The sequence below is a fragment of the Myripristis murdjan genome, chromosome 24 (genome assembly GCF_902150065.1).
Source record: "Myripristis murdjan chromosome 24, fMyrMur1.1, whole genome shotgun sequence".
Lineage (NCBI taxonomy): Eukaryota > Metazoa > Chordata > Actinopteri > Holocentriformes > Holocentridae > Myripristis > Myripristis murdjan.
Window position 1 is genome coordinate 29275434 of NC_044003.1, and position 144179 is coordinate 29419612.

Consider the following 144179-nt stretch of genomic DNA (forward strand, 5'->3'; position numbering starts at 1 on the left):
CTTTTTTAGGTACATAATTTTTAGTTTCAAATTTCTGCCCCCAACCACTAACAATTCCAATGCTCCCCTCCCCCTCGTTACAGCCCCCATTCTCCAGTGAGACTCATTTTCACACTTCCTCTGGCTCTCAGACAAACCCTCTCCAACCTGACGACTTCAGCCCTCCCCCGCCCCTACCTGTAACCTGTACGGCAGGGTTTGTGAACCTTTACAACCTGAGGGCTGCTTTCTTTCCTCAGACATAACCCATCGCCTTTAAGTTGACCTTTAAGTACAATTGTGTTACTATAGGTTTTAGTTTGTGTTGTAAAATGTTCCAAGTGTGTGCAGCATGGACACGAAAAGCAGTTTTCCAAAACTGAGTGTTTACATTTAGAACTTCAAGCATTACCCAGTTACTAGCAACACATGTACACTATATTACCAAAAGTATTCGCTCACCTGCCTTTACTCATACTATGAACTGAAGTGCCATCCATTCCTAACCCATAGAGTTCAATATGATGTCGGTCCACCTTTTGCAGCTATTACAGCTTCAACTCTTCTGGGAAGACTGTCCACAAGGTTGAGGAGAGTGTTTATAGGAATTTTTGACCATTCTTCCAAAAGCGCATTGGTGAGGTCACACACTGATGTTGGTCGAGAAGGCCTGGCTCTCAGTCTCCGCTCTAATTCATCCCAAAGGTGTTCTATCGGGTTCAGGTCAGGACTCTGTGCAGGCCAGTCAAGTTCATCCACACCAGACTCTGTCATCCATGTCTTTATGGACCTTGCTTTGTGCACTGGTGCACAGTCATGTTGGAAGAGGAAGGGGCCCGCTCCAAACTGTTCCCACAAGGTTGGGAGCAAGGAATTGTCCAAAATGTTTTGGTATCCTGAAGCATTCAAAGTTCCTTTCACTGGAACTAAGGGGCCAAGCCCAGCTCCTGAAAAACAACCCCACACCATAATTCCTCCTCCACCAAATTTCACAGTCGGCACAATGCAGTCTGAAATGTACCGTTCTCCTGGCAACCTCCAAACCCAGACTCGTCCATCAGATTGCCAGATGGAAAAGCGTGATTCATCACTCCAGAGAACACGTCTCCACTGCTCTAGAGGCCAGTGGCGGCGTGCTTTACACCATTGCATCCGACGCTTTGCATTGCACTTGGTGATGTGTGGCTTGGCTGCAGCTGCTCGGCCATGGAAACCCATTCCATGAAGCTCTCTGCGTACTGTACTTGGGCTAATCTGAAGGTCACATGAAGTTTGTAGCTCTGTAGCAATTGACTGTGCAGAAAGTCGGTGACCTCTTTGCACTATGCGCTTCAGCATCCGCTGACCCCTCTCCGTCACTTTACGTGGCCTACCACTTCGTGGCTGAGTTGCTGTTGTTCCCAAACGCTTCCATTTTGTTATAATAGAGCTGACAGTTGACTGTGGAATATTTAGGAGCGAGGAAATTTCACGACTGGATTTGTTGCACAGGTGGCATCCTATGACAGTTCCACGCTGGAATTCACTGAGCTCCTGAGAGCGGTCCATTCTTTCACAAATGTCTTGTTTCACAGTCTGCATGCCTGAGTGCTTGATTTTATACACCTGTGGCCAGGCCAAGTGATTAGGACACCTGATTCTGATCATTTGAATGGGTGAGCGAATACTTTTGGTAATATAGTGTAAGTTGCCATTAAGGGCTTTAATAAATAAATAGAAACCAATGTTTGCCACGTCTTACTGTTAGAAATGGCCTCCCAAGGTTTTCATTCAAGATGTTTGTTCATTTGTTCATTTGAGAGTAAAATAACTGTCACTGGTGGTATATCTTAGGGCAGAGTGATACTGAATCTAGTTAGGTATGTCTATGTCACTATTATTCAAAACAGACAGGAAGGCTTTTTTGTTTATTTTTTTTAATATGCAAGCCATTGTCCACAATATCTCTGCCTCTAGAAAACAGCATATATCTTGTTTGCATTTTTTAGCTGTAAAATTTTTAGTTTCAAATAAAAATAGGCATTCTGCAATTTGTCAAAAGCTTGGTGTAGGCCTTCAGTGGCTGAATGTACAGTATTAGCAAAGCAGTACAAGCCAGGGCCCAATCTTTAACCTTGTGGAACCCCCTTTGACAGTGTTAAAAATACAGAACAATCATTTCCTAAAGTTACACTTTGCTGTCTATGAGACAGATCATCCCGAAAAATCTTTAGGACTTATAATCAAAAGCAATATCACATAGCCTCTCTAGGAGCATAGCATGATCAATGTTATCAAATGCTTTTGTCAAACTGACAAACAGGGCAGCACAATATTTCCCTTTGTCAGCAGCAGATGCGGTAGTATTTATAACCAAAGTGTTAGCAAAGACAGTACTATGTTTAGTTCTGAAACCAGATTGGTGTGGGCTTAAACCCAGACTTTCTTGAGAGGAATGATTTGAGTTGATTGTTAATGTATATAGCCACACCACCTCCTCTTTCTGTTCTGTACAAGTTATAGTTATGTAAAGAAACTTCAGAAATATGTATGCTCTGTTTAAGACAAGTTTCTGTCAGAATATGGCGATAGATTGCTGCAGTTATGTCTATTGTTATGTCTATTGTTTATAATTATTAGATTTGTGTTTGCAGGTGTTGGATTTTTATGACAGGGCAAATTATTAATAGAATATGGATTCACTGACAAATAGATAGTGGTGTCAGATAGTGTTGATTAATATGTTCTTTTAAAAAAAAATGACAAGATGCCCATCAGCCCCTTGACTCATCTGTTTTCTGCCCCCAACCACTAACAACTCCAATGGCCCCTCCCCTTCATTACAGCCCCCATTCCCCAGTGAGACTCATTTTCACACTTCCTCTGGCTCTCAAACAAACCCTCTCCAACCTGACGACTTTACCCCTCCCCCTCCCCCGCCCCTACCTGTAACCTGTACCGCAGAGTTTCTCAACCTTTACAACCTGAGGGCTGACCTTTAAGTACAATTGGGTTACTATAGGTTTTAGTTTGTGTTGTAAAATGTTCCAAGTGTGTGCAGAACACACAAAAAGCAGTTTTCCAAAATTTTGTGTTTACATTTAGAACTTTAAGCATTACCCAGTTACTAGCAACACATGTAAGTTGCCGTTAAGGGCTTTAATAAATAAATAGAAACCAATGTTTGCCACATCTTACTGTTAGAAATGGCCTCCCAAGGTTAATATGTTCTTTTAAAAAAATGAAGATGGCCCCTGCCCATCAGCCCTTTGACTCATCTGTTTTCTACCCCCAACCACTAACAACTCCAATACTCCCATCCCCCTCATTACAGCTCCTATTCTGGCTCCTAAACAAACTTTCTCCCCGTCCCCTTACCCTACGCAAATTATGTCTAGTTTAGACTTCCTGAGACATGGGTAAGAAAGTGCCCAATCCACAACAATAGCTTTATGCATCATGTCTGACATGTTCTGATGCACTATTCCAAGAAAATTCACTTTCAAAAACCCCAAAGGCAATGGATCAGATAGCCCATGGTGGTAACCCTCAACAAGAAGTTTCAATCAAAGTGAAAATGTCCTACAACACTGCACATCAGCGAATATATGACAATAAGAATTACTGCCTCTACTGCGAGAAGCCTTTTGTGAAAAGTACGAGACACCTCAAGCAAAAGCATTCTAACATAGCTGAAGTGGCTCAGGCACTTGCACACAAACAAGGATCAGCCATGCGCAATCTTTTTTTGAGCAAAGTAAGGAACAAGGGAAATTACTACCATAATTGTTCAGTACTGTCCTCTGGGAAAGGACAAATCATCCCCAAAAGGCAAGCAACCTACCCGTCAACAGCAACAGACTATCTGCCTTGCAAGTTTTGCTTTGCCGTGTACATCAAAACAGACCGCTGGAGATATCATAAGCGCTGCAAGCTGCAGGTAAAAGAGGATGGGCCACTGAAAAGGAAAATTCAGGCCAGACCCTCTCTCTCTCTCAACCCAACCAGTCAAGGCAGATGGCCGCCCACCCAGAGCCTGGTTCTGCTCGAGGTTTCTCCTTGTTAAAATGGAGTTTTTCTTCGCCACTGTCACCAAGTGCTTGCTCATGGGGGAATGCTGGGTCCCTGTAAATAACATTGTAAAATTATTAATACTGGGAGCTTGCATTATGGAGCATCGGTGTAAGGGTCACAACGTTGGTAGTTCATGTAAACGGAGCATCAAGGCTGGGGTTGTGCGAAAATTGTAACTATGCGGACCCCACGTAGCCCCCAACTCAGGCCCCCCACTGACAACAAGAGCTATGATTGGTCCGCCAAACTACATAATTTCCAGAGTCACGTCCTGTTGTTGTGCCGGCAACGTCATTTTTAAAAGAACTGCTGCTGTGATCGCAGAAGAAGTCTTCTTCTTCTTCTTCTTCTTCTTCTTCTTCTGTTGCTATTTCTGCGTTTTCTCCAATCGATATACTCCATGATATTTAAGTCTTTCATTAGCTGAAGGCAGACTGCAGACTACAGGAATATGGTGTGCATGTACACGTATTCAGTGTAAAGGTCGCAGCAGTGGCTGTTCATGTAACGGCACATCACTGTGCCATAACATTGAAACAATTTTGATAACTTGATTATAACTTGCTAGAGCCAGTGATATATTTATTAGTTCTATATGTCTGTTATTTTTTTGTACTGCTTTCTATTTGTTAACAATATAGCTATATAAAACAAAGCTCTTATCTTGTGCATAAAGATAAATATATTAATTAATTAATTCCTGTCTCCATGTCTTTGGCTGCACTTGATTTTTTCCTGTAATGTGCATCAAAAAACATAACAAATCATATTTGAACAACAATTATCTAGTTAAGATTGTAATTTTCTTATTCATTTTGCTTATTTTTTCTTTTCATCCATGCTAGAGTGTGAATATTTGTAGGTTTCCACTGCCACAGATATTGTTCGTCAGTCAACAGCTACATTCAGTGTGTAAAACCCCCCAAAAACAATAAACAGTCCCCCAAAACAGAACAATAAACAGGACAGACATGGCTTGCTGCCGGTCGCTGCACGAGCATGCGCCAATTTAAAACCATGATTACAAACTACTCCACTCCCGAATGCAGCTGATTTTAAATGTGTTCTGTTATTTGTTTGTTTGGTTTCTCAACAGTTATTTAGTGTGTGTGTCTGTGTGTATAATATCACTGATCTTTACTTTTATGTCCCCTTGGATTGTCCCCGCCTCCTCAATATTTCAAGCTCTAAAAGCCCTTAAGTTTCAATTTACTTTTGAGTAGTTTAAGTATTAGTTTTACTTTTTATTATACTGTAATATAGGGGTATTTGTCAGGGGCAAGATTGAGGAAGTTTAGAATAGGTATTACAGTACAAATAACACTTTGTGAAGGCAACTGCCTCACAGTCATGTTGACATCCTAGTCTCAATAAACACAAATACCAATTCCTCCTCATGGTTTTTGTGTGGACAAATTTGACCAAATTGGCAAAATATAGAACTAAAGACATTTTGTTTTTTTCTTTTTTGGTTTGTTCATTCGTTTTGTTCAGTTTATTTTGTAAGCACACAATATTATTGCAGTTTTCTTAATTTAAAGGTAGGTTTTTATTTTTATTTAACTAAAATGTTTCTTTCAAACCCAGCTTTAGTTTTTACTTTAGTTTTAGTTAACTGTTAAGTCCAATGTGAAATGTAAACATTATTATCGCATAACTTGGACATTGCTTAATAAGCTAGCTAGATAGATAGATAGATAGATAGATAGATATTTAAAAAAAAAAAAATCCAAACATTAAAAATAAGGCTGAGGCTCAAAATAAGTGTGGGTATGGTCCCTTATGGCCTAGTACTTTAGTCTAGTAGTCAGTAAGGGTTACTGACATGTTTTGATAATATAATATTCTGAAGTTAACCTGCTCCAGACCAGGCCATACAGCACAAGTTACCACAGTGATCTACTCAGGTTAAAACTGAGCAGCTTCATGATGGTGCAAAACCTGAGTTAAGCCAAGACAACTGTTAACCCACTAATCCTAATTCTCTTAGCAGTGTTGCAGTGTTTATGTATTTTGTGTTTGTATTAAGTAGTAAGTTAAAGGGCCAAACAGTTTATTTCCCTAACAGGCAGGCATGACAATATCAGTTTAATGTTTATGGTTTGAAAATGTATCAGTACTGAATACTTAACTGTTGTTAAATACTGCTGAATTTATTACACTAAAATGTTAGACTTTTTTTTTTTTTTATCATATGCAAAAACAGATTTACTTGTATTTCTATTTGCAAACAATGGCATATCCTCTAAAAGCTCTGTGGCAAAATATTTATCACCCTCTATAGAGCAGGGAAAACTATCTTTAGAAAACCAAAAACATATCAAACAGTAACAATGCTGTTTTTTGTTCAACTTTGTGACAGCTTACTGCCAATGATAATATCTTTTTCTGTCCTAATTACATACATGCAGGAGTGTGAGCGTCGCTCCATACCATCCAACAGGGCACCTGTGTCATTTTGTTCAGGCAAAGAGGGGACTCAGTAATTATTTACAGTTTATCACAAAGTTTAAAACAAAGAACTACTGTATAATGGTGAAAATCAAAGTGTTTAAAAGTGCATAGTAAAATTAGCATGACCAAGAGGATGAGAAAAGTTGCCTTACCTTAAGACTACTGCAATTTAAGGAACTTCTCCATGCTTTTTACTACTAGGAAGTTGGAAATCCTGAGTTAAACACTACTGAATTTATTACACTAAAATGTTTGACTTTGAATTAGCAGATAATGTAATATCATGCATACTCTGATTTTATAACAGATGTAGCACTTGCTTAGAGTTTTAATCTGAGGAGCTGATAGAAATGAAAATATTGGAGCTCTGTGTTACTGATACTGATACTCTGTGATACTAAAGGCTCTGGCAAAATCTTTAAAATCCTCTATTACCTTTCTGTTCAACTTTGTGACAGCTTACTGCCAATGATCACATCTTTTTCTGTCCTAATTACATACATGCAGGAGTGTGAGCGTCGCTCCATACCATTCAACAGGGCACCTGTGTCATTTTGTTCAGGCAAAGAGGGGACTCAGTAATTATTTACTGGGAATTTACTGGAAGTTGGAAATCCTGAGTTCTGACTTAAACCCAATCACAGTTTTCTCAAGTTGAGAAAACTGTGATTATCATATGCAAAAACAGATTTACCTGTATTTCTATTTTCAAACAATGGCATATCCTCTAAACGCTCTGTGGCAAAATAGTGTTTATGTATTGTGTGTCTCTATTAGGTAGTAAGTTAAAGGGCCAAACAGTTTATTTCCCTAACAGGCAACCCTTCTCATTCCATGTAAAATTGTTGTTCTCTGTCAAACCCTTTATATTGATATCCAAATTAGGTACTAAAGGATTTTAGTTTCTTTATACTTAAATACTGTAAGTCATGATAGGTGGTTTTCACAATACATCCCACATTTCAGAAAAGCAACAATGACAACATTACTGGTGCTGAAAAATAACACCACAGATTGGATTATGTTTAGTTTAGATTATTTTGTCTTAAGAATTACCCATGTTACTTATTTATTTTTTCCTAACTCATGTTGGAGTGTGGCTGTCGCTCCATGCTATCCAAGAGGGAACTCCTGTCAGTGTTTCCCAGCCAACAGGGGACCTCTGTCATTCCAAACAGTAGAAGTACCTTTTTTTTCTGTAATGTGCCTCAAAAAACATAACACATCATATTTGAACAACAATTATCTAGTTAAGATTGTAATTTTACTTATTCATTTTGCTTATTTTTTCTTGTCATCCATGCTGGAGTGTGAAGGTCGCTGCATGCTATCTAAGAGGGGACTCCTGTCAGTATTTACCAGCCAACAGGGAACTTCTGTCATCACAGTTTTAGAAGTCTAGTCAAAGTCTGATAATAAATTGTTTTTTTAGCCGTTAGTCAAAAATGAAATCATTTAAATTTTAATCTAATTTCATTCTGGTTGTTTTTCTTTCTTTCTTTCTTTCTTTCTTTCTTTCTAAGTACTTATTACTTCCTTGCTCCCTAACCCCCTTAGACCTTTATTTTAATAGTGTTGAGCTTGAAACCTAAGACATCCACTAAAGTTGAGACTTTATATTTTGTTACAAAAACAAAGACAAGTCGTGTTTAAAGAGACAGGTTTCCTGTTTAACAGCCCCCCTACAGTCTGAAAGGCTGCCTTACCTGCAAGCCATTCACACCTTGAAGGAGTGTGTGTAAAACGACGTGTGTTTATGAGACGTTGTAATCCCTGCTCCAGCCTACAGGGGCAGAGCTGAGCATGCACTTAAACACTCACACACCTTCAGGTCCCCACTTGGCTAAAATTAAAAAAACTTCACCAGAGGGTGTTACACTTGATTTTAGCATGATTTAAAGCATGACCAAGAGGGGACCTAAAAAATGTCCCCACTTGGCTATGAGGTCCCCACTTGGTGAATGTGTGACGACGCCGAAGTCCCCTCTTGGATAGGTAGGTAAGTGCACACACACACACACACACACACACACACACACACGTATGCTCCTACGCCCTCTGGTGATCAAGCTGCAAAAGCAAAAGTGAAAGTGTTTTTTTTCCAGCAGCTATACTTTCATTTTGCTGAGAAGCAGACCAGAGACTGAAAAGCCCCTCTTTTGCGTAAGTAAACGTCTACTTTGGATCAGTGCTGCTGTAAACTACTGTCTTTCTGTACATGTTATCTGATCAGGGCTAAAAACAGTCGGTGATGACCCTCCTAAATGTTTCCTGTAGGCTGTTGGTGGGTATTCAGGAGCCAGGTGTGGCTGTGGCTCAGCAGTGCGTGTTCAAACAGCGTTAGCTCATCTTACATGGTGGAAAAGTGTAATTGCCTTTAAAAGACGAGGGTCTTGTTCGACTGAAATGTTTTACTTTCTTCAGACTCAGGAGCTGACGAGGATCGCCGACAACATCATACTGTGCACATTGTCTACATACTTGACAGGGTTTCTGCAGGCTTTCACTTTCAGTAACATAGACATGACAAGACAAGAAAGAAGTGGGTTGTTGGGGTATCAAAATCAGCAGGGAACAAGCAAGAAAAACTGAATCTATACATAGATCAGAAAATTACAGCTTACTTCCAAGGATGAATATGAAAATTAACTTATTATATAGTATAGGCAATACTATTGCAGCCACACTATGGTAGCCTAATTACAGGTCTTTGGTTAGTGCAGGATAACCGTATGGTTGGACCAGTGATTTTCTACAGTACTACTAACAATTACCATAAAAAAATTAAAATTTAACTTAAAAATTTATTTATTTATTTATTTATTTATTTATGTAATTGAATTGAATTTGAATTAACTTTTGCATTGTTAACTTTATTTTGGTAACCAGTATTACAGAGACAATTGATGGGAATTAATTAGGCTATTCATATTGATTTCAAAATAATATTAATATTCCACATTTGTTATTAAATTAAATGTTTGTCAACTTTAATTTTCAATATTTAACGCATTTTTGCTTTATTTTGATAGCAAATATAATAATAATAAATTCTTAATATTAACAAAAATATTTTCATAATATTATTTACCAAACAATTCATTTTGTAAATCAGTCAGTGCCATAGAATAATTGTGCTAGTATTCTGGTTAGAGGTATAGTCATCATAATACTGTGAAATACCTTAGTAAAACTGTGCTTACCATGTAAAATCACAGGAAAACACTGAATTTTCATAAGGCTGAGAGATTCTGAAACTATTCCTTGCCCACTGACATTTAGATTGCTAAATATGGAAAAAGGTGATACACATGTATAATTAAAACTAAAATGTAATGTCATATTTAGCGAAATATCAACAGTTCAACAAAATTAGTCAACAAAACTAATAACTATTAACTCCATTTCTAGTGAGATATCATGGAATGTTTTGGGTGTTTTTATAGATCCTTTGTATGCAGGAGCAAACAGTTCCTTGTCAGCCCTGGTGGCATGATGACTAACTAAAGGTGCATTTCTCTCTTAGAAAGGCCAATGTACAGCTTCCACCCGATTGTGCTGGGGAACACTCTGGGAGCTCACAATGCTTTCATTGAGCAGCTTGAAGTCGCTGGCCAGGTTAAGAGGGCTGCATCTCTCTGTGACTACTACCTGGCTTTCTGTCCGGTCATCTCTCGGCTAGGAACTGACATCAGCGAGGCCATGAGGAAGATTCCAGGTAGGAAATCCTCATGCAGCACCTGTTTGAGCTTCTGGTGTAGTGCTGCAGCCAACAACTGTTTCCACTGCATATCTTAGATTATTAGTGATATGATATTTTACTGCAGTACAAGTTCTGCTGTAAAAATCAATTTACTAAAATTAAAAAAAGCTCATTAAAAAGTACTTGTAGTAAATTACATTTTCAAAACAGTAACTGTGTTAGATGAGATCTTTTCCATGCGGTTAGAAAAGGGAGAACACAGTTCAAACCACATTCTTTTAAAGGCGAATTCTGCATAATTGCCAAGGGATGATTGAAACCACATGTGTCATTGAGTCTACATGGGTCTCATCGTCAAGTCAACTCACTGATATTATTCAGTTTTTTTCCATACTTTCAGTATTCCACATTTTGCGAGTTGAGTCTGAACGCTCCTCATTGCAGTTTTTCATCGTGCAGCTTTTATTGGAAATTTGGAAATGACAAAAAGTGGAAGCAGATTCCTTTTCTCATCTTTGCTGACTGAGCTTTTATTGTGAAAGGTCTCACATTCTGTCATTGGTCACGTCATTGATCATTTGTTCTCTGTAATGGATCCAAATACGACACTCAAGCATAAATGTTCCTTAAGTTAAAGTAAAATTACGCGCTGAAAATAATACTCAAGAAAGTACAAGTATGCAAAATAACAACTTAATATCAGTAACAATGAGGAAATGTAATCAGTTATTGGCACCTTTACGATTAACGACGGTTAATTATACGATTGAAAAAGAGGCTTGTGAACTATATGCCTGCAGTTCTTCAATGACAGAGTTTTATAGCACATCAGCAACAATGTCACGTGTCAGGAGATTACCACTATCTATCATAGCAGCAGCATTCGCAGTGCCAGAACCACCATGAACCATGTGGAGTTCACTTCTCCACTCTGATAACGTCACGCTGTGGGTGATAGCAAAGAAATATACTTGTGTGTCCTGCAAGCCTTTCAAAATTGCGCTATGTGCGTGCTGTAGACCGTCCGGGTGCTGCACTGTCCTCGCATTTGAGTTCTGCCTCTTTTGCGTTCCATCAACAAAACATTGAGAATAACATTTTAAATTCATTTTTTACAGCTTTCGAGCCATAAATGCTCGTATTCGACACTGCAGTGCGGAAGCTTCTCAGCAACACAGCTGTCGAGACTCAAGTCGATCTGATGTATGGTTGTGGAGATAATCGAGCCACACATACAGATGGAGATTCCTCCTATTTACAGATTATCAACTAATTGGAGAAAGAGAGGAAAAACAATCTAACATGAAATGGAGTGCTTTATATAAAATGAGAAATATGTTAGCACAGGCACACACAGACACAGCAGTTTTGTTTTCACAAATCCTATCAAAAGTGGTGACTGGAGTCAGACCTATCTCCACCGTCCACTGATTGGATCACCTGAGACGGATATTAAAGGGTGATGACACCGTAAATCTTTAAGAAACACAAAGAATGCACACACAGGCAGACGTGCCCACACACACACACACACACACACACACACACAGCTGCAAGACCGACATCATTCCAGAGAGACAGAGAGGGGCCAGTAGACCTGAAGACCAGAGGTCAGCTGGAGTTAGTCGCAGAGATACAGGCAGATGTTTTCACATTACCAAAGAATTTTTGATAAATATAACCATGCGGGCCACACACACAAACTGCATTGTGGAGGCAGCAAAGATGTGGAGACATATCGGTTTAAAGCCAGACCAATCAGACTTCACGTGCATTTCCGAAAGGGGTTACAAAGCACATTTGTTCATGCTTTATAAGGTTACCATGATATCTTTGGCAACAAGGCAATTTTGCAATCAGTGACATTTTCATGGTAATAAATGACCCTGCTGCTCTCTCCTGTTGACAAATAGAACATAAATGTGGTACAACTTACAGCCAGCAGGGGCGGGGAAAAATAGTTTCACAGAAGTATTACAATTCTTTTTTGTTTCAACTAAATTTTTATTTATTTATTTTTTTTTTGAAAATTACTTTTTATTACTGAATTAGTTTAAAGATGTGTTAGGTTGTTGGAAAAGGGGTAAAACATTGCTCCAAAGTTCAGCTATATTTTGGTGAGGGAAAAACTGCCATTTCCAGCGGGGTCCCTTGATCTCTGACTGGATGTCTGAATGAAAATGGGTTATCTGGCTCTCCCCTTTGCAGACATGCCCACCTCATGCTAATCCCATGCAGTTTGGGCTACAAACCCTGCAGCCCAACTGTGTTCGTTATGGAGTTGGTCCCCACCTTTGCAGCTAGAACAGCTTCCACTCTTCTGGGAAGGCTTTCTACCAGATTTTGTCTGTGGGAAATTTTTGCCCGTTCATCGAGAAGAGCATTTGTGAGATCAGACACTGATGTTGGACCAGAGGGCCTAATCTCTGTTCAGTTCAGAGGTCAGGGCTCTGTGCGGGCCAAAAGACTGGGAGTTTGGTAGGTAGAAACTCCAGCAGGTGTGAACTTTTGTTCTAAAAACAGAGTCGAGGCCAGGAAGCAAGTTGTGCAAACCAAATATCTCACATGGTCAGCTAATTTCTGAGACACTGCTATTAATCACCAGTGCTCACTCATTTCCTTGTATGTTTTTCATTCATTCATATGCGTTTCCTCTATGTTGGTAGATGATAAACCGGTGATCCTGGTGGTGATGCATCACAACTTCAATCCTGACACTGTTTTACTCAGCAGCAGCAGATTAGTGAGCAGGTCAGACATCATCCTCACCGTGGACTGTCTGTTCTATGACGGCGCTCTCCTGGACTGCAGGCACAATGAAATTGCACTCAGAGAGGTCAAGAGGGCTGTTTCTAAGGTACTGTTTGAATTTAATTCTTTCAGCCTAATTCAACCAGATAAAATGATGTATGGGACTGATATGGTCCTTTTTGTTGAAAATGGATGTGGTGCCTTAATTTTTGTTCTGAGGGGCATCATGAAGTTTGATCCAAGTAGTTGCATATGCTGTTTCATACCGTGACAAAAAATGTGACAAAAAATGATGCAGGAAATGCTGAACCCAATCCAGGTTTAAGTAGCTTCACTGCATACTAGTTCAGACAAAGCTACTTTGATTAATGTCATGAAGCTCAGCAAGTAAAAGAGTCAAGAACAAGTAGCACATTTCGCCTCTGCTTCCTCAGGTTCACTATTGATCAGCAAGTGAAATGTATTGTTTGCTCTTTAATGGCTTGTTTGTTGACCTTCATGAAGTTTAAAGCAAGTAATGAAAAGGTATAGGGAACCTACTCAATGTATTTATGCATATTCTTGCAATCAAAATAATAATTATAACAATGGTGATGAAATGAGAATGAAATGAGAATTAAAAACAAACAGAGCATAAAACAATTTGGGACATCAACATGTTTAATGAATAAAAATTAAAATAAAAATATAATAAAAATATAGAAAGAGCATTATAAAAACCCCAGTTTTAAATAATGATTTTTAAAAAATGTGTCAGGGCTGACATGTACTGGTGAAAAGTAGGGGGAGTGAACTGGCCACCTGCTTTGGCTGATCTTGTTGGCAGATGATGTCATCTGCTCCAAAGTGCAGCAGATGGTGACATCTTGACACAGTCTGAGTCAACTCACATTTCTATGAAAAAATCTTGGCAGTTAGACAAGGTAAAATCATTAACAGTGAAAGTCTTGTTGAACAAAGAGTATACAGGATTATACAGAGAATACTGATAATAACTGCAGTGTGATACTCCAACCACAGCTAGATTTTAAACAAGATAGTTCAAAATCTATTGAGCAGTGAAATTTGGTGAGCACATTTATGCTCCATAGAGAATGAACACTGTCAATTTCGGTGACCTTTGCACACAAGGTACCATGATTGCCGTATTTGGAGAGCTCGTTCATACCCCCTCTAACTGTAATGGACAGATTGCCAAGTAATTGGAGTGTACACATGCTTCCCAGGGAAAGAACACTGTCAAGACCACCCTGTGCCACCTTTAGGCCAAAACGTCAAATGTGATATCTCAAAATCAGTGGGCAGATTGCCGTGAAATTCATAGCGCACGTCCAGGCTCCCCACAGAATGAACCCTTTTGATTTTGGTGACTGAATAACCTTTCCTGTTGCACTACACTTTGTGCAAAATGTCAAGTATCACTAAATCTAGCTGTTGGCATGATAGTTGGTGAGTCCTAATATTTCCCAAAGGAAGCTTTCTTCTGATTTTGATAACCCTTTCCTGGAGTGCCACCCTATATGTAATTGGTCTTGTTCAAAACATTGCATTCATTAACTCAATAAATGACTTTTAAGTTGTATTGGCTGCAGTCATAAATCCATCGTTTAGGAATTAGCTTTCCAGCTGTAAATTACAGAAGTTACAGCATTCAATACATATAATGTAATTTGCCTTTAGGAAGATACATGAATTTATTTGTTTAATAGTGGTATATTATTGTTTTGTTTCATCATTAAAAAAAAAATTTTACGTAGCGCTCAGAGATCCACTCGATTACCAACCATTTTATATAAATGCTTATGTGATAGTAATGCATATATGTTGATATTATTTATAACTGTTCATTTATCTTCTGATGCATGTTTTTTCATAAATGTCGTATGTCTCATATTATAAATGCTTTGTCTTTGCTTCAGCAAGGTATTCTGCCGTTAATGTGTTATTATCTCATAACACTGTGGCTCTTTTGTCACATGCATTCACTCGTGTTTTTCCACCACACCCTCTAGAAACTGTTCAGTTTAATAACCCCATCTGTACTGTGGCTTTGGTGAAGACTTTTTTCACTGGCTGAAGAATGTGTGTAAAAATGGTGGAATGCACACAAAGTCTGCCTTTAGTCCTGCTCTACATTCTGCTGTAAAATTGCTGTTAATGCTGCTCATATTTTAAATATCTGGCAAGTGACCATTGGAATAATTGTTAATAATCCAGCTATGACAATAAAGTTGTAAATTTATGAGAAAAAACTCACAAATTAATGAGAAAAAAACTCAAATTCTGAGAAAAAAACTATTTTTCCTTATACAGTTGGATTTAGTAAGAATGAAATCCTGGTGATTTGAGCCCAGAATCACAATATTCTCATCAGCATCTGGCCTTTGCCATGATTTGGGCCGATTCAGAAGAAAACAATATTGTGATTCTGGGCTTAAATCACCAGGATTTCCTTGTTACTGAATCGGTGATACAGCCAAGCGGCAGCGTCTGCAATGTGTGGTTGATCCAATCTTGCAAAGCCTAGCCATATGGTTCCTTAGCCAAAAAAGCAAAATGCACACACACACACACACACACACACACACACACACACACACATTGGCCCTAATACGCCGTTGAATCAACAACACATCACTTCATTTATTATTTTTATATTTTATTTTACAGGACTCCAATGTGTCTTACAACTGGAGTGGTCTCTTCGATTGTAAGTTTTACTGTAATCTTGAATTTTTTAAAACATTCTTTTATATTGTCAGACTCACAGACTGTGCTGCAATTCACATGCCTGAAATGGGGTTCCATGTATTAGTTGATTCTTACAGTGCTGACAATGCAGATGAGAGAGTGAGATCATGAATGCGCATTGAGAAAGTTAAAAGATGTGTGAAAAGTTATCTCAGTGTTCAGTAATGATTGTGTTATGACATCAGCTAACATATCGCTCTATTCCCCCACAGATTGCAAGAAGAATCCAGGAAAAGTTACTGTGGTAGTCACTTTTGCGTTATCTATTTTTTTAATTAAGTATTGGTTCAAAATATCGGGCCGTCACCAACCACCACAATAAGACTGCATGCCTTGCTACCAACAGAAAAAATGTCACAGCTCTGAAGTACACATTTTGGTTAATCTGCTGTGTTATGTGTAAGTTTAAGCAAAAATCATAATAATAAGAAGATAATATTGTTATTACTATGTGCTGTATTAATTTTGTGAGTGCTGACTACAATATTGAGGCTGCTGGTATCTGATAGCTTTCACCGTGGAAAAAGGGGAAGGACGTCTTGTGACTGACCATGGTGATGAAGACGATGGGAGCGAGCTTTTGGGTTAGCCCGAGAGAGAAATGGTTGAAATGACAGTGGAGCCTGTCTCACAAAGCCAGTTCAGCACAGTCAGGATGTCTCATCGCCCATTTTTCTAATCCAGATCATGCAGCAGCACATTAAACAGGCAGGATTTGATATCGATCTGTTTCCAAATGTTGGTGGCTGAGGCAGTAAATGGTTTTGTCTTTTAGTCTCTGCCCTAAAACATCATATCTTGAGTATTGTGAACTAAGGTAACCCGAGCAAAGTAAAGCTGAACAGTCAGCAGCTAAATTTACAGTATATTATCCAGTAGTTGGTAATAAACAGTTATTACTTTGCAAGTCATGTGTTAACAACAAACCAGCGTTAGCTGACCTGAGATGCTATACCTAATAATCTGATCTACACAAAATCAGTATTGTGATGAAACAATAAATACTCAGTAAAAGTGTGCATTGGGAGTTCTTTGAACAATTTTCTTTTTACTTCAGACTTAAATACAAAAATAAATGTATAAATCCTCTGGAAAATGTCTGTGTATGTTTCCCATTATCTGTATTACAGATTATTAGTCAACCTTTATCCAACCAGATATCTCTACTGACAGTCTTTGCATATGGAGTATTTGTTTATTTAAATTTTTTAGTAAAGACTAAGGAAAGCAGCATCACATTGTGCACAACTGCAATCTACTACACATTTGAATCACAGCAAAGATCCATCCATCCATCCATCTTCTGCCGCTTATCCGGGGCAGGGTCGCGGGGGCAGCAGTCTAAGCAGAGATGCCCAGACTTCCCTCTCCCCAGACACTTCCGCCAGCTCCTCAGGAGGAACCCCAAGGCGTTCCCAGGCCAGCCGAGAGACATGGTCCCTCCAGCGTGTCCTGGGTCTTCCCCGGGGCCTCCTCGCGGTGGGGCATGCCCGGAACACCTCCCCAGGGAGGCGTCCAGGGGGCATCCGAAACAGATGCCTGAGCCACCTCAACTGGTTCCTCTTGATGCGGAGGAGCAGCGGCTCTACTCCGAGCTCCTCCTGAGTGACCGAGCTCCTTCTGTGTCAGTGAGAGGGGACTTTCTCTCTGTCAGGCCCTCCCAACATTCCACCATTAGTGTGTACTGCGTCCCAAACATCACACTTAAACTATTAAGAAAAGTAATAGCACACTTTTTGCAATTGGGCCACACGTTTTTTGGGTTTTAGTGTATGGGGGTAATGCCAAAACTGAGGGCGGAGTTACGCGCTGAAATTTTCAGGACACTATGTTTGTGCAATGTTAAAAATCACAAAAACAAAAAACAGTTTTTACAGCTAGTATGTCTTTCTCAGTAATATTTCAAAACTGCAGATTTTAAGCTTGCAAACTAATGACAAGACCACCAGCTATCAACTTTTGGAGAAAAGAGAGAAAAGAGCACACATGACTGATTTAAGTGTTGTTAGAACAAGCAGTTCAGATTTGTTCTGAATAAAAACATAATTCAGTCATGTCATGTCATTCATAAACTGTAATTCGCTGTAATAGCTTATGAGGAAAATGACTCATTAATTTCTTAATTTAGTGAATTTTTTTTGTCATTTTCAGGGATTATAAAGTAGCTTATGACTTTAATGGTGCTCAGGACAAACGATTTCTTATCAATATTTTTGTACTTTAAATACAGATCAGGTGTCTAAGTATCAGTGGTTGGACAACAGACAACGTGAAATACGTTCTCACTATTTCCAGTTGTTACCTGCCAATATGTGGATGCCTCAGGCATCACCAAGAAAATCAATCAGGATCATCCAGCTGATAGTGAGAGGCACAAAATACTCACTTGTCAAAAGTACTTTGAAGAGTGTATAGCATTGTACAAAGACATTTTCCTGCCTAGCTGCAAATGAATCCCAAAATCAGATTCCATATAGCAGCCTGAGCATGCAATCAGAGAGAAGCAGCTTGATTTGTTGCTTATTACTTTTGAAAAACAAAGCTGTCAGGACCCAGGGGATCTGACAAGTCACTAAATGCAGCAGCATCACTAAGTTGGCAACAATGGTTGAAAGGTTTTTGTCATTATATGGTAATTTTGTTTATTTTGTCTATTTTGTTTGGGGTCATAAAAACCTTGATTTTTGTCCCTTTAGGCTGATGTCATATCACCTGCAATGACATAAAAACATATATAATGACAGCACAGCTACAAGATATAGTGGTATGATAGAAAAACAACACATCAGGCCTCTTGTTTTTCTTTATCCAGCAACCACTAGCAGTACCAACAAAGAAGACAGCAGAGGTGAAACCACTGCAGAAATCCTATAAGAAGAACCTCAATCTCCACCAGCAGTGAAAAATTAGCCTAGCAATACTTATTGAAGGGCAATACAATGATTTTGTTGGGTTTTTTTCCCCTCTTGGCTAAAGGCTTCCATTCTACACTGGTGAATTAGGGCCATTGCAGGGAGAAATAAAATTATGGAGCCAAAGGAGGGGGGTGATAAAACCCAGGATTTCCAACATTAAAGTTGTACATTTGTGAGAGAAAAATCTGAGAATTGTATCTGCTGGATTTGTTTGTCTACATAGAAGAGATTCCACCATTTTCAGACAGGCTCAATTTTTAAAGCAAAAGAACTAATAGTGACAGCTAAACATGTATTTTAACTGTAGTTTGATGTTGTGAACATTAGATGTGTGTGTGTGTGACACTCTAACGGCAGCTTTAAGGGGTAAGTTGCCTGTGACTGGCATCATGGCTCAGAGGATATAAGCTGGGTTTGAAAGTTTCTCAGGGCCTGAGAGCTCACTGGATCACTGACAGAAAAAGCCTCGTCGTGTGTTTGCTCTGTAGAAATGGAATGAAATTGAATTTATTTCCATGGTTTGCTCATAACATTATCAACAGTTCTCCCTTACTCTCACCTCTCAGATAACAGTGCTCGGTCTGGAGAGAAGAAATTATTTCCCGTTCTCGCTGGAAACACCCTCGGGTCTCATGAGATGATCAGTAAGGCTCTCGCCAGCTGAGGCCAACAGGAAGTGATGTCACCAGAAGAATGTGATGTCATCTTGGCTTATAGCATCCTGTTGCCTCAAGAGCTGGGATTGCCATCGAGGCAGCATTGAATATCATCCCAGGGGTCTAGATTTTTCACCTCATTAATGTGGAATCAGTGCCAATGTATCATTTTTTTGTGCTATGACTCAAACAAGATACTGAGGAATTTACCCGTTATGTGACCGCCCTTCAAACACAGTGCTTGACAACTGAGAATAGTGACCTTATACTCTTACCTTTCCCTTGCTGTCTTGCCAGGTGCTAAACCAGTGATTCTGGTGTGGTGATGCATCACACTTTGAAGGAAGACATTGTTTTAGCTCTACACAGCAGACCTGATTCCAGAGAAGGTGTATCTCTGGTGGGCTGCCTGTCACATGAAAGCAAAGCATTATTCACATGTGACCCTAACACATGGGCCAGACAGCAGGTAGTTCCAGAGGGGCGTGTCTCCAAATCTATCAGGTGGATCACCATGACATTTGCTGACAACTTTCATGTTGGTTTGCCACAGCAGGCCACATTCTTAACTTAAGCACTTTGTAATGTGGATTTTGAAAAATGCTATATTAGATTACTGTTATTGTAAAAAAGGTTCTGTTGCTTTGCTGGGGGGTACACGTACCCCTAGGAAGTGCTGCAGGGGGAATGTGAGATTTTTCAGAATTCCTAAAATAATCAACCTATTCTAAGTTCAACAAAAATGTAAATTTAAGTTTGACAACCACAGATTATATTCAGTTTTCCGTCCAGGTTCCAGAGGGTTTGTGTTTGTGGTTTAAATCCGCTTCTGAGTTCGTCAAGTGAGGACATTTGTTCACTATGACCAGCAAGTAAGTCAAAAAAAAAAAAAAAAAAAAGAAAGAAAAAAAAAAAGAATAAAAGCAATACAACAAGGAGTTGTTTCACATACTAATAGAGCTGGGTTGGACCTCTGCTTTTTATTTTATTTTATTTTATTTATTTATTTATATATTTTTCATTACCAGGGGTTATCTGGCTGAAAAAAAAAAAAAATTCCAATGGGGTATATTACTGAAAAAATGTGAGAACCTCTGGGCCAGACCTAGCCCCACCCACGGGTCCAGGAGGGCGTCTGTGTTAGACACAATGTGCGTTTCCATTTGTACTCACCGTTATAAGTTCTTCACTGAATTGAACCATCATAGAACAATTTCCTCTCACCCATCAATTTAAATGACTTAAAATGACCCAGCTTAGCCTACTAAATTAACAACAGTCTGGTTTTAGATCTAATCAAAATAACAAATTACCTGCTGGTGAGAGCTCTGTATCATTATAAGTTGTCATTCTTCTATATTTCTGCGTAGGTTTGGATCCGTCTGGTTGCAACATCCCTCTGCAGTGTTGAGAGTGTTATTCTTTCTGAAGATTTTAACATGCCTGTAAACACATCAGACACATTCAGCAACTATGAATATAAGACAAATCAATATTCCAGCCCAATAAAAGAAATCGCATCAAAAGCATTGTTTCAGTGGGGGAGGATTGTGTTTCTGCATTGTTACAAGTAGGCTGTAAGACTATGAGGGGGATGAAGGGATATTGGACGTGTAATAACCAAAATGCCAATTTATATAGAAGCCCTCAACATGGGTGCTGATACGTTTGACAACAAATCTTACAGAGCAATATGAAAATAATGCTCTTTAGTGGCACACATTCCATTATGTTTTTTTTTTGTTTGTTTTGTTTTGTTTTGTTTTGTTTTGTTTTGTTTTGTTTTGTTTTGTTTTGTTTTGTTTTGTTTTGTTTTGTTTTGTTTTGTTCAACTGAAGTTTTTTTTTTTTTCACTTACCCAATATAACTAATATCTGGCCAAAAATATCTTTATATGAAATAAACAGACCTTGCCAGTCTCATTACAGTTTTTTTCATTCGCTTTTTCCAGTATAATGAAACTGGGATCCACTTTGTCATCATCTTCACCTCCAAACCACCACCACCATTTTTCAGGCTCTTTTGCACAACACTTGTCACATGTGTCATTTACATGGCCCTGACTCCATTGACTTCACTATGGTAGTCAAAAGCAAAACATCTGCTCACAGCTGATAGAAATGACCTGCATCACTGTGAAATCACTAGTGCACCTGCATCACTGCCCGTTCCACAAATCACCATTCACCAATCAATCAGTATACACCTACAAAAAAGGGGCCTATAAATTGTATTCTGTATTTTTTTTTCTCAACTCCTTTGAGTTTTTCTGTGTAATACTGTATGTGACTTACCATATTTCAGTTTTTCCCATCAATACAGTATAATTTCACTTCAAAGTTTTTCTGAGTTTGGATGCAGTTCTTTACTGTAAGTTCACATTTGAATGTGCAGCTCACAGGAGAACCTTGTTCAAACTGACAGCTGTATTTTGTGTTCTGCTGTCAGCTGTGTTACAGTACAGTAAAGCTGATAGAAGAAATCTACTCATTAGGGCAGAAGTTGAGTTGAGGGAAATATTGGATTTTGCTACTTGCTTTACAATATGTAACTATGTAAATTGTCAAAAATATGACTGCAATACACACAGGAAAAAAGTAAGGTTGAACCTGCTCAGACTAAAAAAGGTGTGTTGCATTTTGGTGTTGAGTATGAAGTGAGTGAGTGGCTGGATTTACTCACCTGACTGCGAGTTGTATTGGGCGGTGACAAAATGTGCTTTTGCTGCATGTTTGAAATGTTTTGTCATGGTAAGAGCCTTTTGCAAACAAAATGTGTTATTTTGGGAAGTGCACCACTCATTAGGCCTATGGATTAACTGTTTTGATACCAGCATTTCTGAGTTGACAAAGGAGGTAAAGCGATTGAAAAAAACTGTAATGTATCTAGGGACTTCTAAAAGAAGGCTATCTGGATCTAATTCTAACCCAAATATTTCTCTTAGATTATTATACTAATATTTCAGAATCTTGGAACAGGATCCATTGACACCGATGAAGTATAACAAGCACATGGGCGACATATGGATGTTTATATTGAACTTTAACAACTAAGCCACAGCAGACAATCCGCATGTGTGCACCATGTTCCTCAAATATTTCAACTGTTTGTGGACCACGTGGCATTTTGTGACTTCCCTTTATCTGAGTCTTATTGTTTTCATCCTGCAGATCTGTGCCACTACCGTAACCCAGAGAGGACAACACACACCTGTTTAAATCACATGCTCCATAAATATTTCACCATCTGCAAACACAGCCTATTTTTTGTGTTTTCATTCAGTTATACCCACAAAAATACTGTCATTTGCAATTATGCATATAGAAAACATATATTTTGCTTGCTCATAAAAATGATAGACTACATATTTTACAAATGTAAACAGTATCAGACAAAAATATTATAACACTAATAATGCACTATTTACGCATTTGTGGACCTAAAATGTGAGTGTCAAATGGCCCTCCTCACATGGGCCACATGACATTTGTGACTTCTCTATTTGCAGATTTTTGCCTATTAGGTGTCAAAACAGGTGTCAAACAGAAGCAAAACCAACATAATGCAATGGCACATTAGAGTTATATTCACATGACTACAATTAACTTAACCTAAGAAAAATAAGTAATATCTGCTGCAGGTTGTCTGTAACTTATATTTAAGCCAGATCACACAGTTTCAAATGGGAGGGCACAAAAGGTTGTTTACTAATGTTAAGGATGAGGCTGAGGAAGGATAAAAACCCTCAGGTTCATGCCAAGGTTGTTAACCCGTAGAATTACTATAACACTTTGAAATGCCTGTCTTGAGTCGGAGCAAAATGCTCTTATATTTGGGGTTATAATGGGGTAAAAGAGTTGTCCTTAACTCATGAAGAAGTGGTATTCTTATCAAGAGTCAGTGCCATTCAACATTCCTCACCACATCATAACAAGGTGGTGCACCCTTCGCTTTGAAAACGCATAGTCTGCACTTAAACAAATGATTTCGGATGTCCTGCGATTGCCCCTTGTCCGCCGTGCCGTGAAGGCGGCAGCGCGCAGTGTGCTGGAGCGCTGTGCTGGCAGCAGTACTGCGGTCTGAGCGGAGAGGAGGAGCCTGCTGAGATCACATCCTTCCGCACAACCTCAGTACATTCACACTCAATTTACGGACCAGATTTGGCACAGTAGACGTTTTTCTCAGATAGGGCAAATTTGACAAGCGGTTCGGTTTTACGCTGAGATGCCATAAAACCATGCAGAGCCCCTGAGGAAATCTTCTGTTGTCTTTTCGGAGCTCACTATTCGGCTTCGTTTTATTTCTTTTCTCATCGGGTCAGACTGCCATCAATTCCTGATTGAGTTAGATGAATTTGCCCACAATGTGGGGCAGAGGCGATTTTGAGGATGGATATGAATCTTATAAAACAGGTAAGCCTTGGTCATTCAGTACGTTAAACGTGTATAACTTATATAACGGCAGAGCAGCAGGACTGTAGCCCGCCCAGATGGCCGTATAACGGTCCGGTGAGAGTAACGGGAGGATGCTAAGCTAGCGGCGACGCTGTTGTGTTTGTAGCTAAGGCCCAGAACAGCTAGCCACCACCACAGCTAAGCACTAAGAATACACGACTGTTGTAAAAGACGCTGTATACAAGGACGGGCTGCATTTACATGTCGTAGTGTGTGAGTTGGCTTTTTCAGGAGGAAGTGTACTGTATCTCAGGTCAGGCTGAACGTTACTTCTCTACTTTGTAGTACATCGTTATTGACTTTGTAGTACATCGTTATTGAGACCAGTGGTTTGTTCGGCTGCCAGTTTGTCCCGTTGCCAGCAAGCAGAACAGATTTTATATAATAGGAACATAAAGTGGCAACACACAGGGTCGGAGGCTCGTGGCTAATCCGCTAAACTAGATAATTATATTTGAATATCGAGGGCTCGTTCGCTTTCTGTTGTCCGTGGTGAATTTAAAAGGCAGTGTTGCATTATCATATGGGGGGACTGAGCTTCCCCTTGTTCTGACATCTCATGTATTGTGCAACATTTTACAAGCAGAGCCACCTTCACTGGCAGCTACAGACACCAGACAGCACGAAACTGCTCCAGGGACATCAGTGTTTCCTACCTCTTGCGATATTCTAGTTTCTTTATGAAGGTCATAGTTTAACAACAATAACAACAACCACAACAACAATAGTAATAAGAGCCTGCATGTCATTCATATGCACATTTTAAAAAAGGTCACAGTAGAGGAAAATTAATTTGAATTTTGATTGTGTTTTGTGCAAAATGTCAGAACAAGAGTCGCCCTCACTGGCAACTTGAGACACCAAATTGTGTATTTATCTCTTAACAAATTTGTAATAGGGCCCTTTCTTTTACAGTAGGCCTACCACTTGTGATATTGTAGTTTGTTGATGAAAGTGATGGCTAAATAATAATAACAACAACAATAATGCTTATTATTATTATAATTATTATAATAGCCCATATTTCATGTATTTGCACCTTTGAAGAAACTCAAGGTCATGGTAGAAGAAAATCAATTTCAATTTTGAGTTTCTAGCAGAAAAAAATGCTGTCTGCTCTGCCTCTTCCTCTTTGTGTAAGTAAGAATCATCACTATGCCTGTGTTTCTGTATGTCTACACCATCAGTTTAACGCTCAGTAGTTTTGAACAGCTTCCCCTTAGCCATGTCGATTGGACAAACAACTTCTCAGTCAGCACTTGTCAACTCAACATAATTGCTACTGAAAATTGAACCTATTCATGCAGGAATATTTGCTCTGCAGTATGCACACATAATGTGTATGCATGTACTTTGCTGTAACTCCAGCCAGCTCTTAAGATCGGTGTCAGATCAGTTTCCAGCATAAAGACTTGTGTCTCATGTGGCGGATGAGATTAACAGGAAGTGGGACTGCTGCACTCTCTCTAAAAACTCTCTTTAACCTTGACATGAACTGCTCTCACTCGCTTTGAAATGCATCCGGAGCTTTCACAGCCACTTTGATAACCAATGATTTTTCTATTGTAAAATGGTATTTTATCGGTAATTTTGCCTTTTTATTACATAGTTCACAATAAAAGGAGACAGGAAAGACTGCAGACACGCGACAGTGCTGTCAGGTTGGCGTGGCATGTACGTTAAGCCCAATTTTCACTTCCTCATTTAAGTGTTGCAGTAGTGGCCCACACCGGTGTCTGTGCACACTGAGCCAATTGTGTAAACACTAGGCACAAGTCTTTATTAATTTTGCAATAATGCAGAACAAATAAAAGCAGAAGCAATTGCTCTGTGTGCATTATTTGGAACAGAGTTCACTCCCAGAGATGTTGGAGGTGTCCAGAGCGATATTTTGGAGACCTTTCATCATGAATTGAGTGACATCTTGCAGAATAATTTGGGGATTAATTGACAACAGTACAAAATATTTGCAATCCTCCTCAGTTCAAGGCAGTTGTCTTCATATTTTCTTTACTCTCATTGGAAATCAACCACAGTCACAGATCTTGCAATCTTGCAAGATCTACTGTGTGCACATTTTTGCAGAGGTGTATGTAAACTACAAAAGCAGCCTCAGCAGGAGCCACAAACACAGGAGTGGCTACGGCGGCATTTTGACTGAGAAGTATGAATTGACCTTAAAGGTATAGTTGACCCATTTTGGAAAAAAAAAAGTCATCATTTCACTTATTCCCCTAGCTGTCATGTAGGAGAGTAGTGGTGATATCTTCCTTAGCTATGTTTCCATCCAAAATGTTTTGCAAATTTAAAGCACATTTGAAAAATCTGGTAAAAGTAAATGCTAATTAATGTGGGTTTCCATTAACTACATTATGCAAATTTTCCTGAAAAGTGCTCTTAAATGCTATGTAGTAAAACGCTGATGGCCAAACAGAAGATGGAGAGACTGAATTACCTGCTTGCTATGGGAAGAGTGGTTATTGCAGTTCTCAGTATACATGGCTGATCAAATGCAGTCAAGAAACAGGACAGGGTGTGAAATCAGGGCTGGGCAATATATTGATTTCATATTGATATTGTGACATAAGACTAGATTTCATCTGAGATTTTGGATATTGTAAAATTGTGATCTGGCATAAGTGTTGTCTTTTCCTGGTTTTAAAGGCTGCATTACAGCAAAGAGATGCAGTTTTCTGAAGTCAATAGACTGCTCAAGGTGTTTCATTATTTACCTCTTTCTGCTGATGGTGGAGACCTACAGAAGTTGTTTTATGCGTAAATTCAAAATTTTGATAAAAATAGGTGGATGTAGCTGGGTTCTGTGTTACATCTACAGTGTGAAGGAGGTGGAAGGGTTAAGTAGAGAATGACAGTTACACTGCCGGCTGAGAAACCTAAGATTAAAAAATGAAATAAAGAAATGAAAAGAATATGCACTTGACCTTTTGCCACCGCATCTCTGACCTACAAAAAGAATGGATGGATGGATGGATGGGAGTGTGACATTGTGCTTATTACTGGCAGACGGTACAGGAAAATCTCTCCTTTGTTCTGCTCTTCTCCACCTCGTCTCCCTCCTTCCTCTTTATCACAAATATAGGACAGGCTAAATGACTCCTGTCTAACTGGATTACACTTTGAAAATAGGGCAAACTTCCAGCTAAGGGGACACTCTAGTCCTCGCCTTTACTGTTATTAATTAGGTGAAGCAAACTATGCTTTATACACACACTGCTCAAGCATGTATGTGAGTGACAAAAAACCCTATTGATCTTGGTGACCCTGTAAAGTTTCTTCTAGTGTCACCTTTAGGCAAAACTTTCCATCTGTAATAACTCCAGTGGTTTTTATTTCTTCAGATTTGCTCTGCACATTCATGCTTGAATGCTACTGCTAGGATTTTAAGTGGGAGCAGATCTCGCTCTTGCCCCTTTTCACTGGTCTCGTGTCAGTTTTACAGTTGATTTTAAAGTCTTATTATGTGTTTTTCAAGCACGTCCTCCTTCTTATTTATCTGACCTATCTCCCTATGCTCTGTCAAGATCGCTCAGGTCATCAGATGAATCACTTCTGGTCATCCCATGGGCTCAGCTCAAGCTTAGGGGTGACCCTGCCTTCTTCCTCACACTGTGGAACAGTCAACCCCAAGTCAGATCTGCCCCCTTTACTGAGCCTTTTAAAACTCAGCTTAAAGCCCATCTCTTCTCCTTGGCTTTTGACTAAATGTTAATTGCTTCTGCTGAATGTGCTTTTATATTGTTTATCGTGTTTTTTACGTTAAGTGCTGACGTTGGCTTACATGTATTAATTCTGCTATGTTATCTGTTTTCCTTGTCTTTCTTGTCCTAGCTAATTTGAAAGTGTGTTGGTCATAAGGGTGTAACAGGTCATTGAACCCACAGTTTGGTTTGAATTGGAGTTTTTGGGTCATGGTTTTTGTTGTGGTTTGCTATGTTGGTACATTAAGGAGAAAAAAACACTTACCATTTCCAGTGTCCGCTTTATTTGCTTCATTTACAGACATACCTTTTTTCATTCAGTGATTTGGGATAACAATATGAAATCAATGACCATTCAGGCAAAAGTGTACTCAGCCAATTTAAAACAAGCAGGAAAATACTTCCAGCATATTCATTAATTCATCAAGTGTGTGGTTGTATGGTTCTCATACAGTGGTTGTGTTTGTAAGACTGCACTTTGTTGTGTGTTTTTATGGTTGGGTTTTGCACCATATTGAACAGTTTGTGTTTATTCGTTTCGGTTTTACACGCTTAGTTGATCAATTAGTATCGTGTTTAAAAGTGCTGTAGAAATACATTTGACTTGACTTGGTTAAACTTGAGTGCCACCATCAGGCAAAACTTTCAATCTGTGAAGGCAATTACTATAACAGTTGTTATTGAACTCTTTCAGATTTGCTCAGCACATTCATGATCCCTGGAGGAAAATATGTCATTGTGATGTACCATGAGATTTCGTAGAATACCAAAAACATCTCCTCGCTGAAGAAATGCCTTTGGTGCAAAATATTGTGGTTTAGTAGTTGTTAGCTGCATGAATATCATCTACAGCTGTTGTTTGCATCTTAACCAATTTAGTCCTAGCCAAAAAGATGCAGATAGGCTCATTTGATTAAAATGTGCTGTTCATTTGTGATATCTACCTATATTATCATTAAGATAAATATTTTGTGTGATTGATTTGTTTGAACAACACAAAGAATCTATCCCTTTCAAGTATTAATGCAAACATTTTATACCAGAAATTACAGCAGCTATGGCAACTAATAAATGTTGCACGTTGATGTTAATGAAAATGTTTTTGATTAAAAGTAGCAAGAGTCATCTGAAATAATCGTTAGCTGACATAGATTCTCTAATTCTTGGTAAGGTTAGTGCTAATGTTAGCAAACAAAAAGATGTGCTCTATGATCTCATTACTGGGGGTGTCGTTATGAGTCCTGCGATTACAAAATGTATCAGCAAGCACCCACCCCTTTTTGGCTTAAACCACTCAGAATGGAAACGTCCTGGCGTAACCAATCATAATATGATACAGCATTCGGAAACGCAGGCCCCGAGCACATGTGGCAGCCCGAGCACATCCTGTACTAACAGGGCGGCCATACTTGATACAGGCTGGTCGGCCAAACCACTGAACCAGATAAGTCACAGAGTGTCACTGCGTTGTCATGTCACTGCAGCGGTTTACTCTGCTGTTGTACACCAACAACACATGTAGTTTATGTCACAGATGCGCTGTGTAATCTGGACTGACCTATAATTTAGTGCATTCAGCTGAACTAGGTGACTGCTCTAATTGTCAGTCTGTGGCCTGAAATGGCACTGAAATAGAATTCATGACAGTTGAAAAAAGAGGAAATGTCTGCTTAAACAAATGCATCCCTCGTTCAGAGTGTAAAGAATGTATTATCATGTGTAATGAATGTTTTTCTACATTTAGTTGAAAAGAGACCCCGTTTTAGGTTTCCTTTTTATGACCAATTTTTTATATTGATTTTTCAATTATTTCCTAATAGGGCAGCATAATTACATTGTCTTCTTGCCCTCCCTCATTCCTGTGTCCTTCCCCCCAGCGGCTGTGACTGATCCCCCACCCTAAATCACATATCACAACAAGTCAATAATAAAGCAAAAGTAAAAAAGTCTTCCTTAGTAAACATAAATATAATCCACATCATCCCCCCCCAAAAAAACGGTTATTTCAATCAGTTCATTTTTACAGAATTACACATTTTAGTAATTGCCTATTTTTTAGGTTTCCTAAATTGAATAACTAGTGTTGCTAATGACTTTCTGTTGCTTTTAGGTTCCAGTAACACCAGTTCTCCAGGATGGGTGCCTGGCTATGACCCAGCCTGGCAGGGCAACCCCTCAGGCCCTGGTAACAGTAGTCGTGGGCGTCGCCACAGCATAGCTTCTGACAGCGGCGATACAGGCATCGGCACCTCTTGCTCCGACAGTGTGGAAGGTAGGACACTGTTCTATTCTGGCATTTCACCTTTTACAACATTCCTAAACAACTCTTAGCACACATGTGCTGGCATCTTGACAGAGCATACAGACATGCACACACACACCTACTCTAATGAGGAGATTAATATTCTTCCTAAGTTATTCCTCATAAGTTTTTTAACTGCTTTAAAACGTTTTGGGATGGAGAGGTCCCCTGTTGAGAAAGAGGCTGGTTAGACTAGTCCTCAGGTGGAGTTGCAGGTGTGGAAATGGTTTATATAGATCAGCTGATTCAGCCAAGGAGGGGTGAAAATGAGGGATGTAGTATTGCTGAAAGCCTATTACCTGAGTTATTACTACTTCAGTGTATTCTTTATACAATTTTGGATATTTATGAGCACTAATTATTGGGACACAGTGAATAAATCACTACATCCTCGAAATGCTGAGTCTGCCTCCTATTTTGACCCTGTGGCTAAGGCTATCTCACAAAATGGAATAGTAAGCTGGTACTGAGGTATGTTTAATGTTTAATGTTCAATGACTGGATCGCTGTAAATTCTACCTTACAATGTGAAAACCTCAGGCATGTTCGTCTGGCTACACAGCGTTTCACTGTGGCTGCACTGACAGGCACAGTTGAAGGAACTGCAACCAAATGTTTAGAAAAAGACCACCCAGTCATATGAGTCTTACATAGCTACTGTAACGTCTTTCATGATGCCCAGCTTGTGAGGGAAATGAGCCTGTTGTTACTTGTGTCTTTATTGACTGTAGATGATATTAAATATTTAGCCATGCCTCTAGTGCAGATTGTGGCACTAAAACTTTGTAGTTTTTGACTCTTGACTGACTCTGTTTAAAGAGCTGCTTCTAAATACTGGGCCAAGGCTTTTTGTGCTTGTTGAGGTAATTTGAGATACATCATCATGTTTTGTTAATTTGCTCTTTATTGATGGTAATGTTCTTTCTATGGTGGTACACCATGGCTGAGTGAATGTTGAAGAAACACTACAGGAGCGATTCTCTGTTCTTCCAGTAGCTATGTCTGCTCTTCTGTCTGTCATGGTATGTCTGGTTTCGTGTACACATCTTTGGGTTAGCTAGAGAGTCAGAGTCAGAGTTTATTACCTCCAAAGCACCACATAGGACACCACATAGTAGTTAAACCAGCGTGCACTTCCTCCCCACCCTTTTTATCTCAGTTGCTGTTTGAATTTCTGTATGTAGCACTACTTTCTTTGTCTGTTTACTTGTCTGGTTACTTTCATGGTGTTCATTACATTACATTATGTCATTTAGTAGCCACTTTTGTCCAAAGCGACTTAAAGTAAGTAGCTTACTTTTTCAACAGTCCTAATATTACAACACGCAGTGACTGCTATAATGCTTGCTGTGGGAAAACAGACAAAGTGCTTAGTGCTATGGATTATTACTTTTACCATTACATAGACCACTTCCGGGCCCCAGCTGTCTATTAATAACACACAGGGATAATGTGGCTCAAAGCTGCCATCTGAAACAGTCCAGCACCACTGTAGGACAACCTCTTGAGAAATTTTATCGATCAATCTGCCATACCAATATCCCAAGGCTGGCCAGCAACATTGTCTCTAACCCCAGCCATGTTCTGAACAGTGAATATGCACAGCTACCGTCAAATCGGAGATCCAGGGTTCCATGTTTCAGTAAAGTCAGATTGAAGCACTCTTTTGTGTTTCAGTCAGTCTTAAAGTTAAAAGAGGGGCGCAATCCCAGATCATATGTATGTTGAAGCCTCTTGATATCTGCACTGTGCTATAGTCAGTGAATGTAATGTTATGGAAACATATATGCATCTTTCTTTCCTGTCCTAATTTCTTTTTTATTTGGTGTTACAAATGGAGCAGCTGCTCCATCACACAGATGGGTTTTAAAATGATATATTATTTAAAAAAAAAAAAACATTTGAGATGAACAACAATGTAGCGACTATTATAATAAACAAAGAAGTCGCTGAGAGGCTGAGCTTAGGGTGTTTGCTGATTGTCCGACACGCTGTACAAACAAAATATTCGCTGAGATCAAAAAATACGTTTAACGAGTTTTATTAAAGAATTAGAACAACTTATTGTAACGTGCTCAAAGTATAAAAAAAACAATCACAGCGATCAAAAGCAAAAACAGCGGTCAACAAAAAATACGGCCTCTCCCGTCATCACCCTCTTTCTTTGTTATATCTCCCGCCGTGCCAGTGCCCAGGTGATTATATTAACTAGGAGGTTACCACCCATATCCCTGTGACCCAGTTGCTGTGATATTAACCAACAAAAAATAACAAAATATAATAACCAAAATAACCCAAATTTAAACCACAAAATTACAGTTCACCATACGTTACTTCATGGCTCCTACACACCAGCCCCTAATTATTGTGCTATCACCCAATAATTACCCACATTATGCACAATAGGAGTCATGAAATAAAAATAATCAATCCACATAATCACTTTACATTTCTTGTCTTCTTCCTTCCTCCTGATCCTGTGAAAAGTCATAAGTCAGTAGGGCCAGAGGTTGCCAGCACATAGCCCTGTAGTGATCTGTGATCTTCACAGTCACTGTCAGTCAAAGTGTCAAAGTTTAGTCAAAGGTCAAAGCAGAGGTCAAGGCATCAATCCACACCAGCCGCTCCACATCCAGCATCAGCTTCCTGTAGCAAACAGACCTTGGTTATAGGCCGATCCAGGCAGCTACTCTTTGTTTTGATGCGCACCTGACGCACAAAGCCTCTTCTGTCCGGAAAAGTTTGCAGGACTCGTCCTATGACCCAGGAGTTACGAGGTGCTGTGTTGTCCGCTATAAGCACCAGATCTCCAGGAACAAGGTTGCGCTTCACTCCTGACCATCTCTGTCTCTCCTGCAATTGAGGTAAGTACTCTTTAACCCATCTCTTCCAGAACAGGTCTGACATGTACTGAACCTGCTTCCATCGCCTGCGAGCATACATGTCAGCCTCCTGGAAGACTCCTGGTGGCAAAGATGGTGAAGCTTTCAACAGCAGCAGGTGATTAGGTGTCAATGCTTCCAGGTCGTGAGGATCCATGGAAGCTTTTGTAATCGGTCGGCCATTGATAATGGCTTCCACTTCACAGAGTACTGTGTGAAGGCCTTCTTCATCCAAACTCTGTACATTCAAGGTGGAATTGAGGATTTTGCGGATTGATCTAATTAACCTTTCCCAAGAACCTCCATGATGGGAACCAGCTGGGGGGTTAAAAGTCCATTTTATCCCTTTCTGAAGGAGGACGTCATTAATCTGTGCCTGATTCCACTGCTCAATGGATGCCTTCAATTCACGTTCTGCTCCTACAAAATTTGTCCCATTATCAGAGCGCAATTCACGTACTTGGCCACGTCTCGCTATAAAGCGTCTGAGAGCATTTATGAAGGCGTCAGTATCAAGTGAAGGTGCCACTTCAATGTGGATTGCTCTTATGGCCATGCAGGTGAAAATTACCCCATACCTCTTCACAACACTCCTTCTGCTCCTCACCTCAAAAGGTCCAAAATAGTCCACTCCAACCCGAGTAAATGGAGGTTCATCTGGAACAATCCTTTCGGAAGGTAAGTCTGCCATCTGCTGAGACACTGGCTGAGCATTCAATCGTCGACAGGTCACACATTTTGACAGAACACTCCTTATGGCTGCACTAGCTCCCGTGATCCAGTATCTTTCCCGCAGCTTGGACAACATGTGGTTTCTCCCGCTATGTCCCACCTCTTGATGGACATGTCTCAGAATAAGGGTTGAGATATGCAAGTCTTTTGCCAGTATTATGGGATGTTTAGCTTCTACTGGCATAGATGACCTACTGAGCCGACCACCAACTCTCAGAACACCATCCTCCATTAGTGGGCAGAGTTTGTGGATGTGACTATGACCCTTGACACTTTTGCCTTTTCCCAGCATGGAGAATTCCTCTGGAAACCTCTTCCTTTGGCTGAACTTGATGATCTCCAGCTCTGATTTCTCCAGCTCCTCCACTGATAGACAACTTGGAGCCATCTTTCTCTTGAATGTTTCCATATCCTTCTCCAATGAACATCGTCGTTGTTCCATATCCAAGCCAGACTGTGCAAGAGCCATGTTCAATTGTTTCCTCTTCTGACAGAGAGATGAGAGCCAAGTTTTAAATCTCAAGATCCAAGCTACTGACTTTCTCAAACGGATCCAAGAGCTGAAGTGGTGGATCATGCGGGTCACTGCATCAGCCTCCTCGCTGGCCTGTAGAGCATTCACTGTGGCTGCCCTTTTGACCTCAGGGTCATCTGCTGGAAGTTGATGAACATCCCCAGGATTGACAGGCCACTCGTTCACAGGTTGAAGGAGAAAACTCGGCCCCGACACCCATGTTGCATTCTTGAGAAATGCATCCACTTTCACACCCCTGGAGGCGACATCAGCTGGATTACTTGCAGTTTCAACATACCTCCACTGAGAGGGTTGTGAAGCCTTGTGAATCTCTGTGACTCGGTTGGCAACAAAGACTCTGAACCTGGAAGTCTCATTCCTGATGTATTTGAGCACCGAAGTACTGTCAGTCCAAAACACAGAGTCCTGAAGATCCATGTGCAGCTCTTTCCTCCACAAAACATCAATGCGACTGGCCATGGTGGCAGCAATGAGCTCCATTCGGGGGATGGTCACAGGTTTCAGTGGCGCCACCCTAGCCTTGCCCATGACAAAAGCACTGTGTACTTGTGAGTGTGCATTTCGTGACAGCAGGTAAGTCACTGCTCCATACCCATCTTCACTTGCATCACAGAAATGATGTAATTGTGCTGTAGTCACCTCGCCAAAGTCCAGAGGTTTCAGACATCTCATGATGTTATATTTCTCCAAATGGAAAAGTTCACTCAGCCAACTTGTCCATTCCTGAGCCACGGTGTGGGGTATGGCATCATCCCAGCCAAGTGCTCTCCTACACAGATCCCTTAAGATCTTCTTTGCAGACAAGACAACAGGACTCAAGATACCAAGAGGATCATAGATGGAGCCGACTGTAGAGAGGATTCCTCTCCTGGTGAGTGGTCTGTCCTTAACAACAATCTTGAACTTGAAGGTATCGGACTGGATACACCACTCCACACCAAGCACTCTCTCCACAGGTGGCAAATCCTGGTCCATGTTCAACCTTTTCATGTCTTTAGCTCTGTGCTCTTCAGGTATTGCAGCTAGAACACCCCGTCTGTTGCTTATCCACTTTGTGAGTTGGAATCCACCTTTAGCACAGATCGCAACGAGCTCATGATAAAGAGACACAGCTTTCTCCTCTGAAGCCGCAGACACAAGACAGTCATCCACATAAAAGCAATGTAGAACCTTATCCACTGCTTCCTGGCTGAACTGTCCTTTGTTGTCCTCTGCACATTTCCTGAGAGCAAAATTGGCACAGCTGGGAGAGGACGTTGCCCCAAAGAGATGCACCTTCATCCTGAAGTCCACAAGGTCTTGACTTAAATCTCCAGCAGGCCACCAGAGGAACCTCAATAAATCAGCATCCTCTGGTGGTACTCTGACCTGGTGAAACATTGATTCCACATCCGCCATGATCACAACTGATTCTTTCCTGAATCTGCTCACCACTCCAATCAGCGAACTGGTAAGATCTGGACCCTGTAAGAGATGAGCATTAAGTGATGTTCCTTGGAAACTTGCCCCACAGTCAAAAACAACCCTGATCTTCTTTTTTGTAGGATGGTAAACACCTTGGTGCGGGATGTACCAGACCCTGCCATCACTACGTTCCAAATCCACTTCAGGCACCCTTTCAGCGTAGCCTTTGGCAACAAGATCATTCATGAAGGCCGTATAGTCAGCATGAAATGAGGAATCCTTCTGAAGCCTCCTTTTCAGGTGCAAGGCACGCTGCTCAACGATTTTTCTATTATTTGGCATGCTAATGTCCTTTTCCCTCAATGGCAAATTGATCTGATAATGGCCATTGACCTGCTTTGCTGAACTTGTGACCAGCTCCATGAATTTCCGATCCTCCCTTGACATGCCAGGCTGTTCGTCCATGCTGCATTCGGGGAAGTCTGCCTTAAACTGCTGTTGCCAAAGTTGGTCCAAATCCACAACTGACACTCTGTTCACTGTTAACTTGGGCTGCTCACCATCCACAGCATCACCACTGTCTCCTTTCAGTGGCCCATTCACAGTCCAGCCCAGCATTGTCCTGATTGCATAGGGTCCATTTCCAACACTGCGAATGACTTGCAAGGGTTCCAAGGCTTTAGGAACATTTGTCCCAATCAACAGTTCAATCTCTGCATCAATCTCAGGCAAATGAACATGCTTTAAATGAGGCCATTTCTGAATATCACTCTGTTTTGGAATATTTCCCTTGTGGACAGGCATGTATGCTTGTGTGTAAGCCTTGGGCAACTCACAGAAATGCTCCTCAGTCAAACTAGCCACTTCCAGTCCTGGCACAACATGGCTACTCACAATTTTCTCCTGGCCCATCGTCCGTAACAAAATATGGACTTTCTTTCCTACAAGATCAAGCTTCTCCATTAAGGCCTCTGTACAGAACACTGCAGAGCTTCCTGGGTCCAAGAAAGCATAGGTGGTGACAATCTTACTACCCTTCTTCGACTTCACTTGTACTGGAACTATGGGAAGTTTGCAGTCATTATCACCAGCCCCTGTAAGCCCACTGGACATCAGAGCACTGTCCACTGACAACTCTGATTTCCTCTCAGCTTGGTCAGAATCTTTGTCCTTTTCTCTTTGAGGAATGTGAAGTACAGTTGGATGCTTCAGACCACATTCTGCACAGGTAATCCGTTTTCTGCAAACTTTGCTGATATGTCCACTACACAAACAGCCAAAACAGACACCATTTTCTCTTAAGAAGCCTATCTTCTCTTTGTGTGCCTTCTTTCCCAACTGTGGACACAAATCTAATGTATGTCCTCTTCCACAGCAGATGCATGTCCTCCTTGCCGACTCGACACGCTCCTTTCCTTTAGCTCCAGGCTGAGTTCTGTTTATCACAGGGGCTACAGTGGTAGCATAGCTGGTTCCCTTAATTCCAGAACGAGGTTGTTGATTAGGCTTATTCATGCCTCTATTAGTTGTCAGTGATGGGGCGTCCTGTATGTTTCCAAACACTGGGTCAGTTAGAATCCGCACTTGTCTCTCAATGAAGTTTGCAATGTCAATGAATGTAGCTCTCTGGCCTCGCCTTTCCTGCAGTTCACAGGCTGTAGACCTCCACTTGTCCCGAAATTTGTAGGGCAACTTTCTTATGATGGTTAACATGTTAGCCGGCATGTCCAGTTCATGCAGGTATTGCACCTCTTCCATGATGTTACAGCAACCTCTGAGAAAAAGGCTGTAATCTTGCAGAGCTTTTACATCCTCATTTTTGATTGATGGCCATGAAAGAGCTCTTTCCATGTATGCGGATGCAATCTTCTGCTCATTTCCGAACTGCTCCTTTAACAAAGCTTTTGCCTTAGCATATCCTCTCTCAGACTCCATGTGCTGGCAGCTTCTTATCAGTTCTTTGGGATGACCTTTTGTGTGCTGTTCCAAAAAATACAGTCTGTCACTGTGATTCGCTGTGTTCCTCTCCACACTGTTTTCGAAAGCTTTCACAAATGTATGATATTTTAATGGATCACCATCAAACACTGGTATCTCCCTCTTAGGTAACGAAGAAAGGCATTGCTGCTGTACCAACAGTGCTGTGATCTCATTTTGTTTCCTCATAATGCCAAACATATTGTTTTGATCTTCATTTGGAACAATATTTACCTCGAAGGCATTCCCATCTTGCATTTGTGTTCTTTCTTGAGGACTGTGATTCACTGCATGCAGCTTGGGTTCATAGGTGCTAAGTGACACAAGTTCAGGATAAATTAACTGAGATGGATTTTTCTCCTTAAGTCTTGTTCCTGCCTCTTGATGAATATATTTGATTTCCTGTTGTGACATTTGGGGTACAAATGTCTTTGCTTTAGCACTGAGGGTCTGTGCTTTCCCTTGTCCCTTTTCCAAATAGGAGTTCATTCCATCTGAGCGCTTAGTTACAGAGGTTTTCCCACTTAGGATGCTCCGAGACTTGAGCACATTCAGTTTAGCCATGTTTGCTGCAATTTCCTCATCCAGTTTAAGCTGCTCCTTCCTTTTACGTAGCCGTTCCTCCTCTTCTTCCAGTTCATGTTTGTCTTTTAATAATTTTTGCCTCATCTTTAAAGCTGCCAAGTCAGCCTCTGCTCTGAGACGTGCAGAAGAAACACTGGAAGCAACAGACTTTCTTCCTGCAGCAGAGTTTTGTGATTTGGAACCTCCGCTTCCCACATTTGACACACTGTCGCTTGGTTTTACATTGTCTTGCATGTCATCTGTATTGATTATGGAAGCAGCTGATAGCTGAGGTTCATCAGCTGTTGGAGAGGATATTTGTTCATTCATTTCACCAGAATCAGCTTGAGCATGAAAGACGTGGATTAATTCCTCTGGTTCATTCAACCATTGTTCAACATCCCTTTTAAATGTATTGCTGTAGCCCATAATGCTAGAAAACCATTCATTGTGTCTTTTCTGTTCTTCCTCAGGGAGTAAAGGAATCAACATGTTATGTGACATGGTGGCATTTTCACAATATTCAGTTAAACTCTCCAAAAAAGATTGTACCTGTGAGACATTTTCCTTGTTTCTCATGAATGATTTCATTTGTGGTATGAGCCCTTTAACTTTATTCACACTCATTTTCCTTTCCCGTTGAAGCTTTTCAATTTTATTCTCCATAGCCTTTGCAGTGAGCTTTGATTGCCTTTTTCCACTCTCCATTTCAGCACTAGAAACAACAGCATTTATTTGACTCATTTTCCTCTTTTATTTCCTTTTTCCAGTTCCTTTTCAATACATTTGTGCATCCAAACACTTCCACAGACCGAAAGAAAATTCCTCCAGAAAACGTCACATACACATCAGCAGCGCAGCGGCAATTTCAAAGAGACAAAGCTTAGATTCCTCATCTGACAGCAAGGAGAATTTACAGCACCGGATCCACACAATCAATGCCAGCAATCGGGATGACCACTCTCCCAACCGGTTCCATCAAACAATTGTCCCCAATGGACTCAGAGCACAGAATATGCAAGCCGCATTCCTTCCATTATTACACAGCTTAATGCGCATATACATCGGTAAGCATACCTGGCTTTTGAGTGCTTCTCCCGATGTTGTAATAATTGAGAGCCGGTGCCTTCCTCCGTCATTTATCTCCGATGATCCGTTCTCCCATTTGATCCTTGAATCCCCTGCGCTGTCCGGTGTTGTTTTTTTTAATGCCTTTTTTTGTTGACAAAAATGTAGCGACTATTATAATAAACAAAGAAGTCGCTGAGAGGCTGAGCTTAGGGTGTTTGCTGATTGTCCGACACGCTGTACAAACAAAATATTCGCTGAGATCAAAAAATACGTTTAACGAGTTTTATTAAAGAATTAGAACAACTTATTGTAACGTGCTCAAAGTATAAAAAAAACAATCACAGCGATCAAAAGCAAAAACAGCGGTCAACAAAAAATACGGCCTCTCCCGTCATCACCCTCTTTCTTTGTTATATCTCCCGCCGTGCCAGTGCCCAGGTGATTATATTAACTAGGAGGTTACCACCCATATCCCTGTGACCCAGTTGCTGTGATATTAACCAACAAAAAATAACAAAATATAATAACCAAAATAACCCAAATTTAAACCACAAAATTACAGTTCACCATACGTTACTTCATGGCTCCTACAAACAACAAAAAAAAAAACAAGTTAAAAGATTGCTAGATTACATCCGTAAAATGCATTAAATGCCACTAAATTGCACAAATTTTTAATGAAATGTTCATGCAGGAGCATGCTCCTGAAGCCTTCTAATTGCTTAAGTGTTTCCCCAGCAAAACCAGGCTATTTCAACCACTGGTTGTGCTACTTGATTTGAACTTACTGATCACAAAGAGAATTTATTAAAAAATCAGAACAGTGCTGTGCTCTATCTGTAAACCTTTATTAGCTTACCTTTAATCGCATTTTATTGAATTTGTGTCATCATGAATGTTGAATCACCACAAAATGTCTTTTCATGCCTAGCTATTACCCACTATTTAAAGGATCAATAAGCAATTTTAGACCATAAAAACAGTTCACATAGAAAAAGAGCATTGTGTCCCTTGTCCATTGTGTCAGTGTCCCTGGAACTGCCAGAATCCTCAATAACACATTATGACTATGTCCTTTTCTGATTCAGCAGTTTGGGCAATTTGTTTTTAAGCCAACAGCCCTAATACAGCAATGAGCCTTGACAGTCCCCAGCTCCAGGGATTACACATCACCCAAAGTAGCTAATGAGTCCAGAGTAGTTTAATGTTTTTTATCAATCAAGGCTGATGATAAAGCTGGGTCCTCAAATCTGTGGGTTTGTCCTCTGGACAAGGTGAATTCTAATGACCAAATTCAACATTCAGATAGTAGTGGAGAGCTTTTTAACTTCTGCCAGTGCAGTCTGATTCTTGGCCACAGTAGCAGTGAAGTGAGGGAGAATGGAGAGTTTCTTACCCTTGTTCTGAAGGAGAGCAGAGGATTTTCCCCAGGTCATTGTAGGATTTGCTTCCAGATTTAGAAAAAGGTTTACCCTGATGACAAGTGGTCAGGGAGGTTCCCTTTCCTTTAATCTAGCACAGTGGCCTTAGGATCACTATTGGATTATTTTACCCTTTCACATAAATTAAAGGAAAAATATTTAAAACAGGCACATATTGATGATAACAAAAAAGCAGAAAAGACTATTGCACTGCTCCATTGTCACTTGAGTGCACTTTCAATTCTAGGGGTTCCTCAACACCAATCCTAACAGTAGTTAAGGTTAAGGCTGGATGCATGTGCATGTGTTTATGAAATTTTATGCGCAAGTATCAAAGAGTCCACTGCTGGGATCAGTGATGAATTTCCCTCTTTTCATATTGTGTTTGCTTGGAAAACTAAGGCAGTAGCATGGCCTCATTCTGGTTCATTGGAGCTCATCATAGTTTAGACTGAGTCGAGGCCTGGGGGATCTGGCTACATCCAAATCACATTTCCTGTCCCACATATGAGATGTCTGAGCTGGATTTCCAGGTGTTTACATGCACTTACTCACACGCCTTTACTCACAGTAATCTGGTTTCTTCTGTGTATGGTTAAGCAAGAAATTGAATAACGTCTAAATATGTGTTAAGTTATTCTGAATATTGAAAACATCCAGTTTAAACGCAGTAGGTCAATAAACAGATCTTCCCTCTACCTCCAGAGTACCCTTGACAGTGAAGGTTTTACTCTCCCTAGCATTTGTTTGTGTTAATTGTGTTTGTTGTGTCACGTTCCTTGTTTGCTCTGTTTTCTTGCACATGTGTACCTGTAAACAGCCATTGGTAACTGCAGTCCACGGGGAATATAACATGGTTGCTAAAGTGCATGCAAATGCAGCAATTGTTTGCTTTAAATGAATGCATTATCTTTTTGTTTTGTGGTTAGAGGAAAGCTGTTTTGAGATATTTTTTTTGTGTAGGGTTTCGTGTATGGAGCATCGTAAGTTTCAGACTAAAAACATACAACATTGGCTTAGATTACTGTCTCTAGGTTGGACACTGGTTCATGTAGATGTAAGCTGCTTGGTGCTTGGGGCAGTTTTGTACAAATTATGATAGCGTGATGGAGATAGTGTGATGTGTGTGTGTGTGTGTGTGTGTGTGTGTGTGTGTGTGCGTGCGTGTGTGTGTGTGTGTGTAGCCCAGCCCAGTCCAATGTCTAGGTCATCTCTCCGGTTAAGGATTGGAGGTAAATATAGGTCAGCAGGATCTAATGGGGATGTTCACTGCCAGGCAGCAGCAACATGATTTTATATCCTGTACTACATAGAGGATGTTGACCCTGAAATGTTTTGGCCTTGATTCATGGGCCAGTGTCACAAACGTATTGAAACACTTCCTAGTGAAATGTTTGTGGTTTGCTTACCTACAGCTTATCATATATTCACAGGTAACACCAAAGCCAGATGTGCTTGATATCAGTTTTGTGATTCTGAAGAGGAAGGCAGATAACCATTTTTAAGTGCTTGTTTTTGTTTCCACAAATTCATCAGGAAGACTGAACATGGAGCAGAGTGTGGAGACGAGGGACTGAATGTCCTCCCATTTCTAATATAGAAGTGATTGTTTTTTGCACGTAGTAAAGATTCTATTCAATTTCAACTGTTGTGGCCATTGCTATGGCTAATCTGCTTGTTTGCATGTCAGCTGACCTTAGATGTCATCAGCTAAGAGCCAGGATAAAGAACCTTCATCAATCCATCAAGCTAATGTTGAATAATTGGTTAACTGGCTTCTTCAGGCTCAGGACTTAGGCTAGGGAGCTGAACTGATTGTCTTGGCCATATCTATTGTACAGTATAATAATGTGGCAAAGAGAAAAGTAACTTCAAGGAGAGGTGTAATGGCTATTATGACTCACTATGTATAGGCGTAGAAGTAACAATACAGTGCCTGAAAAAAATTATCATTGTGGTTCACTACAATGTTTTGAGTGATTTACTGACAGCTTAAATTATAGGTGCAGAATCACTTGCAGGCATAGATATTAATATCTTGAGATAATTAAGTTGTGATCATGAGAAAACAAAGCTGAATATCTTGAGATCACAGCATCATTAAGTTGTGATCATGAGACTCTCTGCTTACAGACGGGTGACAAATTAAGGGAAAAAACAACTCTTAAAATGGTGTTGGTCTGCCACGAGCAACCAGAACATCTTCGATGACCCTTGGCGTAGATTCTTCAAGTCTCTGAATCTCTTGAGGGATGGAGCTCCATTCTTCCAAAGGTTTTCTGTACACACTGAGGGATATTAAAGCAAGGCTGCAGTGCATAAAGCCTTCATTACAAAGACAAATATACATTTGAAAATGGCATTTTTCTACAGAAATCTGGAAAAAAATGATCATCATATTCTGGAAAAGTGGGCGAGTGCATATGTGGCGTCGACCAAGAAAACCCTACAGGCCTAAATGCTGGACCCTCTTCCAGGATGGCAATGCCCCCATCCACAGGGCACAAGGGTTCACTGAATGCTTTGATGAAGATGAGCATGATGTAGGCCTATATCATATGCCATAGCCTTTGCACTAACTACATCTCAACCAGTTGAACATCTATGTGAGATTTTGGAGCGAGGCATTAGACAGTGCTCAACCACCATCATCAAAACACCAAATGATGGAACATCTTTTGAAGAATGATGCTCCATGCCTCCAGTAGAATTCTAGACACTATCAGTGGGGTCACTGTTATTAATTAACAGCCCAGTCAACCCCTACAGATTTATTATGATCATTGTGTGCTGTGGGCCTGTAAAAATCATACTAAATGCTCCCTAACCCCTCTGAAACCTGTATGAAATTAACTTTATTTCCTTGAGAAATACTGAAAAAAACAATCAAGTTTTTTTTCCTGTTTCACAAAAACTTTAACATTTTTAAAATGTTGTTTAATGCATTTATGCATGTATTATGGAATGCAGTTATTATTTAGGTATCTTTAAATTTTATTTAATATTTTTGCTTTTTATTTATCAACTTTTTACTTAGATTTTCCTGACTTTTGTCCTTTTTTCTTTTCCAATCAAAAAAATGCATCCTTACAGGGCAAAGTACCAATTGTTCATCTCATCAAAAAAGTATGCAGTAAATAAAGTTTGTAATGGTTATTTTCACTGAGTGACAGCTCCTCTTCAGTTCTAGACGATGACATCATGTTGATAGTCGTATCTCAGGGGATGATATGTTTACTGCTGCCATGTTCAGTCCAAGTTCAAAAAATACCTCTCATTCCACACTTTGCAGCCTCCCAGTTCAGCTGCAGGAAGATCTGGCTGATCTTAGCCCCCCTACCAGTGGTCTCTTGAGCATCTCAATTACTCTAAATGCACCGACAGGATGTCAGTGCTGCTGCTCTAAGAGGTTTACTGCTGTAACAGATGAGCAGACCCAGTGATCTCATTATAATGACTGAGAGGCTCATTATGTCCGGAGGGAACTAAAGGGGTTTGGGGGTTCTCTGTATGTGTATGTGTGTTTGTGTGTGTGTGTGGGTGGGGTGGTCAGTGTACCAAAGTTATCTTTACAATTTAAGCCAGAAGTGACTTGTCTGGTTGTGGTAAATTTCTGGCAAGCCACAGAGGTGAAAATAAGAATCATGGAATTTCCTCAATCAGAGTTCAAAAAGTGAGACACATCTCTCTGTAATTTACTATTTAAAGCCATGAATATTGATATAAGTTGGCGATTACTTGAACACAGCAGAATATCGTCAACCAACAGCGTAAGCATGGAAGTATGTGAGGCTACTTTCATGATCTAAGCTCAGCTGCTAATGTTAATCGAAGCCATGTAGGAAGCAGATGGCTCCGTTTTGGATGTAATCCTGCTGGGAATAAAATGATGTTAGCTTTAATGGGGGTGTTCCCCTGTTACACTGAAATAACACACCCACCCACCCACACACACACACACACACACACAGAGTTGAGAAGGGTGTGAGTATGTGGTGGTCCTGTTGCCATGGTGCTTGTAGTGAAGTCTTTCTGTTTCAGTTGAATAAAACTAGGAGTGCCCAGTGCTCTCTGTGCCATTGTGGTTTTGAAACATTGAAAACCTACACTAAAATTATCCTCAGATTTTGTGGAGTGTGGAGCATAACTAAACATAAGACTTGCTAATATGAGTGGTTCACCTATCCATAACATTAGCTAATGTTATGTATATCAGCTACTTTGTATGTTAATGTTGTATTTCCTCTAGACCATTTAGGTCAGAGGTTTTGAAAGCTGGAGGTCTGCTACCCTAGGGGACACCACACAGTTTCAGGAGAGGCTCGTTATTACATTATGCAAAAATGACTACTTTATAAAACAGTTTTTTGAATAATGTAATATATTCAGAGAATAGTGTAACAACTTTGACTGTCTTTATTTTTTTAGACCATTGGAGCCCTTCTATCATTACATTAAGTACATTTATTATTAACCCATTGTTAGATTTACTTTGTAGGATGAAATGATTTACAACCAGAGCCACAACAGGAACAAGCTGAAATACAATAACACCCATAAATATATTAACAACACTGAGACGCAATCTTAGTGAATATCATTGAAAAGCTGCAAAAACAAAACAAAAGCTTTGATATGAAAGCAAGGACACTTCAACATATAACAAAATGATACAAGCAACACAACTCAACCAGGAATGCAATAATAACCAACAACACTGAAACTCAAACTCAGTGAATGTCATTCAACCTCAGAGACATAAAAGGTTCAAAACCCTGTTTCAGAACCTTTACAATCACAGGATAGAAGAACACAGTAAAAAACAAAAACAAAACAAAACAAAAAAAAAAAAAACAGTATAGATTATTAATGCAAAAAAGTTTTTATTTTCAACAAAAAACTTGATGCAAGGCCATTAGTGTGTCCAAGTATTTTGTATAGCTGAATAGGGTGGATGTGGCAATGTTGGTGCTTCTCAAGTTGCAAAATTTCAGCCAAAGAATCTTGAATATATATTTTTAGCAAAAATGGCAGGGAAAACTCTTGGAACATGTTTGAAACTCAAATGCAAAGCCTTGACATGCCAACAGAGAGGCAAAACCTGATAATGGGTGACAGTATGTTCAGAGGTAACCTAGGGCTTATGATGGAGTATGATGGGTAGTGTCAGGACCAGCGTGTAAATACTAAAACTCTGGTCAGTGAAATAACAGTTTTACAGTAAGTTATGTAATATATGAAAGTTATGTAATAATTGAATTGTGTGCAACCGTGCATCTGTGCAAATTTTAGCATCTCTTTGAAGCGTCCAGTGGTTTGTGTATGTGGTTTTGAAGCAGCTGCAGTATATACTGCTCATGTATTATCTTCCCCTGGTTTTAAAGGCTGCATTATATTAATGGGATGCAATTTTCAGAATTTAATAGACTGTTCTAGCTGTTCTCATATCAGCTTCAGCATATCAGCCCTACTGTATAATGGATAATGTATAATGCTTCTAATGATATGTCTCTCTCCACAGACCAGTCAAGCTCCAGTACCACACCTTCATCCTTCCAGCCACTGACCCAGCATCGTTCTGGCCAGGGTGGGGGAGTAGGCGGCAGCCTCCCCACAGCCCATGTCATGCCGTCCCCATCCTCCTCAGGCTCTGTCAAACTCAGCATGCCACCCTCTCCTAGCAGCACTAGTCCATGGAGCAGCTCATGCCAGCTGCTCATGCCAGCCACATCTCCTCTGAGTGCACCAGGCTGTTTGGACATGAAGGACTCCTGGCCCATCCGGAGGTGGTCCTCCCTCACTAGGCTGTCAGCTGGGGCTGAAAAGAGCTCTGCTAGGGAGTCCGGGTATCGGTGCAACCCAGACTCACATGGCTCCTTAGATAGAGGACTGCTATATGGGTACAGACAGGACCCTCTTGGCTCAACCGTGGACCCATATCTACCTTCATCCTCTTCCTCATCAGTCTCACAAGGTTTGCTGCTGCGCTCACCTGGCGCTAACCCCTGCTATCGCTACAACCTGAGTGCTAAATCTGCTGGTATCGATTCATCCCGATCTTCAGCCATGTCCTCCCCTATGAAACCCAGCAGTCTAGACCTGAATTACAGTGCCTTGCCGGAGAGCAGGCTGTCATCAGGGGTAGGGGCGGGGTCTGGCCTTGGCTTACACAGCCAGCGAGGCCTGACGCTGGGTCACCAGGCTGGCGGGGGCTCCCCCATCCAGCCCGCCGTGCGCACCCAGATGTGGCTGAGCGAGCAGATGGAGTACAGGCCCGGACTCGAACTGGGAGGCGGACTGGGTCGGACCAGTGGGACTGAAGCAGAGGGCTGTGGTGGAAGCGGGCTGTTGTCATGGCAACAGGAGCCTCAGCAGAGAGAGAGAGAAAGGCTACGACATGAAGCAGAGCTCAACCAGGTGAGAGAGGAGTAACAAAGAGGTGGGGGAGGGACAGAGACAAGGAGAGAGGGCAAGCAGGGAGGCAAACTGAGGAAGGTGAGGAGGGAAAAAGGAAGGGAGAGGAAGGAAGGAATGAAAGAGTGGAGGAAAGAATAGGGGAAGGATGGAAGGTGGCAGTGAGGTAAAGCAAAGAAGAAAAAAGGTAGGGAAAAGGAGTGAGTGGAAAGAAGAAAAGTTGGAAGAGATTCAGGATTCAAGAAGTTCTTCTCTAATGAAAAAGGGTGACGTTTGTGTCATCCTGACAAACATAAAATCACACAGATGTTGCCACAGCCCTATGGCAATGACAACTAGGCTGCCATGTAGTGTTTGACCAGGGAAGGGCAAGGGTCTTCATGCTGTGGTCCTCTGGTTCCAGATGGCTTCTGGTTGTGGCCAGTATTGAATTCATAACTAGTGAACACTACTAAACATACAGTATATTGGTACATGTGCAGGACTCGTGATCTGCAGTGGGTTGTTTTGAAATTCATGTCCAAATGCTGTACATGTTCTATTTAAAGATCTAATGACAGGAAAACAAACACGATTCCCATGTCATCTGTCTTTCATTCATATACTTTAACAAGGTTAAGTGCAATCACTGAGTGTATAGAGTAGGAGAGAGGGAGGAGAGAGAGAATTTAAAATGCTTGCTAGTCAGCTTAGCAGCACTGCAGCAGTGATACATATTTAATGATCCAAGCTCAGCAAGTTTATTTCTGTCTTATAGCTGTAAGAGTTTAGCTATTTCCCCCCACCAGCCCTAATTAATTAGTTGTTCTTCTGCACAATTCTAGTACTGGAAATTGCATCAAATTGCTGTGAGATTATTTGCATGCAGAATTATTACGGTTCTACCAGTTTACCAAGTTTTTACAAGGCGTACAAAGCATGTGTTTCTGTTGATCTTTTCCTATAACTACTGGTGACACACATGCCTTGTACAATCAGGCTGAATGCATTTTTTTTTAAGATTGTTGTTTTGGTCTTTCTGCCTTATTTGACAGTCACAGTAGAGGGAGACGGTAAAGGTAGGGGAGAGAAAGGGGATGACACGCAGCAAAAAGCCTGAGGTCAGATTCAAACCCAGGACACTGCGATCAGGACTCAGCCATAACACATGATACACGCTCTTAGCTGGTGAGCCACCTGGCACCTACACATTTTTATATAGAAAGCAAATAGCAGATAGATAGGCAAGCCTGGAGGTTTGCCAGAAAAGCTGCTTTGAGGCCTAAGCACTGAGCTTTCCACTGTCGTGCCAAACGCGGGTATGCTAATGCTTGCGTTTCCGTTGTCATTTCCGGTCTTTGATCATGCCTTGGTGGGACTGTTGGGGCCAGTTTTCAGGTGCTAACAGCCCACTGAATACCTATGGGCCAGACTGGGCTAACTGAGGTCTGAGGCGGGGTTAAGAGCTTACCTAGCTTTGGGCAGGGAGAGAGTGCAGCTAAGTACAGATGTCAGTGCAGCACCTCACTTTTGTAGCAGGAAAATAATAAAAGAAAAATGAAGAACAACCAACAGTCCTGGTCAAACAGGGACATTGGGGCTCTGCTCATTATCTGGGCAGAGGATGATGTCTGTCAAATCAACGGTGTGAAATGAAGACGTGATTTACAGTGAGAGAGCTGGCAGCTGGGATCTGACACACCATGAGACGGGTCTGTTAAAAACTGAAAAAACTGATGTCTCAGTACAAGGCAGTTAAAGCACACAACACTCAAAGGAAGGAAGAAAAACCTGTTGCATTCAGCAGTAGTTAGTTGGGGCTGGGTATGCAGGCTTTAACCACTCACTTCCTACTTCCCACTCACGTGCATTTACACTGAAGCGGCATGTGATGGGCAGGTTAAAGGGCAAGATGGTGGGGAGATCAGTACAAGAGTGGAAACACATATGCTATTTGTTTTCGTGGATTGAGGCTGTGGGCCATTAGCACCACCTGCCTCGAAGATAGCCCTAGCTCACACTGGCATGCCAGTGGAAAGACGGCTGTCTGAGGGCTGGCTGCTTGAGCTCTGGTTGTTCTGTGAGCCAGAAGCCTTAGTTACTAACAAAACATCTACAGGCCCAAGATGATTTTTTTCTTAGCTTCTCTAAGCTGTGCTTAGCTCTGTTGATAATCACAGATTCTGTTTTTTGTAAATGATTCAATTTGTCACAGTTTGGTTCTGAAAGCCATGACAAGAGAAGGAAACACACAACAGTTACAGGATCATAATTAAAACAACAAAGACCAACTAAACAGGTAATCCCAGAGGTAATCCTAAAATTTTGAAGAACCAGAGCACACATGCAGAGCCATAGAAAGAGGGGTGTACTATACCATATTTGTTTTGCTCATGAGTTATGGCAGCAAACAAGTCTGAAACAACAATGGAATATATGAATATCATGTGAAGCAGATGAATGAAAACTACTTTTAGAATGTTTTTTTGGAGTGTCATATTTGGCCAGGTCAGACTGGAGGCAGAGCAGCCTCGTTTCTGCAAACTTTCTGTGTAACAATACACAGACAGCAGCTGCTTTATTGTTGTAAGTGACCATTCGTCATTAATTTCATATAGAGCCAGGAGTAAGTGTGGGAATTGGAGTAATCACTGTGCTGCCACTCTTTAAAAACTACAAACTTTTCCCTGTAACTTTTTTTTTAATCATTTACCATTGATTGCAATCACCTATGATGCCCAAAAGGAAATGACATAAAACATTTTCACTTGATCAGTGTTGAGGAACAATCTGTGTGAGTCACAGGAGGAGGTTCACAGTGCACACTGGGTGTTGCAGGATATTGTCTTAAGTTATCCTACTCCAAATTACATCTTTGCATTTACACTGTGAAAACTTGTTTTCACCTGATACAGGCTGTTCCAGGTGGCCCTCATAAATGTTAGTGCAGGCATTCATTTTCTTGTCTCCTTACCTGTATTACATTTACCTACAATTACATTTATTCATTATTTAGTTCCAGGCTTGGTGTTTGATAGTTTCAAAAACAAAATATTTAAGTGTTCAGACATTTACATAATTGCAAATAACTGTTCCACAAATAATTTTTCAGCTTTTGCTGTGTAACATTGAATCAATGCACACATACAAAAGTTTCCATGTCTGCAGGGGCTGATTTGGCTGAATGTGATGCTATGGGCATTTGCTGCATCTGTAGTAGTGTTAAACTATTTTGCACATGGTGTTACCTCTAAAATATCTATTAGACTAGGCAGGTGAGGCCTTATCAAATAGAGCTACATGGTGCAGTTGTCAGTATGTTAGTGGTAAGCATATTTTTAAGCATGTGTGTGGCTGCGCTAATCTTTGTACATTTGTGTGTGTGTGCATGTGGATGTCTGTGTGTTCTTACAGATGCTGTCGGGGACCTCCCTCCCTGTCAACACTCTGGTGAAGATTAAGGAGGGGCTGCTGAGACAGAGAGAACTGGAGATAGACAGGTGCTGCTTGCAGACAAACACACACACACATGCACACACACATGCAGTTACCAGGGCAGGAGTGGAGGGAGGACAGTGTGGGCAAGTTTTGGCCTAAATTAAATCCAGTCAGTGGAATGAAATGAAATCAAAGGCCTCCTTTACACCTGGTATTAACATGCATCTTGTATCCAGATTGTACCTGGATATGTTTATGATGGATTACATTTACACATGGTGTTTATGTGTCTTCAGTGTCCACACTGAGATGCAATTGCAATCTGATTTCTGATTGTGACTGATGACTATCCGATAACTATGTTCTCATTGTAGCGCAGTTTACCAATTGGACATTCTACCAAGAACTCTATTCCTTCTGTTTTAGATGGGTGTATAGGACACACTATCATTCTGTAAACCTCACATTTTGCAGCATGGCATTTGCAGATGACTACAGAGTGATTGCAGCCAACAATGTTTTTTGTTTTCCAGACAAAAGCAGCAGATCCTGCAGCTCCATGCCCGGATCAGAGAGAACGAGCTCAGAGCGCAGCAGGTCCTTCAGAGTCAGAAGGGACACTGTGACGACCCTTACATCCTCAAAACTAAGGTACCTTGAGCATATGAGTGATATTGTTCATCAGTTTGTCTGCCTTCACAGACAGACTGATAACATGCATAGTAATTATTTAAACTGCTGCCAAAATTAAAGCAAAATCTTATTAACATATAGGATTTGGTGGCGGGAGGTGCGCCTGGGCAGCCATCTGATCGGCTGTGCTGTGACAACGAGGAGCTGGGCAGGAAACTGGCAGCGGCTGAGCTGGAAGTCCTCCATCTTAACGACTTCCTCAAGCAGAACACACAGAAATACACTGAGGACATAAGGAAACTGGAGGAGAAGGTACAGCGAGTCAATACAGCTTGAGATCTCAATCCATTTTCCAAAGAATGTGAAAAAACTGACACCCATGATCCTACAAACAGCTGCAGGACACAAATGTAATATAGGCTGTAATATACCAAAGAGGGAATAAGACAGCTTTTTTCTGTCTTACAATAATTCAGATGAGACAGTAGACACCAGTCTCTCTGTTTTACTGGGTCACATTAGCTTTTTACTGGGGCAGGTACTGCAGTAAATTGGTCAGGTGATACCCTTGGGGTGGGCAAAGCTAAAATTTGGGTGGACAGTGCCAACCTCTACCCACTTCTAAATCCATGTCTGTTCAGTATCAATAAAATGTCTGTTTTGAATCTCCATTTTTCACTCCAGTTCAATATTAGTGAATGCAACAAAGACATTTTGATTATAAACATTTAGCAAAGCCTTTGATGATACTAAACTACATAGGACTAGTGTTGCTCAAAAGACAGTGAGAATATGTAGGTTTTCCATATGAGTTTGAAAATGTCTACAGAAACATCTTCTTGATTTAGCATCTCCTCTAGCATTGATTTCAATTCAGTTCCATCAACACAGGGCATACTTGGTAGGAAAACAACAGCTCATTATATTCAACATCATGACATTCTGAAAGGTGACTATTAATGGGGTCTTTTTTGTCCTCAGATGAAGACAAGGGACCGCTACATCAGTAGTCTCAAGAAGAAGTGCCAGCGAGAGAGCGAGCAAAACCGAGAGAAACAGCAACGCATTGAAACACTGGAAAAATACCTGGCTGACTTGCCAACGCTGGATGAGGTGCAGGCTCAGGCCCAGCAGGTACACACATACACACACTCACACATACACACATGCGCGTGCACACACACGCACACACGCACACACACACACACACACACACGCGCGCGCGCGCGCGCACACACTCATATTTAGGTGTTACAAATCTATGGAGAAGTAGAATAGCTGAATTGCCATTCTGTTTCTGAGTCTGGTATTCTTTGTTGCCATACTGTTAACGTGTGTGTGTGTGTGTGTGTGTGTGTGTGTGTGTGTGTGTGTGTGTGTGTTCAGTTGGAGGAGGTACAACAGAAATCCAAGAATCTAGAGGAGACTGTGTCTCGGCTGGAAAAGAGCCTCGAAGAAAGTTGTGCGCTTATGAAGGAGAAAGAGGACCTGATTGAAACCCAGGCCAAAAAGGAGAAAGAGCTGGTAGCAACAGTGAACAGGTACATGATGAACTGCCTTCATAACTACTTACTGTTAGCTTCAGTATGAAATTATGTCCATGGTTAGTTATGATGGTGGCTCTGTTTATTTCCACATTGCAAAGCTGGAGGAGTCTGTAGATAGGCTGTCATTTGGAAAGGACAACAAAATGGTTAACAAAATTTAACCCATTTTTCACAAATTTTCTTTACAATAATTAAAAAATATATTTAGTTTTATTGTTATTTTTTTCAAAATATATTGTGTATATTATCAGGTATATTTCTGCTAATTTTCTGGTAATTCACTAATAATTTTGGTAATTGGTAATTTTTTTATGCATATATATATATATATATATATATATATATACACACACATATACATATATATATATATATGTTGGTTATTTTCTGCTATTTTGTATATTTTATTTATTTATTTATTTTTATTATCTCTCTCTCGTGGTAAAGCCTGCAGCAGAAGGTGCAGCAGTGTTTAGAAGACGGAGTGAGGCTGCCCATGCTGGACCTGAAGCAGCTAGAGGTGGAAAACACTCAGCTACTAGAGCAGCAAGACCACAGCAGCAAGGTACTAAGCTACATAAACACATATGCACACACACACACACACACACACACACACACACACACATACACACAGCATTGCCACTAACATGTCTTCTCTGCTCTCCACCAGCTGATTGAGCAACAGAAGAAGCAGATCGAGAGACTAACCCAGGAGCTGACGGTAGTAATCAAATCCACTCTTTAAGACAACCTCACACAAAACATCATGGGACTTTCAGTTCCCTTAACGTCTTGAACACAGCATAATTGTTTAAGCAGTGAGTTTGTATAGGATGTTTATGATTTGTCATTGTTCATATTTGACTGCAGTTTGGGCTGAAAACTTCAAAGGTTCAAACCAAGTGAGTCTCGGAGATAATTAGCTAATAGTTGAGCAGGTCTCCTGAGCATTACGCCTGGCTGGAAATGATGTCAATTTTATATCAGTATCATGATATGATGCTTGATATCAAATGCAATTTTGGATACTGTAATATCGAGCTATGCCATAACCATAAGTGTTGTCTTTTTCTGGTCTTAAAGAGATTTAGTAGACTTAGAAGACTCTTCTTGTTGTTCCATTATCTATCCCCATTACTAATGATTGTTATTATCAGAAATCAGAGATCAGAAATCTTTTGTGTTTAAATGCGTAATGAAAGCACCAGTAGTCATCCATCACAGTATCGATATTGACGTTTTCGGTCAAAGACATTATGATATTTGATTTGGTCATGTCTCCCAGCCCCTGTCCGAAATTATTTAATTTAATTACATATGAGAATGTGTGACGTGCAGTGGACAATGGATGTCATCCTCACTGCTGGATAAGGCCCTCAATTCTTCTGCCCACAAGCATGTGATAACTATTAAACTTCCTGTTATAAATAAATCAGGTTTAACCATTGCCTGCTTTTGCTGTCATAGGCCACCGAGAGCAGGCTGCACAAGGAGAGAGGCCTTTCTCAACAGCTACAGTCTCATCTGCTGGAAAAGGAGGATGACCTAGCTACCCTGTCCAGAACCTTCCAAGAGGTATCAGTCTAGCCTGTTTTAGAATTGATCTTGATTATCTTGGAACAGCACCTTATCTTTAACGTATTGTGTGTCCAGTAACAGCTATTTATCTGGACTGAATCGTAGTATGACCTGTTTGAGTTTATTTGTCCTTGCATGTACCACAACTAATAAAGCCTTGAATGGAGATACAGATACCAGATGGACGATAGGCGAACTGTTCAGTTGCCTTCATGAAAAATGCCTTCCTCTGTGTCTCCTACTAAAAACCAGCAGCAGGTGGACAAAGAGGTATTGGGGTGTCCAGTATCCCATGTGGAGTTGCCAGAGGCTGGCTGTCTACTAAAGGAGATGTCCCTGTGTCTGCTGGACCTCCAGGCTCTTTGCAGCATCCTGGCCCAGAGGGCACAAGGCAAAGAACCCAACCTGGCCCTGCTGCTGGGCATCAAATGTATGTGGATTACACTCACAATTTCTTTTTTGAATATTAGACACTGCAAAGCTTTGAATACTGGCAATATTGGCAAGTTTTATTGTGGAATGGAGTGGCTCGCTATTTACTTTCCCTTAATCCTTTCCCTCCTAGCAATGAGTGTTTCTGGAGAGGAGAACGACAACAGGGTGGTGGTGGTGGAGGACGAGCTGAGAGCCAAGCTGCTGGAGGTTGGCCAGCTGAGGCGAGACATTGATGAGTTGAGGAAAAACATCTCAGACCGCTATGCTCAGGATATGGGCGACAACTGTGTCACCCAGTGACGCCCATCACCCTCCAGCATTGACGCCACTGCTCTAATGCTGGATTTTTCTCATGTCCATCTCTTCCTCACCCTCTCTCCATTAGGCCCCCTCACTTTTGAGGCCTCCAAATTTAACCGATAACCTGAAAAAACTGTTTTATAAGGGATTTCTTAACAGTTAGGTACAGAGAGTCTTTTTATTTTAATACCATTCTATATTTCGGGGAGATGCACTGTCTCCAGATTTCTGAATGTAAGACCAAGCTGTGAATCAAGTTTACGTGAAGCTGAAGTCTTCTTCTCTTTGTATGTCGCAGCTGAGAGGAAGTGATCAGTGAGGCTTCCATTGTGTCGGAAATGAGCTCTTTGACGGTCATGGTTCGTCTGCTCTTACAAAAAGGGACTGTGTATGTTTTTATGTACCAAAACACACACAAGTATGTCCTCCCTCCCAAACCCACTGGCCAGTAGGGAAACAACTCAACTGCTGCTAGGTCAAAGTGCCTCTTGAAGTGACAGCTGATTCAATCAGCTGCCGGCATCTAAAACTAATGTCTGTGTCCTCATTACATCCAGCTTTGTTTATGAAGCCGTCACAAATGATCGCTAATTCAACCTCTCTAAGATCGTTATCCCATTTGGTTTATGCTCCGATCTGATCCGATGTGACAGACACTCATGTTTGGCAACATCTATCAACTAATCTGTGTGAAAGAAATTCTTTTGATGGAGATACAGATTTATTTCCACATTATTGTAAATAGAGTGCTGGTGTAGTTTTAGTTCTGTCTGGCTACATCAGCACCTATACCATCTTATACAGATGTGTCTTGAGGTTTGATGCCTTGTTGCAACTGATAACTGTCAGAGAATGCAAAAATTTAAAAATACAATGAATACTACTGTATTAGTTTGTAGTAGATGTTTTTCATGGTAATGGTAATATAAAATTGCATTATACTAAGATCATTAAATCATCATAAGGGATATAACTTTTTAAATTATTACATTATCAGCATAATCATGATATTGCATTATCTGGTGACCTATTGCATTGACAAGTTTAACTTGATTTTTAACTTGACATTTTTATAACTTCTTATATTACCTGTCAGTTATCACATTATCAGCTGCTATGAGTATCACAAACCAAACATACATAATAAGTTTACATTATTTGTGGAAATAAATTAGGCATTTGCCCAGCATGTTTTCACATCTTTTTTTGGCTATCCGACTGGCTAAGCAGACTGAACGCAGCTGGTCTGTTGGCATGTGTTCATATGTTCATATATTCAAACTCAGATCAGACCGGAGCATATTCTACTTTTCAGAAATCAGAAGTCATTGCTTCATTCAGCAGGTTGCAGGTCAACCTCTCCTGAGCAGCAGTTCCACCCTCAAAGTAGCCGACCAAACATCTCCTTCCATAATTCCATGTTTCAGTTCCCTAGGTGTATGAAGGAGCTAGTGTAAAATATAATGTAAAACTTGTGGGCAGTTTCAGATGTTACAGATTTAAACGTGGTAAAAAAAAGGAAGTAAAACTTTTAAGCATCGGTAATATTTTTTAAATATCTCACTAAGCAATATTAACTGTACAGTTGTGCTGTTTACCAGGGTTTTTAAGAGTCACTGATAATTAGCAGATAATTTATTCAATCCTGACCCTTCAGGTTATATTCAGGTGTCTGTCAAACCAAAAGAACTGGTCAGGAGTTGTTCCCATTTTAGACAACTATAATTTATTTCTATGGTCATGTCATAATTTGTGTGTAATTTATTGAACTGGGTTTCAGTATTTCTGTGGAGAGTAAGCAGAGCTCCTGAGCTTCATTACCACTAAATATGAGACAGGCAAAGATGAGGGACCCGAGACTTTTTTTTTAAATGCATCAGAGCTCTAATGCCTCAACAGTGAACAAACATGAACTTTGATAGAGTGCTGGGTTGTATAGTTACCTGGATGCTATATGAGTCCACATAGCTTCTCCGTGCTCCCCTGGGCTGCTAATCCAGAATGCTCTGTTTGTGTCTCTCCATTCACTTCAGTAGTGCGGCAAAACAGTTCCCAAAATAACATTCTTACCACAGAAACAAAAGCAAACAAAGCGGATTATGCAAATATAAAAAAGCAACAAGTCCCAGTACCCATTTTTTGAGGAAATGTATCCTTCCTTCTTTTTTTCCTATTTTAATTGGAAAGGAGATCTGTCACACAGCCTCTGCAGGTAACTTCCACATAGTAACCTTGCACCAGAAAGAGGCGACCTAATAGCACTTTAACAAGTAAAAAAACAAGGGTACCAGCATGTGTTGTTTTTCATATTAGCATAGTCCCCTTCATGTTCATTTATGTGCTATAGGTTAATTTGGGAGCTGTTTTGCTATGGAAGTGAATGAAAAGATAGAAACACAGAATTGTGGATTAGCAGCCCAGAGGAGCACAGAGCAGTTGAGGATATTTCACCACCACTGTGCAGTCATATTACATCCGGGCAACTACACAATCCAACTCTCTACCCAAGTATAATTTTGCTTTAAGATAATTTGGGGAAACCAATAGAATAACTAACAAATACAAAGAACAGAGTAAGATGAGTTTATGAAGTGAGATTGTCAGTGAACATTTCCCTATTCTAAAAAAGGGACAAGGCTTCAGGCACATCATATAGTAAAAGTAAAGGGGTGCTGGAGAGTGCAAGAGGATCATCAAAGCTATAAAAAAAAAAAAAAAAAACTTCACCTATACATGTAGTCGTGAGCACACACTCAAAGCCCAGGACTATGGATTTAATGCAAGTACAGCATGCAGCTTCATCAGGAGGTCTAGGTACCCTCAGGGGTCCTTAACGGGCCTCCATAAAGAAGAAAATGATCAGATAATTATATTCTAAAAAGTACATGAAAATTGCATTTTAAATAATTTAGCAAAGAAACTACCATAACATCGGTTTAAAAAACCAAAAAATTGTTTTAAAAAACCAAAAAACAACCTTCAGAAATACCAAAAAAAGAAAAAAGAAAAAAAAAAAAAAAAGAAGGAAATGAAACATGTAGGAGCCTGCTGAAGTTCATGCAAGGCTTATTCTGGCCTTCAGTAAATATCCTTTTCTCCTGTGCTAGTCCTGCACTTTGCATGTATGGTCACACTTATATATGATATTTTTTTCAGTTCTAAAGCTTTGATCTCCCTGTTCTCTTATGGGCAGAACTTAAACTGAATTGTTGCTCATGTGACATCACAAGTACACTTGAAGCACATTATAAAACCATCACAAATCAGACACAGTATGACTAAAGCTAATTATCTATAGATCATTACCAGATTTATAATGTGTTATAATGCACGTTACAATGTATTGTAATGCATGTAAATTTCTGTTGGGATTTTCATTTAAGAACAGTGCACATTCGCTTCCATGATGCTTATAATACATTTTTGATGCCTCACATTGCACCTCTATTCAAGAGTGTAGGTGTTCTCCTTCACCTCAAAAGGAATACTGCCCCTATATGCAGAGAGTAAAACAGGAACAGTAGAGAAAATTAATTTATTACAGTTATGTGTTCTTTAATATTTCATGGATTCAGGCTGAGAGCTTGTCTCCTACAACAGAAGGAGCTGAACTGAATGAGAACCAGCCATGACAACTGTAACACATTTGTATATTTGCTATGATGGGTGAATGTGCTGCGTGCTTTCTTTTTTCAGACTGTAATTTTATAACGTAAGTATTGTGTTTAAATTGACAATTTTATCCTGACTGAAGTATAGTTTGCATGTTTTTTTTAATGACAAGTTGTACTGTCGATTTTGGTTTGGTGGTGTGCTTAGAGCAAACTGCAGCACAGCATGACTAGCCTGTCCAGTAACTGCACTGTCTTACAAATGTTGTATATAAGAGAACTATTTAAAGACACATTAGGACTTGCAAAAAGGGTCTGGAGAGGGATGAATTATAAAAAATGTAATATGCTTTTATCTATGCAACCTTACACACATACCAGCAGCTCTTGTTGACTAATCGGCAGATAGAGTATGGTAAGGTATTGTTCTTCTGTGCCTTTCATAAGCTATGCAGTCAGCTACTCAAACTAGTGTCTGCAGTTACAAATGGAGAAGAAATAACTACTCCTCGCTTGTAAACCTGATCCTTCCCTCTGCCTGGGCTCCCATTAGCAGCTTAGCACGAAAAATGACGAAATGAAAATTTATGGCAGTGTAAGTTGGTAGGACGTCAGTTTTAGTGTTTTTTACTAAATGTCCCCACAATGGGAATGTTTTTATACAGTGTTAACTTTGTCCAAGACACACTGAGATTGTATAGGAGATTTTTATTAAAGGGATAGTTCACCCATTTTGATTTTTTGATTTTTTATTTTTTTTTTTACTAATATTATTTCATTCCCCCCCTAGCTATTGTGTGGGACACTGGTTGTGCTATCTTCCTCTCATTGTTACTGAGTGCTGGATACTGACTGGATGCTCCAAATGCTGACTGCAAGCCTCCTTCCCCCCCAGCTAATATTCTTAAAAATAACCACATTAATCCACTCAAAAAAACTATAACACCACTTTACAGGTGTTACCGTCCGAAACGAAAATGTGTGTTTGATTACCGACAGCACATGGACAATACTTTTACATAAATTACTATTTATAACTGTATTTTTCTTGTTATGAACATCCAGAAAGTTCCAGAAACTTCTGCACTTCCTGTGTCACTCCATGCCAGAGAAGCAGCAGCCACCACAGAGACAGAAGTAGGCTGCTTGAGTTTGCTATGGTCTGTTTTCCTCAATGAAGCAGCAACGTTAGGTTAGCTCCGTTGTCACTAGCTTCTTAGCTTGCCCTTAGCTGCCCTCTATCATACATGTTTCACGGGGAAGTGAAGTAATACTCTTCTTTTTTTTAATGGGTGAACTGTCCCTTTAAGCAGTGAGAAAAGAGCAAAATTACTGTGGATATGAACTTAATGTGATGTACAGTATCAGACTAGATTAAGTATAGGAATTTATGAATCAGTTCTATAAGCCCGGTGAACCTTGACTGTACATTAAGCAAGGCTGACGCAAATAATAAGCCATAGGCACAAACAATGCATACACTCTCAGGTAACTACACAGGACAAAGTGGGCACCATGGAAACCTGAAGAATGTACTTAATGCAAATGCACTGTCGATTATGGGATATAACAGCTTCGGGATCCAGTGAATCTTACAGACAAAGAGCCCCTCACTAGGAAACTGGCGTCCATGTGCATCATGATCAACTGAAATACTACACACACATACACACTGTGTTTAACAGGTTTTAACTTCTGCGTTCCAGTGTCACTTCACACATCAAAATCAGATCTGAACTCTCTATTATCCATATGATCTGATCCATAAAGCGACATGAAGTCCGTCATGTTCCTTTGTCTGCATGATTCCAGCGGTGGATGATGGTGGAGGGGATCTAAAAGTGGGGAGTGTTACAGAATCTAAAAAGGGAAAGTATTTCGTTGTCATGGCTGGTTCTGTGTCTGTGTTGTCAGTCAGCCTGTGGATGACTTGACAAGCCACTGGATGGCTTATTGAACTGTATCTATAAGAAATAATTACTTGGTTAAAAATATTGATCATGTTTCAGTTTTTTTTTTTTGCAGCTAGAGTTTATGAATGCCAAAGGTATATTTATATACAATGATGTTCCTATGAAGTATTAACTTTTTTTCATGTTAAACAAGGGGTTTTGACCTGTTATTTGTTCAGATGGCAAATAAATATTTTTCTAAATATCTTATGTGTACTGAATCATTTTTTGACTATTAAATCTTATGGTCTTGACAGCAAAGTACGATGGAATATGAAGCGTCTCAACTGTGATCAATTACCACAGACAATATACAACTGTCCAAGAACACCAAGAATCTTTGTGAAAGTTTAAACTGACTCACTGAAACACAACATCCAGTTCCCAGTACTGCTCAACCTGCACTGAGCTGGTTCAAAAACACAGCAAACTTGTTTAAATTAGCACTAGAGATATCCCCTCTGTGTGAACCACAAAAGTAGTTCTTTGTTCTTTGAACTACAAAGGTAGTTTCTTTGCTGAATTATGCCGAAAGCATTTGACACCTAAAAACTAGATCATAAAATTGCATTACTGTAACATCATATAGAACACAATATCAAAAGACTGAAAAAATCAAACTAGAACTACATGGCAGATAATGTATAAAATTTAGTATGTAGTATAAAAAGTCATGCTTATGATGCTCATATAAAAGATGGTGTGCACATGGCTTGTTTATACAGTACCATCAATCAGCTGGAGGGGCAAATAAAAGAGCATTAAGCTTCTAGTGGGACATTCTTACCCTTCTCATCAAACAAAAGTGTGTCACTGCTTTTTGACTGACTGAGGATGTCATTATAACCAAAAGCACTGCTTTCTTCCAGAGGTCAGGTTGTTCCTTGGTGGAGAAACAGCTGAACTGGTGAGACTGACAGCAGTGAAGGACAGGCTGCTGTGTTCATGTGGCCTCGTGTTTCCAGCTGGGAAAAAGTCCCACAGAAACAGGAGGACATACGAAAGAACTATGTTTTGGCGCCTCCTGCAGGGCAGCTGGAGAACTAACGAGGCTGGCTTTTGTTATTCCCCCTCTCCTCCAGGCGGAGGCGCTCTGGGACAAGCAAAGTGAAGCTCGGTTCTGAAGGTTTGCAAGAGTTTCTCTTTGTATTTGTGAGAGAAATGAGCGGCTAAAGCAGCAGTGACGGAGCTATTGTGACAGAAAAGTAATAAGGCGTACCGTGTGTGTGTGTAAGTTGTTTACGGGCAGTGTGTGTATGTGCGTGTTTTGGTGGCGTGAGGCTCGCTGCCAGGCTGAAAATAAAGGTAAGTTTGTGTGTTTGCGGCATGGCTGTGTGTTTGTCAGGAGCAGAGAGCTACTAAAAGACTGGGTCCCGCTGTATTACTCAGGCTGCACTACAGCGTCTATTCACAGGCGCGATCCCACTACTGAGCGGCACGGGGGCTTTGACCTGCTCCGTTTCCGACCTGGGCCGGTGCACCCCTCCTTAGGCGACCTGGTGGTCCCGGGCTCCCCCAGGAGCACCATATCGATACCGAGCTTAGTGCGGACACCCGATCGGCATAGTCCGCTGCAGCTCAGAACTCCTGAGCTCAAACGATCCGCCAGCCTCAGCCTCCCGGTAGCTTGGATTACAGGCGCGCGCCACCGCACCCGGCGAGGAGCGTCTCTGCTCATAGGGCTTTTGACTTTTACAGACGTGACGTCACGACAAGGCGCTCCGGCGACCTCTGGCGGTGAAAACTAAAGTTTAACTGTTGGACCAAGAACCAATAACCAATGTTAAATTATTTTTTATTACTTTAATGCAACTGATCACACGTTCACCACTCCAAACAGCGGTTCCTTTCAAAAACACTACATTTTTTGTATAGATAAATGAATAAAAAGACAACAATTCATAAATAACAAACTCAGCTCTGCAACAGCAACAAAATCAGCACTGACACGGATAATAGATAAATTAGGATGAAAGAGAAAGAGAGAGAGAGAGAGAGAGAGAGAGAGAGAGAGAGAGAGAAAAAAAAAGGGAATAGGAGTAAACATAAGGGGGGGTGGGGGTAGGTGCCTCTACTGCAGATTGTGTTTTCTGGTGTGAGATGTTCCTCCAAATCAAAAACATTCATAACAGCTCCACCTCCACCTAATTTAAAATAATTACATGCTTCTCTATGGTTTGAGGGAAAAAAAATCTTTTCAGAACCTATCAGTAATATGACAGATGCATTATGGTCAATTTAAAATCAAAGCTGTCTTAATTCCTGCAAAGATATTGGAGGTCCATTCTTTTCAGGGGACAGAGGCTGTGTTTTACATGCAGTGTTAATCTACAACAAACATTATGCTCAGGGAAATAAGCAAACAGATCAAACAGAAATGTAAATTCAATCATTTACAGTCAGCTGAAAAAACAACAACAGATTTGAGGGATTTATCCTCAAGAACAGCCTTTAGAAAACTGCTCAAATGTTGACCAAGAGTTCAACTTTAATTTTCACCGCTAGATGCCGCTGAAGCGCGCCTTGTGGTGACATCACATCTGTAAAAGTCAAAAGCCCTATGAGCAGAGACGCTCCTCGCCGGGTGCGGTGGCGCGCGCCTGTAATCCAAGCTACCGGGAGGCTGAGGCTGGCGGATCGTTTGAGCTCAGGAGTTCTGAGCTGCAGCGGACTATGCCGATCGGGTGTCCGCACTAAGCTCGGTATCGATATGGTGCTCCTGGGGGAGCCCGGGACCACCAGGTCGCCTAAGGAGGGGTGCACCGGCCCAGGTCGGAAACGGAGCAGGTCAAAGCCCCCGTGCCGCTCAGTAGTGGGATCGCGCCTGTGAATAGACGCTGTAGTGCAGCCTGAGCAATACAGCGGGACTCAGTCTTTTAGTAGCTCTCTGCTCCTAACAAATACACAGCCACACCGAAAACACACTTAACTTTATTTTCAGCCTGGCAGCGAGCCTCACGCCACCAACACACACACACACACACACACACACACACACACACACACACCCTCCCTCCCTTATTATTTTACTGCCACAATAGCTCCGTCACTGCTGCTTTAGCCGCTCATTTCTCTCACAAATACAAAGAGAAACTCTTGCAAACCTTCAGAACCGAGCTTCACTTTGCTTGTCCCACAGCGCCTCCGCCTGGAGAGGGAGAATAACAAAAGCCAGCCTCGTTAGTTCTCCAGCTGCCCTGCAAGAGGCACCAAAACATAGTTCTTTCGTATGTCCTCCTGTTTCTGTGGGACTTTTTCCCAGCTGGAAACACGAGGCCACATGAACACAGCAGCCTGTCCTTCACTGCTGTCAGTCTCACCAGTTCAGCTGTTTCTCCACCAAGGAACAACCTGACCTCTGGAAGAAAGCAGTGCTTTGGTTATAATGACATCCTCAGTCAGTCAAAAAGCAGTGACACACTTTTGTTTGATGAGAAGAGTAAGAATGTCCCACTAGAAGCTTAATGCTCTTTTATTTGCCCCTCCAGCTGATTGATGGTACTGTATAAGCAAGCCACGTGCACACAGTCTTTTATATGTACATCATAAGTTATGCCATGGTTTATGTGTAAGCATACTGATATTTCTTCCATGTGATCTATAAGAATAACACCTCATGTGTGTGTTTGATTTCAGAGATATTTCTAAAAATGGGTCAACATAGACTTTAGGCAGTTTGTAGAACACAAGCCTGAAGCTCTGTGTAACGAGGTCCTTTAATAAGTGAGGCTGAATTTATACCACTTTCATTTATTGTCTTTTGAAATTCAAATTTCTAGTCCAAATACTTTTTGAAATATGCATGATTTTAGGAAACCTATAGAAAGTCAGTGATTTTTATACTTCATTCTAAATTTTGTACATTATCTAAAACATTGAACTGTGCAGTGCACTGCCATGTAGTTCTAGTGTGTGTGTGTTTTTTCAGTCTTTTGATATTGTGTTCTATATGGTGTTACAGTAATGCAATTTAATCTAGTTTTTAGGAGGTGTCAAATGCTTTCACTGTAATTCAGCAAAGATACTACTTTTGTAGTTCACACAGAGCGGATATCTCTAGTGTTTGTTTAAACAAGTTTTTTGAACCTGCTCAGTGCAGGTTGAGCAGTATTGGGAAGTGGATATTGTGTTTCAGTGAGTCAGTTAAAAGTTTCACAAAGATTCTTGATGTAATATTCAAGTTCAGATGCCTGTTATGCTGCTATAAAGCAAAATGAAACTGGTAGAGTGTTGGGTTGTACAGTTCCCTGGGTGTTTCATGAGTCCCCATGGTTGTGAAATGTTCTCATTAGTCACTCTGTGCTCCTCTGGGCTGCTAATCCACAATACTGGATTTCTATTTTTCCATTGGATTATTCCAATATAAAAATAAACACCTTTACCCTTTTTCCTTGTGTAATTATGATTATTTGTGAAAATACTATCATACGTTTTCATCTTGGCACAAGGTTACTATGCGTAAGTTATCTGAAGATGCTACTTGTGGAATCTACATTTAAATTTAAATAGGAAAGGCTGTTTGATTTCTTTTAAAAAGGGGGCATGCCGACACTTGTTTTTTCTATTGGCATAATCCACTGTGTTGATGTTCCTTTATACACTAAAAGTGTTGTTTTGGGGGCTGTTTTATTGCACAGTGGCAGTGAATGGAGAAATAGAAATAAAGTATCATGGATAAGCAGCTCAGGGAAGCACAGAGTAATTAATGAGGATATTTCACCACCATGTGGTGTGATATCACAGCCAGGATCTATACAACCAAAAACACTATCAAAGTTCCATTTGGCCTTTATGAACTGATCAACACCATAAAACACATATTTCACTAACAGAAACAGTTGTATATTGTCTGTTGTAATTGGTCACAGTAGAGAAGCTTCAAATTCCATAGGCTGTGGATCATACTTTAAGATGTGGTTTGACACAACCTTCTTCAAACGTTCCAATAGTCTGCTAACTTAAATATTTATTCATTAATTCAGAATAAACCAGTGCAACATAATGAGTTAAAACAAAATGAAATAGTAAAAGTACTAACCTAAGTGATAATTTTTACTGTGAGTTACAGTACCGTTGCTGTACTGGACACCTGGTTATAACCTGGACACCTGGTTTATTTAATAACTCAGCTCGCTAACGATGCCAGCATGTTGGTTATTCTGTCAGACAGATTCATATTAAATTGACATTAAATTGACAATGGTTAACGCGTCTGACTATGGATCAGAAGATTCAAGGTTCAACTCGTGGAAAATACTTTTTGGAAGTTTACACTGTAATGTTTATTGTGTAACATTTTGCAGAAGCTTTGACTGACAAAGTATTCCACAATTAACACTGGGCTGTTTTTTTGTCCAGTAAGTAGGCCTACAGGGTGTCCACAAAGTCTCTTTACAATTGAAAAAAAAATATATATTCTAGTACAAAAGCAATTGATGAGATATGTTAATCAGATTTGCTCTATGTACTCAGTGGTTATCAAAGTTTCTAATCACATTGCATTTGTGTATTTCAGCAAAAGATCACTGATGCCACTGCCACCATTGATGAGGCTCTGCTACAGCGAACATGGCAAGAAATCCAGTACCGTCTTGATGTGCTTCGTGCAACTAATGGTGCCCATATAGAGGTGTAATAAATGAGGCAAAAAAAAAAAAAAAAAAAAAAAAAAACAGTAATAATTTCCACAGATTTGTCTGTTCATTTGCTTTTGTAATACATTAGTTAAATTGTAAGGAGACTTTATGGACACCCTGTATGGAATGTCGTGAGACAACCAACCTCATTCTCTCTCTCTCTCTCTCTCTCTCTCTCTCTCTCTCTCTCTCTCTCTCTCTCTCTCTCTCACACACACACACACACACACACACACACACACACACACACACACACACACACACACACACACACACACACACACACACACTCACAGTCTACTCTCGTCTAAAAACGCGAGAATTTCCAGACGTCGGACGCCTGTTTTTGTGAATACTGGGCGCGAATACTTTGGTGGCGGTCCTCTCTGTTCAGGTGGATGCAGCTGGTTGTCAGCGTAAGGCAGTTAACTACTGTATTTCTTTATCGTTGGAGGTCTGCTAATTACGATGGTTAGCCGGCTACAAAGTCAATTACGACCGTACGCCGGTTTGTGTAGCACACTGTTAGCTTGCCAGTTTGCTAACTTCGGTTAGCTAAGCTCACCTAACGACACCGAGAACTTTAACGTGTTACTAGCAACGTAGTTAGCTAGTCAACGTTGTAACGTCTACTGACGCTGTGTTGCGGCTAGCGAGATAGTTTTAGTTTATTCAAGTGTAGCACTGCAGCTTCAGTAAGAGTTACTTTGAAGCGAAAACCAAGCCGACAGCGTGCCTGCTTGTTGTTGCTGTGCTGTGTGTTCCCTTTCAGTTTCGTTTCTTGTTGAAAACCTCCCTCTGTTGGTGTGGACTGTAGAGCGTCCCGACAAGATGTCAAAGAGGAAAAGCAGCGGTGCTACTGACAAGCCCCACAAGCGGGCCAAACCTGAGGATGACGGAGGTTCCAGTCCACCAAACTCCCCTCTCCACTCTGTGAGTTCATTACACAAACTCTAATGACAGCTACAAGAGCCTCTACTAGAGGGGACTGCAAAATACCACACAGAAAAGCATCCTTTGCACAGTCAGCCTTTTCCTACAGAGCAGCATATAAATGGAACACCCTGCCTACTGAACTCAGGGAAATTACTAATATACACACTTTCTCAAAATCCATAAAACAATGGTTACTGGATAATCAAACCTGCAATCACATGTATTTTTTTTTTTTGTCTGTTTAAATTACTCTAGCCCTTTACTACTTGATGTTTTACATATTATAGGCTTGTTAATTGTCTGTTGTGTCATGCTTCTTGTACCTTTGTTAGTTATTTCTCTGTAGCCTACCTATCTTTTGCATCATCAACCTGCCAGACTACAGATGCAAAATAGCCTGATGGCCAAATCTGATGCATTTTATGCAATGCATGTGATCAATGTACATTGTCCCTTTTAAATAAATAGATAAATAAAACAAACAAATAAACAAACAAAAAAAACTGGGCAGAGCCAGGAGGTAACTTACTGAGTTGAACTGAGTTTAGATGAACACAATCTTGATTTCTGACATGAATTCTGTCAGAGGAATGATGACAGCTGTTGACACAAACCAACCATGACTTTATTTTCTCTGTTAGCCTTCTGGTTTCTCTTTTGCTTTTTTCTTTTAAGGCACATCTCAAAGGAGAAGGAAACGGTGATAGGTGTGATAATTTGTTATGGTTTCTTTCAGGTTAATTTGTTATGTCAGCAGAGCAAGAAGTACTAGATCAGGTCTATTTAATTACAAATCCAATTGGGATAGATTTTAATCTATAATGGCACTTTTTAAACAAATGCAAATCAATGTTTATTGTCACTATTGAGCAAGGGGAAAAAATCTAATCCAGCCACATCACATAGAGTAGAAACAGAGAGATGTAGATGCACAGAATAAGTGCCAGTAAAACAATCTATTCCCCCTTGCCTATTTAATTCAGGTTCAGTTGGCCACTTGGAAGGCACTTATGGGCACTTATTCAACTGGCAGCCTGAGGGCTGCCAGTTGAATATGCTGGTATTAGACAAAGAAATTCTTATTTTGTTGACTTGTCTCAACGGTGAAATAGAGAGAGTCACTGAGTGAGGCAGAGGAGAGAGGAAACTGGTATATGCAAATAAACTCAAACAATATCTTGTAAACAGGAGGCACCTGTAGAATGGCGGAATTAAGGCTACAAAGTAAAAAAAAAAAAAAAAAAAAAAAAAATCAAGATTAGGCTGCTTAGAAAACTCAGAATAGTGCTGTTTCATTGTGAATCAATTCACCTTTTAATGAACTGTTATTAAAATAAACTGCAGTTGTCACTCACTGATGTAATTTCATCAGAAAAAGTACCCCAAAATCACTGCAGTTTTTTTTTTTTTTTTTTTTTTTTTAAAGCCTGCAAGCCTGCTGTTATATGAAGCTTTTTAGGCTGCAGCAATCCCCACAAACCTCTAGTAAATAAAGTAAAATGCAAGCTCAAGGTGCAATGACAGCTAATTAAACTATGTGACATATGGCAGTGTGGACATGCGGACTCTAGGTGTGCAAATATGTAAATAAATTTGTGCAATCTTGACCTGAAAATGAGGCGATGAATCCAGCAATACAGCTGTTTTGGAGCCATCTTGTGTACCATGTGTATTAAAGATTTATGCATTTTACAGTGATCTGCTATAACCCAGTTATCTGTGCTCTGTTGCAGCGTGTTGCTGACGTTGGCATTGTGGAGAGCATCACGTTAAAAAACTTCATGTGCCACTCTCTCCTTGGCCCGTTCACTTTTGGGTCCAATGTCAACTTTGTCGTTGGCAGCAATGGAAGTGAGTGTGGCCACTTTCCCTTGTCATTTTGTATCTGTCTCATCTCCCAGAGATCATCTTATTACAACACCTCCAGCTGCATTGAGCTCTCTCCTAATTCCTTGTGTGACAGGTGGAAAGAGTGCTGTTCTGACAGCTCTCATAGTTGCTCTGGGCGGGAATGCACAGGCCACAAACAGAGGATCCTCTCTCAAGGGCTTTGTAAAGGAGGGAGAGAGGTAAGCCCTATGCCACACCTTGTGACAAACAGCTACACTTCTTTATTATCACTTGTCAAAGACTGGCTGCAGTTACCTCTTGGCTTGGCAAGGTATTAAGGTATACCAGGGTATTTAGAAATCCCAAATGTATGATTTTTAAATATAGATGCTGTTCCTTCTGTTAAACTGATACAGAGATGCTTTATTGAGGTGAGGTGAGCTGTATTGTAGTGCACAGTACGGGCAACCTGAGGTCAGTCTCTACTGGTAGATTAGGCAGCTAAGCTGAGAAAGATGGTGACTGTGAATAGGGGGGTGGGGGAGGGGTGGGGGGTTACGAGTGCGAGGAAACAAAAATGTCTCTGACTCTGTTTTGGTGTACTGTGCGTTTAGTCCCATTAGTTAATATATAGCCTAGTGTAACTTCATCTTGAGTTGATTTCTTCCAGCTACAAAAGCAGTTTATTTGCCACATGATTTTATTTAGCTGCCAGTCTGCCAAATGCTAAACCTATGGAAGAAGGCCGTTTGTTTCATTACTGCTCATTACTTCATTACTTACTTTTCTATGGACCATAATGATTGCCTGAGTAGGCTAATTGCATATTAGACACATAGCATTGTAGGTTAGACAATGTTATACATTCTACAAAAACTTTCATCACCAGCAGCTCAGCTTTTCATGTTTATTTTAATACTTTTTTTTAAAAAAATACATTCATATTCCATTTACCCCGGTGAAATGTCAGGAAGGTATCAAGGTATGAAAAAATACATACTGCCCAAGCCTAGTTGCCTCACGGAACCCATTGCCCATTTTTGCCATTGTTTTTGTATGTCTGGATGCTGGACTTCCTAGCAAAGATTCTAACTGGCATGGATAAATCCCAAACAAAATAAACCGCATGTTTATTTTGTTTATTTTATACATTTATTTAACATGGGCTACATACAGTTAAAAAGAAATATTCAAGTAGGGATGTCACAATACTAGCATTTTGATAGTTAGTGCCAGTACCAATAAAAAAATCATAGTTCTTTATACTAGTTTTGATACCACAGAGAAAATGATATCCCATATACCTAAGTTTAAAATTGTGTAATATAACAGTTCCAAACAATGAGTCTTTGTGGCTAGGTTATGTGTTTCCACCCTTCATCTGGAAAATTATAGGTTTCAGTCTGTGAAAATGACACATTTATTGTAGTTGATTCTTAGCTTAGCTTAGTTTTCTTCTTAGCTTTGTTATTAAAATTATGGGTTAATAAAGAGCATTTTGGGCAGTTCTTGAAAGGTGTCCTTCAAGCTCAAGTGGCTTAATTTTGGATTTTGATTAGATGTAGAATTTCTTCATGGCCCTCATTTTTTCTTGCATTCTGACTATTTTCCTAGTGTAATGTGGCACTGCAGTTACGTTTAGAGCTGACACATTTTCTTAAATCAGCTGGGAGTGGTCTGGTAGAACAAGACATTGGTTGTTTGATTAGTTCCCCGCTCCCCTTCTGTTTGCACAGAAGAAATGACACTTGGAAGGAGCCTGAATGCATTTATCTTTGTGAGACAATACTGTACACATAATGCTTTGCTCTATATTTTTCATGTTGATTTTAAAGCATTGCAGCTGTTGGTAGTGAGGGTTCTGAAATAATGGTAACTGTGTTTATCATTATCTGAATTGAGTGTTGCCTTCAAAGTGAACCTCTTTTCCCTAGACGCATCACTTGGTTGTCACTGAGTTCATGATGTGCTCGTCTGTTTTCTCAGTTCAGCTGATGTATCAATCACCCTGTGTAACAAAGGAAGGGATGCCTTTAAACCGGAAGCGTATGGCACAGCCATCAATGTTGACCTGAGAATAACTCGTGAGGGGCTAAGGACATACAAACTGAGGAGCAAATCTGGTAAACACCACAAAAAAATTAAATATTGCTATTTTACTCTGCAGCCTTTTGAGAGACTTGTGACAACTTAACACTTCTATATTCATCGATTTCCCTTAACTCTGATGATTTAACTTGTTCCTTGTCTTTTAGGGAATATTATTTCGACCAAAAAAGAAGAGCTCATGTGCATTCTGGACAATTTGAATATTCAGGTGTGAGCTCTGCAAGCCTCACCCACAACCTTTATCTTTATAGACTATTGTAGAAGTGGACAGTTGTTTCTGCTGTAATAAATTACAGTTGTCTTGTTTTAAAGGTTAACAACCCTGTGTCAATTCTCACTCAAGAGATGAGCAAGTACTTTCTACACTCTAAAGGAGAGGGAGACAAATATAGGGTATGCATTCACTTTTTAAAACAATATTTTTGTTTTGGGAGCGAATAAAACTGACGTGATCTTAACCAGGGCTATTGGTACTTGAAATGAAAATGAACATACTGTTGTAAGGAAATGTTCATAGTAGAATGGAGGAGAGCCTGTAATTACTTTGCTATTTTGACATTGCTGTGTCTGTATTGTTTACTTTGTGTTATCTGATTCCCTCTCCTCAGTTTTTTATGAAAGCTACCCAACTAGAGCAGATGAGAGAGGACTTTGTCTACATAAAATCCACCAAGCACATTACAGAAGACAAAATGTCACAGCAGGGAGAGGTAAGGACTGGTTCTCTTGACACAATTATTTATATTTTAATATACAGATGGAGGGCTATTTTATGCTAACTGAATTAAACTGGCTGCTGCCTTATGATCGAGATTGCTTTTTTCCCCTGTTATTTAGTCCTCCATGCTGATCATGGTTAAGTTCATATGACTGTGTTGCAGTGCGTTGAGGAACTGAAACAGAAGTACCAGGAGAAAATGGACCGTTACAAGAGCTTGGCCTCACTGGATGAAATGCACAGCAAACTGGAGGAGCTGCAGAAGCAGATGGCTTGGGCTCTGGTAAGACCAGCACCACCTTATCATTTTTTTGTCTTTCAGATTTCACTACACTGGCCATGATTCAGTGTATATGTTCATGAAATTCATCATCATGAAAATTCAGTTTCTAGATATCTTGGATAATTGAAATGATTGAGTGCCATTGGAAAAAGACATTGGTGCCCGAGTGGAAAAGTGCTTTGAAGTAGTTGAATGTGGTACAAGAATGACTGGAGAAATCCTTGTCTGAACATTAACTTTACAGGTGATTGAGATGGAGAGGGAGATACAGCCAATGAGAGAGAAGCTGCAGTCAGACAGGCAGTCTACAGGGAAATATGATGAGAAGGTGGAAGAATGGAAGGTATGGTCCCACTGTGGTACTCTGTAAAATCATAATAATACATAAATAATAATTAATTTGTGATCTAATGTGATTGTTTTGTCACATATGCACATCTGTTTAGATGCAAAAGCAAAAAAGGGATGATAAATGTGAGAGTAAATGTTAAGTTGGATTCCATTTGTTGAACTCCACCACAACTGTGCACCAGAGATTATATCCATGTATATCTTTGTCCCATTCTCCACACTCTGCTAATTTTTTCACTTTTTCCCTCGCTGACCACTGATGCTGTGCAGAACAAAGTAGAGGAGGCTGAGCAGAAGTACAAGCAGATCCAAGACCAGTTGGAGGGCATCACCCAGCGCATCCAGGAGCTCCAGCCACAGTGTACTCAGCTCAAGACTGAGGTCCAGAAACGCAACAGCCTTCTGAAGTCTAGCGAGGTCAGAACTCATCCACTGCAGTTACTACGCTAAGAATGAGCTACTGTTTAAAATGAGCTCAGTCAATTTTGTTGTTGTTTCACAGTTAACACTGGCCTCTCTTGAATCCACTCAAGGTGCTTTCCAATGTTTGCCTTACATTCACCCATTCTCTCTCTCTCTCTCTCTCTCTCTCTCTCTCTCTCTCTCTCTCTCTCTCTCTCTCTCTCTCTCTCTCTCTCTCTCTCTCTCCCTCTCTCTCTCCCCCTCTCTCTCCCTCTCTCTTTCTCTCACACACACTCACACACACACACACACACACACACATGGCAGAGGCTACCATGCAAGGTGTAGTTAGATGTGCAGTGTCTTGCACAAGGGCACTTTGACATGCTCTCTGGAAGAGCTGGGAATCAAATCAGGAACTCTCACCGACCCATTCACTGACTTACTCAACTTCATCCACTACCACTTTCTGTGTGCCAGTGTGTTTTCATGTATTCATATATTCAAAATGTCTAATAAGGAAGACAAGATGGTTGCTGGCTTTGAAAGGCCAATGTGTAGCTAGATGAGGAAAACATTATCTTAACATGAAGAAATCTGTAAGCAGGAGCACCGCCAGGAATTTTGGGCCCCATGGAAAAAAAATGTGTATATATATATATATTTATATTTATATTTATATTTATATTTATATTTATATTTATATTTATATTTATATTTACTCGATGATGGTTTAATAATTTTATATTAGTTTTTACCTATTTTTTGGGGCCCCTGTCAGGCAAAGGCCCTTGTAATTGTGCCAACTTTCCCCCAATATACGGCGTCCCTGTCTGTAACTGCACAGTACCAGTCAGAAAATATATCCATCACTTTTGTTGCTGTTTACTGAAAACAAAATGCAAATGCACCAAACTCCTTCAAGCCAGCAGATGACGCAGTGATCAGCTGTATCCTCACAGAGGGCCATTTATGTCACAGAATTGTAGGCCTGCTGTTATTAGGAGCAGTTATGGGTTCAGTGTCTTGCTCAAGGACCCTTCAGCACGCTCTCTGGAGGAGCCAGCGATCGAAACAGGAGCACATTACACCATAGCCCCCATGAATATTAGTAAATTCCCCCATCTACCCTTTGCAGTGCACCATTTTTCTCTCTTTTCTTGTTTTCCACATGGATTTTGAATATAACCGTAGGCTATACAGTACATTGATTAAGAAATGGATTTGCCTATATCAAGCAAAGTTCAGAAAAATACTAAGTTTAATTCAGTATAGTTACTGTAGTTTTGGTGAAACACAACACTTCTATCCAGGCCTCAGGGTTTCTCTGACAAGCATGGTTCATCTTTGACGTCAGGAGTCCATACAGATGTAAGCTATGGTAAGATGTGGTGCACAAAAACACTAGCTGATTAAAAACTCGTTGCCTCTTGTGGTTTACATATATTGCTGTAATGCTTGCTGTCAGACCATGGCACAACAGGCTATCCAGAAGCCTCTCTGGTTGAGTTGATAAATGATGTGCCTCATTCAGGTCAGCGTCCACAGATGCAGGACTAACCTGAGGGACCTGGAAAAGGACAAGACTCAACTCTCTACACGAATAGAAGAGCTGAAGTTCAGGTACCACCACTGTTCACTCATTATTTTTCATGTCCTCTGGGCTGGGTTTAAAATGAAACTTGTACTAAATCATTTTTTTAGACACACTTTCTCCATCAGTCAGTTGTCCAATGCATTCTCTTTCTTCACCTTAGCACATGTACTCACATTAACGTATTTAACCTTCATTTTCTTTGTTCCCAAGTATTTCTCTATTTTAATTATTAGAAGTAACTTCTGTCTATCCATTTTTTGTCTAACATGCTGCACATTTTTTTCCTCACAAAGTCACTACAGTTGTCCCTCGCTATAACGTGGTTCACCTTTCGCGGCCTCGCAGTTTCGCTGATTTTTTTTAGTGCAATTTTTTTTTTTTACTGGACTTATTTTTCTACGAAGGTTAGAACTTTGAGAGTGTTTAAACAAGAGAGAAAAGTGAGAAAATGTTAATGCCAGTCTGAGAAAAGTGTATAAAGTGTGTAGTGAAGGGTTTACAGCCTTAAAACATCTATAATAATTGTAAAAAATAAAGCTGACTACTTCGCGGATTTCGTCTATTGCGGGTTATTTTTAGAACATAACTCCCGCGATTAACGAGGGACCACTGTATATTAGTAAATAATGGAAATACATATGTGTATCTACAAAAAGACTGGGCATTTTCATTGCAGCCTTGTTTGTTGTAGATTGTATGTTGAAATCATCTGTAGATTGCTTCAGCTGGCAAAACCACAACAGAAAATGTATTTGTTATGGTTATATTCACATCCCTGTCCCGGTGTTTTACTTTGTTGCTCTGATGTTGTTAACATATTTCATGTCCCTCCAGCATCAGTCAGACAACTGGTGCAGAGAGCCAGGCAAGGGCAGTGCGTATGGAGCAGATCCGGGCTGAACTGGAAAATATGCAACACCAGATCTCAACCCTGGGCCAGCAGATCAACCAGTACGAACAGGCCTCCAGCCGTGCCAAGGATGAACTAAACAAAATGAGGTATGGAAAACGGGGACTGGGCGCTGTAAGAATTGTAATCTATAACTCCCATATCATTCATCCTACCACTGTCCAGCCATCAGTTTCCATTCATTCCACTACAATATGAAGATGAACCTTCAGAGACTTCAAATTTTGTTCACACCAGTATTCCACCACCATAATAAAGTTGTCCACATTCCTAAAAGTAGCAGCACTGTTTTGTTTTGATGAGTTGACATTAAGCAGAGTAAAACAGTCTGTGCTGTGCTGGAAAATTGTCCCCAAGGAAATGTTTGCATTTCATAGTGAATCATCAGTTCTGTGGTTTATGAGTGGCAACGACATTGTCAGCCAAAGAAGCAAAACATAAACTGGCTGTTTCAACCAAAAATTCAAATTCAAAAATCAATGGATTTTGATTACATGTTGTGAAGTCTTTAGTACCCCTTGATTTAATGATTTGCAAGATGGTGCGTTGCAATGGAAAATGTGTGTAAACTGTAATAAACGGGCCAACATTCGAAATCACCTGTATGGCCCCCTTCCACCACAGCTTCCCCTGTGTATGTTTTTTTTTTGTTTTGTTTTGTTTTGTTTTGTTTTGTTTTGTTTTGTTTTGTTTTGTTTTGTTTTGTTTTGTTAATTGATTTGTTAATTTATTTTTTTTGGGTTTATGTAGAGTGTGTAAGGGTCAGAACAGTGAAATGAAAGCATATGGTAGCCAATTCCATGCTGGATGGGATCCATGATTAAATGTGGAGCATTCTGTTCAGGAAATTGCTCAGAAACTCCCCTTTACTGTTAAGGGGGAGTTGGCTGATAAATGCTGTTGTTAAATGCACTATTTTTTTTTTTTTTTTTAATTTTTAATTTTTTTTTCTGTGTTTAGTTTTTTGATTACTTTTGGACATTTATTTGGTTGACAGGTGTTTTAATTTAAAAGAAGTGCCCTGCAGACAGTACAAATCTACTTAAGCAAATATAGACGAAGCAGTGCTAAATAAATGTTTATTTAAGTTCAGCAATTTTGTGTCTCACTTGTTATTATTAAATTGTTGTATTCTATCAAATGTCAAAAAAACAACAACATGATATTGGTATCCACTGCCCTGATCTCTAAATATCAGCATCAACAGCTGTTGTTGAAAAACCCATATTGGTCAGCCACTAGTCCTTTGTGTGGTTTGATGTTGGCTCAATGTTTTTGACTGGTTGAAATTTGGCCAAACCGCTACAATACATATAGCTCAGTCGAGAACAGACATGGTTTGATGAAAAGCTGATTTTCTCAAGTGCTGTACATGTAAAAAAAAAATTGATAGAACACAAATTTTGAGTGAAGTGTCTCACGCCTTAACAATTGATGGGAGTTTGCCTCTTAAGGAAAAAATGAATCCCTACAGCTGTGTGTCTTAAGGTGTATTCTCCTCACATCCTTAGGCAGGAGCAGCATAACCTCCATAGGTCTATTGAAGCAAACCGGAAAAACCTTCAGATTATGGAAAGCAGTCGCTCCAATTGCCTGCGACGCTTCGGGGAGCACATGCCTGCCCTCCTCAGCAGCATTCAGGAAGCCCACAGGAAAGGCCAATTCAAACAGAGACCTCGAGGACCACTGGGTAAGAGTCAGTGCCTGGATATATGTGAATAGTTTCCATGTTTTTCTGTTTGTCTGCTGCCTCTTTTTCCCCATCTTTCCCCCCATCTGTTCAATCTCAGCTCTCTTTTTTTCCCCACTTTACCATCTTTTTTCCTTTCTTGTAAATGCCATGCCTCAGGTCCCAGCAAGGGGTTGCAACTATTCTCATAGTTCATTCCTCTTATTTTTCCATCTAGGTTACTGTATTAGCTTGAAGGATCCAGAGTTGGCCTTAGCTGTAGAGGTTTGTCTGAAGAGTTTTCTTCATTCCTTCACTTGTGACAACTACGATGATGAGAAGGTGCTTCAGGGCCTTATGGCCAGAGTGTTAAAAGGAGGCCGCAGGCCCACCATCATCACCAGCGCCTTCCTCTCAAACGTTCACGACACCACCAGCAGGTGAGGACAGCTGTAGTGTAGTGTATGTTAAAGTCAGGGTGTGAAACTTTGCACTGGCATATTTACTTTGAGTTTAAGATGAAAAGACAATGGGATCTGGAAGTACTTGTGTTCGAATTCAAAAGGGAAATCACCCAAAACCCCAAAACACTTAGTTTGTTCGGTGCATTTATCTTTTTTACGTGACCAAACTCAGACAATATGATGTTACACCAATATTTTCCCAACGCAGCTGCAAAAAATTTAACAAACTAAATTAGCAAATTTTAGTGTAAGGTTTTTGGTTTTAGTCCCCAATCACTGAAAGTTTCTTTTTAAAGTCACCATTTTGACCACCATTAACAACTGTCCAGTGTGGAAGTGGAAGAGAGACAAAATTAGTTGCCACAAAATTAGTAATGAAACATCACCACAAGAGGTTTGATAAAGGGGTGCAGCTCCCTTTTTCTCATGGGGAAACTCTTGCTCACTTGCTGTCAGTGTTACTATTGTTATTGCTGTATCCATATACATTTTTGGTCCAGTTGGATGCAGCAAGGGCTTGTTTGTTCACCAGGGGGGTTTGAAAGCCATTTTGGTAAATTTATGAAATGGCTTTGCATTGAACATAGTTATATTTCCATTTGTATTTTGTTGCAGGAGAAGGATTGTAGAGGCAGTTTTTGTGTCTTGGATTTTGGTGACTGGTAGTGAAGCTGGCCTCCTGTCAGTCTGTTTATCACTCAGTAATAAGAAAGGAGCAGGGACAAATAAGATACTTCAAACTATATACACTAAATGTTGGCTGGTAATCTTTGCAAAAGTTTGACGATAACGATGATGAACATCACCAAGCAGTGATATCACAATGTAGCGATATCACTACATTGTGATATTTGAGAGTGAAATTTATCCTTAAATGGTCTTGTGTCATTTTGTGTTTTTTGTGGTAGGGCTGTGAATCACCCTGAATATCCCTCAGTGCTACAAGCCCTAGAAATTGAGGATCCAGTTGTGGCCAACTGCCTGATTGATCAGAGGGGAATAGAGAGCATTCTGCTTATCAAGGTAACAAGCAACTCCTCCACCAGGAAAGGCGAGTGATATGATAGTCATATATATCTGCAATGGAGGGGCACCATCTGGTTTACTATGATATCCTAATAATTTAATCTGTGCTTATTACAAAGTTGTGATGGAGACAAAAATGATCAGTTGTGTTTAGTACCATAAATCACACTTGTCTGTCCTGTCCTTCCTCAGGGTTAGGATGCACTCCGCTGACTAAAAGCTACATTAACCATAACCCACAGAAAAATTTTAGTCAAAGCAGCTTATCTTGAAACTGAAAGACCACTGCTCCACCACATTGGTGATTGGAGGTCAAATACAAAATAATAAATAAATAAAACAAAGAGCTTTGCAAGAGTGAAATGTAGTATGATTTATCATTCCACCACTTCTGTATACTTAGTTATGATATTACTGTTATTGTTATCTAAATTGCAAAACATGATTTTACTAATTGTTTAGAGGATGTCCTGCATTGATGCGTTTCTTTTTATAATGCTTCCACCACCACTACCACTACTACTACTACTACTAGCAATAACAATGATGGTAATATCAACAATAATGATATTAATGGCTAACTAATCAAAGATACAAAACGCTTGTACAAAGATAAAACACAAGTAAAATGGATAAAATAAATAAATTGATAGTTGAGTAAATACAAAGTGCAAAACGTAAGTCAAACACAACAGGCAGCAACAATAAACACAACAATGAGGTTACAATTTAATGTTTATCAAAACAATACTAAAAAAAAAAAGAAAACAATAGCAAAGGACTAATAAACAGCCTTTTTAAAAAGATGGGTTTTAGGTGGCAATTTAGAAAAAGATATTGATTTTGCCAGCCTGAGGTCCTCAGGCAGTAAATTCCACAAATGGGGGCCCTAATAGCAAAAACATTTAGAAACATTTAGACATTTAGTTTCAGGAAACATGATGTGACAGTGCATTTAACAGTCAAGTGACAGAGGTTGTCCAGTGTAAATTATTTGACATTGTGCATGCTGATGTGTGTTTTTGTATAGAATCGTACAGAGGCTCGAAGAGTGATGCAGCGTGGAAACCCACCAAGAAACTGCAACCAGGCCTTCTCTGTGGAGGGAGACCAGATCTTCACTAATCGTACTTACACAGCTGACCAGCCCAGAGCCAAATTCCTCTCTAGTGATATTGAGGAGGAGATCAGGTGTGTTTGTGCGCACACATGGTTTAATGGTTCACAAGGAGCTGAGGGCTGCCCTTCTATTCTTTTGTTTAAAATGAATTTTAAACAGAACATGATCAAAGGATATATCTTGACACCTTGGCTGCAAGTTTTCACGTTGCCCCCATAATTATTGGGTCATATTTAGAAAGTTCTCTGTCTCTCTCTCTCTCTCTCTCTCTCTCTCTCTCACTTTCTCACTCTCTCACTCTCTCTTTCTCTTTCTGTCTCTCTCTCGCTCTCTCTCTCTCTCTCTCTCTCTCTCTCTCTCGCTTGCTCTCTCTCTGTCTCTCTCTCTTGCTCTCTGTCTCAATTTTCAATTTTAAATAGCTTTTATTGGCATGACAAGGCAGTGCTTATATTGCCAAAGCAAATAATAGTGGTAATAATAACATTATTATTAATAATATTATTATAAAATAAACAAATGAATAAGTGACAGTTAATGACACAACATACACAATAATAGTACAAATATAAACGACTTAACAACTTAAACATTTCTCAATCACCAGGCCACAAGAAACACGGTGGCACAACAAAACCATTTTGGTCACAACTTCTCATTATCACTAACATGTTTACAGGAGCAGTGTTTTGGAGAGGTGGTTTACTCCTATGTGGTGTTTCGGTGGTCGTCCCTCAGTCTGTGGCAGGAGGCCACATACTCAGCTGCTAGTGTTCAGCACTTTATAGTGGGTTTTAAATTTGGGGAAGAACTTTTGTCTAATTTGTTTATATTTTTCACAGCGGAGTATAAAGTCTGTGTGTCTCTCTCTGTCTCCTCTTCTAGACACTCGCAGGGTGAGCTGGAGAACCAAAAGGCCCACGCTGCTCGTTTCCAGCAGCAGATGAGGAATGTAGAGGAGGACATCAAAAAGAATGAGGGGTTGCTGAAGAGAGCCCACACAGAACAGAGGATGATCAAAGTAACCATTTTACATTTTATGAGTGACTCCTTCATCTTTATCTGACTCCATGACATTGACATGAAGTGAGAGTGGTGGTTATCGGCAAATGATTTAACATCTTTTTAGAAGCAAGTGCTAATGATGAGATATTTGTGCAGAAAAATGCCACATATTGAAGGATGTTTTTATAGTTAAACTTCATTTACTCATGAAGAGTGTCTGTTACAGGATAAAGCCTCTAAGCTGCAGCTTGAGCTGACAGACCTGCAGAATGTGGAAGAACCTCAGTCAGAGGACCTCAACCCTCTGGTGGGTACATGATGTCTCAATACAGGTTCCACCTCAGCTTTCAAGGCACTGGTGGACTTCGTTTCTCATGTCCACGTGCACACACATATTCACTCATTCACTGAATCACATTCACCATACTTGCTTCTGCATCATCTCAGCTTAGCAGATACACATAGGCATAATGAAATAGACTTTCCAGATGGATCTACTTGAACTCTATGATTGTCCTTTGACTTCACATATTCAGTCCAGTTGAGTCCTTAAGGGGAGCTGTAGAAGAAGGGCTAAGAGAGGAGTTAAAGAGGCGGTTGGGTTGGGTATATTATAATAGAGGGGTTTAGAAATCAGCTCTCAGTTTCTTGGAATTCATTAGGTAAGGAATAAATTAATAAATCAAGTAGACATGAATGTCTTCATGTTTTTTTTTTTTTATCATCAAGTAATGAATATGTAACTTACGCAATAAAGAAAATACAATCTATGGCCACAGCTCCTCTACTATCTAGTCTCCTCTCTGCCGTGCAGTCTGCATCAAGTTGGCTTGCTGTATCATCACAACAGTCAGTTCAACCTCTCTGCCGTTCTCTGTGCAACATCTCCTCTGAAACATCATGTGGAGATCTTTTTTAGGAGATATACTTAGGCCTATACATGCTGTGCAAAATACACCATGCCAAGAAGAATGCACCTGATTATTCCAAGCATTGAAAATGTGTTTTCAGCATGCCAAATGTTCACTCCACTACATTTTTTGCCCTCAACACATTGTTGAAGCTACGTTTCTGCTGAGGTGTTGTCATAATATGTAGAGTAATCAGCTACATGCATAATACGTCTCACAACAGCCGCCCATCCAGAGCGTAGGAAAAGCAGAATTCACCAGATGATTGGCATATTTCCATCAAGGGGCTGCATGCAATACTCTTTGAACACCTCTGAAAAATGGAATGGGGGAAAAAAATCAACACAAGGAAGCTCTTTCTAATATTGTGTGAGTCAGTGCACATAGATGCTCCTGGTCACCTGCTTCTGTTTTCCTCCACCTTACAGGAAGAGGATCTCCAGGAGATCATTGCTAAGATCTCATCCAAGCGCACAGAGCTTGAGGAGGCACGGGCTCAAATGGCCAAGCTCAAGGCCTCGTATGACGCAGCAGAGCAGGAGTATAAGCAGCACAAAGATCAGATCAGCGCAGTTGCTGAGGAGGCCGACTCCATCAAGGTAATTATAGACCTGATGTGTCTTACTAAGGTGTTGAACTAACGCATCAGCGCTACAAATCAGTGCATGCTCATTTGTTCTCTTGCAGTTCTGAAGAGGTTCTTTGACAGCATGCTCAGGTGTAATTATGGCATGTAGGATGTGTGGAAAGGTTTTCCAAATTATGGCTTGTAAGCAATCCCAAATAAATTCTTAGATCAATTTGCTTTGCTTGCTGTCTTAATATTAGTTATTCTAAGACCAGTGCTAAAGTTCTTCATGTATTCCAGTGGCCTACTCCTGACGTTCGCTTGCCCCTTTTCTTCTCTGTCGTGCTGCAGGAGGAGCTGAGTAAGAGTGACCAGGAGGGGGTGAGGTGCAAGCACCACAAGAAACACTATGAGGACAAGCGCAAGGTCCACCTCAAAAGCATAGAGACCCTAGAAGCCAGCTTGAATGTCAAGGAGCAGGAACTCGCTGTATGTCAGAGAGGGTTACAAGGGGAATTGGTTGCTCAGAAATGACACCTATTTGTTTATGTATTTGGGTTGTGTGTCCTGTGTTGTGTCTCAGAATTTGAAAGTTATGTTTAATCATTCTGTTGTCCAGACCTCTGTGGCCAAAGCCAGTGAGATCTGTCCAGAGCGCACTGAAGTTCGGCGGACAGCTAAGAGTCTGGACAGTGAGATCAGCCGCCTGAAGACTAAGATCACCACCCAGCAAGGCCAGCAGGGCGACCGTGAGGAGATTGTCAGGTATATAACATTACTTTGACTTGTTATAACTGTTGAATAATGTAATAATTTGTCGGAATATAGTAAGTTGTTCTTCTAAACTAAGTTGTGTAATTCTTTTAAAAAATATTTTTTATTGTAATCTTTGGGCAAAATTATGAATTCATTAGAAACTGAAGTCCTTTGTATGCAGAGAGAAACCTATTGATTGATTTCTCCTCAGTCAAACAAGCTATTTTCACTAATAAGAATCTTTGAAAAAAGTCTTAAAAGTAATTTCCCAGAGTTGTGAATTGTTCCCACAACATCCCACAGCAGTTGAGTGTGCACATACACCGTTTCTGTCCACTGGGAATGCAAATATTGAGTAATATCCTGGAAAACGAATCATGCCCTGCTGTTTCCAGTTTCTTCAGCATGCCTGAACAAGAACACCATGCTACATGGCACATTAACAAAGTCTACATGATAATAATTAGACATTTAATGCTTCTGTCAAGTGACATTTTTTTTGTCATATCTTGTGACAGCATACTGAGCAAAACCTCTGAACACTTAAGTGTCAGTTTTATCTCCCTGTAAAGGACATTTACCAAATATGTGTCTACATACTCACAGTTACAGCTTTACTCCTTAGCCCTAAATTGTGGCCCTAATGATAATCTGTGTCCCAGATTACTAATAATCAGCTCTGAAAAATCCCTGGTTTACCTGCTGTCTACGTGTACAGACCTTGCTTGTGCTGATATAAACAATGGCTTCATTACATCCACTCTTGTATTTATCTATTGAGTTTTTTTCTACTGCTCTGTCCCCACCGCCCCTCCCACCTAGGCAGTACCATGAAGCTCTCACAAACTACAAGGACATGAAACACCAGGTGAAGAACCTCAACAATTTCATCAAGACTCTGGACAACATCATCTCCATGAGACTGAAAGCTTACGCTGACTTAAGAAGGCAAGTTGTGAAACTGCTGTCTGGTGACTTCCTTCTATCCACTCAGCAGTAACACCCCCCCCTTGCTTGAGATAGCTTGAAACTACAGCTGAATGATTTACTCCTATTTCCTCTGAAGTACAAAGACATCTACTTGTAATGCTCTGAAACTCTTGAAACTGCTTTATAATTTTACACACCATATTGTGTTGTGCTTGTTTAGTTTTAAATATAACATCTGAATTATATGTCATATAGGTTAGTTGATTTTTTTTTTTTTTTTAAATAAAGGCAATGGACTGAAAAAAAGATTTATTGAAAAAAGAAAATGATTGTTACCCTTCCTTTTCCATGGTACCCCTCTGCCTTTTCTCATTTTTTTTTCTTTTTCTCTCCTCCCTCCTTCCTTTTCACTTGTCTTAGGTTTTTGTCAGCTCGCTGTAAATACTACTTTGATAGCATGCTGGCCCAGAGAGGCTACACAGGGAGTATGACCTTTGACCACAAGAATGAAACCCTCTCCATCACGGTAAGAAGTTGATTCAGTCATGTTGCAGCTAGGAACTGATTTAACCTGCAATTTGTAAATCAGCATCTCCCGTTTTTCCCCTCCTTTCATAATCCTTCCTTTTTCTTTGTCTTTCTCTCATACCCTAAAGCACTCAGTCCACCACCACTCCACCTAGCCTGTAACTCTAGCCTATAAATGTGACATTTGGTTTATAAAATATCACATTGCTGAAAAGCAGGTCTCTTATGGTCTTTGCCTAAATGATACCTACTCCCAGGTGTCCTCTCTGTCCTTCTGTCCTGTAGGTGCAGCCAGGTGCAGGAAACAAGGCTGACTTGAGTGACATGCGCTCCCTGTCAGGCGGCGAGCGCTCCTTCTCCACCGTTTGCTTCGTTCTGTCTCTGTGGGCCATCACAGAGGCACCATTCCGCTGCCTTGACGAGTTTGATGTCTACATGGTAATAAAGCACAGTTTTGTATTGAGAAGTGATAGAAAAAAATTGATACATGGGCTCATTTTAGTCATATTTTAGAAGAAAATGTGGTCCCTGAATGATGTCTCATTCAATTAGGACATGGTGAACCGGAGGATATCCATGGATATGATGCTGAAGGTTGCTGCTAGCCAACGCAACAGACAGTTCATCTTTCTCACCCCGCAGAGCATGAGGTAGCCAATCTGATATGTTGTTTATAAATGACCAACTCACTTAATGAACTGTGTAAAAAAAAAAAAAAAAGAACAAAAATCTGCCTCTGTGCTTTCCTCCCTCCTCCATGCATTTCATGCACTCTATATACTCCCTCTTTGCGCTGCCTTGTATCTCCTCTGTCCTTTGGACCAGAACCGGAGCTTTTTGGCACTTGATGTCGTTGTTCTCTCCTGAATAGATCTTTGCTTGTTGGTCTGCCAACATGGATTGTAATGTGAATGTGAATTGTGAATGGATAGAGTTAAAAGAGGTAGTGTTGCTGTCTAAGTCCTGTTTCACTGTCACTGTTTTCAGAGCTCTTAGACTGCCAAAACACTGTGATACATTTTTTGAATTAAGTAGGTAGTAAACATGCCCTGTTTAAGAAATTTAGAATGACATACATTATAGATACATTGAGTGTATGGTTCACTTTTGAATTACCAAACTTTTTTGATTCAAGCAATAAAGATGTTCAGGAGACTGTGCTCATTGGCTTTAAAAATCCAAATCCATGTTGGAGACCTCACCAAACCCAACTCTGTTATACATTTTAAATCTCTAATCCCACCTCTTTTTAATTTTGATCGTAACTGTTCTGTTTCTTTGTTTTTTGTAAACTTGGCACCATTGGGCTCGCACCCTCAATGAGCCTTCCAAGAAACTGAATAAAGGTTGCATGCTGGGAGTGAAAGCATTAGTTCACTCAACCTCATGGTCCTTTTTGTTGTTTGTCCTTGTTCAGCACTCTCCCAGAGACCGACCTCATCAGAATCCTGCGTCTCAAAGACCCAGACCGAAGCCACGGCGCTGGGCAGAGAAATGGAGAGGAAGAACAGGACTGATGCCAACTTGTCACCTCAGATAGCAGGTGTCACTGTGTAGAGAAATGTGTTGGATTTTCTTTTGTTGTCTGTTCTTTTCCTTGTATTTTCAAGCTATATTTGTTGTAAACTGTTAAAGAAGTGAATTGAAAGACTGCAGTTTTGCAGTTTTACAGTTTTTGAAGAATTGTTTAAATAAATTGTAAAGAATTATGTTTTTTGCATATTACTTTGTTACAGTGCTCATCCTGTGATGTAATACAACCAGTTTGGCTGCTCATGGGAAATAATCAGTTTATTTTTTTAAACAAAAATAAATAGGCACTTTCTCAATATCAATATCAGTGTTCTGTGTTGCAATACACTGTTGCTGCGGTTTTGTGCTCCGGAGTGCTCTCTAGTCCAAAAAGTCATGGTCCAGGTCTTGTCTGTAAAACAACTTGTCTTTGTCTTTGTTGGTGTTTGGGACATTAGGTCTACGGTGTATTATACTTTGCTTACTAAGTGTGCAAAGCTACTTCATAGTTTGTACTTTGCATCAATGATATGTAACATTATTAAATTGATATCCTTGTCCCAAGTGATACACTAGCTCTGCTAATGTGAGCCAAGATTTGAGCAACTCTCCACAAAAGTAGAGCCATGGTAAAAGCAGTAATGTCCTCAGCTGTGACCCTGGGGGCCAAACCTCAGTATTTAAGCCCAATATGAGCTACAGGCCATGTCCACATGGCCAAGCAATAAAAACCCAAGACACTCTGATCAGGGGCAGGTTTACCATGGTGGCATGGGGTGGCAGCTGCCACCCTAAAAATAGGCCTTGCCACCCCAGTTTGGGAAATTGAACAGATTTTTTTTGTTTTTATGTTACTTGTGGGAAATTTACAACACTAAAGATCCGCTGTCTGAGTACAAGTGAATGGGGCATAGGATGACACAGTGGCAGGTATCATTCCTCCCATTTCTCAGGTCAGTTTTAGCAGTGATAGAAAGATAAGCAATAATACAATCAGACTCATTTTTTACTTTTCAACTGACGAAATTAAAATAATCAGAACTGAGTCAAGATGGAGGCTCTGGATTCAAACGGTTTGTGTTGTTTGCTCATTAGCAAACGTGGTGATTATCTCTCTTTCTTTCTGTCTTTCTTGCACTATCAAAGTCAGGGATGGATCAAGAGAAATATTTATGGGGGGCTAAAGGGTGGCATGGAAATTTTTACTGGGTGGCAGCGTTGTATTTTTAATGTGGATCACCTAATAACAATGTTAATCGCAGATGAAGACCGTTTCATCAGATATGATGCATCTTAGCTTTTTGCACGGTGCTGGGACTGCCTGATGAGCAGGAGGTGCCTTTTTTATTTTTTGACCCCTGCCCTACAGACAGCATGAATCCACCACCGTCTCCAGCCTGTGAGGAAGGAGGGGTGCACCTTTAAGGGCACTGCGCCAAATCCTGCACACAAGTCAGTCCAATGGAATGCACGTTCATTCAAGCACATAACTTCTGTTGACAACATCCCTGATCCCTCCTGCAAAGAGGCAGCTTTCATCCTGTTTCCCCGAGACGCACAAGCCTCCAGCAGCCAGACAACATGAAGCCCAAGGCTCTCGCCTCAAGGCTGCTGGACACGAGCTCCTGGACCTCAGAGGCTCAAAGCTCAAGTGCAGCAAAGTACCAGCGACAGGTGGACTGCACGGATCAACAAGGGAGCTCTGAGAGCCAGCGAGTGGAGGATGATGCCGGAGAAAAAGAAAAGTGCCGCAGAGAAATTCACTTTGCCTTCCTGCCAGAGAGGTATGAGCCTCTGATCGAGAACGAAGAGGCAGAGGTCAAAGCCAAAGAGGAGAGGAAGAAAAAGAAGAGGGCAAAGTACAAGAAAGTAAAGAAGGTTAGTTCAGAACAATTTTACACTTTGCTTGAAAGCAGTTGTGAAAGTAAATATTCAGTGAACATTGTGTTTATGTGTCTATCATCTGCCTTCTCTCAGTGGCCACTTTATCAGCTCCACCTGCACAAACTAATCTAATCCAATCCAACTGTTCCATAAAGTTTCCTTTCCTGCTGCCTATAATGCTCAGCTTTTCTTTTTGTCACAGTAACAGAGGTGTTCATTCACTTCTATGTTTGGCATTGAGCTCATAGTTATTGCTGCTGTTGGACTGGGCTGCATTTTATTGAGAGCTGTTTCCAATATTTTGTCCCCCTCATGTATATAAATAGGCAGGACAAAAAATTAGAAACACCTCAATATAATGTAGTCCAGTACAAGACCTCTGCAAACTACAACCTCAATAATAAACATAGGATTAAAGTGACACATTCTCCACAATGTCAACACAAACTGAACATTATAGTTTCTTAAAAGGTTGAATTTATGGCAGCGTCACTGCACTGAACTGCATTAGACTGGACAGGTGGAGCTGATAAAATGGCCACTGAGTGGATATCTCATTAAACTAAACTTCTGTAACACTGATGTGAAAAAGTTAAGTACAAAAAGTATGATGATCTACTGAAACTGACTTGATCAAACTACCTCATCTTTTCCAGCAATTTTGTGGGAATGTGGGTAAGTTGAAACAGGCAATCTTTTTCAGTGTGAGCCTCATTTAAATCATTGCTGCAATGCCTTGTTCCTGATTGAAACACAGGCCAATGAATCTCCACAAATCAAACAATCAATTTGAAAAAATGTGATGACGCCACAACCACACCACCCTCAAAAAAGTGTATCTTGAAATATTTTCTGTGTTCTGACATGATCAAGTAAAAGTTTAATTATTAGACCACAGTGACTGTCAGTCTGATCTATTTTGCTTTGTTTTTTAAAGCTCACATTTCACACAGGGTCCACAACACTAAATCCAAAAATCAGGCTTTACTAACTCTAACTGATTACTGACACTAAGTGAATATTAACCCAGTCTGTATAATCAGTAGCCCGAGGTCATTTGCACCGAGAAAAACACAGGTGCTAACTGGAACCAAAAATAGTTCCTCAGGGTGATGCCACAGAAGAACCATTTTGGTTCCACAGAGGGGTTCTTTAAAGTGGTGCTTCCCAAACCGGTGCTCAGGACCCCCTGTCCTGCAGGTTTCTGTTCCAGATCTGCTCTTGCACACATGCCTTCCTGCTCTGCCCCTCTACCTGTTCAGGTAGATCTGTTTCAACCAATCAGCATGAGGCCCTTCGATGGAGCAGGTAAAGAGCTGAAAGAGAGCTGAAACCAAAACCTGCTGTTCTTTGTAGACCCAACTGATTCACCAAGGAACTTTTTTTTAAATAGTTCTTTGGTATTTTTTCAGAATAAAAGGTTGAAACCCAACATGAACATGTAGCTGGCTGTTTCTCGATGTTCCTTTTTCCTTCATTCAGCTCCAGACGAGGTATTAAAAATGCCAGCTGTGGCGCTGTGGTGTTTTACACTGTTTTCTGATGGTTTATAGACCAAGACATTAATTCTCTCACTGAGAAAATAATCTGCACATTAATCCAGAATGAAAACAATGGTGGCATGATGGTTCTTTGAAGGACCAGAGCCTTCTGAAGAACCATGTAAGAACCAGCATTTTTGAGAGTACTTTCTAGCATCTACAGCGTTGAGAGGACAAGTTTCCTTCTCTTTTTGTTGCGGTTCTATTTGTCTGGCCCTCAGGCTTCCTGTGTCCGCTGCAGCTGGCCAGCCCTTTCCTGTCCACAGCACACGGGAGCCTTTTGTGTGGAGCTGAGCACTGATTTAACTCAGAGGAACATAAACAGACGAGGCTGCTTCCCCCCTGCAGTCCAGACTATTGTCTCAGCAGAGCTCCTCACGCCGCTCCTGTCTCATCAGCCTTCAGCTGGAGAATCATTTGGAGGCACTAGCTGCCATCTTTACACCTCCACAAAGGAGGACAGCCTGACTCAAAACATTATTCTGTGCAAGTTGTGCGAGGGAAAAGAGCAGACAGGCAGCACCGTTTCTAGACATCTGGAGCCCAAGACAGAAAAAATCACTTGGGGCCCCTTGTGTTCTCCCATGACTAGGTCACTGTACAGTGTAAGTCTGAAAGATGACCAGCCACTCTGACGCGAAACCGCAAGACTTTGCAGCGTTCTGCTTTGAACTGTTTTAAGCAGTCTTCACACCATTTGGTTTAACCCTTTGAAAACTAGGAGCTCAGCCCAGTACAGCTTCCATTTTGAAAGGTTTTATTTCATCTTGCTTTTTTTTTTTTTGTAATTTTAGTTGTTTCTTTATTTACATTTTGGGGGAAAATTTCATGGTCTTCATGCTTTTCTTGTTATGTAAATTTATCATATATATATATATATATATATATATATATATATATATATATATATGTGTGTGTGTGTGTGTGTGTGTGTGTGTGTATATATATATATATGTGTGTGTGTGTGTGTGTGTGTGTGTGTGTGTATATATATATATATATATATATATTTTTTTTTTTTTTTTTTTTTTTTTTTTTTAACCAATTCTATACTGTTTTTAATACTTTTCTGGTTCATTCCCCTGCTGATCTAAATAAATAAATAATAAAATAGCCAAGCCTCTGGACAGTAATATGCCTATTCACTCCACTGTTGTCTGTCTAATAACTTTATTGTAATTTCATGCAAATTGTTTTGCTCGTTTTTTGATCATTTTCTTGTCTTTTTTTTATTTTATTTAATTTATTTATTTTTAAACCCTCTCCCTTCTCTTTTTCCTCTTTTCCCAGCTTTGGTAGCCCCCTTATTATTCTTATTCTTCTTGTACACTACTCTCATCATTATTCTTATTCTTATTGATTGATTTGTCACATCATAAATGTTTGTTATGCTGTTAGGGCTCTTATACTATCAGAGTGTCAGTGCATGTCATGTGTTTTGTCTTTCAGAACGTCGGCAAGGTGCTGCGCTCCAGCTGGAAGTGTCTGGTGCTCGGCCTCTATAACTTTGCCCTGGGATACTCGACTCCCATTGCCGCTGCGGCCTCCTTCGTCCCTGAGTTTCACCCGGGCCAGACCAGGGGCTGAGCCTCCCGCGTTGACTGCAGTGCATCACAAACTGTGCAAGCCACCTCTTGTGGTGTGTCATTTAACACAGCCGCTGCAGCCTTGTATCATTTCATTCTGTTGTTTTGTACTTCCAGGTGATTGTTAAAAAACAAAAATCATAAAAATTACAGTGAAAAAACTGTCAAACTGCAACAGTAAAAGAGCATTACATCCAAACTAGGACAGTAGCAAATCCAGTAAATGACCCTAAACCAAGAACAACACATCACTTTAATTTTCACTGTCACAGTATGTAGAAAACACACACTTTTACTGTGGAAAGTCACATTTTGGGTCAAATCAATGGGAAAATACCATAATTTCTGAAGCAAGTAATTTCACTAAAATGTGTCATGAGTGTCATTCTGTTTAAATTACAGATTTGGCTCGTGTGCATTCAAATTTACGGTAGATTTACAGTAGAAAACCTCTCACCAGTCAGCAAAACACACCTTAAACTATAAATCTATAGCATAATATACCATATTGCAACTGTTATTTTTAAAGAAAATCATATATCTGTTTTGTTGTGGTAATTTACCATAAAGGAATGATGGTTCTTGACTGTGAAATTTACAGTTTTCAAATCAGCATATATCATATACATTGTTTTTTTTTTTTCTTTTACAGTGAAGTTCTGACAGCTGCCAGAATTTTACTGTAAAGTTTTTTTTTGTTGTTTTTTTTGTTTGTTTGTTTTTTTACAGAGTATGTGCCCTTGTGAAGTGGCTGATCTTTTTGAGTTTGAGATAATATGGAGTTGCTGGTCATAAAATCCATTTACTTAATAATAATAATGTGTATGTTTTCAACACGGGAAACCCAAATATACATTCCTGTGCTCATCACATCACTGTGAAATCTGTGGACACTCTGCATGCTCTACCCACAAAATCCCACGGATCCTGCAGGTTCTGCACCGTCAGAGATGCTGAAAACATCACATGCCTGGGATTTTTATTTTTTTTTTTAAATCACAAGAATGGTGCTGTGTGAGTGGCTTCTGCCAGGGGACATGGTTGGGACGGGTATGTGGCACACGGGAAGCTGTGGTGCAGCTGCAGGGGAGGGGCTGCTTAGTGAGGCCATCTCCAGCAGGACGGCTTTAGCAATGAGGTGAAGCAGGCCTGGCCCTCAGCCTGGCACCTGATCCAGCACCACTGATCTGAGCTTTAAATGTAGAATTTCAATAACTTTAAACACAGTTTTCTTGTCATTTTATAAAGATATTCTCTTGCTACTTTTCTGGCAAACTTATGCTACTTTTCTGTTTTTTGTGGTAACTTTTAAGTAATTTCGATTGTTTGGGGTGTAATTGCTTGCTAATTTATGTCTCAACCTTTTGCACAGCCAGCCAGTGAAGAGGGCAACAACAGCTGCATGAAGACGAGAGAAGAAAAAAAACTGTTTTTTTTTTTTTGTTTTGTTTTTTTTTTTACTTCATTGCGAAAGTCTCAATGTCAGTTTGCACACTAAAATCAACAAGCAAGCAAAGGCACAAGCAGCCTTTACACAGCACATACTGAGACACGAGATGAAGAAAGCAAGGAAATAAAGTAAACAAGCAATACAAACATTAAAGAAAGAGCATGCAAAGATTTTTGAAATTAAATTTATTATTATTATTATTATTGTTGTTGTTGTTGTTGTTATTATTGTGTTAGTAACATTAATATTGATACTACTGCTGCTAATAATCATCATCATCATCACAATCTTCTTATTGTTGTTGTTGCTATTATTTTACTATTATTGCTATCATTATTGTTTTTGTTTTTGTACTTTCTTGGTCTTTTTGTAAATCCACATTTTGTTTGCGAACTGACTGCGTGACGTCATCGCACTGCGACAAAGCGGCGCCGCTTCCGCCCTCTTGTTTACATGAGCCTGTAGCCAAACCGGTGAGACAAGCAAACGTTTGCTCTCGGTTTTATGACCCAGTGAAGATGACGGACCAGAAAGCACAGAATATCAGCTCCATCCCCATCGACGGTTTCAGCAATTTAAGAATTACGTCGATATGGACCTTTCTCCTGTCTGTAAGTTTGCTTTTTCCCTTCAAGAGGCGAGGCTGCTTTAGCTAGCTGTTTTAGCTAGCACGCCGCAGGCTGTGTTACAGTAGTGTGTGTGTGTGTGTCCCGTCCAGAGAGCAGGGCTGTGATCAGGTGTGCCTGTCTGTCGTCCGCAGGTGCAGTGGTCAGAGCCGTGGCTCATCGGGCTGCTGCTCTTCCATGTGCTGTGTCTGGCTGTGACCGTGGCGACGTGCAGCTTCTACCGAGCGCAGATCTGCCACTTCCTGCTGCTGGGTGAGTGCAGGACGCGGCCTCACTGTGGACCTGGACTGGTCACACTCGCTCACCAGGGGCAAATCCGGAGACAGTTGTGGTTTATTGACGTATGCCTAAACAGCAGACACACTTCGGAGACCTGCAGAGATGATAGGTCCTATGGTAATCTATGGGAGAAATAAATAAACACCACACACTGGCTGTATTCTGTCCAGCATGTAATGAAGTCACAGATGCAGTCTGTTAAAAGATAGATAGATAGATAGATAGATAGATACTTTATTCATCCCGAAGGAAATTCGCAGTGTTGTCCTGAGATTTTTCCTGGCAGTGTAAAACTACAGGTTTCATATATTCTGGTTCACATTTTGAGACTCATGCTGCAGCACACCCAGTTTGATATGACTATGAGTTTGTGCCGGAGTAAAAGAGTCAAACACAGTTAGGTTGTTGAGCTTGTCTGAGCTCTGCAGATGAGAACTGTCTCCCACTGTTAAAGCACTGGCTCTGTATTTAAAAGAAGGAAGCACTCCCACCTATCTGTTGTTAAAGGTGCTCTACAAATAAAGTTTATTATTTATGATTATTATATATGCACAGAGCTCCCTGTCACTGTGGCAGATTGTGGCAGCCAGTCAGGAGCAAACAGGAAGGTCATGGGGTCACCAGAATGACCAGGTTTCAGTGCCCAGCCAGCATTAATTTAGGCAACATGAAAGGTCCATCCACAAGTGATCTGGAGATCCGCCCCTCTGGCCTGCTGACGGGAGCATGGTGACGTCCTGGCTCCGGCGTCCCAGCAGGGCCAGAAGTTGGGCTCCATGCTGACTAGCACTGGACCCAACCTGACACACACCCCTGCTAAATAACGAAAGCACAATAGCTGGCTGTCCAAAGAAAAAAATGTATATTTGAATGTATGTGGGCACACTATGTTTTTTCAGCATTCTCACACTCTGTTACCTCTCTCCACAGTCGGCATGGTGTATAGTGCTGAATATCTGAATGAGCTGGCCGCCATGAACTGGAGGTAAGTCTGCTGTTCAGAATGTGGAGCTTGTCTGATATGTCTGCTATACAGAATAACAACAGAGGAGGCAGGTGAAAAGTTTTAAAGGGATACTTCACCCAAATACACAAAATCGCATAAAAGAAGTGAATAATTTCACACACACACTCATCCACACACAAAAATACACAGCGGTGGCTGGCAGGAGCCTGAAAGCTTCATGAAACATGAGAGATAGAAGGGAGAGGAGGAGAAGAAGCAGCCAGCCACAACATTACCTACCAGCTATGTTTTAGTACGCTGGAGAATTATTTTTGTCCTCCAACATGTGCACGTGTTCAGTCAAGAAAACAAATGATAGGAATCTTTCTGGATCGAGTGTTGATAACAGTCAAAACAAGACTTAAACAGTAATTTGAATATCATATTTTACAAAACTGGCGAATTGTCCCTTTAATGGTGTAGCCAAAGTGTTCCCTGTAGGCTGAAAAATATACTTAATCAGCCCTATATCGTGGATTACAATGATCATTCATTGAACTTATCAGTTGTCATTAAACTGTACTCTTTCTTGTACAGGTCGTTTTCCAACTTCCAGTACTTTGACTCCAAGGGCATGTTCATATCCCTGGTCTACTCCATTCCTCTGCTCTTCAACACAGTCATCATCGTGGTAAGCACCACTGCATGTTTTCCATTATCTCCTCATCTGCTGAAGTCATGGCTGGCATCCAGCATCTCTCAGCATCTCTCAGAGGTGAATGCATTGCTGTGATTATGTGTTTGTTCTGCTTCCACAGGCCGTGTGGGTGTACAGGACCTTTTCCACCATGACTGAGCTCAAGACCCTCCAGCTGAAGAGAAAGGCCCGCAGAGCGAACAGAGAAAAGACTGACTGAGCGATCCCCCTTCTCTGGATTTGATTGGGCCTTGGCTCTGTTGCCAGGCACCGAGAGTCAAGTCAAAAGCTCTCCTATGCCACTCCTGAATTTTGGGAATCCTCCTGCTTACTGTCTCTGTAAAAGTCACCGTTCGAGAGGTTTGTCAATGTCAGCACAAAGTCGGGACTGGGTGTCTGAACTTCTTTTATCAGAGGCAGGGCTGCGCTTTTGTTTAAGTGCTACAGGGTCAGGTGAGGGAGGGTATTTAGATTTTTAATGTGTAATTGTGGATCGGATATGTGGATCACATCTCAATCCTAAAATCAAAAATTATCAATCTTTTTCCTTGTTACTTTTCCTTGTTGGTGAAGGGCGCTGTGAATACATGCAGCGATTTTTGAGGACCAAAGGACATTTTACTTCTTTGTGTTCAGTGTTATTTTAAGATGTCAGTAATGTGTAAAAATGTCACAAGCTCAACGGAAAATAAAGTGCCTCGCCACGGCTATTCTGTCACTGTCACTTTGTTCAGAGCAAAACTTAGCAGTACTGTAATGCTGTAGTTCCCCTCAAGCCCACAGGGGGTCAGTATGGACCCAGTGACCTGTGTTGCTGATGTGAGGACTGTGTTACAGACAGGAGATATTGCATGTGATCCTGGGTGTTGAGTACTTAGCAGGGCGCAAGTGAAGTTTCAGAAGCCATTTACTGTGAGCAGCTCCAATAATGATCTACTGTTCAGTGGTTTAACCACTTCAGAATGACCCCCGTTACGTGTTCCTGCTTGGATTATTACAGCAGCGGTGATATAGTGAGACTTGGTATGTAATTACATGGGTCTGTATATGAGCTTTGCAAAGTTTACATACCGTACACTAAGTCAGGGGTTTTCACACTTTGTCATATTTCAGACCCCCGAGTCACTTGAGGTGGTTTGTGTCAAATATTAAATTGTTAGGATGTTAAACTTGAACACTGACAAATAAATGCAAAGCTATGGGGTTAAAACAATGTAAAAATAATCCTTTACTTATTTATTTATTTATTTAGTTCGTTTTCTAACAAGGTTTAGGATACAAAGGATTTTAGCTTCTTAGGATTTTTAAAAAATATATTAATTAAATACTTTTTTTTTTTTTTTTTTTTTTACTTGTTAAACAACAGCACCTTATACAGGCTATTTTAACTTCTTATATTTGCTTACTTTTCTTATGGTAAGGTCTTTTCTAATGATTTTTTCTCCCCTCATTCCAAAACAAAACAAACAAAAAAAAACAAACCAAACCAAAACAAAAAAACATGCATCTCCATGGACCTCATTGTGGCATTTTTTTGCTATTTGTTTTGTCCAAAAAGAAATGAAGCAATTTTGTTCAGATGGAAAAAGAAAACCTATTAAAATACACACACACACAGCCCACCATTGGGTTTCACAGGGTTAGATTCTTCTGAATTTTGCTGAGGGGTCCTCGAAGGGCTCCTGGACCCCATGTTCCTGTTTGGTACCTGACCCAGCCTGAGCTCAGACACTTTCCCCCCAGTGTTGAGGAGGGCAGCTTTCCTATTGCCCATCCTGTTGGTTTCTTTTTAATGAGAGCTTGGCTAAATCCCCAGTGTCTGAATGCTAGAACCTGTTTACATGATCTGCCTGTGTTCACATGGATTTTCTCCGCAGCCAAAAGACATACAGGTCAGGTCCGAGTGTGAGTGTCAGGTTGTGATGGACGGGTGAACTGCCCAGGGTGTTTCCTGCATTCCCACCCGCTGTATGCTGGGATATGCTCCAATCGGTAAGAGACTGATACCCATTATCAGGACCAGATTTCATCCCCTTTATCACAACAGATAGCTGGCATACGTGGCAACCAGCAGATAGATAAATCACTGACAGGCAGTATCAGCGTTGTGCTTGCAGGGTGATTAGCAATGATGACAGCCTGCCTGATTCACATTATTTAGTGTATTTCTATCAAGCAGATAAAAGATAAAACCAGGCAAATACACCACTTTACTATGGGAAAGTCAAGTCTCAAAGGAGTTGAAGCTTTCTTTAAAGGACTTACTCAAAGTCTGATCCACTTTTTTCTTCGCTCACACTCCATTTTTCACTTTTTATCTCTGTAGAGAGAGTACAGGGTGTCTTATCCCAGCTGTGTGTGTGTGTTTTTTTTTTTTTTTAATTATTATTTATATCGGCCCTTATATGTTCCCCCAGATGCATCCAATATGAGTTGGTATGCTGTTCCTGTCTGGATGTGTCAGTCTCCATAGCCGTGGACATGAGTGATTGGGTTGCAATCATAATATGGAAGTTATCTTAAGGAGGAGGGGTGGAGGAGGGGAGAGGAGGAGAGGAGGGTCTTGGCTGGCCTTCGTCTCCTGTGTACGCTGCTGTTGCATGCCAAGCCTTTATGTTTTTCTCCTCCATGATAGCTCAGAACTGATCCCCTGCCAAAGAATAAGCTCTAAAGTTCAGATGCTGATCTCCCTGTGGTCAGCATGAGCAGGTGCTGTGCAGCAGATCTGCGTGGCCTGTGAGATGCTTCATCCTACATGAGTGTGTTGTGGAAGATACACTCAGCAGCCCTTTTGTTAGTTGTGAGTGTATTTACACTACTACATATTTACACGTGGCAAGTTGTTGAGCTCAGTATCAGTCTGGCTCCTGCCACTCAAGTTCAGCAGGAGCTCTTTATCTGATACTTTCACTAATATGTGAATCATGATGAGGCAAGGCATACACTAATAATTAAATTATCAAGAATTAATGACATTCCTACATGAGCTACCTATGACCAATGTTTGTGATAATGTAGTAATTCCTTATATCATGAACTGATGTAGTAAATGCCTTTTAATCATTTGAATAACTATAAATATAGCTTTCTTGTCATTTTTAAAATACTTTGTTGCTGTTTTTTTCTAATTTTCTGGGATTTTTTTGCTTATATTCAGTGATTTTTGCCTTTTTTTCTTTTACTAATTTCTGAGTAATTATTTATTATGTATTTATTAAGTTAGGGAGTTAGTGGTTAAATTGTTTACACTGATAAATAGCAATGAGATTAAACCAGAAATAAGGAAAATGTTAACATGATCTCTCATACATTTTTCTTTACTGCAGCAGTTTTTAGTGAGCAGTGAAATCAAGTTATCTCTTATTTTGCTGAGGACCCCCTGGAAGCCCCACAAGGACCAATGGGGGTCCTGAGACCCTACCTTTAAAACCACTGGACAAAATATTTGAATCAGCAATGAATGTGGTTTGAATAATCATTGAAGTATTCACCTTTTGTGCATCAAAAAATGTCCAGAATTGCATGCACTGCATTATCTGGATTAGGAGAGTGATAAACACAATTCAGTTCACTGTGGCCCTGAGTGTGAAAAACACACAACATATAATTAAACTCCCTTAGTTTTCAAAACTGAATTTTTGGTTGAAACATCCAGTTTATAATATTCTGCTTTTCCTGAGGATTATTTTCTGGTAGGGAACCATTTTACTCCTAAAATTATTTTTGCACAGTCATATTTGTATGATGACTCTATTTTCATTTGTGCTTTTCTTGAAATGTGGTTTCTGTTGAAAGCCGTATGACTTCTGGCTAAGAGCCAGAAATGGCTTGTGAGCCTTAGGTTGCTGACCGCTGGTATAATGTTTGTAATGAAGTGAAACCCACTCAGAGAGAACAAGACACAGCAAAGGGGGAGATACTCCTGGTGGAGCTCTGCACTTTACTGAGTGAAATGTTAAAGTTACAGTGATGGAGTTCTGGTGTGAAGAAAGCTTGAAGTCTCTGAAAGTTCATTTTCATATGAGTAGAATGAATGGAAAAATGAGTGGTTTTGTGGATATTACACTAAACCTGCAAAATCACTGGTAATCCCCCCCTAATCATTTACTCCAGTTACCTGGATCTCAATGCAGTTGAGCCCCATTGGGACGAGGCGGAACATGATGTTAGTGGCTAGTGAATGTGCAGCCAAAAAATCTGCAGGAACTGTGTGATGCAATTGAGTCTGCAAGTGTTGAGATGCCTGCAGAGCATCTGCGGCACCTTGTTGAATCCATGAATGGCTGTTCTGAGAGCAGAGTGGCTCTGCCCTGTGCTAAGCTAAGTGGACATTATAAAGCAATGACTTAAGGGCGAAGCCATGGGGCGGTTATTGGAGGAAACATGGTACAAGTAGGAGAGACAGAAGGAGGTATAGTGGAAATAATGGCCACTGTGCCTCAAGACATATGGAGGTGCTTACCCACAGACTAACATAGCCTACTTGTGAAAGGCCAGATCATATCAATGCGTCATGGTGTGTAAAACTGAGCTGACACCGGTTCATAGAGTGCAGTGAGAAGGTTACAAATGAGACACAGAAGAGGGCATGGTGTACTGACATCTGCATTCCAGTCTACCTACATGTGAAAGGTCTTAATATGTCTTTGTGTTTTACTGTGCATCGTTAAAGTCACTGTCTGTCATATATCAAGTAAAATAACAATTATACATCACAGCCGGTGGTGTTGGCAGTCTAGATTAGATAGGCCTGTTATGTCTCTGATGTGTTATTTTATCTTGAACTTTGTTGTTGCTGTATTATATCATTTTGTCTGTGATTGATTATTGATGGGTTATGGTTTTTCTATATCTAAATCTATCTATCTATCTATCTATGTACGTACATTGTCAGGACGTCAGGTCAGAGGGGAGATTTCATCATCTCCCCACTCCGAGATTGGGTACCAAGCCCCAGTTACAGAGCCTGACCTTAACACCAGGGCGGCTGACCTGAGATTGAAGATCATAACTAAGCAGGAATCCTGGAACCTCTCCACTTGCCCAGGCTAAGAGACAAAGTACCACCTGAAGAGGATGTGAATGCGGCACTGCTGACTATCCCTACTGTGACCATCACTTAGACCAACAGCATCAGTGATCCTGGAGATGCTTGGCTATAGGAACATCCATAATAAAGAGCAGTGCCCCCCATGGAAGAGAAGGCTGGAGGCCAAGATCAAAGCAGCATGGAGAGAAGTTATCAGAGCTATCAGAACTAAGGAAAGGGGCAGTGGTGAATAAAGGACTGAAAAAGAAATACAACAAACTGCCCATACCTGAGCCACTGGAGACAAACAAAAGCTCACTGTCCTGACTACCCGCCTGACAAGGTACACTAGAGATGTAGAAGTCAGGAGAACAAACAGGATGTTCTCACTGAACCATCCGAAGTCTACTCTCAGTGGCAGGGTAGTCAGATGAAAACAGACCCACTCAGGGCTGTAGCTGCCTGTGCAGGACAGCTGCAAGTACGTTGGAATCCCACAGGCAAATGGAAACCATGAGGAGGCGGCAAGGACGTCAGCCACAACCAAATACCCCCATAGAGTGAGGCGGGTCCTGAAGAGCCGGCTGAATGAACAGAACAAGACCTGAGCCATCAACATTTACGCCCTGCTGCGGATCAGATCCCCCGCTGGTATGATATCTTAGCCTCAGGAGGAGACAGAGGCCACTGATGTCAAGACAAAGAAGCTCCTCATGATGCATTGAGGGTTTCACCCCAAGTCCAGCACCTTGAGTCTGTACGCTAAGTGGAAGGAGGGTTGCCAAGGACTGGTGACTGTCAAAGCCACCGCCCAGGATGGAACAACAAAGATCCAGGAATACATCAGGAAGATGGCCAGTGATGACCTGCTGAGTGAATACCTCAGGCAGCAGAAGCCCAATGAGGAGGAGGAAGAGGCACTATGATGGAGGGAGAAGCCCCTGCAGGGTATGTACCACGGACAGATAGCAGAAGTGGCTCATATCAAGAAAACAATTAACACTAACTTCCTTGTCATTTTCTTTTCTTTTTCTTTCCTTTTTGCTAATTTTCTTAGTGATGTTTTTGCATTTTTATTTATTTATTTATTTTAAATAATTGTGGGCTAATTTTGTTCCCCAAATCTTTGGACAATTTTGTGGTAAATTAATGGTAATGGGCGCACAAAAACGTAGGTGGTAAAGAGCAACATTTCCTGCAGTAAAGTGAAGCTGGATAAGTTCTGCTCTATTATCCAGCTAAGCACTTTTGTAGTGAATCGGCTGCAGTGAAAAAGTTATTGGCGGTGCTTTGCGAGGCATAATGTCATTATAGTTTCCTCAAACTTTTACAATCTGTGAACGAGCCTGCCTCCTCTCAGACATTACTCCCTTTGTTGCCCTTGTTACTGCAGGATTCATTGAAAATGGCCTTCCTAGAACAAGCCTAGGAAGCTGTTAGTGTTGTGACTGAACTTTATCCAAGCAATAGACTGGATTTTAGGCAAGCATCTGCAAGCCATTCTCACAACTCACAAATCCCTGGCTCGGGTCCACAGTTACCTCCTTTAGAAACGAGGAGGAGGGAAGCCCCTCCACTAAGTTCAAGCTTGCACCTCTGAAAGCCCCAGCTTAAAAAACCTGTGCATGGTATTATACTTCTCGTGGGAGATTGTGATTGGTGGTTGTATAGTCTACTGGTAAAGATTTTGGCGTCTGCTCAATGCTAATTATAGATAATTTCAGACATTTAATGTAAATTGCTAAAGCTTAACCAGATACTTCCCAGTGTCTTTGGCTTAACACAGATGTTTAACCATATCATCTGTGACTACCTAGACATTTCCACACAGCACAACTTATAAAAGTGACCTCTGTGCAGCTTTCTCATCCCATCATGACACCAACTTGTGCTGTTGTAACACAATAATGCAAATAATACACTTTCCAAAAAAGGAGAGAAAAAAAGAAAACATGTGACATAGCTGTTTGAGTTTAGCAGTTTGAGACTGAGAAAATGTTTCTTTTTTTATTATTGTGTGATTATTAAAGGGGTAGTTCACCCATTTTGAAAAGTTATATAATTTCACTTCCACCCTAGCTGTCATGTAGGACAGTAGTGGTGCTATCTTCCTCTCATTGTTACTGAGTGCTGTCCTACATAACAGCTGGGGGGGTGGGGGTGGGGAAAAATATCCCATTTTTCAAAATGGGTGAACTATCCCTTTCACATATGTCTTAACATTATAATGGATTGAAAATATTATGCATCCAATCCAGTATCAATCCATTGATCAGGTATTATAGACAGATGTGCTAATATGGGGGTTGTCTTTCATGTGATAAAGACTTTCATATTTTTGTTTCATGTGACCTCATTGTTGATCCCAGACCAGTTGTGCTCTCAGAAACCTGATCCACCTGGGCAGAGATGATTGATCCTGGCTCAGCACCCCAACGCTGCGTCAGCTTGTGACTGTAACCCTCAGACCCCGAAACTACCTAAAACAATGGTTGGATTCAAGAGTTCACACATTAGTCTTTCTCAGACTGAATCGGGTTACCTCCGCTGCACCTTTAAAGACTGAGAGCTTGAAGTGTTTCTATTGGCTGGCTAGCAGGACAACACACACCGACGCAGCGCCTGGCCTGGTGGGGGTGACCTGTGGCTTTAGCTGTGTGCTCCCCGGTAACGATGGTGGCGGCAGCAGCATCCCACTCTTGGTTGAGTCATTCTGTGGTTGGGAATTATCTGTCGATCCGTGGAAATGAAGAGAACAGAAGAAGAAATCATTGTCATCATCATTATGTATCCTTTCTGTGGAGTAATTGATACAGACTGATAGATGACTCACTGAATGTGCACTGGAGAATGAGTCACTGTGATATACTGTAATTGTTATCTGTGTATACAGCAACATATCGCCTGTGTCCTGGAGATTGACTGTATAAGTGATCGAAGTTTTATACTGTGTTAATGATTTTGAAATGAAAAGCTCCTTCCTCTAAGTTGTCCATTTTTCAAGAATTCAGAAAAGCTGCCTTGTTTTCAGTTTGACCACCATGCATTTTTAGTTTATATTCTGTGGTTTTGGGAGGGTTTTATAAGCTTGAGGTTGATTAAATTTGCTCAGCCCACAGAGAGCCATGTGATCCTTCAAGTGAAGTTCAAACACAAAAACAAAATTCGGCTTACAGCTGCAAGAATCATTGAATAAGACAAGAATTTAGATGATTTATTCAAAGTTTCTATATACTCTCTACAAATACATCCGCGGGAAAGACACTGAAGGTCATTTAGGCCTTCTCACTTAGTGACTCATTCTCAATTGCACATTCAGTGAGTCATCTATTAATCTGTATCAATTACTACATGATGGAGATAGATGATGATGATGATGATGATGATGATGACAACGTGTGTTTTTTCTCTTCATTTCATAATTACTTTGGGAAAGTGACTAGACAAACAGTATTGTTTCTAATGCTTTTCTTTATTTCTTCCCTCTCAACAGTATAATTCCTATAATGGTTATAATAATGGACAGAAATGCTAAATTCTCAAAAAGATCTCAGTGCATAGGTGAAAGTCAATATGAAGTTTCTCCTTCCTCTAAGCATCCTGTGCTTAGAGGAAGTGACACAGTTCATGCAGAATGATTAGTGACATGAAAAGAAGTTGCACTCTCATTGAGCCCCGGGCCACCACCTCAAGTAACTTTGCCTTCAGGACTCTGATATGAAAAGATATTTTGGTTTGTGCAAATTCTGAAGTTGTCCAGATGTCATACTTGTCAAATAAATCCAACATGGTGAGATCAGTGTTACTAGATCCGATTTCCTGTGTTTAAATGTTTGTGAAAGGTTTTGGGGTCCCTGGACCCCACTTTGAAAACCACTGGCTTAGAAAATGACAGGGTGCCCATGCATCCTGGAAAATCTTGCAAACCTGAAACTGTATAGACCGGTTTTCTGGTCATGAAAAAACATGGAAAAATGAAAAATAAAATGTCCTGCAGAATAATAATGAGATCAAGAAAACGTTGCAAGTTTGCTTGTGATAACATATTCCAATGTTTTCCTTAGCTCTCAATGCACGCTTTTTGTCGTTAGTTTCATACCTAGCTGTTGTGTTTTGGCATTCTGCAGTGTCGTGTGTATGGAGGGCCAAGCAGATGGTTTTCTCTAAGCAACACATAACATGTATACATCACTGAATATGGCCCTGAAAAATTATTTCCAAAAGAGTGGGAACCCTTTCTGAGGATGTAATTTGAATAATTGCAAGTATTATTTTATTCATTCCAGTTGAAAAATATTTCCCAAAATAGAAATATTAACCAGATTGAACCTTATTATATTTACTACATTTAATTTGCTGCCGGGTTTTCCCAGATCTTCCTCCCTGATCTCCTATTGGCCGTCGCCTTACGTCGGTTGTTACGTATCACCACAGGCTGAGGGGGAGTTAATGAGCGGAGATGAAACAACTAATGAAATGCAGCTCAGGCGTATGGCATCATCATCTTAGCAGACTTTTATTTGAGTTAGAGAGCGGATGCTTCAAGCCCTCGCGCTGACTGATAAAGCTTTCAGCTGACCATGTCGAAAGCAACAAGCAGCCGCATCACTTTTCTGCTTTTCTGGCTCACAATAAAAAAAATAAAATAAAAATAAAAAAAATGCAGTTCATGCAATTGCATAATTTTGTGTTTCATTATTAAAAAAGCCAAAAGAATAATAAATCAAGAGTTAAATTGCCTTTCTCACGGTAGAAAAAGCAATTTTATAGCTTTTTGTTTCCTGTTGTTAAGTAGAAAAGTGATTGATGTGAAGGTACACACACCATGATGCAGCATTCATGTGAAATATTTCAAGTTACAAAGATGAATATGAGCGCATATCTCTACAGTGCGGTGCGATTCCCAATATGTCATTTCCACATCTCATAGCTGACCAAATTAAACTTTTGTCAGTTCTTACTTTTCATGTTTTTAATTGAAGGTAGTGTTTAATTCAGACATTAAACAGTTATGTGTGTGTGATTGATTTAGGGAGTATTTCTGTTGTTGGAGTTATACAGTTTTTTGTGATTGGTCACACCCACCACACTCGCTTTTGGCCGATTGGCGTCAAAGGTTAATTGGCTCTTCCTCACCACATGAACAAGCTGGCCACAAAGTTTTGCCTTGGTATGTCAATTTGTTTGGAAGTCTTTTGGGGACTGGCGACACACACTGCCACGCCCCCTTTTGACCAACCAGCATCAAAAGTTAACTCTTTCTTGGGCCATGACCGACCATTCCCCTAATTTTCTTGGTATAACCGTTTAAAACTTTTTGAGATATCCTGGTAACAAACAAACACATGGAATGTGGCAAGAAAACAATAACCCCGTCCAACTGACTTGGCAAAGGTAACAAGACCAAACACAACAAACACGGGCCATCATCAGCATGTGGTTTTAGTCACAGCTTCTGCCAGTAGATGACAAAGTTTAGGCAGAGGTTTGAAATATTTCAAAACTTTTAACTTTTGAAAGTCTTGAATCACATTTCGAAAGTGTTGAATTTGACATCTCTAGAAATATATTCTGCAGGTGGGTAGAAGGGAAAACAGAGAGCCCCAAGAGTTTCTTTATTTTCTCCCTAAAAATTAAAGTTCAAGGAAACAGGGCATCTTAATCGCAGCTACATCGAAAACGATTCCTTGACCTCTGCCCAGTTAAACGATTACATGCCCCTCTACAGGTTGAGAACATTCTACAACCCTTGTGCCTCTGAAACCTTTTCAATGTACGACCTCCAAAAAGCTTTCACGGTGGTGATGAAATACTATTACACTTAGCTGTATTTCCTAGAAAACCTATACTTAGATACAGTACACACACACACTGTTGTATATAGTACATGGTCTTCACTGGTCCTATCTTTTCCTAACAGATGGTTTGTGGTCGGCGTTCCTTTTTCCTGCCTCTTATTCAGGAACCAGTGTTTCCTGTCATGACTTGAAGACTTGATTTAATGATTTATCTGGAAGAGGGAACATCGTAAAGAACTCTGAACCGTACGTGTTTCTCAACAAGACATGGGACTCAACAAGGAGGTGCTGAGGATGGAGGTGTACCTCAGCCAAAAAGAAATGGAGATGCGGAGGTGACGGAGATGGAGTGAGAGAGGGAACCAGAATAAAGGAGAAGCGTAGAAAAAGAGCCAACAGTTGAAATACAGAGAACGGAGTGGGTGTGCAAGAGTAGGGAATTTGTGCAAGAGTGTGTTTGAAGACATTCCCAGATGGACGTGCGCACAGAGCTGGATGGATGTTTGTCAGACACCACCAGTGTGTTTTGCCAGAGGACAAACCACATCATGCTTGTGAGAGATATCCTCTCCTCCTAAGATAACAGTGGCCACTGTAAATTATGAATAATAAGATGTCGGTGTGTTCAAGGTTAGTCGTCACAGAGTAACACTGCTTAATCAAACAGAAAACACCTCTTTTTTGTTTGGCTAATTTTCCAGAGGGAGTTGTTTGACTCCAAATGCAATGTCAAAATGCCACTTATACACACACACACAAATATTTGAGGTTTTTAAACAATGTGCTATTCATCAGTTGAAAATGAAGGATGGGATCATTGTTACCATTCAACTTTAGACCCATGTCTTGCTCAATCCAAGGGGATAAATGGAAGAAGACGAATGGCTGTATGCATAAAAATAAAGCCATGGATGGAGGATCTGCTGAATGAAATAAGCTTATTAATGTCCATTCTCATACATATCCCTCTGTCTGGACAACGTGTACACTCTGGGGACAGTGTCTCCATTATCACTTATGCCAATTTGGTGCTTGTATCTGAAATGCATGAATCATAGCCCATTATTGTGATGAATTATAGAACTTTGCCACTTGGGGTGAGATACCTCATTTATAGTGTGTGACTGCAGCCATAGGGAGGGGGGGAGGGCGTCACAGCTTTACAACACACAGCCCCCACCCAAATGCACCCTGTTGCTTACATATCAATGCAGCCGTCATAACAAAAGTGTTCCTAATGTATGAAGAAAGATGGTTTGTGATTCTTGACGGGAGGGTAGCCAGAGGGAAGTCGGACTTGGCCGTATTGTATATGTTACATTTGATTTAATGACCAGCGCCTTTCCTGTCCATGCTGTGACTCATCGGGCCATATGGATGGCTGGGAGCGAGGGGTGGGGGGTGGGAGGTGGGAGGTGGAGGAGGGAGGGTCGTTCCAACACATTGCGACATGACACCATCTGTAGACACGCAGTTTGCATCCATGTACAGTCGGTCTGAGCATCAGCCCAAAGGCCCAGAGGAAGGGTTCAGCAGTAGCACTATGTCCATGCTGTCTGTTTGTGTGAATGTGTGTGTGTGTGTCTGTGTGGTACTGAGTGGGCAACCTGCAGCTGCTTGGGTTGAATCCAGACCCAAATGACTACAGGTTCTCTCACACATTCCTGACAAATTGAAAGTTTCTATGCATATCAGAGACAGTGGAGGAGCAAGATGCCCCAGCAAGCGGCACGTCCTGAATCTAGTCTTTCCAATGGAAGGAAACGTACCTCACTACACATTATGACTCATTCCAACCCAGTCTCACTCCAAATTGTGTAATAGCTACGTTGGTCCACCAGGCAAAATGTAGTCATTTCACAAAAACGGCTCTGAAATTGTGACATGGGTACGTTTTATCTGCCTAGTCTTTTCTGCGGGCATACTTTCGGTCACGTGACTGCCCAGTTTCTCAACAACAAAACTACGGATCGTATACATAAACCGAATGGATACTATGAAAAGAAAGTGTACATTTGTCGCTAGAAAAGTTATCAAAACAAAGCTAAAGCCACAAGCTATCTTAAAATATAGCAATTTCCGCCGAAAGTAGAAGGGATGTCCGCCATGTTTTTTGTTCACGCCGGGGAGAAACTGGGCAGTCACGTGACCGAAAGTATGCCTAGGCAGATAAAACGTACCCATGTCACAATTTCAGAGCCGTTTTTGTGAAATGACTACGTTTTGCCTTGTGGACCAACGTAGCTATTACACAATCTGGAGTGAGACCGGGTTGCTCATTCATGTCCTATTATCACTGAGGTAAATATTGGATCCCCATCTTTCTAAAGCCACACGTCTTTCCAACATTTTGAATCTAAATTGATGTTTGTTGAAACTGTCCCCTGACAAAAAACAATCCCATACGTCACTTGTTTGTAGAGGTCCTTTCTATTACGACCTGTTGTTATGTTAGAAAGTTACGTGACCTCTAGCCATCCTGTAAGTAAAGACACTGTGGTGTAGTATTCAGGGAGGAGGTTAAGAAGGTCGCGGGGTGGTCAATGATCAGATCAACATGCCTTTCTCTCAGCGGACTGGCTGGGGATTAATAGACCCTTTCCACAGCCATTTTGACATGACATAGCAGGTAAACACAGGTGGTACTAGTGATATTTATTAAGGTTCTGTTACATGTAGGTCTAACAAGCCAGGGCCCTGCTGTTGTTCATGCTGGCTCACTGGAAAGACTCTTGGCTGCTTAAAAGGAATGGAACCTCAATTAATGTCCTTGTATTTACCTCCTATTTCATGCCAATATGACTGCGGTGAGAAGGGTCTGTTGGTTCCAATCCTACAATCTAAGCCTACAGTCCATGGGGCAGCTAGGCCCAACTATGCCCCCTCTTTGACCACTAAGGGTAACAGAACTTACCAGAACCCATGAAGTTCAGAGATCTGCCTCAGGAACTATTCCTTAAAGTTTCGTTTTAGTCTTAGTTTTAATCTTTTTGTAGTCTACTATTTGGCTGTGCAAACGATGCCCAATTCTCCTAAACTCTGAGAATTTTTTAAAATTCACTTTTGCACCTCCAACAAATAATTCGAGCTCCCACTGCAGCACTTCAGTTTAACAGTCAGTCACATCAAAACAATTGTGATGCAGCAGGCTATTGAAACCATTTTACCCCCTGCTGTCAAAATATATCACCCTTTGATGCTTTTTACAGATGAACTTTTCTTCTTACTATGTGAAAAGCAACCTCCTTTTGGCTGTGCCGCTGAAGTAACTGCTTTGAGGAGCCTTGGGATGGCCAACATCAGGTTTCAGGTTTCAACCTTACCTAGGACCACGTCGTTGCCAATAGAATCCGTTCCAGAACCTGAGAAACACGGCACATTCGCTAAGTTCCTGCAGTCAATAAGGGTCATTATGCAGCTGAACATGTATCATCTCTCACATGTGATGAAAAAAAAATGTATTTCTGAGAAATATAATGCTTTAAGGTCTTCTTGAAGAGCCTGTTTATCACGATGACCTTCATGAACGTGCAGAATGAGATCTGCTTCTTTACTTACTGTAGCAGCCATCCACCACAGAATGGCAGCACACATCGTTCACTCAGCGTTTTGTGTGACTAACATGTGGAAAGCCCAGCCTGCACGCACAAAAACCACAAAACACAGACGCATACATAAGCATACGTATTTCACCATTAGGGACAGTAACAACTATTAAGGCATAAATTAGACGAGTTAATGTGGGCTTGGAGAAAAACTCCCACAGCGCACAAAAAGGATTTGTTGATGTAAGATACAAATATGTTGAGCGTCTCTCGGGTCGGCTTTCATTCCATGTTCTGCTCAGCCTCCTGCAAATGTGTTGCTGTCACCAGGCGTCCAAGTTTGTCTTTAGTCACTAGCCCCTGACTGAGCTCCTGTTCAGATTCCTGTCATCAAGCTGCTTTCAAAACATTTTTACAGAAAATTAAGAACAAAGTTATCATTTAGTCATAAATCTAGATAAAATACATACTGGCCAAAGCTCCAAAGCCCACCCTATTTCATTGTGTGTGTGTGTGTGTGTGTGTGTGTGTGTGTGTGTGTGTGTGTGTGTGTGTGCTCTCCAAATGTTGTTGTCCATTGTTCAAATATCATTAAATCACAATTACCCAAAACACAAGCCAAAGTACACACCAAGTCTAACTAACATGTTCTACATTGTGAAACCAAGATTAACCCTTTAACATTAAACTGCAGTTGCCACAAATTACTACAAAAAAGAAAAGAAAACAGAAAGAAATGACCATAAATTTACTTTAAAAAAAACAAAACAAAACAAAAAAACATAAAATGAGCATAATGAATGAACATAAAATGATCATAAAATACTGATGACATTGTAAAACAAAAGTTTATAAGAATATGACCATAAAATTAATCATGGAAATATAAAAAGTGACTTTGCTCAGAGGGTGAAGTAGAACCTTTCAAAAAGAGAGGGTCATTCACAGGCTCCTAGGTTTCAAAGAGTTAAAAGAACAATTCTGGTGGCTCATTATACTGTAAAGAATAACATTTGGATAAGAGAGGAAGACAGAGAGGGTGGAGGGATGATGATGATGATGATGATGATGATGATGATGATGATGATGATGGTGATGGTGGACGATGGGGGATGGGTGTGAGAGACGACGAGGCTCACATAATGTGCCTATTGAAGCCTGTTGAATCCTAATAATGACACTCCTTTGTTCTTTGCGTTCTCCGCTGAGAGATGTCTCCCATATCTGTGTAAAATTATGAGTCATCGTCATCATTATAGGTTGCACTGTATCTCATGGGTCTGCATGTGTCACCACACGTGGCTCTGATATTCATATTCCAAATGTCATTTTTTCTCTTCATGAATCAGTGCAATCTACACCTCCAGTGACATGCATATTAGGATTCTGCACTTGTGCAGGTCACGTAGGGGCTGGACGCTGAAACTAACACTTACTGCTTTTTCATTTTCAGCAGCTACGTTTAACGATATGGTTGTGTTCAGGTCAAAAATGGTTGGTTTACAATGATTTCTCTGTCATACAATTGTGCTCAGAGTTTTACGTGCCCTGGTAGAAGATGTATGCCATTCTTTGAAGAAAACATGACTGATCAGGCAAAACACATGTTTTTTTTTTTGTTTTTTTTTTTAATGGGATTCAAATTAAACTATAAGGCATCACAAAGTAGTACAATCATTAGTCAAAAGGGAAATAATGACAGGGACCCTTAGTTCTTAATATTGTCCCCTTGCCCCCCTTAGCATCAATGATGGCTTGCAGGCTTTTGTGATAATTGTGGATGAGGCCCTTTATTTTCTCAGGTGGTATAGCTGCCCATTCTTCTTGGCAAAAAGCCCCATAAATTCTGGTATTATCTTACATCAACTGCATGTTTGAGATCTCCCCAAAGTGGCTCAGTGATGCTAAGGTCAGGAGACAGTGATGGCCACTCCAGGACCTTCACTTTTCTCTGCTGGAGCCACTGTAGGGTCGGCTTGGTCTTGTGTTTTTGATCACTGTCATGTTGGAAAGTCCAAGTGTGTCCCATGCACAGCTTCTGGGCTGATGACTGCATTGTCCTCCAATATTTTCTGATAATTTGCTGCATTCATTTTGCCATCGATCTAACTAAATTCCCTGTGCTGTTGTGGCTCACACCCCACCCCCCAAAAACAATCAGAGATCCACCTCCATGCATCACAGTGGGGATGGTGTACCTTTCATCATAAGCCTTGTTGACTCCTCTCCAAACTTTTATGATTGTGACCATAAAAAATGATTTTTGTCTCATCACTCCAAATGACTTTGTTCCATAAGTTTTGAGACTTGTCTAGGTGCTGTTTGGCATATTGTCAGTGGGCTGTTTTATGGCATTGGCGCAGGAATGGCTTTTTTCTGGCAACTTGACCGTGCAGCTCATTTTTGTTCAAGTGCCTCCTTATTGTGCACTTTGACACAGCCACACCACTTTTTTTTTTGCAGTGAAGCCTGTATTTCAGCTGAAGTTGCTTGTTGGTTTTTCTTTGCAGCCCGACTAATTTTCCTGGCAGTTGTGGCTGAGATCTTTGTTGGTCCACCTGACCATGGCTTGGTGTCAACAGAACCACTAATTTTCCACTTCTTTATCAGAGTTTGAACACTACTGATTGGCATTTTCAAACCTTTGGATATCTTTTTATATCCTTTTCTTGTTTATAAAGTTCAACTAAAAGAACCGTTTACTGAATGATCAGTCATATTTTCCAAAAAGTGGCCAATATTTCACAAATTCGGCCAAATTCTTATGTAAACATATGAGCACAATGGTAAATATAGTGTCTTTTATCTGAATGTCTTAAGTCAAGTCAAGTCAAATTTATTTATATAGCACATTTCATACAGCAGGCGTAAACTAAATGTGCTTAAAAGCAAGAAAAGATCATACATAACAAGAATATAAAACATTACATTAACACTGCATATATAAAACAAATAAGATAAAACATAAAATAAGAAGATGTTACATACATAAAAATATATAAAAACATATAAGAACATAAAAGACAGTATTAAAAAATAAAAAGCGAGAAGGTATTAAAATAAGAGAGTAGGGTAAGAAGTTTTAATGTTATCATTGTTAAAAGAAATAACAGTAATAATACTGTTACTAAAAAAAAAGAAAGTGTTAACCTACATTAACACCTACCCTACATAACTAAAAGCTTGTGAGAAAAGATATGTTTTTAGTCTGCTTTTAAAAGACGACAATGTTGTAACAGACCTGAGTTCATGTGGCAGAGAATTCCAGAGAGTAGGACCATAATGGCTGAAAGCACCATGAGCTGATCTAGTATTTATTCTAGGTATGGTTAGGAGACCTTTACTTGATAATCGCAAGGGTCTGTCTGGCGTGTACGCAAAGAGCATGTCAACAATGTAGAAGGGAGCTAGGCCGTTCATAGCTTTAAAAACAGTAAGAAGTATTTTAAAATCAATTCTTTGCTTAACTGGTAGCCAGTGAAGAGAAATTAAAACAGGAGTGATGTGTTCACACCTTCTGGTTTTGGTTAATACTCTGGCTGCAGCATTTTGAATAAGCTGGAGTTTATTAAGCGTTTGCTTTGCCAGTCCAGCAAAGAGTCCATTACAATAGTCTAGTCGACTGGAAATGAATGCGTGGACCAACTTTTCAGAATCAGACTGTGACAGGAAAGATCTAACTTTTGATATATTTCTTAAATGATAAAAATCAGTCTTAGAGATACTGGAAATGTGCTTCTGAAAATTAAGGTCAGCATCCAAGATCACACCCAAGTTTTTGACATGCTCACAAGATTTTACAGATAGAGGAGTTAATAAAGAGATAATGTGGTGTCTCAAAGCCTTCGGACCTGCTAAAAGAATCTCCGTTTTGTCAGCATTTAGCTGCAAGAAATTTTTGGCCATCCAGTATTTAACTTCAGTAATGCACTGGATGAGATCATTCACTGGGTTAAGGTGGCTGGCAGAAACAGATATGTACTGTCTGTCATCAGCATAGGACTGGTATGATACGTTGTGTTGTTGAATGATGGATCCAAGTGGGAGCATATACAAATTAAACAGTAGAGGGCCAAGAATTGACCCTTGAGGGACTCCATATGGAACACCGACTACATCTGATTCAGAGTTACCAACAGCAACTGAAAAAGATCTACCAGTAAGGTAAGAGGAAAACCAGTTAAGAACAGTGCCTCTAAGGCCTAAACAGTGTTCAAGGCGCTTCAGAAGTATTACATGGTCAACCGTATCAAATGCCACACTGACATAGCAATGTCTTGCACACAAAGAAATAAGTGTTGCCAGTTTCATTTAATTTCATTCAAACTGTGTACATCTGTGGTGTTTCTGGCCCACAATGGCTGACTGTAGGAAATATATTGGTTGGTTGGTAAACATGTTGTCCACAACAGTCGCCGAAAACCAAGAACCTGGTGGTGGGCATCACTGGTGAGGGAAGCTGGCAGGCTGCAGAAGGAATCCTTCCAGTGTCAGAATCCTGAGTGATGTTTTTGGTTTGGAATTGTTGCGTGCTGTTTGTCCTTCCTGTGTTCCCCGATGACGTTTGCAAACGTCAGACAATCGGGCCATTGCTGGCTTTGATCGGAAGGGGGAGATCGGGACAAAAATCGGCCCGATTATCCTGTAGTGTGTACCAGACATTAGTCTTGCCCAGTTTTCCCCCAGCACACCTGCCCTGCTTTAATCTCGTCAGCTCGAGTGGTAATTGTCAAATAATCAATTCACTTTTTTTTTTTTTTTTTTTTTGTCAAAACAGCATCATTAAGCAAAATTTTAAAGAAATGGTTAAGGAGTAAACTAGGTGTATAAAATATACTTGCATTACACTAATTTCCTGTGTTTTTTTACGCAACATCGTAAATCCTTGCTAATGTAGTGTCTCTTTGTAAATTTAGGCATACCAGCTCACCCACTATGCCAGGCTGGAGACCCATGTGCCAGTCCTCAGAATATACATGGACGTGGAGTGAGACATGAGAATGGACTTCAGGATGTCAAGGCAGGCTTTCAGTGGTCTTCTAAACATTTTGCAGCAGGAGAGGGATCATGGTTGGGGACATCATTTGGAGGTCCTTAATTTTGTTCTTTGGCTGGCTAATGGGGTGTCTTACTGGGTGACAGCATGGGCTTTTGATGTCCCAAAGTCTACCTTTTTCAGAGTTGTGCACAGGATTGCCAAGGAGATTCGTAGATGCAAGACACCTTGGAGGAGGTTGGCTGAGGATTTGGAGGATGGGAGGATGCAGGAGTGCTTTAATGGAGAGCACGGCAGGGCCTGTTCTATCTATTCAAGGTGCTGGAGGTTCGGCCCAAGTTCTGTTCAGAAGTTGCCCTGGCCTGTGTGTTCCTCCAGAATGTGTGCCTCAGACGCAGAGATGTCATGGAAGAGCCAGAGCTCCAGCCTGAAGATCCTGGTCCCTCTGCTCCACTTGACCTCTGAGACATCCAGGAGAGGAGTGGGGCCCACATGAGGGACAGGCTGTGTGCCCACATTTTGGCACCCCAGCACCGTCAGGCCCCATTAAGGGATCATGATTATGCTAGACAATGAATTTTTGTTGTACATGTAAATTAATGCTTGGATGAGTCAAATCCTCTTTAATTTAAATCAATACCAGCTACCATAACTGTTTTACCCTTAAAATGCTTCTGTTCCACTTGTTGAAATAATTTAATTCTATGGTTATTAAGCTGTAAATAACTACATTACTGCTTTCTGTGATTCTTGTTTGTGATGGATCCAAAAGTTGTTGACATTTCAACACGCATTTCTGTTTTGCAGCCACAAATCCCCCTTCAAGCAAACTCTGTCAATATCCATGCTGGAAATCTCAAGTCATAGAACACTGCACAGAGACGGATGAAAAGCAACTCATGTTTAATGTCAAACAGCTTTTAACCAAGGAATCATTTGATTTAAGGAAACAAATCTGTGTAATTTATAACACACACATTTTCAAACAAATCCAACCAAAAAAAAAAGAAAAAAAAAAGAAAAAGAAGGCTACATATTCTTTTCCACCAGCTTAACCAAAAAGATATCAATAAGCTTGTCCAGCTGCTCCTGCTTTTCTTCTTCTCTCTCTTCCTCCCTTTCATCCAGCTCCCTCTGCCTCTTCTCCTGCCTTTCTGTGTAGTTTGTCAGGTACTCTAAGACCTCATTTTTTCTTTTTTGGGGGTTGGGCCTCCTCAAACCCCCCAGACAGTTGGTTTGGGCTACTGGATGGCCCTGCAGCAGAGGTACTGGACACCCCATCAGGCTTCTCTACAACATCTGATGAGGAGTCAACAGCAGTGGCAGTGATGTTCAGAGGCCTGATGGGGTCCCTCAACCCCAGAGTCTTGTACATTGCCTTGAAAAAGGCCTCCCAACCCTCTGTCCCTGATCTGCTTGGTGGTAATGTCAGATCCTGTGTAAAAGGTGTAAAAGAAACACAAGGTTGAATTAACACATTGCATCTTTTGATAAAACCTTACTTAATATTTATAGGACTGGAGCAAGATAATTCAAGAATATTCACTATTAATGTAAAGTAAAGCCACATAGAGAAACAGCCTGTGATCCAGTGGCCCATTCACCCATTGTCCGATCAGATAATAATTGATAAAAGTTGGTTCACCCAATACTTTTCCCTTACATTTTCCCACTTCTTAGCGGCTTGTTGTGAGGCTGTTCTCCAATCCCATCTCTTTTATGTTCACACTGTTGAGAAAAGCAAAGTTGGAGGTCCATTGTGTGTTGGGATGAAGTGCAAAATAATATCAGAGTAGGACATTTACTACAGCAGCAGCACCATATGCCACACACACACACACACACACACACACACACACACACACACACACACACACACACACACACACACACACACACCAGTTTATAGCAGATGTGTTAGCTCTAGCTGTTGTGTAAGTCATCCATCTGACCTCAAAGCAAATTTGAAATTCATCATCATACTATCATAGGACTAACAACTACACACAGTTCTGGCTATGAATCACAACTGAGCTATATGAAAACTTGTGTTTTCTTGTAGCATTTACACCTTCTATGGTCATTTGATTTCTGTTTTTCTTTCTTCTTTTTACCATTTTATAGCGGTTGTTTGCCTTTTTTTACGCTTCCGGGCTCCCCCGGTAACTCTGTGTTTACGTCACAATGCTATTAACTGTGGGTAATTCCCTTAGGTAAAGTCTGCAGAAGACTTATGGAAAGTGTGCAATAAGGGCTCAAACTGTCTGCCAGCAAGCCCTCATGCACTTGATGATTTGACAGTGAGAAGCACCTAAGCCCCCATGGACTCAGCAGGAGCGCGCCTCAAAGTGTGTGAGTCTGTGAGGGTGGACATGGAGATTGGGCCAAAAATTCTGCCCCTGCCACTCTCAGGTGGTGCTTGTCTCATAGTTAGTTCCACTATTTATATATACCTGTGCTTTTGTCTGTGTACTTTGCCTGCTCGTCGTCTTACCTCACTGTTAGCTGCCTGCCAGGTCTGTGTCTCATATTGTTCAGCCACCAGTTTGTTCCTGTTGTTAGTCCCAGCTTAGTTTCTAGTTTTCTAAGTAGTTTATTTATCTGGACTTCCAGCCATCACTTGCTCTCTGTTTGCTTGCCAGTCTGTCTGTGACCTGCATCTGTCAAACTCCAAATAACTTCCTTTACCTGGGGTGTCTGCATTTGTGTCCACCTGCCTGCATCATTGTGACATCCAGGTTTGCTCAGGCTGGTTACTGCGGCTGTAATGGCCTGTGACTAACAGGGGCCCTAAAAATCAGGTAATTTTTTTCATTATTAAATTATTAATCTCTCACCATTCGTGGAATATCTTGGAATATTTTATGGAATTTTATGGAATATTTTATATGATGTACTAATGAAATCAGTTTGCTATTCTTGTTTTTAGCAAAAAGTTAACACACAGAGAGACTTTGTATTGACCAGTAATACAGAGGCAATGCAGAGGGAGGGAGGGAGGAAGGGTGGGGTGGCTGGGAATCAATGGCTGGAATGTGTGCACAATCAAGACCCCAAGTGGCAGAAACTTATTTATTTACCACTAGACCTTTTCTGAAGTGTCAAAATCAGGCCTTTTCATTTCCAACTCCATTTTGTTTCCCATTTTCCATTTCCACTTTTACAGCTGTTTATTCTCCAGCTGGTATGCTAAAAAAATCTGCTGCTGATATTATTCTTTTATTTGTTATATCATACTATAGATGATATTTATTTTAACTGAAAAGGTTAGTGTATATTTAAGTTATATTTATTTTAAGGTATTCATTAATGGCAAGAGAATTTTCCATTTTATTTTACCTTTAGACTCTATAATATGATCTTTAGCGCATTTCTCATAGAAGAAAGTACATTACATTACATCTTACATTAAATAATGAACTTCACTGTATGCAGAATGTTGCATGCATGTGCACAGGGTTGTATTTTCACAGCTTCCTATCTGTAAAGAACAGTAAGTATTGGACTGGAGAGCTGCAAGCCTGCAAAGGCAGAGTTATTTAAAGCTTTAAATGGGTCAGTTGGGTTCTTGGGTTGTGGCCACAGTAATTGCGCATGATTGGCGTGGTCTCATGTGGTGGGGCCCAATAACATATCTTTTAATGGGGCCTGAAATCCTACAGTTTAGGCTGTTCTGGAAGTGAAGGCTCGGGAGTGGGAAGTGTTTTGGGGAAGCCAGGGAGAAGGGCTTTGAGTTGGCTTTATGTCCCCTCTCACAGACTTGTTGGAAGCTAAAGCCGCAGATCACTATGCAAAATTATCCATCAAAATAAAATAATAAAATTTTACTACTGCTGTTAGTATTTTTAAAATATTAATTCCCTCAATCTTGATGCAGAGTTGCAGTAAAAAAAGGTCGAAATGCGTGCTGTGTCTGAAGTGCAGAACAAACAGCTGCTGTTGCTAAAGCAGCCAGGGCAAGTGGAGGTAAGAGCTTGACAGGTCTCCTGCATCGCACAGCAAAGTTCTCCCCTACAACCTGACTGCCACGGTTTGTGTCAAAAATCACACACCATCTTTCTAGAAGATCAGTGAGTCCACCACACACAGACATAAATACAGCCATGAAGAGTTCACTAACCTGACCAAACCAAATCCATCTGGAAACTGATGGACGCTTCGCTCCTTTTTTTTTTTTTTTTTTTGACATCCTCCCTCACAATCATCAAGTTCAGACTGTTATCCAATGGTAGCACTGCTCCTGTTACTATGGCAACATCATGTAATGAGGAAGCGCAAGGAATGCAAGGAAAAAACAGAACTTGAGTATTTCCTCTTCTCTGACAAGAGACACAAAGAATGAAATAAAAGAGAATTGAACATTTTACAACAGGGAGTGTTCTAAAATGACATCATTTGACACTGATATCATACATATCAAATGATGTCAAATTTCTTAATGCACTGAATGTGATCAAAAAGGTAAAGTAAGTTTCAGTTGGTCTACCTTGTATATATGTTAATTATAGGTTATGTTTTACATTTAACTTAAAGTCTTTGAGCAGGAAAGTATATCATGTATTAGATACTGAATGATCTACTTAAGTGCTGGACAAATGTAAAAAACAAAACAAAACAAAAAAAAGCTTAACAGTCATACAGAATAAGATCAAAGTTAACTTCATGTGCAGTAGTATTCCGGTTTCTTATCATTTATAACCCAAATTCAACCAGAAAAATGGTCATTATGGTTACTATTGGCCATTACAAAAGACAAAACAAGTATTCTGGCTTTGATGCATACCAGTCTGATTCTCATTGAACATGTTTTCTTGTGGCCCACACTGCATGCACCAACTGGAGTGCTCATTTGGCGCTTATTTACTAGTGTAACATTAGGTAAACAAGGCATACAGACCAAAATTCTAAGAAGTGCAAAAATAATTAGGGGTGAAGTTGTTTAAATACAATATTGGGTGAAACCATGCTTTATGATATCTTCATTAACAGTTTTCTGGGCTCCCTGAATATGGGTGGGAGCTTTACCAATGGTCAGATGGAGCTAGGACGGCTCACGGGTTAATAAATTGTGACTGTTCTTCTGTGCCCCTCTCATAAATCCATTTGTGAATGTGAACCAGATGCAATCATGATAAGTGGTGAAGATGGAGGGGCCACGGGTAGACACAGGGGTCTGCAAAGTTGGCAGCGAAGCTGCTGTGGTTCATCATACACAGATGTTTTCAATGCTCTCATATATCAATAACTCAAGCCAATAAACATTACATTTTCAAGAAAACACAGGAAGTGAGATATGATCTCAGCCACCAGCATAGAATTAGTGGTATGGACACCTGTTTAACCTGATATGCTGACTGACCAAAAAGGGAGGGGAAGGTCTCACAGGTAGTTTTGATTTTGTAAACATTTTAAATATGACCCGAGGCCCAGTGCTAGCAAACTTTTTTTTGTTTTGCTTCTCAGATGCAAGCTGTTGGCAACATTTTAACGTTAAAATATGGATTAAAAAAAAAAAAAAAAAAAAAAAGCTCTATTATGTGTTATCAGTCTCTGCAGTCTGTGTCTACATCATTGTCAGCCTGGGATGTTTTGTGTGAAATGCTTTTTGCTGAGGGGAATGGACAGCAGTGAGCTTTCATTATTACTTTATTTACTCTGCAAGCAGGAACCAAAATTACAATACAGTGTAAACACTTGCACAAGTACAGCTCATAACAAAGCAATAACCAAATGTGAGAGAACACGCAAGCTGTGGAATAAACAAATAAATAAAACAATAATGTGTAGAAAATAAGTATACCTTAAGGAAATAATAATAATAATAAATGATAAAGCTTATTTTAAAAAATTAAAAAGGGACAAAGGGCTGTGCATATATTCAATGTTTTGTTTCTTTTTACATCACTGAAGTTCGAAATTGTCAATATATATATTGCTCTATTTCTTTCAGATATACAATAATCTTGGTTTTACCTTTTGCATTTGTGAAAATGAAATTTAGCCAAAAGTAAGATTACACATCATCCGTGGCATCATAGTCATAGCGACTGAGTACTAGTGAGGCTAGTGGCCAAGTGGAGAGAGCTAGTAAACAGTGAGGCAACATGTATGGGAAACAAAACTTGCTCATAAATTTAAGTTAAAAGATTTCTTATAAGATCATTACCAAACTAGTAGCCAAAAGACTTTAATCTATTCTACCTAAACTAATGAACCTAGTGCAGTCAGGCTTTATTAAAGGGAGATGTTGAGGAGATGTTTGAATAACCCACTTGAACACCTGTAAGAGGCCTTCTCTCTTTCTAGCATTGGATGTGGAGAATTTATAACAGTCCTGAAGCATCAGTCACCACCAATGGTACACCATATAACTTCTTTTCATTAATCAGAGGAACAAGACAGGGGTGCCCATTGTCATCTTTGCTGTTTCCAATGATGACCGAACCACTAGCATCATGTGAGACAATAGTAACATCAAAGGACTAAAGATTGTTAACAACAAACAATAAAATATCTCTGTATGCAGATGACATAATTCTTTATACAACAGACCCAGAAACCTAGGTATCATATGTGTTTAGGTAGTTATTTTTAAGAATGAAGTCCACCTCAATGGCAGGAGGCTAACATTTAGCATTTGGAGCACCCAGCCAGTATCCAGCACTCAGTAACAATGAGAGGGAGATGGCACCACTACTGTCCTACAGAACAGCTGGGGAAGAGGGGAAATAATAGCAATTTTTTATTTTCTTTTTTAGCAGAGTGGGTGAACTATCCCTTTAAAGATGGAACGGCATGAAATGAGACGTTTACCAATATTAAGCGCCTGATGCAAAGGTACCGCTGTCAGACATAAACTAAGAAAGCATCTATACAGTGAACTACAGGGCACAATGCTTTGAAGTCATGACTCTAAAATGTAGTGCGGGGACTGGGAAATGCAATGCAAACTTAACAAGCACATGTAAATATAACAAGTTGCTCAGGATTCTACCTCTATTCACGTCCTTCATCTCATCCACCAATCCTTTACTCTGAATTCCATTTCCACATTCTCCAGCCTGCACTGGGAACATGATGAGCTCATATGCAGTTTGAAAGAAAAATGTTTGAAGTGGGACGCTCTTCCTCAGTACGACTCCCCTTCAAAGGCCCGGGCAGTTTACAGAGCATGCTGGATCTGCACTCTTCATCCTATTTAAGTGCATGCTGCTTTCCCATTTATTTCTATGTCAGTGCTGCTCTGAAACTGCGGAATTAAAGCTGAAGGCTCCCCATGGCTCACTGGAGATAGCCAACAGGAATTTGTCAAGATGTTTCTGGTTTCTCACAATGATCTGAACAACTGAGTCAGAGCAGGCAGAAACAACAACAACAATGCAAGGGATGATGGGAATCTACTGTTTGAAGACTTGCCACTGTGCTCTAACCAACTTGTGTGCTATCCTAGGTGCATGTGTCTATATTAAGAAGAGGGTCACACTCATACCATAAATTTTCTGGATCACCTGGCATAATGCGAAATGATTTCAGCCATCCAGCCTTCAACAAGCTCTCAGATATCTACATTCAAATATTCTTATTTGAATAAACTAATCCTTATAATTACTCTAAAACATAAAACAATTTGATTATGCACTCATTTTCATTTAATGCATTTCTTATGTACTTCAATCATAAAATGTATGTTTCCATGAGTTGGACAACCACTTTGTGGACAGTGGGTACAAACAAGATGAGAATGAATTGGGATTATGAACAAAAATAAGAGGAAATTTGTTCATAAATTGCTTTATAATCTGACCCAATCAGTCATACACACACACACACACACACACACACACACACACACATACAAACACATATACCTACAGGTAATTTAGACACTCCAGCACACCTGGCTTGCATGCCTTTGGAATGTGGGGAGGAACAGACGTGAAAATGGGAAGAAACACACAAAGTCCATGTAAAAAGGAGCAGGGCTTGGGATTGAATCCAGACCCTAGTTACTGTGAGCTGACAGCGCTAACCACCAAGCTGCCATGCCTCCCTCTAATCTCCTTCACTTGAATTTCAGACACCAAATGGTGCCAAGACAAAGCCAAGACAAGTGATTCTTCCTGATCCGGCTCATGTAATGAGTGCTGAATAAACTTTGTTCTGTAGGCTCAACCCCCTCCCTGCTCCTTTGAGTCCTGTGCTGACGCCTTCCTGCGTCACCAGACCTGTTTGCTGAGGTTTCCGTCTGGGACAAGGAGACCCTCCCTCCCTGATGTTTCCTGAGGGTCATTTCCCACTACAAGGCAGACTGCAAACATCCATAACACCAAACTCTTCCTGAAAGTGCAAAGGGTGCGTGCCCCTCGGAGACGGAGATGACAGGGGAGATGAGAGAGGGATGCTGGGACCTTAGAGGTCAGGCTAAATATAAAACACCGGAACCCTGTGTGTAATGAGAAATCCTCTGGAAAGTCCAGTGATGAGTAAAGATGAGATACTGTCTACCCCTTTTGAAAGATTTATTTACCCATTCATCAGCCATGTGTGCCTGAGGTCTAAGCAGTCAGCTAACCATGCCCGCGGATTTTATGTTGTACCTGATGTTCTTTGTGATCAGTCAAAGCAAAATATCAGCTGTGTGCTCTACTGCAATCTGACACCATAATAGAATTTTCAAGATAATACCATTTGTTGGGAAAACCGAGACATAACTTTTTTCAAATGGAAGAACACAGCCATTATGATCACTTATCATTAATGTGATAAGGCAATGCTGTTGTCCTAATTCAATGAAACCTGTGACAGCATAGAGTGAGTCAGACAAGCTAAAGCAAGAGTAGTCATGAGCATAAAAAAAAAAAAAAAAAACAACAGCAAAAATAACAATGGGACAGAAAGAGGCCACAGTGTAATGTGGAAACATGTCTTCTTATCTCTTTAAAATGCAAAACTGTGTTTAAGCAGTTGCTCTACCCCTTATTGCCACCGCACTCCGGCCTCTAGTTGTAATATTCCTCTGAATTATTGATAGACGGGCCAGGGTTAAGACCTTTTTACTTGTTCATTTAGTGATACTCCATACCATGGCCTGTATGTGGCCTTTTGTTAACCTATGCTTTCACCTGTATGAATTATTAATATATAACAGCGCCACTTTCTGTGCTGCGCTGGGTTCAATGCACAGAGGAATCAACACTGTACAGTAGGTCACAAACCACATGATCTGTTAAACAATATATAAGAGTGATGTAAGTTCCCTATGTAAAACCTGCAAAATATATTCTAACAGAAAAAGAGAGTGTGGTACAATTGTCAAAAACTTTGTATGAGCTTGTCAGAGTTTCAGACAGGAGGGACATTAAAGATGCACATGTACTATACATGTATGTTGGGTAATTTTTTTTATTTTTTTTTTATTAAGTAGTAGTAAGTAGTACTTTGTTCCTCCTTCACCATGGGAGGTTCTGTGTACTGTGCTATGCTGATGTGCATTTGCATTTCAAACATGACAAAGTCAATGATTTAATTTTTTATCTCCCCCCACACTTCAAATTTGTCCCATCTCACCCTGCAAATCCTAAAAATCTGAGCATCTCTTTCAAACAAGTGAAATGTTTATTGCCAGTGCTGTGACAAATGTGACTGCTGGCTCTGTAATGGGGTTATCTGGCAACAGCTCACCAGAGCTGTGTGACAAGATGCTGTCTTTGTCTAAGTCCTGCCAGCCCACCCTGCCCCCCTGCCTGGGCCTCTGATGGATGGGCAGAAAGTGACTCAGCTTATCTACAGCTGAGGAGGGCAAAACAGTGCTGAAGAATGGACCTGCCAGAAAACTCAAAAGTGAAGGGGAGAAGAGAAGGAATCAATGAAAAAAGGACACTGTGAGATAAGCCAGAGGAGCAGGACTGATGGCACAGCGTTAAGACCTGAGCCGTGCTTCATTCAATAAGAGACTCAGAGACTCTGCGTCGCCCAGTTCCTTTTATGTCTCCAGCTTGTACAAACGTTTGCAGCAGTGTTAAAGCAATCTAAAGCAATCCAAACAGATGAGGATTACATCACCCCAACATTATTTTTCTTTGTTTTAGTTGCCTGACAATTTCAATTTAATCTGATGATTTGAATTTATCACCATGGCTGCATCAGAACTTGTATCAGGACACAAATTTTGACCTTTTATGAGTGACTGCATCCTAAAGGAGTGTAATAATATTTCATTAATAACAGATTTTAAATTACCTTAACAAAACATTTTTACATTTACTTTATTCTGACATAATATTATAGTGCTTCAGGTTTGCTCCAAGTTTAACTTTATGCAATGCAGAGCTGCCTCTTAATGTATAGTTATTTTATGTGTGTGTTTTGTTATTACAGCATCAGTATGGCAATTGCAGCTGTACCACATGGTTCAACTATGTTAACTTAAAGTTCACTTCACTTCACTTTTGGTCATTCATTTTGAAACATGTGATATGTTAACATGTGCTGTTGTGTAGGACAGTAGTGGTGCTGTCTTCCTCTCATTGTTACTGAGAGCTGGATATTGGCTGGATGCTGGATAACAGTCTCAAAAATAACCACCTCAAATCTACTCCTGTTGGTAAACACACAAAATTTGAATTTGATGATCTATAGTATATTTTTTACATAACAAAATGCCATAAAAATGTTGATATTTCAAATATTGGAAAATAGAACTACTTTCTTGTGCTGGTCCCCAGTTACGACAGTGGATCTCATCTCATCATTTATAGTCAGTAAAGAGAGAGAGAGAGAGAGAGAGAGAGAGAGAGAGAGAGAGAGAGAGAGAGAGATGATTCTCAAATTCTCAGTGAAATATTTGTTTTTCAGGTAATGAATTTTTTATTCCTCTCTTGTTGAAATATTCATTCTTTTATAACAGTCGCCATTTACCCCACTTCCTGAAGTGAAACGTTTATGTTCTCCCACTTCTTTTTTTGACCTGTTCATCAATAAGTCATTACATCTTTTCATTGGTCTCACACTCCTGGGGAATCCGTGGCATGTAGCGATGTTTTTTATAAACTGTCTAATGTCAAACAGAAAAATGAGCAGGACTGACCAACAATAATAAGAGACAGTGATCTGGACAGAGTAGAGAAAAACCAGACACGTCTACTCAGGATATTTCACTTGAGCAGATCAGCTGACTATAGTATCCAATCTGGCAATTAGCATTACTAAAATGATTGATCTGAGAGAAGCACATAAACCTAACTAAGGTACCATAAACTGGAATTGGAATATCTGGTAAACACTACAGGGCAGACTGTGCTGGCAGCAGCCTCAGTGGCAAAGACGGCTGTACACACTATAAACACTGGTTTACGGTGCATACTCTTTGTCCATCTTAAGACAGAACATGCAGATTGATCAACAACAGTTAATCAGAGGATACTGAGTCACAAACCATAAGCCCATCATTAGGTCTAAAAATGAACTGAATGGAGTGGAGTGGTAGAAAGCAGGGGGGTCACAAAATTTTTCATGATAGAGGCCCCGCCACTATTTGACCCACCAACAATTTTGTGAAATAAATTTGGTAAAAAAAAAAAAAAAAAAAAAAAAAAAAAAAACAAGGAGTTAAACCTTCAACACTCTTAACCCAGTGTTCTTAAAATTTCACCTGTTTTTGCGTACCCAAATGATAAAGCTTATAACACAAGAATTGTAAGGCCAAACTGCATTTCTGAGGCCTCACTTGAAAGGCAACATCCCTTAGTTTCCTGAAAATGTGCTTGTTTGGTATGTGGGAAAAAACACAAACTAAACTACATCAACTCAAACATGGGGGAATTTTTCTTTTTTTTTTCAGACTCAGACTATTGTCTGAATTCTGAATAGCAAATAATATAAGTGGGTCATGCTCAGTGTTAGAACTATGAAAATCACCACATCTTTTACATTATGTCAACTACATATTTGTAAAATTTTAGATGTCTGTGCCAAACTTTTTCGGGATCCTGTGGTGTCATTGGCCTCCCCAAAACCTAACCCTAACCCTAACCCTGCACCCTGCCGTTACAGTGGATTTTAACTAGTTAAATCCATCATTACATTCTTTATTTGTTCTATATTTGGTTATAAAACATTGTCTTACATGCAGTATGAGCACATCAATAAATGTTATTATTATTTGTTGGACGCCTCACGTTACCTCAAATTCTAGGAAATCCAGTATGACACCAGGCCAACTTTACAATTTGTCATATTCGCTATATGACACCTTTTTTATTTTTGAAGAATGATCTTTATCGTTGCCTTCCCATTACCCACCCTTGTACATACCACTGGGACCCATAGTCTGAAAATTAAGTGGTGTGAAGAACATCAACGTAGTCTCCCAGCCAAGGAAAAAATAAGTCATATAGATGAGTCATCCTTTGTCATGTTCTCAGAAAGTGGACCAGTACATGTGAACTGCACAGCAAAAACACGGTCTCTCACAGTCTTCTTGTGGCTCTGTTAGTACTAGGTGTATTTTGCCAGCATGGCTTAGTTCCACTGCACCACTTGGAAGGGAAGGTAAATGCCACAAAATGCACAGTCATTCAGAGTGATCATTGTCATCCTGTGTTGAAACAGTTCAGTCCTCATTAGAGAGGTGCTGCTAATCCCCCAGTCTACAAAGCACAAGTGATCACTTAATCATTTTTCTGAGCATGCAGTCAGTGTGTCCTTTCAGTGAGGTTCCCGACAATTGTAGAATGTATGCCAAAATGCATTAAAACTCCAGTTCTGCTATTTGTCCTGTTCAGACTCTATGGTGGTCTTTTCTTTATTTTAGAGGTTACTTGAGGCTTTACTGGTGTTATTCTACTGAGCTGTGTTGTAATCCTGCACAGTTCAGTTTCTTGTTTCCGGCTGGCATGTAATTTTATGGGAAGGTTTGCTCTACTTGGATGTGCTCAGAAAGAGAGCTATGCCTCACAAAACAGGCTCTGTAATATCTGTAAATTGGCATGTGCCACAATTTGGATATTCACAGTGATGACAGGTTTGACAGAATCCTATTTCAGACCGTGCAATAAAGCAGTTTTGATGCATGTTGTTTCTGGAATGTTTCCAGGTTTTGGAAAATGCAGTGATCTTAATTTACTCTGTGGTTTCCAATAGATAGCCAGCCATAAAGACACACAAAGATGCACGCACACACACAAATAACTGCCAGCTTGAATTATAGCTGAGTGTTAGATGTGGCAGAGGACACAAACCCAAAGAGTTACACCGGGATCCAGTTTCAGTACAGCTGTACAGGAGACATGACAAATCCATCTCTGGCTCAAACCCCATCAGAACATACGGAAGGCAATTATTCTTGCATATGAATACATGAGCAGGGGAAAAATTATTAAAAACTCATGTTCAGAGTGAGTAAAATGTCAGTCCATTGCATATGGAATAAACATGCCTTTGTTTTAGAGTAATAAATCACTGCAACATTTCTAATTATTTCCTGTTCAACTAAAGTAAACAGAGATGAGGATTCATACTTACTCCCTAACATTCCCACATGTCATGCCACATCTTTGGTCAACTCCCTTGTATAATCAGTTCATCTTTAGTGCGTATTAGCTCAGCCTTTCAAGTGCAAAGTAGAACACCTACACCGCCATGTATATCCTTTGATACTGTTTGCAATAATGAATACATCAAACACGTGGAGTGGAAAGGTTGTAAGATTGTAGGAACTTGTGAGATGATCTATATGTCATGAATCTTCTTCAAAGAAAGTGAAGAAACATCCCACTCTCTAAGCCCTATCCATCCTTTACACACCCATTTGTGGGACAACATGAACAACCACTTTCTGTGTGTCTCTGTGTGACATCCCACCCTTACATTCTCCATCAGAGTCCTTGAATGGAGATAAAGAGGAAAGGGCAGGTCATTAGAGACAGTGTACATTGGTGCTTGCATGTTAATTTGCTCCCCTCAATATCCCCTTGACAGCGTTTTTTTTTTTTTCAACATTTTTTAAAATTGGTGAACTTTCACATTAAAGGGATAGTTCAGCCTTTTGAAATATGTGATATTATTTAATTTCCCCCATAGCTAATATGTAGGTCACTAGTGGTGCTATCTTCCTCTCATTGTTGAGTGCTCCAAAACGCTAACTGTTAGCCTCCTGCCATTGAGGTGGACTTCCCCCCAGCTAACACTTTCAAAATCGCTTTAACATCACTTTACAAGAGTCGGTTTCCTTAACAAAAATACACATACAACTACTGAGCGCAAAAGTATGATAACTTCACTCAAATGACTGTATTTTTCCTTTTATTAGCATTCAGCACATCAAATCAGTTTTTTGAAAACTGGTGAGCTATGCCTCAAAAGGATTCATTTTTCATTTTTTCTTGAATTTCAGCGTTACATGACCATTTATATCTTCCTTGGATTTCATAAAACCAGGTCTGTTGCTAACCTAATTTTGCACTATTAAATGAATTCAAAAATCACATGGCTGTGAGTCAAAATAGAGTTCCTGAGAAGATAACAAGACAAAATGCAGTATCACCTTTTTGTTCTTTTTTTTTCTTCTTCTTCTTCTTCTTTTTTTTTTTTTTTTTTTTTTTTTTACTATGTATAGCCATATATTATCTGAAAAAGAGTGAGAGAAAATTGCATTCCTGTGACAGCATGTTAAAAGAAAATTAGAGAGGACCTAGAATTGAGCCCTGGGGCATCCCAGTATAGACCTTTGAACAGACAGACCACTATTTGTCACCATTTGCAATGATCAACTGTGTTCTATTAGTCAAAAATAGAGAAACCAGAATTCTCAGGATCAATAACACTGTGCAAATGGCCCACAGGAATGCCAATAAAATTCTCACAAAATGAATTGAAACAGAGCTGCTGTCCTTGCAAGTGATTTGTTACTTTGATGAACTGCCTCAGTGCTGCGTTCTAGTCTGAGGCCAGATGGGAAGATATCATAGGTATATGACACAGGAAAATGGTCTGGCAGAGTTGAGAGGGAAATATTTTGCCTCAGTCAAAGAGGATCTTGGTTACTTTCATCAGTATTCCATTGTTTGAAAGTACTCTTGGGTATTGACAGAGGCACTGATTTAGTTTAGCTGCTGGCAGATTTACTATCGACGGGACTGCTTTGGCAACAGGAGTAACTTCTAAAGTCTACAAGTGTTAAAATCTACAAGTGTGAATAATTTTCTTCCTTTTGAGTGTCTTGCGTATTTTGTGTGTATTTGCATGGACAAACGTATCCACCCATATCATGCTGTGTCATATATTAAATTATGGTGACATGTGCCCTTGCTCCATGGCCTTTAACCTGTATTATTTATCAAAGTACAAAGCAAAAAAGTAAGAGATAAAGCCATGTGGAATTTGAACTCACAGTTCACAGAGGCAGAAACTATCTTTAATATCTGAGTAATTACATTCGGCTTCATGTGTACCTTTAAGCACCCATTAGCATCAAAAACAAGATGAAACCAATACCTACAGCTCAAGTGTTTTTTCATCAGCTGTTTTTTCCTCTAAACAGCATTGTTCCGGGCAGAAGTCTTTCCTGCTGTCATTTACAGTCCATTGATGAGCCACTGGACCACTTTTCTGGCGTCTGTAATCATCCACATATTGGACACCATAATGCCCTTTAACCAGAAAGATCTGTCCCCTGGATCCTCTTTCCTCTGCCCTTTCCTAGCGACACTTCTCCTTTTTCTAGATCTTTTCTCATTTTCCTTTTCCCATTTATCCTTTTCTGCTCTCTCCAGACTTTCAATCTTTTTTCTTGGCTCTTTGCCTCTCTGTCACTGGAGACATTAGATGGAGTGGATTTGGGTTTTGGACACCCTGTTGGAGTTGCTATTGCATAATGGCAAGGTTTGGTTCTCAGTGGATAGATTTACTGAAATGTAGAAGAGTAGAAAAGGAGGAACAACGATGTAGAATTTCTGTGCATGTTAATTTTTGTGTGCATGATTGTCTCCCCCCTGAGTAATGTGTATGTTTTTCCTGTGCATTGGCGTGCACATATGCCCATGCATGCTGGTATGCATTACGCCAAAGGCCGTATCCAGTTTCATGTGTGAGGTCAGATTATCCTGCTCTGTCATCAGGGCGAGAGGATGTAACGGGAATACAACACACCCTGGCCATGTGACTAGGGAGAATAGCGGCCACATCAAAGAGGATGATGGGAACTGTGTGTGCTTTATTGTGTCACATACCACAACCAGATAATATTCTTACTGTATGTACTTTGCATCATTGCACCGCACCATCCCATGAACACACGCTTGGCCCAAATCACAAGGATCAGTTACATCACAATGATGAGGACTTACTGTAAGTTCAGCTTTACCAAACAAATGGGCGAACATGACTATGCACGGGTGAACATTTTGTAATATAACTTGTATTGATTTGGTAATTTGCTGGGCTGGCACAAATTGCACACCTGTCAGGGCAAGAGAGGGTCTCCTCTCCCTGTGAAATGCCTTCTCAAGATGTCTTCCATATTTCCCAGTGGACTTTGGGAGGAGTTTATCCTCATCCGTGATGAGGATTAAGCCAGGAGGTGTCATCTTGTCATATTTGCTGTATACTTGTGAACCTGTAAAGCCAGTAGAACAGTGATTTTGGGTTCTAAACAAACTTTAAACATTTGAGGAAATACCTGTAGTTGTGCCAAAGCTTTAACATCCTTGACATGATCTTGCCAAATTAATAAATAAACAAATGAACAAATCAATCAATCAATCAATCAATCTCAGCAGTACCTAACAAGGTAGCTAAAATGCCTACAATATGTTACTGCTGTAGTCCCCCTTTGGCTCTCACAATCAAACTCTAGTAGCTCTGCTGCTGTTTGTAGGATTCCCTCAAAGACTGATGCAACCCCCCCCACACACACACACAGTGTGTGGTGGAACAGTGACAGCATTGCCAAACATGTGACAGCCAGTTTTCCCATGTCATCACTGCATATTGTTAAGGTTATCATGTCTTCTTGGTTGTTATGCAAGTTATAATGTTTTAATGTTGTGCACATTTGACAATGAGGATGATTATGACAACAATGGTGATGAAGAGGACATTTAACCTCCTGTTGAAAGCCTGCTAGTTTAATATGCTACTGTATTTCATCACAAAATTGACATGTTTAACCGCTTTATAAAGTCAGAAAAAAAATAAGGCATTGACTAGATGGACATATAAACATAAAATGACAACTTATATTTTTTGTTTGTGTGTTTATCATGGCAGGAAGGGTAGGAAGAAGATAAGACCTATGGAAAAAATCAATTTAGTCTTATTTGCCTCCTTAAAGGGATAGTTTGCCAGTATAATTTTTTTTTTTTTTTTTTTACATTATTTCACTTCCCTTGCAGCTCTTATGTGGGACAGTAGTGGTGCTATCTTCCCCTCTTTGTTACTGTTATCCAGCCAGTATCTAGCACTCAGTAAGAGGGAGAAGAATATAGCAGCCTCAGGAAATTAGAGTTAATCATTAGGTCATCAAGTGGGTGGTCGTGAGTGGGTGAGGTACAGTGTGGGTTGGGGGGCTTCCATCCGTTTGATCATATGAATGAGTATTGTAATTACAACCACTCCTTGTACAAAAAGGCTGCAGCGCTGTAAGGCCGGGGGGTACATCTATTCAGGGAATACAACTGTAAATGACAGCGAGTAATCTCAGTTTTTAAGACCTGAAGACCTGGTTAAAGGCATCAGGGACACAGAGAGATCAGTGTTACCAGGCAAGGCTAAGTTATTTTGAATTTAGGCTACTGCCTCAGCTAATGTGGCCCTTGACAAAACGTGAAATACTATTATTAAAGCTGGAGATAGCGAGGCTGGTCAGCTCATATGTCAGGAAACAGCTTAGAGTCTTGCAATGTCTTGTCTCCCTAGTAGCAGCTGAGAGCAAAGAGTTAGTAATGAATTAACTGCCTGATAGGAAAGGACATTAAAGCAAAACTGAACTTTGGTAGAGTGTTGGGTTGTATTGCTCCCTGGATGTGATTTGAGTCCAAATGGTAATAAAACATCCTCATTAGCTGCTCTGTGCCCTGGACCGCTAATACAGAATGATGTATTTGTATTTCTCTGTTCATTGCCATAGGGTGGCAAAATAAGTCCCAGAATAACACTATTAAGGCAAAAGCATATGCCAACAAAGTGTATCATGCCAATATGAAAAACAAGTCCTGGTGCCCATTTTTGAGGGAAATGTTTTCTTTTTGTTTTTCTATTTAAATTGGAGAGTAGATCTGGCAAGTAGCGTCTGCAGGAAACTTCCACGTAATAGCTTTGAAACGAGCTGATAGTTCTCTCACAGACAATTGTAACAACACAAAAATGGGTTGGTTTACCAGCACTTGTTGTGGACTTGTGGACGTATCACATCCTAACACTCTACAAAATTCAATTTTGCTTTAAGATTTAACTTTGTCAGTGAGGGAGAAAAGATCAGGATGGAGGCCATTTCAGGAAAGACAGGTTGTTAGACAGTCAAGGGCGGGCAAGACTGGTAAATGGTGGTGGATTTTGGTAAACACATAACTCCTAACTCGATGCTGACATGCTGTAGATGAAGCTTAGGAAAGGAGAATGCTTTTCAAAATGAAGTTTTTCAAAATGTGCAGCAGGCCTCCCCAGGCAGCTGCCAAACAGTGTCAGAGGAGGCTATGATTCTATGGGGTGGGGGGCTATGGGGTGAAAAAGACATCCATAAAGCTAATTCTTAACTGGGCATGAAAAGGAAATGGTGCTGTAAATACCTGTTGTTTGGTTAAAGAAATAGTTTTGGGAAATGTTACTATCCTACATTCCCAAAGTCTGCCAATTGATCTGATGCCTTTGCAGTCAGCCCTTTTATGTGTTTACATGCTGATCAGCAATCTTAAAGTTCTGCGATGTTATAGCAGAAAACAGCTCCAGCACTAGTGACAGGGAGAGAATTAATGAACCAAACTTGGTTTAATTGTTGAACAGCTATGCAATCAAATACCAGCTACACCCTACCACTGACAAAGCTGTAAAATGCAACTTTTTCCACACTGAACCAAAGAACCAACAGTAATCAGCTGCATAACACCGTTGTTTGGTCAAAACTTCATGTCTCTAAATATGAGTTTTTCCCTTGAGTACAATGTATTTTGGAGTTTATCTAATTGGTTCTGAAGCTTCTATGACACCAGAGGCTGTAAAACCTATTCAAAATATAACAGACCATGCAAACCTTCATCTGCAGTAAAAAAAAAAAAAAAAAAAAATGTTCACTTGTCAAATGATCCATTAGTTTTAACCAAATGGATAAAATACATTCTACACTAATTCAGAAGCAAGATGTCCACTTGTATTTGATAAATACTTGTTTAAGTAAAATCACAGCTCCTGAATGTGGCAGCCTGCGCATTGCCTTGCTGCCTTTTGTAATTTCTCCATTGTTGTGACAAAGAGAGCATCTATATATTTTTTGAGTGTAAGTGGAGACTATATTCCATTGCACTGATCCACTAAGGAATAGCTGAACTCAGTTCAGATGAGGATGTAGAGTGGCTCATAGCAACAGGGTGCTAAACTAAGGGTTAGTTTTCTCAGTTGGATTTTGGATTTTGCCAAACCATCTGTGGACACATGTGGAACACAAAGGGATGCTATCTAGGAAAAACACAATCCTGTGGTTATACTGCACATAATCTTAATCACTATAATTTTGTAGAATTGATGATTCCCAGTAGATTACAGCTACAGTAACTGATTCATGTCTGAGTGCATTTTCTGTATAAGACATTAAATGATGGTGTGACGTTTTCTTGACAATACAATGCTGCCAAGGGACTGTTTGGCAATCAATATTTTCAGTGAATATGGCATCAGTAGCATTTATGGAAAGTCTAATACTAAATGCATCACAACCTCTCTCTCTAGTTTCTTATCATTTTGACTTTCACAAAGGCATATGAAAGCACACTTTCTGATGTAATGTAATACAAAACCATTCTATTTATTGTTCCAAGAAAAAAAATCAGCTTACTAAGCTCTGTCTCCCAAACATTTACAAACACTGGGCTAACCGCATCTCTCAGCACTCCTCATTTCTCTCTCTGTCTCTAGCTTTTAAGTTGGGGATTTTAAGTGGTGAGGGTCCGCCGGGAAAATGTGCGTTGGATTCAACTATTCGCTGAGCGAGTGAAAGCAAATGTGAGGAGAACTTCCTCAACTTCTACCCTACAGCAACTGAATCCTGGAGACCATACAGAGACACAGTACAGGCTTCCAGGAATGCTGCAGCAGAATTCCAGCAGTCACTGGATCAGGTGATGAGGCACCCCTCATTTGAGAGGGACATGACAGCAAAAGAGGCCAGCACCGCACTGAGATTATATGTTGGTAAAATCCCCTCCTAAGGGGTCAAGGATGTCCTCAGTGGGCATGGGATTCTTTTCAACATGTAAAAGCAGGCTATTACCAAAGCATAACATACAGTTTTCTTGTCTCTCTGTCATCGCCTTAACTCTCCAAAACAAGTAAACATTTTAAGTCAAGACAGTCCCGGAAATTTAAAAGCGGAACACACTGGAGAATCCAGCTTGCACTAACAAACAAATTCCACAGTGTTGTCTCATTTGTTTTTGGAGATCGCCTCTACTAAACCAATAAATTATGTGCCGCAGCCTTCACCCATCATTCAGGTTACTGCTGTGCATCTCCACCTTTCACACAGATGTGAGAAACCCTTCAGAGTTGGCTAAGTATGGGGGGCAGAAATAATCAGCCAGTCTTAATAGTGTGCTGCAAACAACACGCTCTCAGTGTCATCAGAGGACTGTGTTACAGTCATGTCTATAGATGTGAGGAAAGCTCCAACACCTGACAGTAAGCTTAATATGGGCTGGAGCCTGTGCAGGCATTCAGTCATATAAAGATCTTCTAATTACAAACACACAGAAAGAGTTATGCATGGATGGACATAAAAAAAACATGGCAAGCAGCAGAGCAAAAAAAAAAACAACAAAAAAAAAAAACACCACAATTGGCTTTCCCTTTTCTTAATATTTTGCAGGAAATGGCTGGGAGAGCATGGGATCCAGGCCTTTTTATATAAAGCACTTCATAATAGGAAGACTATGCAAAAATGACTGGTTAGATCCTGTGACCACACTAACTTCCTTTATGACTTGGCAGATATCTGGGCTTGTAGCCTATGCATGAAATATTGATTGAATTAATCACTGGATTTGTCTGACATTCTAAGAAAAGCAATACGTGTAATGTATTAGTCTTTATTGGAGACCTTTTCACAAAGGGTAACAAGTAATTCTTTTACAACAATCAGAGAGTTTGGAAACGCATTAATATTTCATTAGTATTAGTCAAAATCAAAAGAAATTATGGGAGGAAGTCACACCATGTATTTGTCAAGGTTTGGTTCAAGTGAGGACCTTCAGGCTCAGCTAACAGAGATGTGGAACCCTAACCCTAACCCTAACCCTTCAAATACCTGTCTTAGGCATCCCCAGATAAGGTCTGTGATGACTGGGAAATTTGTCTTGGACTCAAATGCTGCACACGGGACATATCGTCTTATCATATAGCTGCCTCCATAGTAGTAATAATGAAAAACAAACAAGACATAAACAAAGCAACACATACAGTAATGCATCACAACTACAAATTACACATTGCATCATGCCATGAATTTCTTCCACAACACCCATCAGCTTAAATATATTTTATTAGGTGCAGATACCTAATAAAACATATGTAAAGTGATCTGTTTTCTCCTGAATCCAGCTGTCCTGAGAAGCACCAGGCTCTCATCTCTATAAACAGGTCGAAGTGTGTGGACTAACAGAAACATCTGAGAACATCTAGCAAGCAAATGTGATCTGTCTTGTCTGTCTTGTGTTGTTGATAGCATGCTCTCGTCTCAAAAAAAAAAATGCTCACAACCCTCAGATACCAGGGGTAATTGGTAAGTTTGTGGTTTAGTTTGAGGGAGTCAGTTTTAGAAATCAGCAGAGTCCCCTCCAACCTTAACACACTTTGTCCCATAGTCATGGTGCATACAGATCCTCTCTCTGTGGAGGCCACTGTCTTCGGCCCCCTGGTAGCAGTCCACAACATTAATGATGTCATCATCTGAGGCAAAATTGCAACTTCTGAGCTTCTTCATTATCTTCGGGAAGAGGTAGTGGTCAGAGAGTGCCAAGTCAGGCATCCTCTGACCATGGGCTGGAGCATTGTCCTGTCACCCTAACCCTAACCCTAACCCTCCTCCTGTCAGCTTTCCACGTAGAATCTTCTTCATTTTCCTCCTTTGCTGTCTCAGGAGATCAGCGTAGTCAGCCCTGGTGATAATGTGGCTCTTTCCCAGGTCATCCACAGGCAGAGTTCCTTCAGCATCCAAGAAAATGGTGGCTATCACCTTGCCTGCAGACATCACTGTCTTGCTTTGCTGGTGGGAGGCAAGAACCTGAGAACCTGGGCGTTTCACTGCTTCCATTGTTCTTTCATCTCTGGTTGGAAGTGAGGGACCAAGGTCTTATCCATGGTCACGAATCACAGAGAAAACTCTTGGGAACATTATCCATTGATATGAAGTGCCAAGCCTGTTTTTGATCAGGCTGAAAGAGCCTCAGGACCCAACGAGCTGACACCTTGGACATTTGGAGTTTGTTAAGGATGATTGCATGGACACGTTCCTGGAAGACAGCCAGCTCGGTGGCAATGCCACGCCCAGCTACTCATCAATCTGCCACTTGCCATGAATCTTACCAATGGTTCCCTGTGTGGTGATGGTGCATGGCCTTCCAGGACAGGGCTCATCTTCCATGACTGTACGATGATGTTTTCAATTTTCTCAGGAACCACTGGCTTTTAAGGTTTAATTATCCATAACAAAAAAAAAAAAAAAAAAAAAAAAAACAGCTCATGTTAGCAGCTTCAAACTTCTTGTGTAATCATTCAACAATTGAATTGCATGCAAATTCAGAGAAAACCGTGTAACTCATCCCATTCTAACTTTAGCCACAAACGTATTAATTACCCCTTGTGCATCTGGGATATATGACCTAATATCATTCTTGACCCCAACACCCCATTTAAAATGGTTGCTTTTTCTTTATTTTGTCAACAAAATCTGTTTCCAAAAAATATTAGAGTGATAGCTGTCTCTGATATGTCTCTCTAATATTTGACCTTTTGACAGTTGAGTAATACTTTATTAGCTGGTGCAATGTCCTGTTTATAAGTCCATGTACCAAATATAAAAAACTGTATTTATCCTTTGGGGCATAGTGGTATCAACCAGTACATTCTGGTATGTAAACAGCATATCCTGCTTATTGTTGGGTTTGGTGAATTGGATGTTCGCCATTTCCATGGACTCATCAGAATAATGTGTCCTTAATAAGCAGGCAAAGTATAGAAAGCTGGATTTTATAGCCTGGCTATATATTTTCTGACGAATGATAAAACTTGCATTTGGAACATTAATGTGCATGTAAAAACACCCAAACCTAACGCAAAGTAGTGGAACTTCCATACGTAGTTCCATTGTGGTCACTTAATGAGACACGGGTATGGAGTCAAAAATGTCAGCATTAGAGAAAAATTATTCATCAAAATAACATTACAGCTTTAAACGATAGATTACACAACATAACATATCTTGGAACATGACTAGGACACAAACTTCAGGTTGACATTGTGCTGAAGATTGCACTATTATGTAAATTAACAACTGATTCGACTGTCGTCAGAGACAATATACATAAACCCCCCAGTCAGTACCTCAGCTTTACAAAATGTGCATTTAACCCTTGATTATTTGACTTTAATGTAGAGATTATATTCCACTGAGCTGCATCTGACTCCCACACAATTGGCTACGCTTCCATCAATCCAAATATTGAAGCATGGACTTCCCAAAAAAACATAAACACTGCCAAAACAGTGACATGTCCAGAGACCTTCGCAAGGACAAGGAGATAAGCCAACTACAGCTATTCTCTGGGATGTACTCAGTGACTCATAGTGTGTATGTGTGTGTGTGTCCATGTGTGTGTGTGAGAGGGAGAGAGAGAGAGAGAGAGAGAGAGAGAGAGAGAGAGAGACCGATCGAGGGAAAGCAAGACTGTGAGAGAGAGTGACAAAGAGGGAGAAACAAAAACAGAGAGTCAATGAGCAAAAGAATTAGTCGTTTATGTGTCATGATAGCTCAAACTGCATGTTGGCAAAAAGATGGAGAAACAATCACAACATTTTCTTTGGACAGAAACTGAATGAGTGAATAATTGCTAAGGTCTGGTTAGCCCGATCTGGCTAGTTGCAGCCAGGCTATATTGAGCTCAATCCCAAGCCTTCAGGTTGTTGACAGTGGAGAACACATAGCAAGCGTTTCCACAGTCATTTGAAAAGTGTATTTGCATAATTTGCTCATCTGGAAGCTGCAACACTAACATCAGCAAAATGTAGCAGTTGCACCACTAATGATAAAAGAATGGGAGTGTAAGAGGCAATCATGACACAATTTAAATGCTTTGCAAAATCTTCCATTTCTGACATAAAGAGCACTATTACCTATTTAATCTGCTGGGAGATGATTTTACCAGGAATAGGGCTCAAGGAGGCCCTTCATTTAGCCTTCAGCAGTGGCTAAATTTGGCTCATATGTGTGTGTCCTTTGCCAGAGAACTTAACTTATGAATTCCAGTCATTTTGGAGATTTGACCAGCTGACATGGTGTATGATGGGCAAAGGTAAGTTGTGAGAGAATGGGCTATTAGGTCACCAAAGCTGACATGGTGCATGGGTAGTGTGTATGCACTTACCAAATTTCATGGTAATCTACCCAAAAGGTTTTAAAATTAACAATGTGGTGGTAAAATGTAATGGTGACATCAAAATTGCCATACTGCATGCTCTTGGTAGCATGATTGTGCTCACCAGTTTTCATGGAAATCTGCCCCAATACATCTTAAATTAAATTGGATATTTTGACGAAAAGATGGTACTGTCACAAATGATCTTTCTTTGCAGGGTTACTGATGCACTCAGCAAAAATCATACCAACCCACTGATAAATTGTCATATCTTGTGCACAAGTTGATCCCCTCATTTTTCTGACATCAAATTTGACATTTTGGCCCAAGCCTAGTGTTAGAAGAAAAGTCATATGGTCACCAAAATCTAGACCAATGTTCATGTGGGGAGTATGAATGCACTTACCATTTATTATGGCAATTCACGTGTTGCATTTTGTGATATGTTGTGTGCAAAGTCGATGTTTTGGTCTGCTGGTTGCACCAGAGGAAACCAGCTGAAGGTTTGACCTGCCAGCTGAAGATGACACTGTGCCCTTCCAGGATGTGTCACACCTGGGCCTTATGTGTTAGTTCACTGCTGCCAGCACAGGAATAACAGACAATTCTGTTATTTTTAATGAGCATAATACAAGTGGGTCCTAAGATAAAAAAGAAGAAAGCACACGACACACCACAATTGTAATGATCATACTGTTTCCAATTTGATGTTGATGTCTGTGGCATGCACATATCTTCATAATGTCTTTGTTATTCCAAACACTTCAATTTGGGTCAGCATGGTCCTTGACCATATGCTCCCTCTCATCATTAGGAACAGATCACAAAACACAAACACAGACACACAAACAGACGCTCACTGGACCACCAAGCTTGTGAATGAACAGACGTATACATCCAATGTTGCTTCATGATAGATATATAGATAGATAAATAGATAGTTTTTTTTTTTTTTTTTTTTTTTTTAATTTTTGTCCTGTCATATTTCTTCTAAACAAACTCATTCTCCCAGATGTGAAGACATCTCCAACGAACTCCTTTATCCCCTCATGAGAAGGAAGAGCTTGTCACTGTCATGTACCTAATGTAGAGGAGCAAGCTCTGAATTCTACTAAGACATTAAGCTAACACACAAGACTGAATCCAAATGATTCAGCCACCCTTAATAATATTAGGGTGGAGGTGGGGGTGGGAACACTGGGAACACACACACACACACACACACACACACACAGACACGCCTGCATTTGTGTGTGTGTGTGTGTGTGAGAGAGAGAGAGAGAGAGAGAGAGAGAGAAAGAGCGACAGAGAGAAAGAAACAGAGTGCGCACTTGGGGAAGCTGGATTCATGTCATCCAGTTTCATCATCTATACTGTCTCATGCCCATGTTGCATTTTCTGAAAACATTTTTCCACAATTGCCATCCAACCTGGGGTCCAGATATTACTTGGCAGCAAATGCAGCTCAACATCAGGACCTTGACTTGGCTCTGGAGTCAAAGATGATCACAAGTTTATGACTAGTGGAGGACAGTGGACGTAACCCACCTGCATAGTTCTATCCAACACATCCTCCACCTCCCTGAATGCATGTAGTTTAATATGGGCGACTCTACATGCTCTACTCATATGGACCAAAGGAGCAATTCAGACCAAACACACACAAATCTAACTTTTGGCCCAGCAATACATTTATTAGCTTCACCTATTTTGAAAAAATTGACATTACTTTACTCAGCTGTTCTGTAGGACAGTAGTGGTGCTATCTTCCTCTCATTGTTACTGAGTGCTGGATACTGGCTGGATGCTCCAAATGCTAACTGTTAGCCTCCTGCCATTGTTGTTCACTTCCCCCCAGCTAACATTCTGAAAAATAACTGCTTTAATCAACTCAAATTGTTAAAACAAAAAAGTATCAGTTTGATGATGTGTAACTGCATCCTACAGATGGGTTGTGTCACTGAGCAGCTGGGGTCAGTGTGATATGAGTGCAGTATTTTCACCTGAGCTCATCGGGGACTGAGTGTTGAATGAAAGACAAGATGTCTCACATGCAGTGTGAAAAACAGTGACTGACCAAGTGCTGGAATTCTTGGTGTCACACGTGTGACAGGCTGTGGCTTGGCTCTGCTGTAATCCAGTTTTCTAACAGTGTGACATAACATAATCTTTTTTGAACTTGAACTTAGTGGGCAGTATGGTGGTGAAATAATAATGACCTTTAAGCAAAGAACATGGGTTCAAGCGGAACAGCGTGAGCCTAAGTTAACTGTTGTTGAGCACAACACAAATCCATACCAGCTTCAATTTAGCACTATTGTTCCACATTAGCCACAGCAAAAAAAAAAAAAAAAAAAAAAAAGTGAAAAGACTGAATGGGAAGCAAAACCAATGCCCTAGACTTAACTGCCACAAGTGTTTGGCCAGTTACTTCCAGGCAAGTACAGGGGTATTAGGGATGAAAAATGACAAAACAATAAATCAATGAATAAATAAATAAATACGCATATAAATATATAAATGCATAAATAATTAAATTAATAAATATTTCTACATTTATTTATGTATTTATTTCTGTTTTTATTCATGCATTTCTTTATTTATTTGTGTATTTATACATTTATACATGTATTTATTTATTTATTTTTACATTTATTTATTTATATATTTATTTATTTCTACATTTATTTATTCATTTGTGTATTTATATATTTAGTTTTACATTTATTTATTTATACTTTTATTTATTTCTACATTTATTCATTTATTTATTCCTTCTTTTATTTCTACATTTATTTATTTATTCCCACATTTATTTCTGTATTTCTACATTTCCACATTTATTTATTTCTGTATTTCTGTGTCGTATGTTAATAAGGTGGGCGGTTCTTACATTAGATCATGATTTACATTAGATTAAATCACTGACGATGGCTCTCAAAACGCTTTCCATTGCGTTTTACACAGTAGCTAGTAGGGCATTAATGTAAACATCGACCCGTCGAAAGTCAAAGAAACACACACACACCCCCACACACACGGTCGGCGCTCCACTACAGCCTCCTCACCCCCCGGTCGCCCGGTCGGCGCTCCACTACAACCCCTCCCTCCCTCCGGTTGGAGCCCCGCTAGCCCCCCAAAAAATCTCCCGGTGTTGACGGGTCGATGTAACGTCGATGACATTGAAAAGTCGGCGTGAAAAAGTCTGGCGTTGTTAATGCCCTAGTAGCTAGCTAGTCCACTGCTATCCACTGCTACTGCCAGTCCAGGCAGTAGCAGTAGATAGGATCACACCCACAAACCAATCGTGCTTAAGACTAATGTAAGAACCGCCCACCTTATTAACATACGACACAGAAATACAGAAATAAATAAATGTGGAAATGTAGAAATACAGAAATAAATGTAGGAATAAATAAATAAATGTAGAAATAAAAGAAGGAATAAATAAATGAATAAATGTAGAAATAAATAAAAGTATAAATAAATAAATGTAAAAATAAATATATAAATACACAAATGAATAAATAAATGTAGAAATAAATAAATATATAAATAAATAAATGTAAAAATAAATAAATAAATACATGCATAAATGTATAAATACACAAATAAATAAATAAATAAATGCATGAATAAAAACATAAATAAATAAATAAATAAATGTAGAAATATTTATTAATTGAATTATTTATGCATTTATATATTTATATGCGTATTTATTTATTTATTCATTTATTTATTGTTTTGTCATTTTTCGTCCCTCATACAGGGGAAATATGAAATATTAACCCATTATTAAAATTAAAAGAAAAAAAAAAGTAACATTAAAATCGAGAATGCTGAAAAGCTTATTATTTCAATCCACTTCTAGGAATAATCGAGCCATGTTTAAATGCTAAAAAGATAAAGGAAATTAAAAATTGGAAAGTGGAATAACTTCATAAAATGTAAAGTGACACCGAAAAGATGGAAAGCAGAAGGCCCATACCGTCTGTCTTGTGCTGGCCAGCTCTCAGGTTCGTTCTGCTCATCATCTGTTACCGCTACGTGGCAAATGAATGGTCAGTTTCACCGTGCTTTCATTTTCTTCATCCAACTCATAACAGAAGTTATATTTGGAGACACATCCATTGTTAAAGCTAGAATCACCTTTTAATGATAATGAGCTTCTGCAGTGGAACAAAACAGGTAAAACACTAATGTGTCTCCTGTTATCTTATCTAAATAACACATGGCCCTTCACCAGTCCAGCTGACACTGAACAAAAGCATTTCTTGTATAATTACAGTTATGTTCTTTCAAAGACAGCAGGAAAAAAGGCTAATCAAAACTGATTTTCTCTTATTAAGTAGTCAACAAAAACCTGTGACTGCCGGTTGACAGCCAAATGAGCCCTCTTACATCTTTCTAATTTCAGCACCGGGTCTGCCAAAGCACTGTACAGTCACGTAAAGCCAGTTTAATCTCCATAATCTGATGCTCAGGGTTATGGAAACTATCATACTCTCAAACCTTGTTGGAAAAGCTGAATATAACTCCAGAAAGCAGTGACATGGCAACACGAGGCGCACATTTCCACTCAGTGTTGAGTAAGCGGAAGTGACTGGATATGGCTCTTCTCCTTTAGGATCAGGAGGGTCATGGCGGTGGTGTTTGATGCTGGGAGTGTTAGAGTATGCTTCTGCATTACCAAATCATTGCTAACAGAAGCTTTATTGCAGTTGGTTACAGAATCAGCCGAGTATCAAATGTTCAGCTTGCGTTGCTGTGTCCCAGTCGGCACATTATTCTAACACAAATTACTCCAAAAACAACTACTGTTACATTGTCCACTTATGTAATCCCAAAGCTCTCTGTGTAACTGGATGCTCTACTGTGATAGAAACGTTTGATATTTTTCATGTTATCCTTGTAATGCATGCCTCTTTTATGCTGCCTTCTTAGTCAGATTTCTTGTAAAAAAAAAAAAAAAAAAAAAAAAAAAAGACTTTTACCTGGTTAAATAAAGGTTAACTTAATAATACAGAGGATGCATGAAATGTGTGTGTACAAGCACATGTGTTTGACTGGATGAACTGCTTTGATGGATGTGTGATATCTGAGCGAAAATACATGTGTTTGAGCATACAGCTGGATACAACACAGCATACCACAGCATGACGAGTGTGAGATCTAATAGCTAGTGATGGCTAGTTAATGTTTCTAACGAGTTTACATTTTCTCCTAAATGTAATTAAGAGTGCAGTTTAGATGCATGGGAACATACTTTTTAGAAGAGTGTTGTTCGTTTTACATACTAAAATATATTTCGTACACATTTAACATAAAACCATAGTTTATCTCCCTCGCTATAGTGTGAGTCACCCATTCACTTCATTTGTAGACATGGCATGCTGCATACCCGCTTAACTTTTAATGATACTCCTGCCCTGGATCTGCTCCTTGTAAAGCCCAGCTTAGGTCCTGTTGTTACTGTTTGCACCCATTGCCTATTG

The 144179-nt window shown here is 40.2% G+C and overlaps 4 protein-coding genes across 6 annotated transcripts; all 4 read left to right on the forward strand.

The window, feature by feature from the left end:
- Positions 1–23364: 23364 nt before the first annotated feature.
- Positions 23365–56036, forward strand: cep85l (centrosomal protein 85L). Of its 2 annotated transcripts, none has more exons than XM_030046891.1 (13): positions 23365–23674; positions 29546–29707; positions 45845–46740; positions 50131–50216; positions 50688–50805; positions 50929–51099; positions 51769–51921; positions 52174–52328; positions 52782–52899; positions 53008–53058; positions 53805–53912; positions 54168–54345; positions 54481–56036. In XM_030046891.1, exons 1-13 carry the CDS (start codon positions 23611–23613, stop codon positions 54648–54650), a joined length of 2430 nt encoding a protein of 809 aa, XP_029902751.1. In that variant the 5' UTR covers positions 23365–23610; the 3' UTR covers positions 54651–56036. The 2 variants fall into 2 exon arrangements, with proteins under 2 accessions (XP_029902751.1, XP_029902753.1); XM_030046893.1 differs by having other exon boundaries at positions 54171–54345.
- A 10091-nt stretch (positions 56037–66127) lies between these two features.
- Positions 66128–85794, forward strand: LOC115356350 (structural maintenance of chromosomes protein 6). Of its 2 annotated transcripts, none has more exons than XM_030047477.1 (27): positions 66128–66265; positions 66667–66782; positions 68519–68636; positions 68749–68854; positions 70602–70738; positions 70871–70932; positions 71037–71117; positions 71333–71434; positions 71606–71725; positions 71970–72068; positions 72347–72493; positions 74013–74101; positions 74910–75074; positions 76497–76675; positions 76893–77094; positions 78027–78141; positions 79175–79335; positions 80147–80282; positions 80493–80573; positions 81606–81776; positions 82097–82234; positions 82365–82510; positions 83324–83449; positions 83852–83957; positions 84245–84397; positions 84512–84609; positions 85377–85794. In XM_030047477.1, exons 2-27 carry the CDS (start codon positions 66681–66683, stop codon positions 85474–85476), a joined length of 3240 nt encoding a protein of 1079 aa, XP_029903337.1. In that variant the 5' UTR covers positions 66128–66265; positions 66667–66680; the 3' UTR covers positions 85477–85794. The 2 variants fall into 2 exon arrangements, with proteins under 2 accessions (XP_029903337.1, XP_029903338.1); XM_030047478.1 differs by having other exon boundaries at positions 66187–66265; positions 66622–66782.
- A 1234-nt stretch (positions 85795–87028) lies between these two features.
- On the forward strand, positions 87029–91090 carry LOC115356324 (uncharacterized protein C1orf115-like). Its single transcript, XM_030047442.1, has 2 exons — positions 87029–87349; positions 90346–91090. Exons 1-2 carry the CDS (start codon positions 87053–87055, stop codon positions 90481–90483), a joined length of 435 nt encoding a protein of 144 aa, XP_029903302.1. The 5' UTR covers positions 87029–87052; the 3' UTR covers positions 90484–91090.
- A 1269-nt stretch (positions 91091–92359) lies between these two features.
- On the forward strand, positions 92360–95188 carry tmem18 (transmembrane protein 18). Its single transcript, XM_030046525.1, has 5 exons — positions 92360–92543; positions 92693–92810; positions 93768–93822; positions 94381–94474; positions 94602–95188. Exons 1-5 carry the CDS (start codon positions 92451–92453, stop codon positions 94698–94700), a joined length of 459 nt encoding a protein of 152 aa, XP_029902385.1. The 5' UTR covers positions 92360–92450; the 3' UTR covers positions 94701–95188.
- The last annotated feature ends 48991 nt before the right edge of the window (positions 95189–144179 follow it).

What these genes read in the sequence shown, in the direction of transcription:
- LOC115356350 (XM_030047477.1), top strand. Translation starts at nt 66,681, where the DNA reads ATGTCAAAGAGGAAAAGCAGCGGTGCTACTGACAAGCCCCACAAGCGG. An exon ending in GAGAGGGAGACAAATATAGG is followed by an intron (nt 71,118 to 71,332) that starts GTATGCATTCAC and finishes CCCTCTCCTCAG; the next exon opens with TTTTTTATGAAAGCTACCCA. An exon ending in GCCTTCTGAAGTCTAGCGAG is followed by an intron (nt 72,494 to 74,012) that starts GTCAGAACTCAT and finishes TGCCTCATTCAG; the next exon opens with GTCAGCGTCCACAGATGCAG.
- LOC115356324 (XM_030047442.1), top strand. Translation starts at nt 87,053, where the DNA reads ATGAAGCCCAAGGCTCTCGCCTCAAGGCTGCTGGACACGAGCTCCTGG. An exon ending in AGTACAAGAAAGTAAAGAAG is followed by an intron (nt 87,350 to 90,345) that starts GTTAGTTCAGAA and finishes TTTGTCTTTCAG; the next exon opens with AACGTCGGCAAGGTGCTGCG.
- tmem18 (XM_030046525.1), top strand. Translation starts at nt 92,451, where the DNA reads ATGACGGACCAGAAAGCACAGAATATCAGCTCCATCCCCATCGACGGT. An exon ending in TATGGACCTTTCTCCTGTCT is followed by an intron (nt 92,544 to 92,692) that starts GTAAGTTTGCTT and finishes TGTCGTCCGCAG; the next exon opens with GTGCAGTGGTCAGAGCCGTG. An exon ending in TCAACACAGTCATCATCGTG is followed by an intron (nt 94,475 to 94,601) that starts GTAAGCACCACT and finishes CTGCTTCCACAG; the next exon opens with GCCGTGTGGGTGTACAGGAC.
- cep85l (XM_030046891.1), top strand. Translation starts at nt 23,611, where the DNA reads ATGAATTTGCCCACAATGTGGGGCAGAGGCGATTTTGAGGATGGATAT. An exon ending in TTGCTCCGACAGTGTGGAAG is followed by an intron (nt 29,708 to 45,844) that starts GTAGGACACTGT and finishes CTCTCTCCACAG; the next exon opens with ACCAGTCAAGCTCCAGTACC. An exon ending in ATGAAGCAGAGCTCAACCAG is followed by an intron (nt 46,741 to 50,130) that starts GTGAGAGAGGAG and finishes GTGTTCTTACAG; the next exon opens with ATGCTGTCGGGGACCTCCCT.